At 42.9% G+C, this 122,197-nt stretch overlaps 1 protein-coding gene and 1 long non-coding RNA gene across 9 annotated transcripts; one reads left to right on the plus strand and one right to left on the minus strand.

Annotated features, from left to right (window-relative positions):
• Window positions 1-20,965: 20,965 nt before the first annotated feature.
• On the minus strand, window positions 20,966-97,897 carry LOC140511010 (uncharacterized). The gene is made up of 3 exons (XR_011969410.1): window positions 97,708-97,897; window positions 89,382-89,495; window positions 20,966-21,390 (listed from the first exon to the last, which is right to left on the minus strand). It is a non-coding gene; the product is annotated as an uncharacterized lncRNA (long non-coding RNA).
• LOC140511005 (uncharacterized) lies at window positions 78,849-83,257 on the plus strand. Of its 8 annotated transcripts, XM_072619969.1 has the most exons (5): window positions 78,849-79,678; window positions 80,073-80,131; window positions 80,658-80,727; window positions 81,318-81,384; window positions 82,915-83,257. In XM_072619969.1, the coding sequence occupies exon 1, from the start codon at window positions 79,044-79,046 to the stop codon at window positions 79,674-79,676; it is 633 nt and encodes a 210-aa protein (XP_072476070.1). In that variant the 5' UTR covers window positions 78,849-79,043; the 3' UTR covers window positions 79,677-79,678; window positions 80,073-80,131; window positions 80,658-80,727; window positions 81,318-81,384; window positions 82,915-83,257. The 8 variants fall into 8 exon arrangements, with proteins under 8 accessions (XP_072476070.1, XP_072476069.1, XP_072476068.1 ...); XM_072619968.1 differs by lacking the exon at window positions 80,073-80,131 and having other exon boundaries at window positions 78,849-79,781; XM_072619967.1 differs by lacking the exon at window positions 80,073-80,131 and having other exon boundaries at window positions 78,849-79,741.
• Window positions 97,898-122,197: the final 24,300 nt, after the last annotated feature.

Consider the following 122,197-nt stretch of genomic DNA (forward strand, 5'->3'; position numbering starts at 1 on the left):
TGAGACTTTCAGAGGTTAAGTGGTTTGACTTAACTTACTGAAAGTGAGTATTGAAGCCAGATCTTGCTGAGTTCCAATCCAATATTCTATGCACTGTAAGCTTAATGCCTCATCGCCCTCCTCCAGGATCCTTGTGCCCTGTTGGAAGGCATGGGGAGTGAGTACAAGAAGGACAGATGCAGTGAGCAGCAGCCATGCAGATGTCTTGGATCTCCGGGATGTAAGACTTGGCCAGATAAACTTAGCATGCATGATGCCTATTTCCTGCCTATGTTGCAGGGGGTTGGGGACTTGAAAACACAACAGGTTTCATAGAAAGAGTTCTAAACCACAGGATTAAGAGAATGAACTCTGGTCAGATACTTAACAAACAGCTGTCCCCTTGTGAAAACTGATCTGGGTCATCTGAGTGCTAGATTCGAGAACTAGTAGTTGGTTATTTGGGGAGGGAGTCTTTTAAATGTCTTTTTATTTGATACCCCTGGGCCCCCTCTCATCACTTTTCAAAAAACCTTTCCCTGTCCCTCCATTGTCATGACCCTTGGATGATCTTTTAGAGTTTGGAAAGTGGCCTTGGTATGGATTAGAAGAAAGCTAGCATCTGTCCTAAGGGGGTTCATGAAATAATCATAATAACAGACACTGATATGGTACCTTAAGGTTTGCAAAGCTCTTTCTATACATTACCTCATTTGAGCCTCATAACAGTGTCATGAGGGAGGTCCTAGAGGTGTGATTATCCCTATTTTGCAGACAAGGAAAGTGAGACACAGAGAAATTGAGTAACTTATCAATGGTCACATAGTCAGTATACATCACACAACAGCTAGGTGGCACCATCATGCTCAGAACACCAGGTCTGGAGTCAAGGAAAATTCATTTTCATGAGTTCAAATCCATTCTCAGATATTACTAGCTGTGTGATCCTGGGCAAGTCATTTCACCTTGTTTGCCTCAGTTTTCTCATCTGTAAAATGAGCTGGAGAAGAAAATGGCAAACCTCTCCAGTATCTTTGCCAAGAAAACCCAAATAGGCTCACAAAGAGTCAGACATGACTGAAAAACAACTGAACAACAGAAGTCTACATCAGAGGCAATATTTAAATCTTCCTGATTCTAAATCCAGACACAACAGTGTGGCAGAGTGGGATCCCTACTGGAGGAGGGATGCAGTGGGTAGCCTAGAGAGAAGTCAGACTATGGACCCTTCTGAAGAGTCAGAATGCCCCAAAGAAAACAGAAAGATTCAGGAGAGGACACAAACAAAGCCTTTGTCCCTGTCTTGTTCCATTTAAAATACATACATATTTCTTTTAAAATAAACTGTAGATAACAAACTCACAATTTCTTAAGCTATTCTCTTTTTTTGTCTTTTGAGATATGTGTTTATTTAAAAAAATATTGTCTTAAAAGAGTGAGTAAAGGGGAGAAAGGGGGAAGGGGTGCATGGAGCCAAGATGGAGGGGTAAAGGCAGGGACTCTACTGAGAGCTTCCAAATTGCCTTCCAAACATTAAAATAATACCTCAAAACAAATTCTGGAGCAAGAGAACCAATAAAAGGATGGAGTGAAACAATTTTCCAGCCCAAGACAACTCAGAAAGTCTGCAGGAAAGGTCTGTCACACCTGGGTGAGAGAGGAGTGTATTCAGCACAGGCCACACTATGGTGAACCAGCAGCAGACCTTGGAGGTAACTGAATCAGCCGTCGTGACTTCCAGAGCTCCTAGCCCAAATACAGTAAAGAGGTCAGACAACTGGTCAGGGGGAGATTACAGGAGACCCTTGACCCGTGCTGGAAGCAGGACCCTGTTGCACTGCCTATACTTGGTTTGGGGTCACAATTCCAGGGCGAGGAGGAACACCAGCAGGAGCAGGGACCCGATCACTGTTCCAGGGTAGAAAAGAGTGCTTATGGTCACTCACAGACACAAGCATAGGCCGGGAGAGGTGTGACCAGACCTCTCCTTACATCATACCACCTTGGAGGAACTGAAAACTTAAAGACCCCCAGAACTAGCTCCAAAAGCAGCGGCACCAAAAACCTGAAGCTTGGCACAGTGCCTCCTCCACCTTGCATTGACAGCCCTCTTATTGAAAATTCTAATATGCTCTTTATTGAAACCTGGCCTGGGCTGAGTATGGATTCTTTTCTGTCTCCAGGCCTGCCTTCCCTGGTAGGGAGTTTTGGAGACATAAAAGGAGTTAGGCATTGCCCAAAGACCAGAATCAGCCATAAGGTTCTGTGGAAACCAAGAAACAGGAGAGATCCATTACAGAAGCATGTTCTGAAAAAGATTCTGGATTTCAAGTAAGCTTAAAGCTTAATATAAGTCAGCATGGTGATGCAGAAGCCCAAAAGCCTATGAAATCTTCGTTTACATTCAGAGAAACATGTTGTTGTTTTTCAGTCATTTTTCATTCATATCTAATTCTTTATGACCCCCATTTTGGCAAAGATACTGGTGAGTTTTGCCATTTCCCTTTCCAGTTCATTTTACAGACGAGGAAATTGAGGTAAACAGGGTTAAGTGAATTGCCCAGGGTCACATAGCTAATAAGTGTCTGAAGCTGGATTTGAACTCATGAAGATGAGTCTTCCTGACTCCAGGTCCTGCACTTTGGCACCACCTAGTAGCTCTGAGAGAAGCATAGCTCCCAGGAATAAGGAGGAGACTGTTCCACTGTGCCCTGACCTCTTCAGACCTCACCTGGGGTACTGTGCTTGTTCACTGTCGGGCACTACCATGGAAGAAGGACCTTGATAAGTCAGATAGAGAGCATCCAGAGAAGGCAAAACAGGATGGTGAAGAATCTGAGAGCAAATCGATGCGGAGGACACTAGGAGAAGAGGAGCGGGAAGCCGTAAAAGGAAAATACAGGATTTGTAATCAGAAGACCAAGGTTCAAACCCAAAAATCTACTATCTACCACAGAAGCTGTACCCCCTGAGCAAGTCACTTCCTCCACTGGACCTCAGTTTCCTTTGCAAAATGAAGGCTTGAAATAGATTGATAGTAAGGTCCCTTCAGTTCCAAAAGTCAGTCGATATGCATCTATTAAGCACCTACCAGTACTCCTTTTCTCTCATTTGGTGGCACCATGGACAGATAGAGCACATGCCCTCAAGTCAGTCAGACTCCTTCATTCCAATCTGTCCTCAGACACTTACTAGCTGTGTCACCCTGGGCAAGTTACTTAACCCTGTTTGCCAAGAAAACCCCAAATGGAGTCACAAGTTGGACACTAGTGAGACCACTGAACAACACAAGCACCTATTATGTGCGAGGCTCTCTGCTAAGCACTGGAGATACATAGAAAGGCAAAAGACAGTCCTGCTCTCGAAGAACTAAATCTAACGGGGGAGACAAAACACAAACTACATGAAAACAAGAAATAAAGAGCATTAATTAGAGTTCACCACAAAGAAAGGAGCACTTTTATTAAGGAGTTTAGGGGAAGGATTCCTATAGAAGTTGGGATTTTAGCTGAGACTTGAAGGAAGTCAGAAAAGAAATGAAGAGGGAGAGTATTCTAGGCATGGAAGACAGCCAGTGGAAAGGCCGGGTTGGAAGATGAAGGGTCTTGTGCAAGAAGCAAAGTCAGAATCCTGACAGCTTCTGTCCTGCCAAACCATCAAAAAAAAACAAACAAAAAAAAACAAAAACAAAAAAAACCTTCCATAGCTCCCCATTGCGTACTAGATAAAGACCTTAGCCTAATACTCCATGCCTTGCACAGCTTGCCACCTAACTACCTTTGTAGTCCACAAGACCCCTGCATGCTGGTGAAGGGGAGGTAGCTGATGAGCCTACCCTTGACCTCTAGTCAGGGAAGTGTTGGAGAATATTCCCGCATCCAGAAAAGGAGGAGACTGGATGTTTTCCATCCCTCCTCCCTATCAACTGGCTCCTTTCCTGATTCTTACAAATATGCTCCAAATCTCCCAACCTTTCGCCTAACCCAGCTGTCCCCTCAATCAATCACCCTCAATCCCGCCTCCATTTCCTTGCCAAATTCTTAGAAAGAGTTGTCTTTTCTCTACAGAACTTCCTGGCCTCCCACTCCCCACTCCTCCTCGAGTTCTTGTAATCTGGCTTCTGACCCCACCACTCTGCTGAAATCCTTCTCTCCAAGGTCACCCTTGGATTTTGTAACTGCAAAATCCATCCTCCTTGACCTCTCTGCCACTTTCTGCACTGTCCCTCCTACATAGTCTCCTCCTTCCTTAATACTCATTCTCCTGGTTTCCTTCTCCCTGACAGACAGCTTCTTCCCTCCAAGCTGGGCTTGAAGTCCCCTTCTCTTTTTCTTCTGCCTTCTCTACTATGGTGACTTCATCAGCTCGCAAGGGCCATTATCATTTCTGCACAGATGACACCCAGATCCACATATCCAACCCCAATCTTTCTGTAGCTACTTCTAGCTACTCAGATGTTCTATCAGCATCTAAAAATCAATATATTCAAAACAACTGATTATGCCCTACTCCTTCCTAAACCAGCTCCTCCTCCAAATTCCCTGTTTCTATCCTAAATATCATCCTCCCAAATCACCTCTATTTGTCATTTCAGAGTCATCCTTGACTCCTCCCTGAGTTAACATCTAACATGCAATCAGTTTTCAAGTCCTGTTTGTGGATTCAGCATCTACCATATGGCTCACAGTGGTCCGCTCCTCAACACTCCCATGGACACCACCATAGTTCAAGCCCTCCCATTCCCCCTTGCCCTAATTGTTGTACTAGCCTTCTAAATGACCTTCCAGACACACTCATCTTGTCCATTAGAGGAATTCAATTCAATTTAACACATGCACTGAATTTAAGAGGAAGAAATACAAGTAATAATTCATAAAAGTATAAGCGCATCTATAAAGTACAATGTGCCAGGCACTTTACAAAGATGCTAATATTATCTTTATTTTGCAGATGGGGAAACTGTGACAAACAGGTTAAGTGACTTTCCTAAGGTTATTCAAGTAGTAACTGTCTGAGTCTGCATTTGAATTCAGCTCTTCTTGACTTAAGAACCAGCACTTTGCCCACTGTGATACCGAGCCGTCTCTAGAAAGGCAGACAGTCTAACGGCTGACCCTGTCAATATTCCGAAGGGTCAGAAAATCCCTGAACTTGGCCTACTGTGCAAGAACTGAGGTCAGACTTAGCTCTGGGACACAGGGCACTACTATCCAGTAGTAGATACTTTCAAGTGTAGTAGGGAGAGGCCCTAAACAGGTATAACAGAAGAGCACAGTAACAGTACAATGTTTGTATCCCTTACAAACAAAGGTCTGTAAGGACTCAAAGTCAGTTCATCAATTAACATTTATAAAGGCCTATTACGGGCCAGGTACTGTGGATATCCCTAAGCTCTAGGGATACAGAGAAAGGTAGAAACCAATCCTGCTTCCAAGAAAGCCTCACAGTCTGACGGGGGAGACAACATGCAAGCAACTATGGACAAACAAGATCTATATAGACAGAATAAATTGGAGATCATCTCAAAGGGAAGGCATTGAGTCCAGGCAGAACCAGGAAGGACGTCTTACAAAAGGTAGGACTTTGGCTGAGACTTGGAGGAAGTCATGGGGTCAGAGGTAAGGAGGAAGAAATTCCGGGCATGGGGGGGATAGCAAATGAAAATGCTCTGTGTTGGGACATAGGGCATCCTATGCAAGTAACAGGCAGGAGGTGAGGGTCATGGGATCAAATAGGATGTGGAAGAGAATAAGGAATAAGCAGACTGGAAAGGCAGAAGAGGGCTAGGTCATGAAAGGTCCTTGAAAGCCAGAGGTTTTTATATTTGGAGGTGATAGGGAGCTGCTGGAGTTGATTGAAATGATCAGACCCACATTTTAGAAAGATGCATTTGACAGCCAAGTGAAGGGTACATTGGAGTAGGGAGAGACCTGAGGCAAGCAAACTCAACTAACGCTATTGCAATTGACTGACTCCCAATTGCTCCCAGGATAAGATGACCATGAGGTCATGAGGGCCTGCATCACACTGGTTTCAGTGTCAGAGGAAAAAAGGGGAGCATGTGTGAGAGACGTTACAAAGTTAGAAATGTCAGGATTTGGCCACTGGCTATATATGGGGGTGATGGAGTGCGAGGAGTCAAGGATAACACTTAGGTTTCAAGCCTGGGTGATGGGGTGATGATGGTGCTCTCAACATCCATGGGGACATTAGGAAAGGGGAGGTTTGCTGTGCTGGGTTGGTTTGGACAAGGGCAGGGGTGGGGGGTGGGGGGGAGTAAAGATAATAATGAGTTTGGTTTGAGTGTAAGATGAAATCAATCCATTGAGAATCAGGAGAGGGATGGAGGAAGTCTAAATGGAAGAGCCACCCAAGGTTCCCAAAGGATGGGAAGTGGTTGGGGCTGGAGTCGGGAAGGGGAGGCAGGGGCAGGAGAAAGCAGATTTCCAAAAGGAAACAATGATGAGAGAAGTAAGACGGTGGTTTTTGGGAAGTCCCAGTTGAGGGGGATGTTTTTCTGGATTGGATACCTCAGGACTTGGGCTGAATGGAAAGAAGCTAGTTCATAAAAGAAAAGATAGCATGCCTCACAGCACATTCATGGACTTCCTGGCATTTTTTAATAGAAATTCCCTGAGTAAGACCCATCGCTCCAGAAGCCAGCAAGGAGGGACCATAATGGCTCCTAATTGCCCTTCTACGTTTACAAAGAAAGTGTTTTTCTCCCAACAACTCTTTAAGGTAGGTAATGCAAGTATTATGACCCTATTTTACTTAAAAGGAAACTGATGTTAAGGGCAGCTAGGTGGCGCAGTGGAGAGAGTACTGGCCCTGGAGTCAGGAGGATCTGAGTTCAAATCCATCCAGCCTCAAACACTTGACACTTACTAGTTGTGTGACCCTGGGCAAGTCACTTAACCACTTAACCCCAAATGCTGAGAGAGAGAGAGAGAGAGAGAGAGAGAGAGAGAGAGAGAGAGAGAGAGAGAGAAACACTGATGCTCAGAGAGGTTAAGCAACTTATTTATGGTCACACAGCTGGTAAGTTTTGGAGCTAAGCTCAGACCACCCAGATCTCCCTCTAATTCCAGTCCCGAACTATGTGACTTGACTGATTTCAGAGATCATCTAGTCCAGGGGTAGGGAACCTGATAGGCCACATGTGACCCTCTAAGTCCTCAGGTGCAGACTCACTCAAAGGGCTGTACTTGAGGACCTACCCCAGATAATCCAATCTCATCTCTCACCTTACAGACGAGAAAATCAAAGATCAGGGAGGAGCAGGGACTTGCCCAAGGTCACACAGCAAGTTAACCGCAGAGCTAACAGGGCCTCCCGGCACTTGGATCATCCCCAAGGGCTAAGCAGCCCCTCAGACCCTGACCTGAACTCTCCCTCCCTCATGGCATTGAGCCTGAGATTCTGTGCCCCCCTGCCCCCTTCACCAGAAACAAATCCCGTTTCCCACGCCTCTGGGAGAGAGCTGGCTGCCTTCATCCCTGCTCAAGCTGCTCAGACCTTGCTTTGGCTGCATCCGGTTTGGACTGAACCAAAATATCTTTTTGCCTTAAGCGTTTCCCCTGTCAGTTTATCGATTTAATCCCTGCTCAAAATTCCCCCGTGGATTTCAAGGGAAATCTAATCCTTATGTTTCAGATTCATTCTCGGTGAACTCATCAAACTTGTCCTCTTTTCACAAATCGCTTGATGGCCGAAAAGACATCCAAGCCTCTTTACCGTCTCCAGGACTTTTTTTTTTTTCCCAGCTCATTCTTAGAAGCAGGAAGTCACGCTTTGTCAAACCCAAACACTCAAACCCCAAAGGTCTGGCTCCCAACCATGGAATTCGCCTGGATTCTAAACCTTTGGAAGCAGTCTCTCCGGCTCCTAAAGAGTGGTGACTGTTTCTGTTTCTGAGATTAAAGTCGGACTTGGAGAAGGAACTCCCAGCTAACCTCAAGGCACAGCTGGGGCCAAGTGACCTTCCTTCAGACCTCGAGCTCATCTCCTTGGAAAAGGGAAATCATTTTGGAGAGCCAGAGCCACACAAATGGCACAAAGAAACAACTCCTTGACACTAGCTGTAAAACTTTTAGGCCTCCATTCCCTTCTCTGAGTCTCAGTTTCCTAATTTGTAAAATGAGAATAGTAACCTTTGCAATAGGGTCACCAGGACCAGCATGATTCTGGGATGCTCCCCACCCCTCCTCTCCTTCCGAGGTTCTTGGTACTACCTGGATCAGAATCTATTCAAATCCACAGTTCTAAGCCCCCATCCAATAAATGCCTATGCCAGATCAGATCCAATAGTACACCAATTTAAAGCAAAAAGGCATGTAATTAAAACAGAATAGCAGAGAAAATAACCAAATTGAATCAGGAAACAAGTATACTTATCCTTCCTGCCAAATGGCTATAAGCAGCTCTGCTCGGTCATTTGCCTCTCAATTTTCACATGAGTCTAGGCTGCCTCGGTGGTCTCTTAGTGACTTCACTGCCACCCTCAACACTCCCATTCTCTTTTAAACTGGGCACACTGGAAACACACCTCCTCAACCAGGGTCCACGCCATGAAGGATGCCAGATTGCAGTGCTCACACATCAAGAGCCCTCTGTGGAAGGATGTATGGGAATGTATTTTCCTAACGAACAAGGCTCTCTCTTGTCTCCAAGCAACATAGAAACATGGAGTCCACAAAGATAACCCTTTATATACTCTCTCCCTCATGGTGTTCTTGTGATGAGAATACACTATAAGCCTTAACACTATAGAAAGAAGAAGTGGGAATTTTGTTTATCCTTTACTGCACAGGCAGTGAAGAGCTGCTGAAGGTTTCCTAGCAGGGGAAGGTACAAGGTATACATCACTCATCCTGCCAACAACCTAGCTCAATCTCACCATCCAGAGGTAGTGAGGAAAGGGAGAAAGAACATTAAACCAGGAGCCAGAGACCAGAGTCCAATCCCAGTTCCACTTTGACTCGATGAGAAAACTTGGGCAAATTACTTTCATACTGTGCCTCAGTACAAAGAGAGAATTTGACTAAATGGTATCTAAGCCCCTTCTCAACTCTAAAATAAATGTTTGGTTAATTAAAATTATATCCTGGGGTTCTATTATTCTACATGATTGTAGCTTGGGAGGGAGTATGGTGGGTAGTAAAGGCTCTGCAACTGGTTTACTATGTGGTTTTAGCCAAGTCATTTCGATTCAACTCAAAAAACATGATGTATCCTTGCTGCATAATGGAATGCAGAGATAAAGGACAGCGTAGCCCATGGTTTAATGTTCTTACAGCTGGATAGAAGGTTATGACACGTACCCAAATAAACATGGTACAAGGTAGGATGTGACAAGGACAAAGGTGGACCCAAGGAAAAACATGCACCATCAGGGAAAGGCTGAATAAATTGTAATATGTGAATGAAATCAAATATTATTATGCCTTAAGAAACTATGACTATAAGGAATTCAGAAAAACATATGAATTGATACAAAGTAAAGAAAGCAGAACTAAGAAAACATATACACAGTGATCACAGTAGCATGAGACAATATAAGGCTTTGGTGGTTTAGCGGCCATATTAAAGGCAATATCCAATATTGGTTCCAGAAGGCAAAGAATGAGACTTACCTACCTCCTCTCAGTAAAGAGAGGCAAAGGATTATAGGTAATGAGGGACTCTTCTCTGGGGGAAGGGACATGTCAAGGAATATCTGGAATATAGAAAAAAATTGGCATTGATAAAATTGAGGTTTTTTTATTTGTGTGGGGTTTTTCTGAACTGCTCTAGGACATTGAAAAAGGAGTGATCTCTTCCCATTGGGGTAGTCATGGAAAGTTTCATGGAGGTTCTATTACCTGCACTGTGCCATATTCAAATATGGGGACCACAAGTGGCCAAGATGAGAAGGAAATGAATTCCAGGGGTGACATGTCCCAAGACCTAGAGGAGAGGGGAAGGCAAAGTCAGGAAAGAGCTAATTGGCCAGTTTGGGTGGAGTATAGTTTATGGAGGAGAATAATGCATAATAGTCTAGAAAGTTGGATTGGAATCAATACATAGAGACAGCAAGCCACTTTCTAGTCTATCTTCCACAAAATTACCAAAATAGTCTTCCTAAAGCAGAAGTCTATCACTTCCCTGCTCAAGAATCTTCTATGACTCCCAATAGCTCCCAGGATAAAATACAAATTCTTCAGTTTGATGGTCAGTCATTCAGCATTTATTATAAGCATTTACTAACGCCTCCAGCCCACATCCCCAGAATGGCTTCTTCACGTTGCTCCTCTTTGCTCCCTCCAAATTCCAGCCAAAGTGACCTGTTTGTTCCCCATACTCTACATTCCATCTGCCACTTGTTGACTGATTGGGTGGGTGACTGCTTGCCTGTCTCTTTGTACAAGCCATACTCCATGACTGGAATGCATCCCCTCCTTATCTCCACCTCTTGGAATCCAAAGCTTCCTTCAAGGCTCAGCTCAGGTGGAACCTTCTTTTGTCAGACTTTTCCTGATCCCTCCATTTGTTAGTGCCAACCCCCCTTTCTCAAATTACCTTCTATTTACTTGCTTGCATCAATGCTGGCTGCTGCAGTAGAATATGAACTTTTAGGGGCAGAAACTGGCTTTTGTTTGAATCTCTGCATCCCCAGCTCCTAACACAATGCTTTGCACATCATAAGCATTTAATAAATGTTTGTTGAACTCAGTTGAATTGGACTGGACTGAACTGAACTGATTTGAGTTGAATTAAATTGAATTGAATTGAATGTGAGCAGGGTTTTGGCCAGGTCAGACCTGGACATTAGGATGATTACTCTGATAGCAGATGAAGGAAGGGTTTTACAATCAACTTGAGAGTGGTAGATGAATTATTTGCCAAAATATAAGCATAAATGTACAAAGTACAAATGTACTTTCTGGGATGTAGGCCTAATTTAGAGAGATTGGGGTTGGGTTCAATTCACTTTCCTGATATTCAGGAATGAATAAACACAGGGACCTCAATTATGGAATCAGAGACGTGATTTACCAGTCACCAAACATAGAACATGGAAAATAAAAACCGCAAGGGATTTTAAAGGCCACTTAAGCCAACCCCTTCATTTGACAGTGAAGAAAACTGAAGCCAAGATAGGAAGGAACTCGAATTTTCTATGGAGAAAATATAATATTTGCTGAGAAAAAAAATAAATTAATAGGAAGTAAAATTGCTTGGGGTAAAAGCATGAAGGGAGTTGACATGGAAGGGGATCTTCCTACCACAGCAGGGTACTTGCTTCCTGCTCCCTTTTCTCTAGGGATTGGCTATTGAGCTCCACCAGAGGGTAAAAATGGGCTGAATCTCATTCAAAGATAGAAAACTGCTCCAAGATCATTGAATTCAACCTCTTAATCTTATCGAAAGTAACATAAGAGTCAGAGTCAGGAGCTGAACCTGGTCTGACTCCAAATCCCATGCTCTCTCTTTCCTCTGATCTATGATCTCTGGGACCCAAAAATTATAATTTGGAGCTGTTATTTGATAGACCTTGCCCACGCTTTGAAGCAGCATAGAACTTGACCAAGTTCTCCCCTCAAAACACAAGGAGAATTCAAACACCACAGAGAAGCTCCTGACCTTGTGCCCATTCCACTGGGGGAAAAGGGGGGGAGGGGGCAGAAGCCAGGCACCACCTACAACAAAGTGAAGGAGAACATGAAACAGTCCTAGACCACCAGAGTAAAGCAATCATTCCATTCTTGTGGGATCTACCTGGCCCCATACTCCTAGAGTCCATAGACCACATGGTGAATATTACCCAAGATGAGCCAGTTGGACATGTGGAAATGGGTTCTGTTCTCCAGGACTGATGTCATCTAAATACGCTAAAAGAATTGCATCTCCCCAGATATGTTCCTCCTCCAAGTCATTTAACCTCCCCGAGTCTCTGTTTCCTCATGGATAAATTAAAGGGCTTGGACCAGATGGTCTCTGAAATCCCTTCCAGCTTCAAATGTATGAAACTATGCTCTGATGACCACAACCACCATCACCCCTCCATACTCAGCAATGATGGTTTAGCCTACCAAAGAGAATCCTCTCTCTTTTTCTCTATCTCTTTTTCTCACATATACACACACACACACATGTGTATCTGTGTGTATGTATATATATACATATACACACATACATATGAACACACATATATATAATCTCTCTAAATAAATACATATATACTCTATATGCTGTCGTTGTTTAGTTGCTTTTCAGTTGTGTCCAACTCTTTGTGACCGTATTTGGGGTATTCTTGGCAAAGATAGTTGAGTGCTTTGCCATTTTCCTCTCCAGCTCATTTTATAGATGAGGAAATTGAGGCAAACAGGGTTAAGTGACCTGCCCAGGGTCACCCAGTTAGGAAGTGTCTGAGACCAGATTTGAACTCGGGAAGATGAGTCTTCCTGATTTCAGACCCAGCACTCTATCTACTGTAGCACCCAGTTATCCCATAGTCAGTCTATCTATCTATCTATCTATCTATCTATCTATCTATCTATCTATCTATCTATCTATCTATCTATCTATCTATCTGTCTGTCTATCTCTATCATCTATCTATCTGTCTACTTATCTATACACACATATATATACATATAGTCTATATGTATGTATATATACATACATATAGTCTATATATAAGAATAGTTTTATATATATGAATGGTTACTAATTTATATACAGATATATACATACATACACATATACAAATATGTATATATGCATGTATATATTACTAATCATTCTTATATAGGGATGCTCTATCAGCCACATATGTAATAAAGGTAGAAGTGTAGGCTAGGTGGGCAAAGGACAATGACCTTGACCAAGCTTTTGTTTTGGTTCAAACTTATTTGTATGCTCAGTCAAACAGGGGCTTAGGAATTTCTAACCTGAAGTTAAATAGCTGTCTGGTACAACAGACCATCCCCAGAGCCATCCCAGACACACAACATGCAAAAGTCAGAATAATCTTAGCCTAGAAACACCCTCTCTAGCTTTTGATTCTTTGATGGGCATGTTGGTTCATGGCCTTAACTTTGACTGAAGGATTTTAAGCCCACCTTTATCTAAGAGGGGCTTTTGTGTCATTGCGCTATTTCACAAGGGAACTTAAATAATTGGCAGGAACACCAAAGAGACTGGACTCACAAGCTGGTTGCAGAGAGGAGCTTGGTAGTCCTGAGACCAACAGACACATGCAACCAAAAGATTAGTGGATCACCATCAGCTCCAACCACATGAGACCAGCAGCCTGTGAGTAATTTCCAGCAAAGACTATAATTCCACTCCAGCTCTGCATGGAGCAGAGGGATGACATCATCAGGAGATATCTCTGGCCCTGTTGAATCAGTAGCATGAGTTGTCCCTGTGTGCATGAACCTTGGCTACATGTGGACCTTGTGTGCTTGTCCCTCCATGTGTTTTTCCTAGACGTGACCGCTCTTTCCACTGATGCCATGTTTATTTGCAGGAGAAGGTGATCCAAGTTTACAAGGGAAATGTTCTCTTAAAACTCTCCTTACTGTGGTATTTTGCATTCAAATACCTTTGCCTTGAACTATTTGTATCTTCTGACTGACTAATAAAAGTGAATCATGACCTAAACTTTTTGAATGAATGCAGGTCCAATCAGTATCTTGAACCTGGAGTTTCTTTTTCTACCCTACTCCCCATAAAAGGAGTCACCTTATAGTACCAGATGTATATTTATATGCTCATTAAAGCTGATTCCCCCAAAGACCTCTATCAGGCAACAACAATGGGAGGTTTATTGAGAAAAAAATAAGTCTATGATTTTAATTATATCAGGAATTCCCTTGATGAGGAAATTCCAATTCTACTAATATAATTTGGTGTTTTCTTTGAAACTTACAGACCTAGAGATATTCCTTAGAGGACCCACAGATTAAGTGATTTTCCTAAGGTCATGTGGTTAGTATGTATCAGAGGTGGGATGCAAATCCAAGTCTTCCTCATTTGGAGACCAACTTTCCTTTCACCACACCAGAGGAGTCAAACATGAGGCCCACATTAACTCCACAGAGTTACTATGATGACATTAAAATATAATTGAGACATGTTTAGCAAAATAAGTAAAAACACAATAGTACATTAATAATGTCAACGTGTGGTGCTCTAAGTCAATAGGCACCCACAAAAATACTTATGAAAGGTTTGCTGTGTTCAGTCATGTCTGACTATGGCCTATTTGGAGTTTTCTTGGCAGAGATACCAGAGGGTTTGCTATTTCCTTCTCCGGCTCATTATACAGATGAGGAAACTGAGGTAAACTGGGTGAAGTGACTTTCCCAGGATCACACAGCTAGTGTCTGAGGCCAGATTTGAACTTAGGAAGATGAGTTTTCCTGACTTCACACCTGGCACTCTGTCTGCTGTGCCGTCTAGCAGCTGCACATAAGACAACCCCTTTTTATTTAAATTTGGCATCACTATACTACACTCCTTGCTGCCTCACTTAGGTTGACATAATGAAACTGTATTTCTTTTAAAATATTTTATAATTCAGTCAATCAGCTGGTCAGTTGACAAGCATTTATTATGAACCTACTACTTTATGTCAGGCACTGTGCTAAAACTTCCCAATAATCCAGATGGACTTTAGATCATGGCCTGCCAGAAATGAATGGGACCGTGGAAATTATCTAACCCAACTTCCAAAATGAGGAGACTGAGGCCCTGAGTCAGAAGGGGACGTGTCCAATATTCCAGAATGAGTTCTAGAACAGCTGGGACTGGAATCCAGGTCTTGACTCCCCATCCCTCTAGCACTTAGCTTTCTCATTCAGAACCCTGCTTGGATGGAGAGAAAAAGAGGCATGTGCTGGAGCCAGCTCCCACCCCTCTCAAGAACTCTTTGTCCAGTTTTCAGTAGGAGCATTTACACCCCAGATATTGTTAAATGCTCTGAATCATGGCCTGATTTACTGTTTTGTTTTGTTGATTTCTAGACTTAAGAAAGTAATGAAGAAAATGCTAATGATGCAAATTGAACTTTAAAATGTAGTATGCATACTTTTTTCAAAGAGCCAGTTGTTAAACGTTTACCAGCATCGCACTGGATAGGGACCATCTGTACCATATCTGCCTTGACCACCCCAAGCCAACACCAATCTTTCTTCCTCTGAAGAAAGCTCATGTGGTCCTTATTGTCCACGGGACTGATAGGGCACCTAACTCATGTGGTTCCCTCTCCTCTCATTGTTCTCAGGTTGGGAATCCTGCCTTCTCCCAATGTTTTCCTGAAAGATATCTAGGCACAGGGCCTCAAGACGGAAATGAAGACATAAAGGTATGATCAAATATCTGACTTCTACCTTCAAGTTCAGTGGAAGGTCATTTTTACTCCCTGTCCTTGCACATGTCTGTCTTTCTCTTTCCCTCCCTGTGTTTTCTTACTGCTGTCTTTCCATTTCGGATCCTGACTCTTTGTCTCTTTTCCTCTCCCTCCTTTGGAGCTGTCTCTGTAATCCCTCTCTCCATCTCTCTGTCTCTATCTCTCTGCATCTGCCTTTTTTCTTTCCTCTCACCCTCAGGCTGGCTCTCTCTCTTTCTGTCTCTCTCTGTCTCTCTCTCTCTGTCTCTCTCTCTCTCTATGTCTCTCTCTCTCTCTCCTTTTATCTCTCCAGCTGTCTCTTTGTACTATAATCTGTCCAGCAGCAGACACAGGAAGGCAGAGGCAGAGAAGAATCTGGGCATTTATGAAACCAGAGGAGCTGAGGAAACTTTTTTCTGGAACCCATTATCCCAGACTTGCAGCTCATCTGCTCTCCCACACAGTCAGTTGGCCGGACAATGCTACTTGCACATGGGAGCCCTTTGTTTACAGTGACCAGGGCACTAACTAACAGTCCTGGGAACTACAAGCTTCCCTGTGCTCTTCATATCCTCACCTAGGGAAGTCACCCTGCAGTTCCCAGCTGGAATTTTTGCCACAATGCCTCCAGGTCAGATCTCAGGCTGTCTGTAGTCGTGATAAGTTGCCTCTCTCCTCACCTGTCCTGTCGCCTTCTTTCTTCTTTCTCCATTTCCCCCCTCCACAGGTGTACCTAACATCCCATTAACAAGCATTGATTGTTACCTACTATGTGCTGGGCACTTTGCTACTCACTAGGAATATAAAACCAAAAGTGGGATCATTCTTGCCCTCAAGGACCTTATATCCTTTTGAACTACATTATTTATCTCAGAATACATGACATCTATATATGTGCCTACTGTAGTCCATTATAAAACTAGATATCTTTAAATCCAAAGGAGAGAGAAATGAAGGACATAATAATAGCTAGTATTATATAACCCTTTAAGTTTAGCAAAGTATTTTACCCACTATCTCATTTGATCTACCACAACAACCCTGAATGGTAAGTGCTATTATTGTCATCCCTATTTTACAGATAAGAAACTAAGGTATAGAGAGGTTAAGTGACTTACCCAGGGTCACACAGCTAATAAGTATCTGAGTCAAAATTCAAACTCAGATCCTCCTGACTCCAAGTCCAACCTTTATCCACTAGTGAGTACACCTAGAAGAGAAAAAGAAAGGAGTTGAGGAGGAATAAAGGGGGGGGAGTGGAAGAGTCATATCGAGTTAATAAACACCTTGCAATTATGATATATCAAAGGAAATTTGGGTCTTGGGAGCTTAATTCCATGAGAAAGGGAGTTGTGTTCAATGCAGAACCAGCTCTTAGGATTGTCTTCCTATTTTTACTACTTTCATTCCAAGAGGAAACATAATGGAAAGAGCCCTGGTCTGGGACTCAAGAGATCTGGATTCTTGTCAAAACTCTACCACCAACTAGTTGGGACCTTGGACAAGTCATGACAGGTCAGGCTCCCTGAGCCGGAGTTTGCCTTAGAGAAAAAGAGGGGTTAGATCTCTGACATTTCATGTTCTGTACTCGAAGTTCCTTCATTGCTATAAAATTCTATGACAAGGTAAAATTTCTCTTTTAAGACTTCAAGATGCTGTTTATTCCTCCCATTTCAGGAGTATCACTTTGGGGAAGCTTAATAGCCTATCTATAGTTGTTATTAAAGATAGTAATTTGTTTCCTTAATCTGCTTTGTAAATTCTTTGTTCTTGAGGTTAATGTTTTTTTATTAAACCCTGGAAAAATTGTTGCCAGCCATATTTACATGTAAAAGTCAAGACTTTGATGGGCTATACCCACCAAATTCATTTATCTAATTTTTGGTTGTGCCTCCACCCACACATATAGCAAGACCCAAAGAATCTTGGGAGGTTAAAAATATAATTCCTCAGGCCCACCCAGATCCTTTGGGATTTCATTGGCAAAACTCCCTGAAATGGCTGCAGGGTCATAGAATCACCATAAGGGTATTAAACAGCATTTAGAAGGACTTTCTAACCCTAAGTCAGATAGAGGTTTGGAAAAGAAAAATCAGTCAGTCCTGCTAGAAGATGAAGTAAGTTGCAAAAACGACCTAAATAACTTTAAGCTCTAATAATCTGGCTGACTAGTTTGTAATCCAAAAGAGCTTAAATTCTAGAATTTAAGGCTTTGGGATCTGAACTTCCTCATACTTATAGAGGAAAAAAAATATTGATTGTGTGAAGGCTATACCTTCCTAAAGCATCTGAAGTTTAGCCTCTGAATGCTAAGCTAAAAGACAAGTGATCAAATCAAAAGAGTCTTATGGGCAAGAAATAGTAAGTACCTCATCTGGAGACAAACCAGACTAGTAACAGTGACCCAACACAATACCCGCCAGCAATAGCTAGGAGTAACAATGATGTGGTGCTCAGTAGGAATCAGGCCCAACATGACATGGCCGGAAATCATCAGTTGCCCTGAAATGTCAAAACCATGCCTCCAGATACGTGCCCTGCCATATTTGTTCTCTCTGTGCATATCCCTCTCCGTTTCTGTTGGCTACACATGTTTAATGCATGTGTGCCTCTCACACACGATTCCTTCCTATGTGTGTCTACTCTTTCCCCTGATGGTGTGGGCAATTGTGTGAGAGTGTGCTCCAGGTTTATGAGAGGAATGGTCTATTACAACTTTTCTTACTCTGCTTTTTCATTAAATTCCTTTGCTGTGAACTAATTGTGGTATCTGGCTAACTAATAAAACTAAACACATCGATGGGGGCTTGTGAGCAGGGTTTTAAGTGAATGAAGACAACAAAGTACCTTAAATGTGGACACTTTTCTGGGGTTCAGGGATTATAGAAGGGATTCAGGAATTTGTTAAATCTATTAGTATCATTATGTCTTGTTTCTGTAAACATGAATTCCCATATGGTAGGGTTTCTTTAATCCCAGTACATCTGTATATCTGTTTATGGGTCTCTGAGTAGAGCTTTGTCCCTCCTAAGCCAGGAAATGATTAGAAGTTGGGGGTGGAAAATCTGTTCTGTATTTCATATGTGCTGTGCCCAGAATATTGGTTTGGAAGACAGGACTGAAGAAATGTTTTATTTGTTTCATGTCAGAAACATGACCTTAGGTTCCTTCATGAGTAGAAACTGGGTCCATATGCAAATTTATGCCCCCCCAAAACCCACAGTATCTTTTTGTCTCAAGCAAATTCAAATGGGGGATTTGGGTAATTACATTGTTAATTCAGGCTTTTCAATATGCTTTCACATTAAATACTCAGGTGAATATTTCAACTCACCTATACAACCATAATGAGTTTTGTGATCAGTGCTTGTGATGGGAAATAGAGGGAAAGGCCCAGGTTTGGCCTTCATGAGGCTCAGGGGACTGAAGAAGGCAAGAGATCCCATTCTCAGGGAGCTCACAGTCATGGGGTAAGACAGGCTCACCCTCAGGGAACTGAGAAGAAACACTAATAGGCTCCTACCTCTTCTGAGGTATTCAGGGTCTTCACCTCATTAGGCGATGGCTCCTGGTCCAGTTAGAAGTCTCTCTGTCTCCCCCCATTAACTTGGCAGACACCAAACATCTGTTTCAGTAGTCCAGATTGCACAGCATTTCCTTTCCAGAATGGCTGGCCACTCTCTGCATCTTCAGAAGGCCAGTCAGGAGAGGGACAAAAGTGGAAGAATGTGACCTCTTTCGCTAGCTGGCTGAGGTGACAATCGATATCAAGCCAACCGATGATGAAGGCATAAGATACAATATAAATGATGTCCCTAACTAAGAGACAGAGGGAATGCAAACTGATTTAGCTCAGGAAGATTCCATTCCAAGCTCTGCCATGTACTACCTACAGTAGATCATAGACAAGTTGCTTCATTTATGTGCCTCAGTCTTCCTTTCTGTAAAATGGGGATAATTTGGACTAATTCTACTGAGTAAAGTTTTTTGTAAACCTGAAAATGTAATAGAAATGTATGATTAATATTACTACTTTAACTCTATTTCCCTGTACTCCATGGTCAAGTACTTCCTCCTATCTTTCTCCAGAATAACATTTACAATTTCATAAGATCAAATGATTTAGAGGAAAAGGGGACTTTAATCTAGCAGTTGTGTCACCTTCTCCTATCTGGGGGTCAGATTCTTAACCTGAAAAACCAGAGGTGTGGGCCTAATGACCTCTTGGTCCTTTCCAGGCTTAAGAGACTTTGGCTCTGAAAAATGAGAACTGGTATTCAGAGGGATGTCACACAGTTCTTACAGGATCCCAAAGAGCCTTCTGAAGAGCTAGGGGTCAGTGTTAGGACCTGTCATCATGAATGATAAAGAACTTCGAGAGCACTCTAAGATGAGGTCCAAATGAGAAGATTTGGAATTATTGCTTCAGAGAAGATTGTTTTAAAGAAGATTTAATTGTTATGAAAAATTGGCCATCAGTGGTATCCCTCTGTTAAGCAGAATGTCAACGGAGGTGTGACTGTGGAAGCACTAGGAAGAATTCTATAACTGCAAGATTTTAGAGCTGGAAGCAATCTCAGAGGACATTTTGCCCAAGTTGTTCGTGGGTATGGGCACTCAAACACACCCAACAAGCAGTTGTCTGGCCTCTGCTTAGAGGCCTCCAAAGAGGGAGGATCTACCACTTCTCTGGAGGGCCCATTCCACTTTTTCCCAGCTGTGATTGTTAGGGAGTATATCCTGATGTTCAGTCTAAATGGGCATCTGTACAACATCAACTCATTGTTCTTCAGATCTGCCCTCTGGGACAGTGCAGAACAAATGTAATCCCTCTCCTCCACTAGACAGCCCTTCAAATACTTGAACACAGCTATCATCCCCTCTCCCTCAATCCCCAGTCTTCAATTTCCCAAGCCAAATATGACCAGTTCCTTTAAACAAACATTACATTACACAGTCTCAAGGCCCTCTACCATACTGGCTGCCCACCTTTGAACATGCTCCCAATTTATCAACGTCCTTCTTAACTGCAGTGACCAAAACCGAACACAGTACTCCAGGTGAGGTCTCAGAAGGGAAGTATCATTATCTATATTTCTGGAAACTATGCAAGATTATATTCACTTTTTTGGCTGCCCCATCCCTCTACTGACTCACATGGAGCTTGCTGTCCACTAAAACCTCCAGATCTTTCTCAGAACAGCTTCCAACTAACCAGGAGTGTTCTGGAGCCAGTTCCAGTGGTCTCGACAGACTATTGTCATATTTTCAGTGTGAGCATTCACACTTTAGACATTGGCAAACCACAAACCAGGGCTTGATTTGTTTTTATTTTGTGGATTGTCTAGACTTAAGAAAGTGATGGAGGAAATGGTAATAATTCATATTAGATTGAAAAGTTTAAAAAACATTTTTGTGACAACAAAGAATTGGAAAGAAAGTAATTAATTATCAATATATACATACATGCGTACACATACATATATGTGTACATGTATGTGCACACATATTATATATGTATTTATATGTGTTAGGTATAGGAGTGAGGGGGTGTGTATTATATTGGATGGCTCTCCACGAAGCAGGACAAAGAGGAATTTGGGGGAAATTTTTAGTGGTATAAAAAAGACATCAATAAAATTTTATTTAAAAGAAAAAAGGAAATGAACTGAGTCTAGCATGACATGTTCTTGAGGAAACCCTTTGTAATCCATACTTCCCTTCCTAGGGGTTTGCCAGCCATTTCTTTGATGACCCCTTTTCCAAGAGAAGTCAGTTTCATTGCCATGTAGTTTGCAGACTCTTTCCCACCTACATTTTTTTCTTTTTTTGAAAATTGGGGTATCTGCTCTTTTCCAGTCTTGTGATGTCACTCATATTCTCCATGATCTTTCAAATATCTCAAAAATCCCAACCGCCAGTTCTTTCAGTGCCCAAAGGTGGATCTGATCTGGATTTGAATTCATCCAGGGCAGTCAGGGGCTCTCTCTCTTCCTGTCTCCTCCCTCTTCTTGGGTACCAGCTCCCTCAGTTCTGCTCAGGAAAGAAAAGAAAATCCAGGTTGGAATTGAGCTGCTTTGCCTTCTCCCTCTCTCTGTCTCTCTGTCTCTGTCTCTGTCTCTGTCCCTGTCTGTCTCTCTCTCTCTCTCTCTCTCTCTCTCTCTCTCTCTCTCTCTCTCTCTCTCTCTCTCTCTCTCTCTCTCTCTCCCAAAAACTATCATTTCTTCCATCCCAAGAAAAGGTTCTACCCCTTTTTTGATTCTGCCTTGTCTTCTGAGAGAGCTTTAGCAAACTTCACGGGATCTTTTTTTGTTTAGGTTTCTATATGTCTATTTTTTTTGTTTAGGTTCACAGAGAAAGAAGAGGAAGCCAAGAGACGGGAAGAAACTTCTTTGAAAGATACACAGCAAGTTAATGACAGGCAGGATAAGAACCTAGCATTTCTATGCCTACACCAGGCTTCCTCTAATCTGAGACACCCCAAAGAGTTGCTGACAGCGGTCCTTCCTTCTAGGAGCAAAGAGGCTGGAAGAGCAGGCCCTAGGCCCTGCCTTCAGGGAGCTTCCAGTCTGGGGGAGACAGAAGGAGGGAAGGGCCTACTCTAAAGAAGCTTATAATCTCCCCTGAGAGGGGACTGTCAAGCAGGGAATATAGAACACATAATCCAAACAGAGTTAAACTCAGACAACATTGAGCCTGCCTGAGGATGGAATTGGAAACTGGAGTTTTCCTTTGGGGTATATGAGCCTCAGCTGGACTTTGGATCCCCTGAAGATCTCAGTGGCATTTCAAATATTTCCCCAAATAGATTTTTTCGGGCACTGGTCCCTTTGGCTATCCCAAGGGGCCTGGAGGAATGGAAGCCACATGTGCTGTTGCCCTTAAAGCTAAATCCTGTAGATTTCTTGAGAATGAAGCATGACTTGTGCGGTCTTTGGGCTCAACATCTCAGAGCCCTGCTTTAAGGAGGGTCTGTCCTTGGACACCAAAATAAATGAAACACATCAGTTGAACTGGATCATCTCTGGGTCCCTTCCAAGTCTGAGATTCTGTGACTCTTCCCATGGAATCCCAATTTCCATTTTCCCCAAAAAATAGGATTCTCTTGAGGCCTTGTCATTTGCAGTCTCCCCATCCCACTCCACATCAATGGTACAGCCAGGTGGCATGGTGGGCGTTGCAGTTATGATGTAATATGATGTAATAGCAGGAGCACTAGATCTGGAGGCAGAAGACCTCAATTCAAATCTCAGTTCTGCCCGTGAGACTTTGAACTTCTCTTGGATTTAATTTCCTCCTCTATAAAATGCAGTATAGAAATTTCTTAAGGATGGGATGATGAGCCAGAAAATGGACTATGTGGGATCTGAGGACCAACCTAAGTGATGAGTGGAGAAGCTTAGCACCAGAGAGCTAGACAAAGGGAAAGGGGGGTGGTGGGGGAGAGTTTGTTGTGGTTGTTCTGTTTTGGGGAAGGATAGTGGTGGCAATGGTGGGTCAACTCTTCATGACCCCATTTAGGGTTTTCTTGGCAAAGATACAGAAGTGGTTTGCCATGCTCATTTTACAGATGAGGAAACTGAGGCAAACAGTGTTAAATGACTTGCCCAGGGTCACATAGCTACTAAGTGTCTGAAACCAGATTTGAACTCAGGAAGAGGACTTCCTGACTCCAGGCCCAATGCTCTGTGCACTATGGCACCCCTAGAGGTGCTCTGCGGCTACAGCAATTCATAAAGACCATTATTAGATTTGAAGGGGCTAAAATCCACATTGGGGGAAAGAATGGAGAGGAAAAGGAGGGACACATGCAGTGGAGGAAATCTGGGATGCCTTAAGCATTGGATAATAATAGCTGACATTTAAATAACTCTTTGTGGTCCAGAAAATGCTTTACACACATGAGCTCATTTATTTGAAGTCATTAAGAATCATATCTCTCAAGTATGGCTGGTCATTGATTTTTAGCTTCTGCTATTTTGGGGGTCAGGATAAATTAGGTATTATGTTACAGAGGCAGCCTGGTATTGGACCACACTGTGAACTGGAAGTCAGGAATTCCTCCTTTAATACTTACTAGCTGTAGGACTCTAAGCGAGTCACTTATCCTCTGTGTACTTCAAAGCTGCTAAATCAAAGATGAACCCACATAGAACTCTCCTTTGGCAGAAAGAGTTCATTCATCAGTAGTTCCTACACACTGACAAAATCAAAGCTTTTTTAGGTTTTTGTGTAATACCTACCTAGACAATACCAGATAAAACATGTGTACATACATACATACATACATACATACATATATACATATATATATATACACACACACATTTATGTGGACTTATATACATATGAGTGTGGGTGTGCTGGAGCCAACCTGAAAAAGCTCACAAGAGATAATTGTTACATTTTCATGTCATTGATACCTCAGAAATCAGCAAACCCTACAAATAAGGGCTTGGTTCATCATTTTGTCAGTTGTCTAGACATAAGAAAATGTTAGAGAAAATGGTGATAATGAAGAGTAAACTTAAAAGTCTGTCATGTGTACACTTCTTTTTGAGCTGGTTGTTAAACATTTACCAGTAAGTACATATATATACATATATGTATGTGGGCATATGTTAAAGAGATGTGGTGGCTAAGCAGTACCATAGAGCACAGAGTGCTGGCCCTGGAGTCAAGAAGACTCATTTTCATGAGTTCAAATCCAGCCTCAGACACCTACTAGCTATGTGACCCTGGGCAAGTCACTTTATTTGTTTGCCTCAGTTTCCTCATCTGTAAAAGGAGCTAGAGAAGGAAATGGCAAACCACTCCAGCATCTTTTCTGAGAAAACCCCAAATGGAGTCACAGACAGTAGAACACAACAAATTACTAAATAGCAACCTTAACAAATATTATATAGCTACACATACATACATATTTTTGCGTATGTATACACATTTTGTGCTCTGTTCCACATATGAAACATAGAGATATTGAGATTAGATTTCATCTGTAGTATCCATCTTATCCATTCATCTATACATATACATGTTAATATAGATAGATGTAATATAGATATAGATAGATGTATATCTATACTATAGATGCAGTGGATAGAGCATTGGACCTGGAGTCAGGAAGGTTTGAGTTCAAATCCATCTTCAAACACTTGCTGGTTGTGTGACCCTAGCCAAATCATTTCACCTCCATCTGCCTCATTTTCCTCATTTGTGAAATGGGGATAATAATAGCACCTACCTCCCAGGGTTGATGTGAGGGTCAAATGGGACAACCTATGTAAAGCCTTTCACAGTCTCTACATCAAGCCTCTCCTTCCAAGCCTCACAATCCAGCCAAACAATCAATTGCTGCTCCCTATGTACCTGTCTCTTCATTCCAGGTCCACCTCTAGAAATTCTTAGTGTCCCAGGGCTCATCTCAAATGTCACTTCCCACAAAAGACCTTTCCTGACTCCCCCAGTTCTTAGTAAACCCCCTCAATCAATTTATATTTATTTGGTACATTGACTTATCTCTCTCCATCTTCCCATAAAAGCTCCTTAAGGGCAGGACCTGACCCACTTTTGTAGGGTTCTTCAGTACTTGGTATAGTGCCTGATTAACGATCTATGCTGAACAAATGTTTGCTGACCAGTTACTCCCTTTGTACCCTTTGGAACCTTGGGTCTGGGCCAAAGGTTCCTCATTCAATGGTTTGTGCCCTGGTACCCATATTAATACCCTGTGTGCCACTGGGCAACTTAGTCAGCCTCTCTGACTGACAGAGAAGATGTCAGACACTATAAACACCAAAGCATGTTTATAAGGATCAAAAGATCCAGAGAATAAAAAAACTCAGTGTAAGCTATAAAGCATTATGGCAATGTGAGTAATGAATCTTTAATACTTCAACCGGTCACCCACCCCAGCAACATGCTTACCCCGTCCTGGGGTACAGATCAAAACTCATCACTGGCTTCTCCTTCTAGGCAATCCTTGTCTAGGTCCTCCCTTAAATCCTCTGGAGAGTATTTGCTAGTGCACTACAGGCTGCCCTCTGGACCTTGGAACGTTTGTGGAGAACAGCGTCCACACTCAGGTCACCCATCTATATCCCTTGATACACCAGGGAATTACCAGGGAAGATATTCTTATTCAACTGGCCTGCCTCCTTTTCCAATTTTACATTTCCTAGGTGATACTTTTTTCATCTCTTCTTATACATAAGCCATCATTGGTACTGCCTTACAGTCTATTGGTACCCACCACATCCTTAGCTTCCCTGATTTATACCTCATTTGACATTAAGTTGAAATACCATTAATCAAGGCTATCTTCTTTGTCATCATATCTATTCATGGATCTTGTGTGAACTTAACTCACAAATGTGTAGCAGTCCTTCTGGGGCTATTTCCCCAATCTGCACTGGAACTCATAATCTGGGGGGCCCCAGAGGGTCACTATTTACTCTCAAGGTTCTTAGGGTAATCTTGGGAGAATGTTTCTAGCATTACTACCCCTAGTCTCAAAGTATTCCCCATAATCAATTCACCAGAAATACTTAACTAGCTTTTAGAAAAAGTATTTACGGAGAAGGTACAGTATGAACCTATGGTATAAAGTGTCCCCCCACCTAAACCTGGCCTGCACTCTCTCACCTAATATACACAGCATCCATGGAGACATGGGCTCTGAGAGTACAATGTAAGGAAGAACATGTGTACAGGATGGGTGTAGCAAAGAGGGGCCACCCAACTTTTGCTCTTGGGAGTAGGTTTTTTTTTCTTTGTGGCAGCCTCATGAGGTATCCATTAAGTGACCCTTTGCTGGGGGGGGGGGGCGCCACTCGGATAGGCTCCCAGGGGCCAAGCTATTCTCGAGTCCATAACTGGCACTCCTCCTCCAGGAGAAGTCACACACCGAAGCTGCCACTTCATGCACCTTTCTATAGCTGATTACATGGCCCATTAAGCATCTGCTGTGCAGTGGACCTGGCTACCCATTCTTGTGGGCATTGTTACCACTTCCACTCTGCACTGACCTGGCAGGATCTCCAAGTCTCCCAAACTCAAATGATTACGTGAGCACTCACATCTCAGAACAGTCATTCTCCTAAGATCGGGAACAATGAGACACAAAAAGACAGGAGTGACCTTAGGCTCCCAAATATCATGGCCTGGTGAGTGATAAGGCAGCCACCCTTCCCTTATCCGGTTCTTGGGGAAGCATCCCAAAGTATCCCTCCAGCTGTAAAGCCAAAAGGCTTGGAAAGAAATGGGTGGGTCACTCCTCCTTGGAGACATTAGGTTCCAGGTCAGCAACCTACAAGTCATCAGTTTTCCAGCTCTGCAGCCAATTAGAAGACTGTTCACCATCACATAGCACAACCCCCTCAATCACTCATGGATGGAAATGGATTCCCTCAGCTTTTCACACAGTCTCTTGGTCTGGAACCAAGTAGAGATTATCCTCACATGCTTGAAGGAAAGTTGTTCATTTGAACTGTGCACATGTGACAGAGAAGGATGAGCCTTTGAACGTGCAAAGCTGGTTTTTGACCGCTGTTTTTGCTATTTTAGCTCTGCTACAGATGGTATACAGGCTCACCTTGGTAGAGGAGAATCTTCGAAGCTGCAATTTGTTCTATCAACTCAAAAGATGTTATTTAAAAAATAATAATACACAAACAAAGAATAAGGATCATGTATTTCCTCCATAGTTTCAGTCAGTTGTGTGACTGTGAACATATGGTCTGCTGTAGAAGACTGTTCAGGGGAAACCTCCCAGTTCTCTCTTTGTATTTTCATGAAGGAGAGGCTGGATACATATGTGAATCATTTACATAAAGATTTTGTAGAGATGAGAAAGTAGGCATATGGGTCGGTACTTGCTGAGGTCATCTTAGTTCTGGGGGTTTTTTTGGTTTTTTGGTTTTTTGGTAAGAATCCTGCCAAAAAACATCCAGTCAGTGCCTTAGGCCATGTCTGAACTCGGTTCTTCTTGACTCCGGACCTTAGGTCTAACCACTGCACCACATGGTTGTCTCTGAACACTGAGGGCTTGATTTTTAAGACAGCTGAAAGAACACAAGATGCCAAATTATTGGGGATGTGGGATCACATATGGCACTTCTGCCTTTATTTTTGGAGTATTCATAATTTATAGACTTGAGACTTTTTGGCCTCATTCATTTCTGATTCTCAAAAAGCATATTTTCCAATATATTTTTCACCATCTCCCCCCACCCCCAACATTCATACTAAAGTCCTGAAGGTTTGAAGTATTCATTGACTTAGGCTGAAGGATTGTTTGAAATTCTTCACCGAATTTCCCTACTTCATCCTTCTTATCAGATATCAGCACATAAGCAACAATGGCCTTTTTGACGGTCTTCTGGCTTATGTTCTTTTTGAGTCTTGGAAGTCAAGATAGTCAAATTTCCTAAGAAATACTCCTCACAAGAGCTTGAGGAGACTAATTTCGCCAGCTTCAACATTTGCCTCACCTAAAGTGGAACCTGGGAACCATATCCCTATTAAGGTCACAACTGCCTCTCTCCTGGTTTCATTTACAGAGAGAGACTGTCCAGGCGAATGTGACTCAGTTGCTCCAGTAGTACATTATCCCATTGATCATTAGACAAAAGTCTCATGTTTAGAGTACTCAGTCTGAAGACCATTGCTTTCAGATCCTCTGACCCTTTTGTTGCCAGTTGGTCACCATCACTATGGAAGTGAAAGAAGACTTCACAAGACCAGGAGCTGTAGTTTTATTCCTTTCTTTTTTTTTTAAGGGTTGCTATGGTCAAAGCATTCAACAACTTTGGGCCATCCTGCCTACCGTAGATCATGAATGAACTTCTCTGCCCTTACCTGCACTGGTTCTCAGACAACTGTCAGTTTGTGGCCAGGGCCCCACTTGAACCCTCCCCAATACAGCAGGACTTGCCAGTGCTTGTGCTTCTTGGGCATGGCTTTCAAAAGGCCCAGGTCACCTCCATGCCAGAATGAGGCATCAAATGAGGAGGGCTTTTGTGGAGATGTGAGCTATCATTATTCTTATTAGATGGAGTCTGCCTAAATGGTTTTAATAGCTGACATTTACGTGATGCTTTGGGGGTTTATCAAGCATGTTACATTATCTCATTTGCTCCTCCCAACAACCATGTGAGGGAGGGAGAGAGGGAGGGCAGGTGCCATCTTTATCATCATCACACCCTCATCAGGGATGAAGAAGCCAGAGTGCAGAGATGCCCAAGATCACACAGCTAATATAATTATATAATATAATATTATATTATATGTAATATAATAAATAATATAAGCCATGATAGAGCTCAAACTCAAACCCAGGTTCTCCAATGAAAAGATCTTTCTACTGTACCATGATGCTCTCTCCATCACTAAGAGGTATCAGCTCTAAAACATGCTAAAAAACAGGAACTATTTTCCTCTTTTTTGCACAGGTGGAGGACTGTGGGTACCGAACACTGCAAAATCATTTGATGCATTTGGTTAGTTTTGCTCAAGTAATTTTTTCTCTTTTTTATTCTTTGTTATGAAGGATGACTGGAGAGAGGAGAAGGAGATGTATAGTTGGAAATGAAAACTATGTAAAAATGAAAGCTATCACTAAAATTTAAGAAGGAACAAATGCTATTATCCACTATTAGATCGGTCTAACACAGTATTTCCACTTCTAAACTTTACTACAGATGGGTAAAACGCCTACATATTCTTCTTTATCAGGCTCAGTCTTGGCCTTTCCAGGCTCAGTAGACAGGAATGAGAAGCTGGAGAGAAGGAGGAAGAAAGAAAAATAGTCCTATATCAAAGATGCCCACACAAGGGTCAGATTCCCATGCTAGAAAGTCTGCTCCATGTAGGATGGGAGGAGCAAAATGCAAGGAGGTCAAATCAAGTTGCATTCTGTATTTTTTGCAGTTATAAGTTTTGAGAAGCTGGGATCTTTGCTATTAAAAAGTTTTGAGGACTGGTAAAAGTTTTCCTCAGACCAGTGAGGCAAAGAAACATTCATTCAGTAATAATAACCCATATTTCCACAATGCCTGAAAGGTTGCAAAAATTATAAGAAAGTAAGTCTTCATAAGAGCCTTGTGAGTCTTCTTCCCTTTTTACAAATGTGGAAACTGAGGCTCCAAGAGATTAGTTGAATAGAACAGAAAAGACCACTAGAATTCAGAAGACAGATATCTATACTGGCTCTGCTGCTCACTAGCAGGTGGTCCTGGGGCAGATACTTGATATCTCTGGGCCTTTCCAATCCTTTATTAAAATGATGGGGGTAGACTAGATGATTAGGCAATCTCGAAAGGTGATCTCTTTCCAGTTGTAACTGCTATGTCCATGGCTAATAAAATCTTAGAGCCTGGGCTAGAATTCCAGGCCCAGTGGACTTCCCACACCACCATCCTGCCCTCTCTGAGACACTAACAAGCTGTGAGAGCATCACCCAACCACATATGCTGGCTTCAAGCTGACCTGCTGGGGTTTTGGTCAGCAGTGCCAGACACTGCTTTTAGAATTTTTCATAAGCTTAAAATTCCTCAGGAATTGTTAGGAAGTCATTCTAATCCAATTTTGCAACTTGACTTCTGGATTAAGGCAAGTTCATAGAGAGGACTGTGTCCTTGTCTTTCCCTTGGGCTGGGAGGGCAGCTCCTGTGTGACAAGGTCCAGAGAGAGTCAAGTTCTTAACGGGGCACCAAGGGTCAGGAGGGGATCAGGGACAGAGGCCCACAGGGAAAATAGTCATAAGATGTTAGAACTCAAAGGAAGTTGGAAATCAGCTTGACTAAAGCTTCCTCATGCCCTCTCTCTGATTTTATAAATGGGGAAACTGAGACCTAGAGAGATTTATAGAATGAAGGAGATGGAAAGGACCTTGAAATCATACAATCTAGTCTCTGTAATTTATAGATAAGGAAAATAAGGCCCAGAACAGGGAAGAGACTTGCCCAAGGTCACACCCTATGAGCAAATAATAAATATTTTATAGGACCACCTGACCTGGCTCCCAGCCACCTTCTGGGATTTCATGTAGCTATTCATTACTCACTTTGCATTCCGATAGGGTGGAGTGTGCCCATTCATCAGATATCAGAATAAAGGCCCAGAAAAGTAAAGTATTTGCTAACGGTCACACAGCAAGTCTGTACCAGTAAAGGCAGCGGCTAAGGCAGATCTCTCACAACCCGCAGTCTGTGGCCTCAAGGGCCCTTCTCCTGAGCAGGCATGTGCTCACCTCTCCCTTGAGCTTATGGGACAGTGAACGAATTGGAAACCTGCTAGGCAGCTCTCAGAAAAGCATGCTGTTTATGAGCCCAGCTAAAGGAGTGCACCTAATACCTGGCTGGCTATCCCGCAGAGGAATGCGTTCCTCAAAGAGTTCAAATGGAGATTGGATGATAGTAATAATAACAAATAATTTTCTGTCACTCTTTAAGGTTTACAGAGTGCTTTCTTTGAAACCTCCTTTTCAAAGAAGTACTATAGATATTTTATCCCCACTTTACAGAAAAGGAGAAGGAGACTCAGAAGTTAAGTGACTTGCCAGTGGTGCTACTGATAGAACTTTAGAGTCAACAGGGACCTTAGAGATCACCTTGTCCAATTCCCTTGTTTTACAGATGAGGAAACTAAGGCCCAGAAAGGGAAAGGACATTGTTCAAGATCACACAGCTAGTAAGGATCAAAGCCAGAATTTAAGTCCATTTCCTATCACCATGCTGAATGCTATTTCATGACCCTAGGTGGCCATCTGGGAGGGCTGTTGGAGACAAGATGCCAGCTCAGGTTCTACGGAACTGGAGACCTCTGAGGCCAAGTCCGACTAGTACATCTTTCACCTGAGGTAAAAACAGTTTGGTGGGAAGGGAAGCCAAGGTACAGTTCTATGGGGGAGGGGGAAGGAGGCAGGGTTTACAATATTATTATTATTACTAGGACATAATGTCCCTTATTGTAGATGATGATGATGATGATGATGATGATGATGATGATGATGATGATGAAGAAGAAGAAGAAGAAGAAGAAGAAGAAGAAGAAGAAGAAGAAGAAGAAGGAGAAGGAGAAGGAGAAGAAGAAAAGTGGTCCAAAGGAAAATTCAGTACAGGTATAGTTATACTGGGAGAGAGAATAGCCTATCCTCCCCATAACCCCTTCAGAGCCCAACCCAAGTATCTGCAAGGCTGGAAAAGAATGCCTCAATGATTGTATCCTAGAGGCCAGGTGAGGGAGTTGGGCTGTACTACACCAATCCAGAGAAAGACTAGTAGGCAAAGGGAGGGTGGTCTCTAGGTTGTACTTCTCACACCAAGAAGACACACGCATGCGCACACACACCCATCTCCTAATGCCAACACTCTGGAAGAAAGCTCCACATGCCATGTCCTCATCACACTTTTGGCTTTGGAAATCCCTCCCAACTCTGAAATGCCAGAATTCTACTCAAAAGTAATAACCACTGGGGATCCTTCTAGGCACTTAACCTCATCATGGTAGGGACTATGTATTATTATCCCTGGTTGTTCACCATCCCTGCCTAGAGAACCCTATAATGTACCTGGGTAGGTGTTTCTCCCTGCTAGATGTAGGTTTCATAAATTCTGGGTCTCCTCATCCCCAAGAAATGAGCTCAGTTAGCATGTCCTCAGTGTCTGCTTTCTGGAAGTGTGGTAGAGTGGATAGACAACCAGCCTTGAAGTCAAAAAGCATTGGGTTCAAATCTTGACCATTCACACATATTCTGGCTTCATTACCTTAGGTAAATCATTAACCTCTAACGCCCCCAGGAGACTCTTTAAGGCTATAAATTGCAGATCAGTGGCTAATCTCCACTGGTGAAGGGAGTTTCCTCACTGAGAGTTCCCTATATCAATGAAAGAGATCCACACAGCCGATGGAGTACTGGTCTAGAAATCAGAAAGAACTAAGTGTTGAATACTGTCATAGACACTTACCAGCTGTATGACCCTGTGCAAGTCACAACCTCTATCCACCTCAACTTCTGTAAAATGGGGATAATAATGTTACCTATTTCCTAGGGTTGTGGTGATCATCGAAGGAGATAACGTTTGTAAACACTGAAGGATTTTAATAAATAGTAGCTCTCATTGCTATTATTAATAACATTGATGATAATGATAATAAACCACAGTTGTTGTTGTTTTTAACACTCAAGAAACATTTGTTGAATGAAACTGAATACATCCCCTACGTTCCGGCCTCAGAATCTTTGCTCACCCCATCTCCCATGTCTAGAATTCTCTCCCTTCCCTTTTCCCCCTTTGCCTGCTGAATCCTACTAATCTCCCAAGGCTCAGCTCAGACACCAACTCGAAACTAGAAAATTCACATCTGGAAGGGGCGTTAAAAAGCCTCTGTGTCGATATTTTTTTTTTACTGGTGATGAAACTAAGGGCAGAGAAAGGTGGGGTTCCAGACCATAAAAGCAATAAAAAACTAGTCAGCCCACATCTCTGGACTCCAAATTCAATGTTCTTTCCTCTATGCCAGACTGACTCCTCCAGGGAGCCTTCCTGGACTCCTGCCCCCTCCCCTAATTGGCAACAGGAAGCGCTCTCTCCCCTTCCCCAAAGCAGCTAGAGCCCTCTGTTTATCTAGCTCCTCTTGCCTCGTCTCCAGGCTCCTGATGGGGTTGACTGATTAGCCCTGATGAGATCATTCTCTTGACCATGACCTTGGTCTGAAGATATAGCCCAAAAAGTGCCAGGGGCTGCTTCCTGACCATTGTGCAGGACTCTCCACCCCTTGGCGCAGATGCCTGGCATCCTTCCTCACCCCACCCCCCCCACCCCCACCCCAGCGCCACAGGGTTCCTGATCTGGAAAAGACAGATCGCTTCCTGCTGCCCAGTTCCTGTTTTTCTGAGAGGCCACGAGGCTGTGCTCGGCCAGAGCCAGGGAGGGCTGGGACTGCATCTCCTGTGGCGGCAAACACGCAAGCTAGGTGTCCTCAGGAGACCCCGGCTGTCCCTGAAAAACAGTGCCCCCAAAGGCTCGCAGAGGGTTCCGCCCTGTGTCACAGAAAGGAGCCCAGCCTGGGAACCTACAAGACTCGGGTTCTAGTCCTGTAACCCTGTAACTCAATGACTATGTGATCTGTGTTGAGTTTGTTCCTTTCTGGTTCTCATTTCTCCAGCCCAGAATATGAGAGGGTTGGAATAGAGTGATATCTAGGGACCCTTCCACCTCTAACATTCTATGTTCTAAAGTCTCACACACCTCTGATTTTCCATGTTTTAAGTTCTATGTTCCTTTTAAGTTCTAAGGCTCCTTCTAACTCCACTATTCTAGGTTCTATGTTCCAAGGTCTCTCCCACCTCTGACAGTCTATGATCTATGTTTTAAGGTTCCTTCCACCTCTAACATTTAATGTTCTAAGGTCTATTCCAGCTCCCAGAGGTTCTAGCTTCCAATGGTTCTCACCTGAGATTCTATGACCTATGTTCTAAGGTCCCTTTCAGCTCCAACATTCTAGGTTCTAGGTTGCAAGGTTTCTCTCAGCTCTGATATTCAACGATCTATGTTTTCAGGTTCCTTCCAGCTGTAACATTTAATGTTCTAAGATCCATTCTAGCTCCAATAGGTTCTAGGTTCCAAGGGCTCTCACAGCTCTGAAATTCTATGGCCTATGTTCTAAGATCCCTCTTAGCTCCAATATTTTATGTTCTTGGTCCTTCTCAGCTCAAAATCCTATCATCCCTCTTTGCACTTGAAGTTTCCTCATCTGTACAAGGGGTTAAGACTAGATGTCTGGTCCTAATTTCCCTTCTGGTTCCATCTATGGAGGACCAATTCAACAAACATTTATTAAGCACCTGCAGTGAACAAAACCCTATTCTTTGAATTAAGTAGATACCAGGTTTGAATAATATCCTCAGGACTTATATTTAAGTAACACATAAGGTGTCATTGTTCAGTCATTTCAGTCACATCCAATTCTTTGTGGCCTCATTTGGGATTTTCTCGGCAGAGATACCAAAGGATTTGCCATTTCCTCTATCTCATTTTACAGCTGAGGAAACTGAGGCAATCAGGGTTAAGTGATTTGCCCAGGATCACACAGCTAGTGAGTGTTGGAGGCTGGATTTAAGATAATACATGAATACAAAAAAATAGGCACGCTAATGAGAACTAATCTTTTATACAGGATGTCCCAAAAGTTTTAGTTTAAATTTAAGCTATCATAACTTCAGAATTATAAATGCTACATACTTACTAACAAATTTTTAAAGGTTAATTATTTACATTTTTAAAATACTGATATATGTCTTACTGAAATTCACCATAACCACAGTTTTGTGCTATGTGTCTCTCTAGTCAATTTCTGAACTTTGTAAAAATGTTCATTAGCTACCATTCGGTAACTGAAAGGATTACATTTCTAATCCTAGCCTTACAGTCATCCAAAGTATAAGGTTCTAACACACACGAGACGGTTTTCACACAATCCAACAAGAAAAGCCTAACGGAGATCAGGTGACCATCGTGACCAAGCAAAAGACCTCTTCTGTCTATGTCTTGATCTGAGAAAAGGTCATCTAGAAACTGCCTCCTAATGACAGGATGCCCCATCTTGCTAAAATTAAAATGGAAAACTTCTTATTCAAAATTCACCAAACAAAATAAGTTTGAAAGAAAAATAAATAATTAACCTTTTTTAAAGGTGGTTTTCTTTTTAAAGTTTGAAGCATTTATACTTCTGAAGCCATTTAAACCCAAAACTGTACTAAGACTTTTGGGACACCCTGGATAACATTTTAAGGTTTGCAAAGGAAGTGTTTTCTGTGGAATCTTCCTTAGCATTGAGTATAATTATTCCTATTTTAGAGCTGAATAACCTGAAACTCAGAGAGAAGATGTGATTTGCCTAATAGAAAAGTTCAGAAAGGTTTCTTGGAAGAGATGGATTTTGAAATGGGCTCAGAAAGATGGGAACGAATTCAACAGGCAGGAAAATAAACAATCTCCTGATTAGATATTTGAGGGAATGACTAAAAAACTGCTATAATATGTTTGGCAATAAAATTAATTTAGATGTTAATTAAATTAAGTTTAAGTTGATTGTATTGATTTTTAGCTATAAGTTTAGGTCATGGTCCTCTTCGAGATTGGAGGACAAACCACAGCCTGTGATCCAGACCTATGATTGCATCAGTGCAAGGAACTCCCCATATGGAGATTTTCTCCACTAGTTCTGATCCACTGTGACTCTTCCATAGTTCATAGTCTTGGCATATCACCAGGGCACTGAGATTAAGTGACCTGCCCAGGGTCTCCCACTAGCACATGTTAGAGGCAAGATGTGAGCCCAGGTCTTCCGGATCCAAGATAGCCCCTATCCACTACCTGTCTACCTGTCACCCAACTTTCACCTGTGGCTCCAAGAAGCTATAGTGTGTACAGCGACCACACCCTGGTAAACCATCTCAGTAGTTGGGCTAAACCAGGTTGATGGTAACCAACAGGCCTCAAACCCATGGGTAAGTTAGGGGGATCTCTACTCCAACCATATGAAGATTTCCCCTTTGGTGTAGCATGGAATACACCGAAGATACCAAGGTCATTCCCTGCCTCCCAGGCATCACCACTCTCCTGACTTATGTCTTGCCACTAGACTTCAATGACTCTGGAAGAGAGAGTGAGGCTGATGACTTTGCACAGCTCTGTCTCATTAAAATCCAGTTCTCCTATGAGCCAAGTCCTCATGATATCATTGGTCCTCTTCAAAAATGAAGGACAAAGAACAACCAGAAGGACAGGCACAAGTTCCAATGTTCTGGAACTGAGGTTATTGCAGCTCTTCCCAAGAGTGGAAAAGATCTGAAAGTCTTCCTAGGCTCCTAGGGATGTACATGACCCCTTCATTTAGAAACTCCTCCCTTGACTCATGAACATGTGTCAAGTTATATCTCAAGTGTCACTATTAAGACTATAATAAGACTTAGAGCCCGAAGAGACCTTATAATCTTATCCCCTCATTTTGAAGATAAAGAAACTGAGGCCAACAAGATCTAGAATTTTATATTTAGGATAATAGACCCAGATTTATAGGTTGCCCATTAATCAGAGGATGAAACTGAGGCCTCATGAGGTTACACAGGCAGCAAATGTCAGATCTGGAATTTCTGTGGAAAGGAAATATTTCAATAGAGGTTGCTGAATATTTACTTGTTTTGGGGTCAAACATCAGGTCTAGACTTGTACTTCTCATGCTGCAGCATTCATTGGCAAGATTTGGAGAATCATAGATCTAAAGCTAGAAGATACCTTAGAAATCAACTAGCCCAGCATCCTCATGGAAATGGAAATGGAAATCAATTCTCTGCTTAAAGACCTCAAGGGATTGGAAGTTCATTCCATTAGCAGATAGCTCAGATCATGAAAAGTCCTTTATAGGGATCCAAAATCTGTCTCCTTCTACATTCCACTCTACCCTCTGGGGCCAAGCAGAGCAAGTCTGATCCTTTCCACCCCCATGGCAGTCCTTCCAGTATTCAAAGTCTTCTCTTTTAAAAACCAAACATACTCAGTTTCTTCAGCTCATTCTCACATAGCACAGCCTCCAATCTCCTTCCCAAACTGATTGACTTCCTCTTGATCAGGGGATCTTACCCTGGGGTTCATGAACTTTTTTTCCCTTCACATTTTGATAACTGTATTTCAACATGGCAGGTAGGTAGTACAGTGGATAGAGTGTCAAGCCTTGGAGTCAAGAAGACTCATCTTCCTGAGTTCAAATCTGGCCTTAGACACACTTAGATCCTGGGCAAGTCAATTCACTCTGTTTGCCTCAGTTTACTCATCTGTAAAATAAGCTGAAGAAGGAAATGGTAAACTGCTGCAGTATCTTCACCAAGAAAACCCTAAATGGGGTCACAAAGAGTCTGACACAACTGAAAAGCAACCAAACCATTTCAACATAACTGGTTTCCTTGGTAATCCTATGTTTTTGGTTTTTTTTTTATTTTAGGCATTTAAAGCCTGGTGGCCCAAAGGGTGCATGACACATAAAAGATTAAGAATACCTTAAGGACAGTAAGGCTATCACCTCCTTCACCACAGATGAATATTCTGAGCCCAAATGCAATTTTATCTTGTTTGACTAAAATCCTGCCTCCAGCATCCCAATTACTCATACAATAAATTAGCCCTCCCTCTCCACTTCCTCCAAGACCCCATCTCCAAAACAGGAAAATAGCCCTGGGGTAGCAGGGAGAAATCAAGGCATCTCTGGACTCCTCAAACCAGGACAAAGGGGATATCAATAAGGAGGAAAGGGAGGGGGAAAGAAAGGCCAAGAGAAGAGGGATCTTGCTGACCTGTTACCATCCCTGCCATGGTTTTGTGCCAAGAAGGCTAGTTTTGGAGATGGAAGACCACTCTCTATTTGCATGATCCTGCGCAAATCATTACTCCTATTGGTGCCTCAGTTTCCTTAACTGTGAGATAGAGATAATACTTCTATCATTTACCCTACAAGACTGTTATGAGGAAATCCCTGTGCAAATCTTAAGGGCCCCTAGAAATGGTATCTATTGTCTGACTGATCAGCTCTTGATAAACACATCTTCTAGTCCACCTGGTGGAATAACGCCTCTGGTCACCAGCACTTGGGGGAGAGGTAACAAGTGATGGTGAGGTCCCAGGGACAGGCTGGTTCAGAGGGAAGCTGCAAGCATGAGTCATTCTTCTTCTTACCCTCATTTGGCTTTGCTCTGAATCAAGGCCTTGTCCTTGGCCAGAGGGACCTACGAGTTGGGTATGACCTCATCTCCCCAATTTCCAGCAATCTGTTAGGGGAATCCTGAAGCCAGGGACAGATGAGCCCCACAATGTGAGGTTTCTGGGGCCTGGAAGAGAACTCAGTATGCCCAGGAGCCAAGCTTGATGAGAGACAGCCTCCTAGGAGTGAACAAAGACCCATCACATCCCCTGAATCTCAACTGTCAGCATGAATTTGGCTAGAGGTTTTCCTGTTTTGGAGATGGGGTCTTGGGGGAGATGGGGAGGGGATGGCTAATTTATTGTATGAGTAATTGGGATCTGGATTCTCTACATGCTGGAGTCAGGATTTGAATCAAACAAGATGAAATTTAAGAGGTCAAGTCTTGCGTTTTGGCTCAGAAAATTCATTCAGATTTAGTGTCTAGGGTGAGGGAGGTGATAGTCTGACTGTCCTCTGCCCTGATCATGACCCACATGGAGGCTGTTCCCAATTCTGGGCACATCACTTTAGGTAGGACTTTGACAGGATCAAGGACATCTAGGGCAGGTATTCCTAACCTTTTGTGTATCATGGACCTTTCTGGCAGTCTGGTGAAGTTCATGGACTCTCTTTCACACTAATGTTTTAAAAAGAATAAAAAAAAAATTCTCAGAGATCAGTTACCTATAGCCTAATGAGGGGTGTGCTGGAAAATGTTTAACATTTAGCTCTCTAGGGCGGGGGGTGGAGTGGGGGTGGAAGTACACACAGCACACTTTTAAATTTAACCTACATTTTAACATTTTCTCCATCACTTTCCTAAGTCTAGACAATCAACACAACAATAAATCAAGCCCTGATGTACAGGTAGTGTTTGCCAGTTTCTGAGGTGCAAATGCTCATGCAGAAAATTTAACAATCAACAGTTGTGAGTAGGTTGGCTCCAGAAGACTACTGCAAGTCATGTGAATCAGGTTTAGAACCTGTGTCCCTTGGGGACAAGGGTTATGAGGCAAGGGGGGAGGAAATCAGCATTTCAAGATCACACAACTTCAGAAGTTGATGGGATCTTCTAAAACAAAGCATAGAAAGTGAGGTCTAAAATGACCTCAGAACAGAGACTATTTATCAATGGAAGGGACCACAGAGACCTGATGGTTCGTTCAACCCTTAATTTTTCTGAGCAAGTATTAAATTAATTTAATTTAATAAGTTAATTTAAATTAAATTAATTAAAGATGGTGTGTGACTTGTCCAAGGTGACCCAGATAATAAGTGGCAGAGACAGAGATGCAAACCCAGGTTTTCTGATGCTAAGAGCAACATTCCCCAGCTGGGGCATGAAAGACTGGATCCCTTATTAAAAGGAGCCAGAATTTATAGCTTTGAGGTAGAAGCCTCTCATCCCACTAACTATGTAATCACTTACCTCATGTCTACATGAGGTTGGCCCTGGATATTGCATCCAAGGGCTCTGAAGAGCCTTAAACTGGATGAGGAATCAAGATTCATGTACATGCAAAGTTACTTAATGGTAATGATGAGACAGTATGACATGGTGAGAAAAAGAAAACATAAGTGGACTTGGTTCCTGGCTGTGATATTTACCATCTGGGTGACCTTAGGCAAGTTACTTAACCTCTCTGGGCCTCAGTTTCCCCATTTGTAAAATAAAGGATTTGGAAAGAGATGGCTGCTGGGGTGCCTTCCAGATCTAGAATTACAATCCTAGCCACACCCTTGTCAGGTAGGTGTTATGGTGACATCATCCAACATCGAGATGTGTCCTTTAGCAAAGAGAAGACAGAAGGCCCAAGTCCAAGACTTGGCTCTGCTACTACTGGCCCAAGGCAAGTCACAACCACTTCCTAGGGGTCATCTGTAAAATGGGGAGAATGTTTGTGAGAATAAAAATGTGACCAGGAAGGCCAAGTGCGACCCCACACATCCCTGGTTACAAATCCTTTGGTTTTTGGTTTATTTTATGATGTGTTCTCCTAATCAGACTTTGAATTCCCTGAGGGCAGGAATCATGTAGCCCCTCCTTCCGTCTCCCTCAAGATATCTAGATGAGTCTGCTTTATGTAGATTTATAGCTTTAAATGTCTACTGGGTTCTAGTTCTGGCTAGAAATGGGATCACAGCAATGAAGAAATATCATTACTAAACATATATGCTCCAAGTGGCATAGTATCTGAATTCTTAGAGAAGAAGTTAAGGGAGTTACAGGAAGAAATAGACAGCAAAACTATACTAGTGGGGGACCTCAACCTCCCCCTCTCTGAACTTGACAAATCAAACCTCAAAATAAACAAGAAAAAAGTTAGAGAGGTGAATAAAACTCTGGATAAGGTAGGTATGATAGATCTCTGGAGAAAATTGAAGGGGGATAGAAAGGAATATATCTTTTTCTCAGTGGTACATGGCATATATACAAAAATTGATCATGTACTAGGGCATAAAAAAAACCTCACTATCCAGTGCAAAAAGGCAGAGATAGTCAATGCATCCTTCTCAGATAATAATGCAATAAAAATTACATGTAACCAAAGACCATGGAAAGATAAACCAAAAAATTAATTGGAAACTCAATAATCTAATCCTAAAGAATGAATGGGTTAAACAACAAATCATAGAAACAATCAACAACTTCATTCAAGAGAATGACAATATTGAGACAACCTACAAAATCTTATGGGATACTGTAAAAGCAGTTCTTAGGGGAATTTTTATGTCTTTGAATGCCTACATGAATAAAATAGAGAAAGAGGAGACCAATGAATTGGGCTTGCAGTTGAAAAAGCTAGAAAAAGAACAAATTGAAAATCCCCAAGTAAATACCAAATTAGAAATACTGAAAAGCAAAGGAGAGATTAATAAAATTGAAATTAAGAAAACTATTGAACTAATAAATAAAACTGAGTTGGTTTTATGAAAAAAACAATAAAATTGATAAACCTTTGGTCAATTTGATTGAAAATGAAGAAATGGGGGCAGCTATGTGGCACAGTAGATAGAGCACTGGTCCTGGAGTCAGGAGGACCTGAGTTCAAACCCAGCCTCAGACACTTGACACTTACTAGCTGCGTGACCTTGGGCAAGTCATTTTAACCCCAATTGCCTTGCCTTCCCCCTCCAAAAAAAATTTTAAAAAAATAAAGAAAACCAAATTACCAATATCAAAAATGAAAAGGGTGAACTAACCCCCAGTGAGGAGGAAATTAAAACAATAATTAGAAATGACTTTGCCCAACTGTATGCCCACAAATTCAACAATCTAAAGGAGATGGAAGATTATTTTAAAAAATATAAATTGCCCAGATTAACAAAAGAGGAAGTTGAATACTTAAATAACCCCATCTCAGAAAAAGAAATTGAACAAGCCATCAATGAACTCCCTAGGAAAAAAATCTCCAGGGTGAGATGGATTTACAGGTGAATTCTATCAAGTATTTAAAGAACAGTTAATTCCAATACTATACAGACTGTTTGGGAAAATTGGCGGAGTCCTACTAAATTCTTTTTATGATACAAATATGGTTCTGACATCTAAACCAGTAAGAGCCAAAACAGAGAAAGAAAATTATAGACCAATTTCTCTAATGAATATAGATGCGAAAATTTTAAATAAGACATTAGCAAAAAGAATACAGCAACTTATCATGAGAATAATACATTATGATCAGGTAGAATTTATGCCAGGAATGCAGAGCTGATTCAATATTAGAAAAACTAGTAGCATTATTGATCATATTAACCACAAAACTAACAGAAACCACATGATTATCTCAATAGATGCAGAAAAAGCTTTTGACAAAATACAACACCCATTCCTATTAAAAATACTGGAGAGCATAGGAATAAATGGAACTTTCCATAAAATAATAGGCAGTATCTACTTAAAACCATCAGCAAGCATTATATGCAATAGGGATAAGCCAGATGCATTTCTAAGAAGATCAGGGGTGAAACAAGGATGTCCATTATCACCACTGTTATTCAATATGGTACTAGAAATGCTAGCTGTAGCAACAAGAGAAGAAAAAGAAATTGAAGGAATTAGAATAGGCAAAGAAAAAACTCTTCTCACTTTTTACAGATGATATGAGGATATACCTAGAGATTCCCAGAGAATGAAGTAAAAAACTACCTGAAATAATAAACAACTTTGGCAAAGTTGCAAGTTATAAAAAAGCCCACGTAAATCATCTGTATTTCTATATATTACTAACAAAGCCCAACAGCAAGAGATAGAAAGAGAAATCCCATTTAAAGCTACAGTAGACACTATAAAATATTGGGAGTGTACCTGCCAAAACAAACCCAGGAACTATATGAACATAATTACAAAACACTTTTCACACAAATAAAGTCAGATCTAAGTAAGTGGGAAAACATCAGTTGCTTGTGGGTAGGTCAAGCCAATATAATAAAATGACAATTCTACCTAAATTAGTTTACTTATTCAGTGCCATACCAGACTACCAGATAATTATTTTCTAGAGCTAGAAAAAATAATATCAAAATTCATCTGGAGGAACAAAAAGTCCAGAATATCAAGGGAACGAATGAAAAGAAATACTAGGGAAGGTGGCCTAGCCCTACCAGATCTCCAATTGTATTATAAAGTATAAATGGGGTCACAGGATTCAGAACTTTAAGGGATAAATCAGAGTTGACATCTTTTTTCTTTTCTATTAAAGAGGCCAACCCCCCACTACTTTTTGAAGAGGCCTATTGGCATTATCCTACTTTAAGTGAATACCTGAAAAGGCCAAGGTTTCCCATTGCATCCTGGGCCATCTCCAGTCATTCTGATGAATATCTGGTCATTGGATCCAGATGGCTCAGGAGGAGAAAGTGAGGCTAGTGACCTTGCATAGCCCTCTCTCACTCAAAACAAAGTCAGGTGCAAGTCATGTCATCATTTCCCTGATGTCATGATAGTGTTTAAAAATGAAGGACAAACACAACAAAGATTATCAGTTCCAACTCCTTTATTTTACAGATCAGGAAACTGAGGCCCAGAGAGAGGAGAAGTGACTTAACCCAGAATCACCCCAGTAGAAAGTGATAGAGGAAGGGCTCAAACCCATCTCAGACTCTGACTACAAATCCAACCTTCTTTCCATTAAGGCAAATGATGAATCTCCTGAAGTGGTTGTATTATTCAAATTCAGACTATATATTTCCATTGGACTGGAATCAGTTGCCATATTTTACATAATATTAACTTCAAATAGTGAGAATTCAAGTGCACACAGGTACTTCAGGGGATTCTCTGGTCCCATTAATGGGCACCTGGTTGTAGTAGAGCCCTATCTCAAAGGATGAACCTAAAGGAGGACCAGTTCCCTGTGTGGATCTCCATTCTCTCCTCTAATCAATGAGGACATTGGGCTCCATGGTCTCTAAGGCCTCTGGAGCTCTGACATTCATTATCCTATAAGTCTATTACTTCCTCCCATCAGTATTTAGTAAGCACTGACTGTGTGCAGTGGGGTGCGCTGAGCCCTAGGGGAGACACTGACAGAAATAGAACACTGGCTATAATGATTGATGACTAACTCAATTCAGCAAACCTATGTAACAAGCGATTTCTGTGGAGGCCCCTGGGCTCAGCCTGAGACTGCAAAGATGAAAAGCAACAGATCCCTGCCCTGAAGGAGCTCATGATCTAATAAAGGACTATTAGTGACTAATTGAATTAATTAGCAGATTCATTAATTACTTTACTTATTAATTGGCCATTTCATTGAGTCAGCTGACCCCTGAATTGTGTTGTGGAGCTACAGCCTTTCTCTATGTAGGACTGAGAAGTAGATGAGCCCTCAGAGGTCATCGAGGCCAACTCTCATTTTATATAAAAGGAAACTGAAGCTCAGAGAGGTTGAGGGTTTCATCCAAGGTCACAGAGCTCGGATTCAAGCCCGCATCCTCTGGCTCCAAACCTAGCACCCCTTTCCACCAAGGACAAGGGCTGATGGCATAGGAGACTTTAAGGTTTGCAAAGGATGTTAGGTATATTTTCTCATTGAATCCTCACAGCTCTCCTATGAGCAGGTGTTATCATTATCCCTACTTTACAAATGAGGAAACTGAGGCTCTGAGAAGTTTAGGTGGCTTGATTAAGATCATACAGTTAGTAAACATCTGGGGCAGATTAGGAACCCAGGTCCTCCCAACTCCAACCCCAACTCTCTACTAGTTCCATGGGCCAGGGCGGGTAGAGAGTCAGTAGTAGGACCATGTAGGCCTAGGGAAGGGAAGGCAATGCAAGGGAAACCAGAGGAAGGAAGGAAAGAGAAGGAAAGAAGCATTTATTGAGTACCTACTGTGTGCTAGGTACTCTACTAAGCACTTTACAATTACGATTGCATTTTGTCCTCACAATCCTGAAAGGTAGGTGCTATTATGATTCTCAGGTTGCCACTGAGAAAATTGAGACAAATAGAGGTTAAGTGACTGGTGGCAACATGTACCTGGAAAGTCAAATGACCACTATCTCCCCTGAGATCCCACTGCAGCCCAGCACTTTGAATCCAAGAGCCTTGAGAAAAACCATGCCTCCCAGACACCCTCTCAACCTGGGTCCTATTACCATCATTGAGAGGAACAATCACTCTGAAGAAGTCTACCTTCCTCCACACCAACTACTTGATCTAAGCCCAAGAACCCCATGAATGGCAGCACCCTCCAGACCACCAGCCTCCACAGCCATCATCTCAGGAGGAAATCCCCATGGCAATGTGGCCTGTCTGATGACTGCTTCTCTGAGGGCTACAGCCATAGCTGCTGAAGACCTGGAAAAGAAAATTCTCACCACCAAAGCCCCTGAGACTGTCAAATGGTTCAACATGAGAAACGGAAAGGAATCAATGGAAATTATGTTTAAAGAAGATGCATTTATATCTACTTTGCTGCTGCACCCTAAGGAACATGGCACTTCCCATCTAACTTATAGATGAAGTCTCCTATGTGTCTTGTCTCTCCCACCGGAATTGAGCTCCCTGAATTCAGGGACTGGCTTAATTTTCTATTTGTATCCTAGCATTGTCCACAATGCGTTGCACTTAGTATCTAATAAGTGCTTTTTCATTCATTCATTTCTGGTCAGTCTCTCCCCACTCTCACACCCCCATCTTAATCTGGAATTATGTGAAAAGTGACTAAAATGATCCCCAAGGTCCCATCACTAGGTATAGAGAGTCGTTTACAAAAAGAGAAGTCCAAAGACACCACCATATTTATAGTCACACTTTTCCATGACAGAAAAAAACTTGGAAACAAAGTAGATGCCCACAGATTGAGGGGAGAAGGAGATGCTTAAGCAAGTTGTGGTTTACAAATGCAATAGAATAGTCCTAAGCTTTTCAAAGAAACAATGGCCATGAGGAACACAGAGAATCCTAGGAAAACTTATATGAATTGATGCAATGCAATGAGAAGTAAGGAAAACCAGGAAAACAATATACACAGTGAATACAACTACAGAAGTGGTGATAGCTAACAACAAAATAATTGAAAATGGATGCTTCTAAATTATAACAACCAAGGTTGACCCCCAAGAAGAGATATAGAAGGAACCTCCTCCTGCTTCTTTTGCAAAGGTGGGCAGAACACGCATGGACAATGCTGCGTTTAATGTCAGACTTTTTCAATATATTTTTTCCTTTTAAAAAACTATTTAATATAAAAGATAGCTCTCTGGTAAGAGTAGGGGAATGGACACACTGGGAAATGACTGAGGAAACAAAATGTCAATAGAAATTCATTTTTTAAATATACACAGAAGTGATAGGAAGGAAGTTCAGAAACATGGATACACAGGCAGTTTTGTTACTGTCCCATTGAATTATGTGTTTGTATAAATATATGTATACATATATAAACTATGTCTTTATATACAATCTTTCTTTGTTCTTTACATATTGAAATGTCTCATTGATGTGAAGTTTATAATAAAAGGCAAGTTTTAAAAACTGATCCAAAAAGAAAGCCAAGAAAGAGTATTCCAAAGCTGTGCTTTTTAGACACTGATTTTCTAAAAGCTGTGGATCCCAAACCTTGGCTGACTTTGTTTTGAACCGTCCCAGTGTGAGCCCAGGCTTCCAGAGAAAGGCTGACTGAGTCTGAGAAACAGGATTAGAGTTTGAAGCTTGAGGAGAGCTTAGAGATCCCCCGTATTTCACCAGAAGGAAACCAGGAGGTTAGTAACTGACATTCCTAGAGCAGCTTAAAAGTTTGCAAGGTCTCCATTATCTCATTTGAGCCTCACAACCACTCTCTGAGGTTAATGCTCCAGATATTATAATTCCCATTTTACAGATGGGGAAACAGAAGGTTTGTTTTTTTTTAAAGAGGTTAAATAAAACCTGCTCCCAAGGTCATACAGTCCGTACATGTAAGCTGAACCCCGGGTCTTTGCTCAGTCCTACATGCTGAGCTGCCTCTGGATAGTCACTCAGAAAGCCAGGGGCAGAACTGGAATTCAATTATATCCCTTTTGGCTCCGAGGCCTGTGCTCTTTCAAAATACAAAGAATCTGGTTATTTAACTGGATGATTCAGGCACTGCCTAGAAAGGGAATAAACACTTCGTATGGGAAGTTGAAATGCATCCAACTAGCTTGCTGCATGACATAATTATGGCTAGCATTTGTATAGCGTCTAAAGGACTCCAAAGTGTTTTACATAAGTTAACTCCTTCAATCCTCACAAAAGCCCTGGAAAGCAGTTGCTATTATTATCATTTCCATTTTACAGATAAGGAAACTGAGGCAGTCAGAGGCCAAGTGACTTATCCAAGGTGGAGCAGTTGGTAAGTGTTTGGGGGCTTCATTTGAACACAGGTCTTCCTGACTTCCTGCTCTGTGCACTGTGTTTGCACCTTGCAGCCTTATTTGCCCCCTACCCCCACCCCCATGCCTCCAATCTGTATATCTGTGCTCAGCCTAGTCCTATTTTCCTGGATATTTATTGAATGATAGCTCATGACATGCCCATTGTTATCTAGCCAGGAAGTGTTGGAACCTGAGCTCAGACTCAGCGTTTCTGACTTCAAATCTAGCACACTTTCCATTGAGACATGTTACTTACTTGATATCTTTCCAATATCTTGGAGGCCTCAGCCTGCCCTGATCCAGGACTGTTTGGCCTCTAAATAATAAAACCGGGCATTCATGATTCTGCCTGGTCAGGGTGGTAAATGGACTTTCTTCCTGGAGCCTCACCCTTTCTCCTCCAATTCTTACAGGCCCCACCTGCTAGGGAGAGAAAATAAGACTCTTTCCTCAAAGGACTTAACAGTTTATAAACCTCTATCTTTACATTAACCCTTTGGGTGATAGAATGCAAATACTATTATTCCTGTTTTTCAGATGAGGAAATTGAGATTCAGAGAGGCCAATAATTTGTCCATGGTCATCCAGCCCAGTGACAGGGATGAGGTGAGGACTCCAAGGTCAAGGCCCTTTGTACTGCACCAAAATGTCTCAAACATGAATGGCTCTTCCTTCAGCTCCAGCAATCTTTTCTGCCCTGTCTGTCCCCTGCCCCCTCCCCAAACTCTATCCCAAAGAAATAGCTCTAAAAACAAAACAAAAAAAACAAACATTCCAATGTAAACCACATACACAGGGCAGTACTGTGCAAGCAAACAAAATCTTCAGAGCAGTTCAGTGGAGAGAGAGAGAGAAAGACCCATGCTGGGAGTCAGGACACCTGGCTCTTGGTTCTAATTCTCCCACTAATTCTGTGTGACCATGAGCAAGTAATTTCCACTCTTTTGGACTAAATGTCCTTCCCTATAAAATGAAAAGATCCTCAGATAGCCTTTAAGGAACTCCCCTGGCTTGGATAATCCATGCTCTGTGTGATTAAGTATCTTTCAGATCTGACATCCCACCAAAGTCTAACATTCTATCATTCTATCCTAGGATGGCTCCCCCGTTCCCTACTGGTGCAGTTGCTTTCTTAGACTCAGGAACAAAACTTTACATTTATCCCCTTTGAAATTTCACTAGCACAGTGCTTGGCACATAGTAGGCATTTAATAAATGCTTATTGAATAGTTCTCATGCCCAGCCCTTCCTCTTCTCTCATAACCACCATTTTACTTCCCATCAGCTCTTCCCTAAATGGTTTTCCTGACTCTTACCTCTCACCTTTCCTATCCATTCTACAAGCCGTTGTCAAAGTAATTTTCCTGAAGTGTCGATCTGACCAAGTGACTCCTCTACTCAACCAACCACAGTGGTTCTCTGTTGCCTCTACAGTAAAACATCAGCTCTTCTGTTTAGCTTTTCAAGTTCTCCTTGGCTACCCCAACCTCTTGTGACAGATTGATTGAATATTACTCTCTCACACACTCTGCAGTTCAGCCAAACCATCCTTCTCTGTTCCTTAGATACAGCACTCTAACCCCGTCTCTATTTCTTTGCACTGGCCATTGCACACTCCTGGAATACCCTCCTTTGGTTTTCTCTACCTCATGGACTCCTCTTTCTTTAAGGCACAGCTCACATGCCATCTTCTGCATGAAACCTTTCTCGGGGCCCCAGATCCTGGTCCCAGTGTCTTCCCACACTATCTTGTATTTAACACTTTTATATATATTTGTATTTAATCACTCTATATTTATATACATATATAAACTGCAATATAGCATTACATATAAATTGCATATAGTCATATATATTGCTAATATGCACTCATTTTCTCTGCTAGAATATAAGCTCTTTGTGAGGAGGGGTGGTTTCTATCCATTGTATTTCTACCCTCAGCACTTAGCACAGGACCTGGCACATGGTCGATATTTATTAAATGTTTGTGGATTGATTTAATACACCCTCTATGGTCCAGCCATATTGGCCTGCTTGCAGGTCCGCAAACGTGGTGCTTCCTTTTCATCCTTGGTGCCTTTCTACCAGACACCCCCAAGCCAGGGAGATGCTCCTTCCTCACTTCTACCTCCTGCCATCCCTGCTTATACCCTGGATTCATTTTGTATACATGTATGTATATACACATGTGTACATATATATACACACACACATACATACCTGTGCAAGAGTCTGCAGAATATTCAATACAAAAGGATCATAGAAGGGTGGTGATTTGTCCCAGCACAGTTTCCATCTGAACTTCATTGAACAAGAAGAGAATGACATTATAAATACTAACATTAATATATTATTTTACATTATTATAGCATGTTATATAGGATGTTACTTTATAGCATTTTTATCTAATACATTATCATATTATATTTAATAATGAGGATAATAAAATGACGCAGATTCCCATGGACCTAGGCCTGAGATTGTCTCCGAGAAGTCAAGGGGAATCCTCCCTCCTTGTGCCTCATAAGCAAGTGTCTCTTTCCAGTTTAACTTTGACTCAGGGGAGCATCCCAGCTCCATGTCCTTTTCTCCCCCAATCTCTTCCCAATTGTCCCTTAGTCCCAAGGGCAGTTGGATGGCGTTATTCAGATTCCCCAGGGATGTTTCCCCAAATAACCTAAGAGAATGGTGAGGGGAGGGAGAGGGAGCAAGAGTTTGTTATATATTTTCTTTTGCTGCCTCCAGAAGCTGAGTAGAGAAAGGATGACCTAGAGTCCCCGAAGCAAAATGTCCTTTAGGTGAACTGTCCCTGCACTAGCTCTAGGAAAAAGAGAAAGAAAGAAGAGAGAGTAGGGCCTGCCCTCAGGGAGAGTGATCCAAACCCTCAAAATGAATTGCTAAATGCATTGGGCAGCCAGGATTTGTGGCTGGTGCTGTCGGTCCATGACCGTTGAGCCTGTCTGCAAACCCAGGGGATATTATCCCTCTGGGACACATCAGCATTTAGATCTTTTTGTCATTTCCACAAGGATGTTATGGCTGCCCTTGAAAACAGGTCAAACTTTGTGCCACCAAGCTAAGGTAAATGACCTAAGGGAAAGAGTCAGTGTGGAATGATGGAAGGGCCTGGGGCTGGGGGGTCAGCAAGCCTGGATTCTGGTGCCAGGCTGGCCATTCACTGTGAGACTTTGAGCAAGTCCTTTCTGCTCTCTGGGCCTTAGTTTCCTCCCACATAAAAGGAGTTTAGGCTAGAATCAGAGGTTCTTAAATCTTTTGTGTCATGGGGTGCCTTTGGCAGCTAGGTGGCTCAGTGGACAGAGCACTAAGCCTGGAGTCAGGAAGGCTCATGTTCCTGACATCAAAACCAGCCTCAGACACTTACTAGCTGAGTGACCCTGGGCAAGTCACTTCACCCTGTTTGCCTCAGTTTCCTCATCTGTAAAATGAGCTGGAAAAGGAAATACAATCTCAGGCCTAGGTCCATCTGCATCATTTTATTATTCTCATTATTAAATATAATATGATAATGTATTAGATAAAAATGCTATAAAGCAACATCCTAAATAACATGTTATAATAATGTAAAATAATATATTAATGTTAGTATTTATAATGTCATTCTCTTCTTGTTCGATGAAGTTCACATGGAAACTGTCCTGGGACAAATCACCACCCTTCTAACCACTCCAGTATCTTTACCAAAAAAACCCCAAATGGGATCCCAAAAGATTTGGACATGACTGGAAAATGATTCAATAACGAAGCCTATGCACCCCTTCTGAAAATAATGCCTTCAAATGCACCCCAAAAGTGTTGCAAAGGAAACTAATTATATTGATATACAGATATCAAAATGTTAAAAAACTAAGTTTGAGGACCCAGGTCAAGAAAGCCTGGAAGATTATCTCTAACACTTATATACTTCTCAATATTTCTGATTTTATGGGCTGGATGGGCATTGAAAGATAAAGAAAGAAGATCCATGCCCTTCCCTCAGGGAGATGCCAGTTGATAGAGTAGCTACTTAAGTACAAGGAAGATACAGAAGCCAGTTTTCATAACGTGTTAGATTATTTGGGGTGAACAGTCAGTGCTGTTCAGAGGCTGAAGCCATCACTGAGAGCTGGAAGAGTCAAGGATGACTTCTTGGAGGAGGTGAGATCCCGGAGGAGCCTGGAAAAACTGACCATGATGCACAAGGCTTCCCTTCACACTTGGGTGACCTAGACCCCTCTTAAGAGAACACCTGTTCAGTGACTCCAGAGTCAAAGAATCCCAGAGATGAAGCTGCCATCCCCCACCCCCAAAGCTTCTTGTCAGGGAGTCACACATGACTTAGTACAGAGCACCTAATGAAGCCGTGAAAAATACATTTTACTGGCTAGAAATGAACATTAAAGGGGCTATTCATCCCAAAGAGTTGGCCGCTTTCCATGGCACATGCAGCTTCGGACAAAATCCACTTTTTCTCTCCACCCCCACCCCCCCAGCCCTTTTTGCCGTATAAAGGGCTATTGATCTGGTCATTAAACCAGCGGGTGTCTGCTGATTTCACCCTCATTTGAAAACTTGGAGAAACAGCCAGTGCCCGGCCCTTGGGGAAGGACGTCTGAGCCACAGACAGGCAGGCGCGGGCCTCCTTTCAAAGGGTCTATCAACTCTCCTTCAACAAGGCCATGCTCAGACAAGAATAATTTAAAAGGGGGATGGTTCAGAAAACAGAGGCAGCTGTGGTGTAGTGTGGTGTGGGGTCAAAGACACTGGATGTGGACTCAGCGGGCCCAAGACCTGGTTTCTGTCTCTGGGCTTCAAATCTGTCTTCCATAAAATAGGGAAAGGGAAATGAGAGGGTGAGGGGTAGACTGACTGAATGACTCCTGAGGTCTCTTATGATCCAAATCCCATCACAATTTATTAGTTGTATGACCCTCGGCAAGTCACTTTATCTCTGTGTGGCTCAGTTTGTCTACAAACTATGAGCCTCTATGTACCTCATCTGTTTAGCTGTATATAGTGCTATAGGATTATAGACTGATTAGACTGGTTTCTTTCCCCTAGATAAAGGAAAAAGAGGGACACAGAAAAAAAGTTAAAATGACATATGGCTTCATGAGTACAGTCCCAGACACCAAAGGCATTCTACCAACCTCCAGTAAAATTCAAGGTCCCTTGGGGCAAGAACTTTCATATTTGTATCCCCCCAGTGCCCACTACATTGTCTTTGCAGGCTTTTACTAAGTACTTATTAAGTTGAACTGAATTAAGGTCATAGGATCAGAGATGGAAGGGACCTCAGAGGCTGTTAAATTCGAATCTTCATAAACTGAGACCCAAAGAGATCATGAGTCAACAAAAGTCACAGAGGCAGAAAGCTGACAAACCTGGGATTCGAACTCAGATCCCCCAGCTCCAAGTTTAGAACATTCCACCATATCATACATCCTCCCTGAAGATTATCCTTGTATGACCTACTCAAGACTGGTATGTTCAGAGATCCTTAGGGTCTCCTCCTAGACTATAGCATCTTTAAAAGATTCCAGAGTTCCCTTTGTCTCTTTCAGTATAAAACCACATCGTTTTCAGCTTCCTTGGTTTATTCCACATCTGTCTGTCTGCTCTTGCCAATTGCCTGGACTGTGGTTATGTGTGGAGCTTCATTTCCCAGTGCCAGACCAAAACTGGGACTCATAATTGGTGAAGACGCAGAAGCACATGTCTCTTTGAATCCATTTCATGTGAGGGACTGATCCACAGATGGTTGATAGCTTATCAATAAACCTAGCCTTTAACTTAGAGGTAAGTATAGCTGTGAGCCTGTCCCTTAAAATCCCAGCCCAGATTGACAAAAATGTCTCTGCTACAGAAGTTCTTAACCCTCAAAGAGTCTATGGATAGATCTAAATTTCAATGGGGGGGGTGGAAATGACTTTTATTTTCACTCACATTTGATTTCTTTTGCACTCCTACGTATTTTATTTTATGCATTTAAAAACACAATTCTGAGAAGGGGTACATAGACTTCACTAGACTCCATGAAACCTTCCTTGACTACCAGCATTGTATCTGTTTCATGAGAGAGTGTGTGTGTCTGTGTGGAATTCCCTTATCCGCTACTAGGGGGACTGGTTCTCTGAGAGTAGGATCTGGGGACAGGGAGGGCCTGGATCAACTTTATCTCTATTTCTGCCAGAAGGGTCTACAGGTCAAAAAAAAAAGGTTAAGAACCCTGTCCTCCTTCCTACCTCACAAGGAGGTTGTGAAGGTATTATTTAGTAAACTTGAAAGTGTTTTAGAAATAGGAGTTATTACTCATGGTTTTCAAAAGTTCACTTCTGCTTTTCCTATCCTCCTCACCCAGGGCCTAAACTAAGTACCTCCTCAAGGAGAGCAAAGAGAGTCCCAAGGTGAAGAATATTATGAGAGTCACAGAATCCTAGAAATTCTGGGATAACAGGGGGCATCTAGTGTAACCCATTCCCCAATGCAGGAAGCCCCTCTGCAGCCCTCTCTCACAGGGAATGCATCCCATTCCACCTGGGGATAAAATTGTTAGGATTCCTCCCTGTGATGGAGCCCTGCTCCAGTTCTGTGGGGGCCTGGTCTCCCTTCCATGACCTCCCTTCAAATATTTAAAAGACTATTAGCATGCCCTTCCATCCCTCCAAATCTTCTCTCCTTCAGGCTAAAGATCTCCCCATCAGACCTTGGCTAGCCTAGCCTCTGGTCTCCTCCCCTTCCTGGAAGCTCTCCAGCATGTCAATTTTCTTCCTAAATCATAATGTTCAGATCTGGAAACAACACTGAAAATGGGGTCTGACCAAGGCAGAGAACACTGGATTCATCACCTGTCTTTCTCCGGCCATTGAACATGGTATATCAATCACTGAGCCTCCCCGCACTCCATCCCCTACAACTGCCCTAAAAGAGACAAGTCCTCCCTCAAATGAAGGATTCAGCCACCACCAGCCTTGTCTGTGCTCCAGCCCCCTCCGATCCTCTCTGGCAGCAAGGAAGAGCCCTATCTAGGAAATGTCAGAAACAAGCGATTCTCTTTGTCCCTGCTGGCATCAGCTGGGCCAGGCCCCACAGCTGGCACACAGCTTTCCAGCTGTTCCAGGAATCTAACAACACCCCTGTTAGAGTCAGGCATTTGGGAGAGTGCCACTCATTTGACCAAAGTCCTCTTACAATACTCTCTCATATGTTCCATGAAGCAACCATAGGAGGTAATCAGGATAGGAATTATTATCCTCATAATTCATGGATTGGGAAACTGAGGCCTGGTGAGGGGAAATGACCTACCTTTGCTGCTTCTCCCTCCCAGAATGCCATCCAAGAAAAGCCCTCTTTCCTATTCTCCTCAAACTCCTACTCAAAACTAACCAGTCTTTAAGGTCTTCCTCCTCCATGAAACCTTCCTTGACTTACCAGCATTGTGTCTGTTTCATGAGTGAGTGTGTGTGTCTGTATGGAATTCTTTTCTCCTCTACTAGGGGGACTGATTCTCTGAGAGCAGAGTCTGGGGACAGGGAGGGCTTGGATCAACTCTATCTCTATTTCTCCCACAGCTAGAGATTCAGGGTTAGGTGCACAGGGAGACTCAATGAATATCTCTTGAATCTAATAGAATATTAAAAGTATTTTCCCAAGTTTTGAATGGGGCATAATTTCAGCTTTGAGGGATTACTTGGACCAGGAGTTCTTGACCTTTTGTATGTTATAGACCCTCTGGCAGTCTGGGGGACCCTCTCAGAATCATATTTTTAATTGCTTAAAATAAAATACATAGGATTACAAAGGAAACCAATTATATGAAATACATTCATCAAAATATTTTTAAATAACTTCATGAACCCTAGGTTAAGAATTTCTGGTCTCAGATGAAGAGGGAGTCAATCAAAACATCTCCTGGCTCTAATTCAGACTAACTCAATTCCTTATAGTTTGTGGAATGGATAGGGAAAATCAAACTCAGGTGTCCACTTCTCTTAAAATTATTTCTACTTTAGAGTTTACTGACTATCCTCTAGGAAGGTTCTCAGATGCAGATGTCATCACTATTTGATAGCCAGGGAAATTCAGTCAGAACATGAAGTGACCTTCCTGAGTTGTATATACAGCAAGCCTGAGTTATACCTGACACAGTTCTATGCCTGTCTATCTATCTATCTATCTTTATCTTTGCTCAGTAGTTACAGTTGTGTTCAACTCTTCATGACCCTATTTGGGGTTTTCTTGGCAAAGATACTGAAGTGCTTTGCCATGTCCTTCTCCAGCTCATTTGACAGATGAGAAAACTGAGGCAAACAAGGCTGAATAACTTACCCAGGGTCACACAGCTATGAAGTATCTGAGGTCAGATTTGAACTCAGGACTTCCTGCCTCCAGGCCTGGTACTCTATCCACTGCACCACTTAGCTGTCCTCTATCTATCATCTATTTATTTATCTCTCCAACTCTCCCTTTATCTGTCTATCTATCTATATGTTTGGGAGGGGGGTTGTAGGGAAGAAGGGTCCAGACTTGCAAAACACATTATGCATGCAATAAAAGTTTTTGGATTAATGAATAGATATATGAATGTTAAATTCAGTTCTGCAAACATTTAGATACTACTACTAATGAATGAATGAATGACAGAGTTCAACAAAACAGGAGCTCTCCTACTCCAGTCTAGCTCTATAATGACCCAAAGGAACTTTGATTAAGAATTAACATATCATTCCTGAAAATCATACAGATTACCTCTAAATTCTTAAACTTAGGTCAATGGAGATATGGTATCTTGGGAAAGCATCATATCTCCTGAGCTTGAGTCAAAGGAGCAAGGACATAAAGAGCTCTGAGGTTGGAATTAGGAAGGGCTGGGTTCAAACAACACCTCAAATTCTTACTAGTTGTGTGCCTTTGGGCGGGTCATTTCGTTTCTCTGGGCCTTGGTTTCCTCATCAGTAAAAATAAGGGGGTGGCCTCAGTGACCTCTAAGGCCCTCCCAGTACTAAGTTGGGGAGTCCGTCTCTAATCTTCATTAGACCCTGGGCAAGTTACCAAGTCCCTCCCACCTTAGCTTTTTCAGCTTTGTAGTAATGGATAGATTACTTCCTCCTCCTCTTTTTTCGTTTGGTCCGAACCTGTTATTTCATTGCTGGAGGAGCTCTTAGAATGGAAATTCTATTAAGGCAGATTAGTTGACTGTTTGTAACTTACATTCTTAGAGAGTTACCTGAGAGGACCCAAAAGTGAAGTGATTTTCCCATGATCACATGCCAGTATAATCAAAGTCTGGGCAGAGTCATTACCTCTGACAGGATCCGTCTGGTCAGAGTCAGAAGCTCAAGTCTTCCTGACTGCGAAGACAGCTCCATCCACGCCTTGCTACCCTCCCCCCAGCCCCCACCACCCCTCCTGTGCAGCTCCCAAGTGCTTAGATGTGCAATACGTAGCCTAGAGGCCTCTCTACAGAGAGTTAGAAGGCCCCACATACAGAGGTCTGCAATGACTCGCATTTTGACTCTTTTATCCATCTTGCCTGGCCTTAGGCATTGTAATAGGAAAAAAGGAGGAGAGAGGGGCACGCTGAACCCGTAACCAGAACCTGGACCTGGGTCTGAAACCTGACTCATACATATAGAGCTATGTGTCTCAGTCTCAGTGTCTTCATCTTTAAAACAGGGGTGATTATTATCTAACATGGGGTTGCTGTGAAGATAACATATGAGAATGAATGGAAAACACTCTGCTGACCATAAAACACTCTAGAAATGCCAGCTGTTCAAAAACTGAAGAAAGAACTCTGAGAATACAATGACTCATATCTCTTACATCTTAGCAGAGAGGTGGGGGACTGCAGGTGCTGAATGGGGTATACATTTTCAGATAAGCCCAAAACAACACAAATTTGTTCTGTTTAACTATGCTTTTTTTTTTTAACCAAGAGAGGACTTTTATCTGAAGACAGAGAATTAGGAGAGTAAAGGGGCAGCAACAGTGAAGCCAAAAAAAAGAGAGAGACAGAAGAAAGGAAAGAGTACCAATAAAACATTTTTAAATTACACAGAAGAGTTCAGAAGGAAGTGCAGAAGAGCAAGTCAGAGTTGGTACTACCATGTTAAATTTAATAAATTTTTTTTAAATCAGCTCTATATAATAGAGTTGTGGTATCATATATAATCCCCATACTCTGACTTTTTTAAGCAACACTACTATAATTCCACACAACTATTTGAGTTCATTCATGTTTTTCTAATTTGTCATAATTTTTTGGTTAAGTGGGCTGTTACTGTTATTATCTGCGTCCAGCACAGGGATAAAAATGGATATATAATAAATGTAAGTACAAATAAATATGGAACTGGAAGACATCTCAGAGACCACGCACTCATACTCTCTTTTGATTATTGCCAAATCCAACATACTTTTTTCAGACTTCATCCTTCTTGGTTTCTGTAGCACTTGACACTATTGACAAATTATCTCCCCTCTTATTTTCATGAGGCTGCTTTACATCTGCTCTGCTACCTGCCTGGCTGCTAATTCTCAGCCTCTTTTGCTGGTTTGTCATCCCTCACCCCCTAACTGTGGAGTTACTCCAAGTCCCTGTCCTGTGTCCTGTTCTCTTCTCTTTCTCTACACTCTCACTTGATGACCTCATCATCAACTTCCATGAGTTTAATTATCATCTCTAGGCAATGATTCCCAGAGCTATATATCCAGGCCCAAACTCTCTCCTGAACACCAGTCTTGCAATACCATTTATCTCTTGGGCAATTCATACTGACTATGCCATAAGCATGCCAAACTCAAGTCCAAGACAGAGCCCAAGATCTTCACTCTCCTCCCCAACCATACCTTCTCCAAACTTAATGATTTCTGTTGAGGGTGTTGTCATCTTTCAAGTTACCTGGGTTCATAAGCTCAGTCACCCTGAACTCTGACCTCTTTCACCCCCCATTTCCCTTCTGGTTCTATTACCTGTGTAACTTTGGATGAGATCCTTTACCTCTTTATTCCTCCAACAAAGAGAAAGCCGTCTACTCATAAACATCAAATATGAAATTATTATTCCCCTGGGATCTCCTCTGCTTACTTATCTATAAAATGAAGGACTAGTTGGCTTATAAGGTCCCTTCTAAATCTATGAGTCTATGAAATTACCTTGCATTGTCTTTGTATAGAATTTGAATCTACTTATATGTATAGTGTCATTTCCCTTGATAAAATGCAAGCTCTTATTTCCTCTTTTTTTTCTTGTGGTTTTTCTCTTTTGTTTTGATTCTTCTTTCACAACATGACTAATGTGGAGATATGTTTAATATGATTGTACACATCTAGCCTATATCAGATCACATGCCATCTTAGGGAGCGGGGAGGGAAAGGAAAGAAAAAATTTGGAACTCAAAATCTTATAAAAGTGAAAGTTGAAAACTATCTTTGCACGTGATTGGAAAAAATAAAATATTATTTAGTGGGGTGAAAAATAAAATATTCTTTTGAAAAGCATGCTCCCTGAGGGCAGGGACTTCCTTGGGTTTTTTGTCATTGTTGCTTTTTGCCTTTGTATCCCCAGGCCCAGCAAAGTATGTTGGAGCTGGTGAAGGAAGGAAGGAAGGAAGGAAGGAAGGAAGGAAGGAAGGAAGGAAGGAAGGAAGGAAGGAAGGAAGGAATGCTTGTTGATGACTTTGACAAACAAACAGAAATCCAGATCCTTGCCCAAGGTCACACAGGGAGTCCATGGCAGGGCTAGAACCCAGGCCTCCTGCCTCTAAGTCCAGGCCTTTTCCATCAGTCCAACCTTCCTCTTTCCCTTACATCATCATATTCCAGATGGCAAGTCAGTTCACAAGCAGTGTTTATGAGTGGAGGGGTTTTCCCCGAGTTGGAAGAACATACACTAAGTGGCCTTTGAGTACAAGCCTAACATCCAAGTGGAAATGACCAAAGGGTATAAATGCTGACATCTCCGGGATGGATAATATCCCACTGTGCTTACACACACATACACACACCCAGCATTCAGGGACCCTAAGCCAGACGCAAATCCCAGCTTCTAATTTGAATTACAAATTCTGTGATGGGGGAGTGTATGGAAAAAGCGCTAGATGGGAAAAACAGACTTCTTTCTTTTAAAAAAAATTCATTTTTATTGGTATCTTTTGTTTTAACATCACCTACACTTCCCAATGTATTCCTCCCTCTTCCTCTCCTAGAGAATAATACATTCTAATGAAGAATTAAAGAGGGGAGAGGGAGGAAACAATTCAGCAAAACCAACCAACTTATCAAAAACATCTGACAAAATATGCCGTGTTCCATGCTCGAAATCTCCCACCTCTGCAAAGAAGCAGGGAGAGGTGAACTCTTATATCTTTTCTTTGAAGGCAATCTTGGTCATTAGAACTTTGCAGCATTCATTTCTATAGGTGGCACAGTGGAGAGAGCACTAGGCCTGTGTCAGGAAGACTCATCTTCCTGAGTTCAAATCCACCTTCAGACACTTACTAGCTCTGTGACCCTAGGCAAGTCACTTAACCCTGTGTGCCTGTTTCATCATCTGTCAAATGAGCTGGAGAAGGAAACAGCAAACCACTCCAATATCTTTGCCAAGAAAACCCCAAATAGGGTCATGAAAAGATGGACAAGATTGAAAAATTATACAACAACGACAAAAAGAGGTTTTCAGATTATTTCATTAAGTCATAGAGGCCTCAGAGGCCTCTAGTGTGACCAGGTCCTGAATAGAAATCCCCTCTACAGCTTCCCCAAGTTTTCACCCCCCTTCAACTTGAAAACTGTCAATACTACCAGTGAGCCAAACAGTTCTACTTTTGTGGTTATTCAGTGTTTTTCAGTTGTGTCCGACTCTTCAGGACCCCATTTGGGTCCTGAGTGGTTTGCCATTTCCCTCTCCAGTTCATTTTACAGATGAGGAACCTGAGGCAAACAGGGTTAAGTGATTTGCTCAGGGTCACACAGCTAGCAAGTGCCTGAGGCTGAATTTGAACTAAGGAAGATGAATCTTCTTGACTCCAGGCCTGAGGCTCTATCCACTGTGCCACCTAGCTGCCTCAGTTCTACTTTTAGATATCTCTGATTCTTAGGAAGGTCTACCTTGTACCTTGCTAAAATTTGCCTCCCTGAGACTCCCTTTTATTGCTACTAGATCTGTCCCCCCAGGCAAAACAGAACCAATATCGTCTCCATAGTTTGCCCATGACCATCATAGGTGATTGAAAGTTAGAGATGAGGTAGATTATTCAAGGGAATGAGTTCAGAAACCCTTTCCCACTATCCTCTCATTTCCCCCCACCCACCCCTGCCCCCTCTCCCTGAGGTTATTCCCCTCTCTGGGCCTGTTTTTTCTTCTTCAGATGAAGACGTTGGTTTACATCAAAGGTTCTTAACCTTTTTGTGTGTCAGGCAGGGACCCTTCTGGCAGTCTGGAGAACCTTATAGACCCCTTCTCAGAATCATGCTTTTAAATACATAAATAAAATACAAAGATTATAAGGGAAACAATATATAAAATAAAGTTATCAAAATAATTTTTAAAAAAAAGCAAATTTGTGGAAATTGAAGGGATGTCCAACAACTGGGGAATGGATAAAGAAACTATGGTGTATGTTTGTGATGGAATATTACTGTGTTATGACAAGCAGGCTGATTTCAGGAAAACCTAGAAAGACTTACATGAACTGATGCAAAGTGAAGTGAGCAGAACCAGGACAATGTTGTACACAGTAACGTCAATATTGTACAAAGAAGAACTGTGAATGACTTTGCTATTCTCAGCAATACAGGGTCCAGGGTAATCCCAAAGAACTAATGATGATACATAGTATCCACCTCCAGACAAAGAACTGACACTGTTTGAATGCAGACTGAAGGATGCTACTTTTCACCTTCTTTCTTTCATTCTTTTTCTTTTCTTCAAGTCTTCTTGTACAAAATGACTAACATGGAAATGTTCGACATGATTGCACATGTATAACCTATATCTGACTTCTTACTGTCTCAGGGAAGGAGGAGGAGAAGGAGGGAGAAACAGAAATTGGAACTCAAAACTTTTTTCAAAATGTGGTGAAAAATTGTTTTAACATAATCAGGGAAAATAAAATATATTTTTTTAAAAAATTCATGGACCCCAGATTAAGAATTTGTGAATTTTGGATGACCTCGAAGGTCCCCTTCAGCCATAACCTTCTATGGTTCTATGCCTCATCCCCCTTGCACCCCAGATGTGTCTTTTCCAAGGCCCCACAGCTGTTCCTCTAACCCCTTCTTTTTCCCGCCCCCCCATAATGACCCCTACCTCTGCTCTACTGTGTTTCCAGGACCCCAGAGGGAAGGCAGCAGGTGCACAGAGCAGCAGATGGGTTTGTGCTGGCTGAGCCTCAGGCAGGGATCTGCCTTTTGGAAGCACTGGCTCCCACTGAGGCTGAGCCCTCCAGTTGTCTCCAACCTCCCTTCCCCATTGCCTGGAGAATGATCAGACAGCAGCCTGGTATGAGGGCTTCTTCAGGAAGCTGATTCCCCTTCCCAGGGCTTGTCACTAAAATCTTGTTCCCAGCTCCCAATACTGCCCCTGTTCCACGTATACACACACACACACACACACACACACACGCACACACACATGCACACACACACATTCCACTCTGGATTCTGAGCCAACCTTCACAGAATTACAGATTCTCAGAATTGGAAGGGGCCTGGTGGGGAGGATTGGAAGGGAGGGAGATGTGTAGGGGAAAAGGATATCTAGTCCAACCTGTATCTCAATAGATTCCTGCTACATCAGGAATTCTTAATCTAGGGTTTGCAAATTTGGGCTGTTTTGTGTTTTGGTTTTTGGTTTTACTTTTTATAACTGTATTTCTATATAATTTATTTCCTTAATAATGGGTTTAATTTCATCATATGCATTTAAAATCATCATTCTGAGAAGAGGTCGGTCCATGGTATTCACCAGACTGCTAAAAGGGCCCAGAACTCCAAAATAAAAGATGCTGCACTACTGCACCCCCTACAAGCCTCCCCTGGGCTCCTCCATGCTTGTGAGACTCCCCAGGGATGTTCAGCTGCCCACTGAGGGAATGCCCATCCTGCTTCTAGCCAGCTGTCAGTGGGAAGAAATTTTTCCTTATATCCAGCCAAGATCTGTCTCTCTGGAATCTTATCTAGAGGCAGAGCAGGCAGACACTTGTGTGGACAGGCAGCCACCCTAGCCCAAGTTATCTTCCCTCTCACCTCCCTCAAGGCTCCTCACACACTCCATCTTCCAGTCAAAATGTCTTACTTGTTGTTCCTGAAGCCTGGTCCCATGGCTAGGGTCTTGGTTCTGGAATCAGGGAACCTGGGTTCAAATGCAGCTACCACCTATGCAACCCAGCTTACCTGAGCCTCAGACACAGGCACATTAGTACTGAATATGTCCCCCAAATTTTCCTACCTCTGGATCTTTCCTCATTTCGTACTCTACTCCTGAAAGAAAGCAAAGAGGAAGAAGCAAAGAGGCCTAAGTTAGAGTGAGGGACGAATCAAGGAAGATTTTATGAAGCACCTGCTAGATGCTAGTCCTTGCTAGACACTGGAAATACAAAGACAAAAAGGAAGGAAAGAAGGAAGGAAGGAAGGAAGGAAGGAAGGAAGGAAGGAAGGAAGGAAGGAAGGAAGGAAGGAAGGAAGGAAGGAAGGGAGTCTTTGTCCCCAAGGTGCTGATAAATTCCACTTCTAAAATGTGCTAACTACATAATAAATAAGAAGTCACTCTCACAAAGCTTCAGTTTCCTCATCTGCAAAATGGGGCTTTGACAGCTATAGTTTCTACTTGATAAGGTTTTTGTGAAACTCAAACAAGACAAGGAGATTCAAGGGCTTCCCAAGCTATTCAAATATTAGTTAATGATAATAATGGCTCACCTTTCCAATACACTTTACAATTGGCAAACTGCTTTCCTCACAATCACCCTGAGGTGCAGCATGTGCCTACACTCTTAGAGAAGCACAGTATAGGTGAAAAATGTTGGATTTGGACTTGCATGAACTGATGCTGAGTGAAGTGAGCAGAACCAGGAGAACACCGTACACAGTTACAGCACATTGTGCAATGATTAACTTTGCTAGAGCTAGCTCTTCTCAGCAATGCACTGATCTAAGACAATTCCAAAAAGAATCACAATGGAAAATGCTATCCACATCCAGAGAAAGAACTATGGAGTCTGAGTGCAGATTGAAGAATACCGTTTTTCCTATTTTGTTTTTGTTTTCTTTCTTGGAGTTTTTCCCTTTGGTTCTAATTCTTCTTTACAGCACAATGTGATTCTGTGACATTCAGCTTTTATTATAGTCCAACTCTCACAACAATATATTGCTACTGAACAAAAACATAGCTTTGATTATACAAATCTTTGTCAGCAAGGTGATATCTCTGGCTTTTTAGCATATTGACCAGATTTGCCATAGCTTTCCTTCCAAGAAGCAAGCTTCTTTTAATTTCCTGGCTGCAGTCATCATCTGCAGTGATCTTTGAGCCCAAGAATATAAAATCTAATACTTTTTCCATTTCTTTTCCCTCTATTTCCCAGGATGTGATGGAACCAAAATCTTAGTCTATTTTTTATGTTAAGCTTCAAGTCAGCTTTTCCACTCTCCTCGTTTACCTTCATCAAGATGCTTCTTAATTCTTCTTAATTTTCTGCCAAAAGAGTGATATCATATGCATATCTGAAATTGCTGATATTTCTCCCAGCAAACTTAAGTCCAGATTTTGATTCATCCACCCTGGCATTTTGCATGATGTCCTCTGCATATAAGTTAAATAAACAAGGTGACAATATACTACCTTGTGGTAATCCTTTTCCAATCTTAAACCAATCAGTTATTTCATGTTTGATTTTAATTATTGCTTCTGGGCCCACATACAGGTTCCTCAGGAGACAAGCAAGATGAACTCGTACTCCCATCATTTTGAGGACTTGTTACATTTTATACTGTGATTCACAGAGTCAAAGGCTTTAGCGTAGCCAATGAAGCAGAAGTAGATGTTTTTTTCTGGAACTCACTTGTTTTCTCCATAATCCAGTGAATGTTGGCAATTTGGTCTCTAGTTCCTCTGCCTCTTAGAAAACAAGCCTGCACTTCCGGTCATTCTTGGTTCAAATATTGCTGAAACCTAGCTTGCAGAATCTTAAGCATAACCTTGCTGGCATGTGAAATGAATGCAGTTGTTCAGTAATTTGAACATTCCTTTCCCTTGTCTTTCTTTAGGATTAGCACATCAACTATTTTTTTCCAATTCAGAGGCCACTGTTGTGTTTTCCAAATTTGCTGCCATATTGAATGTAGCTCTGTAACAGCATCATCTTTTAGGGTTTTAAATAGCTCAACTGGAATTTCATCACCTCCACCGGTCTTATTTTAGCAACGCTTTCTAAAGTCCACTTGACTTCATTCTCCAGAATGTCTGACTCTAGATCAGTAACCACACCATTATGTTTTTGGGTGATGTTAAGATTTTTCTTGTACAGTTCTTCTGTATATTCTTACCATCTCTTCTTAATCTCTTGTACTTCTGTTCAGTCTCTACCATTTTGGTCTTTTATCATGCCCATTTTTGTGTGAAACTTTCCCTTGATATTTCTAATTTTCTTGAAGAGATCTCTTGTCTTTCCTGTTGTAATATTTTATTCTATTTCTTTTTATTGCTTATTTAAGAAAACCTTCTTATCTCTCCTTCCTATTCTCTGGAATTCTACATTCAGTTGTATCTCTACAAAGAGGTAATTGGACTAGATGACCTTTAAGGTCTAAATCCATGGGGCAACTAGGTGGTACGATGGATAGAGCACCAGTGCTGGAGTCAGGAGGACCTGAGTTCAAATCTCACCTCAGACACTTGACACTCCCTAGCTGTGTGACCTTGGGCAAGTCACTTAACCCCAATTGCCTTATCCTGGGTCATCTCTAATCATCCTGATGAATATCTGGTCACTAGATTCAGATGGCTCTGAGGGAGAAGTGAGGCTGGTGACCTGCACAGCCCTCCCTCGCTCAAAACAAAGTCAAGTGCAAGTCATGTCATTATTTCTCTGATGGCATGGTCTTCTTCAGCAACGAAGGATACACACACACACACACACACACAAACATTCAGTTGTGTATATTTTCCCTTTCTGCTTTATCTTTCACCTTCCTTCTTTTCTCAGCTATTTGTAAAGACTCATCAGACAGTCATTTTGCTTTGCTGCTATTCTTTTTCTTTGGAATGTTTTTTGTTGCTGCCTCCTGTACAGTGTTGTGAACCTTTGTCCTTTGTTCTTCAGGCACTCTATCTACCAGATCTAATCCCTTGAATCTATCCATCACCTCCATTTCATATTCATAAGGGATGTTATTTAGGTCACACCTATATGGTCTGATGACTTTCCCTACTTTCTCTGATTTAAGTCTGAATTTCACAATAAGAAGCTCTTGATCTGAGCCATAGTCAGCCCCAGGTCTTGCTTTAACTGACTGTGTAGACCTTGTCCACCTTTGGCTGCAATGTATATAATCCATGTGATTTCTAAATTGACCATCTGGTGATGTCCATATGTAGAGTCACCTTTTGGTTTGCTGAAAAAGAGTGTTTGTTATGACCAGCAAGTTATCTTGACAAAACTCTATTAGTTTCTGCCCAGTTTCATTTTATGTTCCAAGGCCAAACTTGCCTGTTATTCCAATTATCTTTGTTTCAGTCATGTCCAACTCTGTGTGACCCCATTTAGGGGCTTGGGGGCAAAGATATTTGAGTAGTTTGCCTTTTTCTTCTAAACTCATTTCACAGTTGAGAAAACTGAGGCAAATAGGGTTAAGTGACTTGCCCAGGATCTCACAGCTAGTAAGTGTCTGGGGTGAGATTTGAAATCAGGTTCTCCTGACTTGAGGGCTAGCATTCAAGTGTTCTCTCCAACACCTAAGCATTCTTAATCCCATTCTTTCAGTCCTTATCACATTCTCTTGCATAGTTATTTGCATCTATTTTTATCTTCTCTGATGCTGTCCTTGTAACAAGATGGAGAAGTATAGACTAGATAAAAATGCAATTGGGTATATGAAGAATGGATTGAATGGCTAGATCCAAGACATCCATTAATGACCTGATGTCTACTTGGAAGGTCCTAGTGGAGGGCCCCACTAGTGTGCTTGGCCCTGTGATGTATAACCTTTTTATCAGTGGCTTGGATAAAGAGATTGACAAGACCTCATCAAAGGTGCAAATGATAACCAGGTGAAAGAGATAAACTAACAAGAGGAATGATTATGACATTTGATTCCCACAACTCAACTTCAGGAGTACAAAATGGGAAAGATGTGGCTTATAGCAGTCATCTGGGAAAAGAGTTGGGGGTCTCAGTGGACTTCTAGCTTGATATGAGTGACTTCATTCAATTCATTTGAATGAAGTGATTCTGGCAGTCAAAAAAACTAATGACATCTTAGACCAATAAGAAGTCAGAAGGTAGGAGGTAAGCAGTGTTCTGGTAAATGAACTCTCCAAAAACATAGAATATACTTTTCAGTTTAATTTCTCACAACTCTCTCCATCACTTTCTTAAGTCTAGACCATTCACAAAACAATCAATTGCGCCCTGATTTTAGCCTTTGTAAATGTTCACACTGAAAATTTAACAATCAACTTTCTTGAGCTGTCTTCAGGTCACCCCTATGATAGTTCCACCACCCTCTACTCTGGTCAGACCAGTTCTGGGGTTTGGGGTTCAGCTCTGGTTTCTATTTTAAGCACACTGATAAGTAAGAGATCATTCAGAGGAGGATGAACAGGATGGTAAAGAGCCTGAGGGTCATGCAACATGAGGACTAGTTAAAGGAACTGAGCTAGCTGAAGGAATTCTTGTTCAGATGCAGGGAGGATGCCATGATTTCCAAGGTCACTTCGACTCTGGCATTTTGTTCTATGCGTGTGAGTGTTCTCTCATGGGAGCTGCCAAGGGCAGGGCCTTGGCTTCTCTCCCTCCACCCAGGCACTTGAAAGGGCCAGTTGCAAACATGGCAGAAGGGAAAAAAATACTAAATGAAAGAAGAACCAAATGTTCCAGTTTTCTAAAAAGAAAAGACAATGGCTCCTGCAAACTGGAGACCAGTGAGCTTCCCTTTGGTTCCTAGAAAATTTCTAGAATGGATTCTTCAGTCAAAAAGCATTTATTAAGCACCTTCTATATACCACGTACTGTGCTAAACACTGAAAATATAAAGAAAGTCTAAAGATATTGTCTGCCCTCGATGGGCTTACTTTCTAATGAGGACAACAACATGCAAACAATTATACTCTGGGCAAGTCACTTAACACTATCTGCCTCAGTTTCCTCATCTGTAAGATGAGCTGGGGAAGGAAGTAAAGCCACTCTAGCATCTTTGCCAAGAAAACCCAAAAAGGGTCATAAAGAGTCAGACACAACTGAAACAAGGGAACAGCAGAGATACAGAGTGTGAAAATGAAATAAAGTGTTAGATTTGGAGTAAGGAGCCCTGGGTTCAAATCTACCCTCTGCTACTATGTGGCCTTGGGCAAACCACTTAAGCTCTGTGAGCTATTAGCTCATTTTTTAAGAATGAAGGTAGTAGGACAACAGTCCAGTGGTGAAGAAAGCATCTGATGATGTACTGTGTCCATATCAGTTATTACTATCTTTCAAAAATTGTCATCATAGGAAGGAATCTGAGAGATCACCTAATACAATCCTTCTTTTACAATGGCTTAACTTGGGCCCAGAAAGGTAAGTTATTTGCCTAATGTGTACCATACAGCTAGTAAGTACCAGAACCTGGATTAGAACCTAGCACTACTGACCCCAAGTCCGGTGCTCCCTTCATGTCCATCACACCACCCTGGCTACATATGGGTCATCCACTACGACCCCAAACCTGCTTCCATAGCATAGTACATAAGCCTAATATTCAGGATCCTTTCAACTGCTAGCCTCGATCAAAGGGCAATGCCGCCCCCGAGCCTCTGATTCACAAGCTGATCTCACCACAATGCCATGTGGGCGCAACCCCTGGAAGTCATTAGGGAATCCTTTAGAGGCTTCTAAAGAACAGTAATTATTATCACTATTATTATCATCTTCATCACCATCATCCGCAAGAGCAATTATCCACCACTTTTTGAGCTTTTCCCCACCAAGAATAGGCAAGTTGGATTTGAAGAGAAACCTGGGGAGCGAAACCAACGAGAGAATGGGCCCTGGGCCCCAGCCCCACCGTTCTGCCTAGGGGGCCTTTGCTTGGCAGAGAGCTCTTTCACAGCTCCTGGCCCCAGGGATTCTGAGAACCCAAAGTATCAGGAGCAGGGACCCAAGACTGTTGACAACAGACTGTGTGCACTAGATTCAGGGTGAGATGGAGACTTCACAATTATTTACTGAATTGGAGCTGTTGAGACAGCCCATCTGGATTGATCCAATCAGATAAAACCTTTTTCCACCAAAGCTTTCAGTTTTTACCTCAGCACACTCTACCTCCAGGGTTCTTTGCCTTTTTGTGTGTCATAGACTCTTTGGGCAGTCTGGAGGACCCCTTTTCGGAATAATGTCCTCAATACAAAGAAATACAAAGAAAATCAATTTTATACCTCTCAAAACATTAATAAAGCAAACCTAATAAACAATCCTAAAAATAAAATTAATATTTTATATTACAGTATTATATTATATTACATATAATATTATATAATAATATTAAGATATTAATTTTAGGAGTTCACTGCGCCCAAAAAATCCCTTTATGGGCTCTAGGTTAAGAACTCCTTCTCTATGGAGGAAAATATTTGTCCAGTCTATGGACAGAGGAAGAGTTCATGACCAAGCAAGGAACAAAGAGGTTCACGGGAGATGAGATGGACAATTTTGATTAAATAATATTTAAAAGTTTGTTTATAAGCAGAGCCAATTCAAGTGAAACTAGAAGAAAAGAAAAAAATGGGGGGGCAGGGTGGAATCTTTACTTCAGATTTCTCTGTTAAAGGTCTCAGTGCTAAGATACATGGAAAAATGGTTTGAATTGACAAGAATAAGTCATTCTTCAACAATCAAAGGATATGAATAACGAGTTTTCAAAGGAAGAAATCTAAGCTTTCAATAGCCATATGAAAATGCTCTAAATCACTATCAATTAAAGAAATGTGAATTAAAACAATATTGAGGTTTCACCTTACACCCATCAGATTGGCAAATTTGACCAAAGAAAATGGAAAATGACAGATGGTGAAGGGACTGTGGGAAAACAGGCACTGTTGGTTGAGCTATGAACTGGTCCTGCCATTCTGGAAAGCAATTTGGAACTATGCCCCAAAAGCTGTTAAGCTGTGCATACCCTTTGACCCAGAGTCTGTGCCCTAAAGAGATCAAAGAAAGAGAAAAAGAACCTACACATAAAAAAATATTTGTAGCAGCTCTTTTTTGCAGTAGCAAAGATCTAGAAACCAAGGGAGAGTCCATACATTGGGAAATGGCTGAAAAAGTTGTGGTATATAAATGTAATGAAATATTATTGTGCTGTAAGAACCAATGAAGGGGATGACTCCATGGAAACCAGGGAAGACTTGAATGGACTGGTGCAGAGTGAGGCGAGCAGAACCAGAAGAACACTAACAGTATTATAAAGACAATTTTGAAAGACTGAAGAACTCTGATAAACCACAATTCCAGAGGATTCATGATCAAATTTCCCACCTCCAGAAAGAGAGGCAATGGCTTCAGTCTAAGATTGAGGCAAATTTGTATGTGGCCAATGCTGGAATTTTTTTCTTTTTGCTTGACCGTACATTTTTGTAACAGCTTTTGGTTTTTCTCGCTTTCTCAATGGTGAGCAGAAAAGGATATAGACCTGAAAATAAAATAAAATTGAACTTTAAAAAAAAATAGCCCTTCTTCTACCTTGTAAAGCAGTTATTTTACAGCCCCACCCCCACCCCCACCCATCTTCACCATTAGATTGTGTCCGTCCTTTGTTGCCAAAGACCATTACATCAGAGAAATAATGACATGACTTGCACTTGACTTTGTTTTGAGTGAGAGAGGGCTGTGCAGGTCACCAGCCTCACTTTTCCTCCAGAGCCATCTGAATCCAGTGATCTGATATTCCTCAGGATGACTGGAGATGGCCCAGGATGCACTGGGAGACCTTGACTCCTTTAGGCCAAGGTCTATGCAGGTACTCATTTAGGGTGAGGTGATGCCCATTTTCTTTAAGAAGTAGTCAGGGCATGGTCACTTTAATAAGGCAATGAAAAGAAAGACATCAGGCTGTGAGGGAAACACCAATAGTTACTACTGATAATCACTCTAAAGCCAGGAGGGTCCAGAAGACAGCCTTTAGGTGGGGGGCAAGGGCCCCATGGTGTCTGAGCTTCAGAGTGCAGTAGGCTCAAGGTTCAGGGAAGAGAAGGGGAGGGAAGGGAAAGGAAGGGAAGGGAAGGGAAGGGAAGGGAAGGGAAGGGAAGGGAAGGGAAGGGAAGGGAAGGGAAGGGAAGGGAAGGAAAGGGAAGGGAAGGAAAGGGAAGGGAGACTAGACAGTAACACCCAAGTCACCTTTTGGTCATCCAAATTAACCTTCCTTTGGAAAGGAGAAGGAAGGGGAGGAGGAGATGGACAGGAGAGGAGGAGCTGAGTCTACTCATAGGGTTGTGTTCGTCCTTTGTTGCCAAAGAAGACCATGCCATCAGAGAAATGGACGTTTAAGTCAGTACCTGCACAGACCTTGGCCTAAAGAAGTCAAGGTCTCCCAGTGCATCTTGGGTCATCTCTAGTCATCCTGAGGAATATCAGATCACTGGATTCAGATGGTTCTGGAGGAGAAGTGAGGCTAGTGACCTTGCACAGCCCTCCCTCACTCAAAACAAAGTTATGTGCAAGTCATGTGATCATTTCTCTGATGGCATGGTCTTCTTCAGCCATTAGATTATCACCTCCTTAAAGGTAAGGACTCTTTCGTCTTTCCACTTTTGTATCCCAGTGATGACCATGAAATTTTGCACAGAGTAGGTACTTCAATAACATTGCCTGGGATGAATTCCTTCCTTATCTCTGACTTTCAGATTCCTCACCTCTTCCAAGATGTCCATCAATCCACAGGTATTTATGAAGCATCCACTATGTGTTACAAATACAATGCATGAAACTATCCTCACTCACAAAGATCTTACCAGGGAACCATTAGATGGATAGATTCAGAGAGATAAGTATGCACACAAAAACATACACACATATTGAAGAAAAGAAATAGCTTGAAGGGATGGTTGGGTCTAGTGAAGGGTATTTAAGGATGGGGGAGACTTGGTCATGTTTGAAGGCATCATGGAAGGAACCAGTAAACAAGGAAAGACTGAAGATTGGAGAGAGAAGGGAGATGATCGGGGATGCATCAACTGGAGAAGATGGAAGGGGATGGGGCCAAGGGCACATGAAGAGGATTTGACCTTGACAATGAAAAGGGCCACCTCGTTGTCAGAGACTGGGGGAAAAGAAGAGAGAATGGGACCAGATGTCAAGGGATTTGGAAATGGTAAGAACAGCCTCAATTAGAGTCCTTGTCCTCAATTAGCGCTCTTGACCTCAAATGCTCCTGGGGATCTTTGTCTGTGAGCTTCTTTGTCCACTTCTCTTCATAACTTGTATCTCACTTATCTCTACCTGTCTTCTCCTTAACCCTTCCCAGTAGAATATAAGCTCTCAGAGGGCAGGGTCTGTCTCATTTTGTCACTCAGAATGGGGCCTAATACAGACGAGATGTTTAATAAACATGTGTTGGATTGAATTTGTTGTTGAATTTTTCTAACCAGAAAACTATGAAAATCCCCTCCTTTATCCAGAACCTCTGAGCAGACTTCTCTCTCCAGTCTGGCCCTGACCTGCCTGTGAGAGAGTCCAACATGGTCCTTGTGCCAAGCTCTAGTACAGTTTTCTCTATGCCATGCTGACTTTTGAAAGTTTGCAAAACATCTCATAAAAGTTATCTTACTGGGTCTTCTCTGCTCTATCTAAACAGGGCTACTCATATCTCTAAACACATCCTTTGATCTCCTGCCCCCATGTCTTTTTTCACATGATCCTCTAAGCCTAGAATTTTCCTTCTCCTCTTCTTCTTCCCCATCCTTCAAGGCCCAGTTCCAATGTCATTTCCACCATGAAGCCTTCTCAGATTTTCAAATCCTTCCCTCCCCAAACTCAGTGTGTTCTTTCCCTCTCCAAAGGGCTTTCTTTGGGTCCAATGGAAATAATCCAGATTAAGACCTGGCTTAAATTGCTCACTCTGATTCTTAACAGCTGTGTTATCTTAGAAAGAGGCTTCACCTCAGGTTCCTCATTTGAAAATTGGGAATAAGAATGTTTGTAGTATCTTAGTGCTCTGCCTCAGTTTCCTAATCTGTAAAATGAAGAGGAGGAGGTTTAGACTCGTGGCTTCCAAGGTTCCTTCCAGCTCTAAATATGTGATGCTATGTTCTCCCTCACACAACTGTTGGGAGGGAAGTTTTTTTTGTTTTTGTTTTTTTGTAAAACACAAAAGGAAGGAATGTAGGAAGAAACATGGGATACTATTATTAGTCTTTCTCTTAACACTCCACACACAGGTTAATATTGGTACCCAGAACATAGAAAGCACATGGAGGATTTAATGGGAGAGCATGGATGGACAAGAATGGGCCGAGAAAAGAAGAGCTGGCAATCTTGCCTGTAACACTTACTGGCTATGTGAACCTGAGGCTCTCTGAGTCTCGGCATCAGCTTGCACCAATGGAGGGAGTGACCACATCAGAGAAAGAAAGAGAGATCGTGGATCTGTGGAAATATTAAAGTATCCACCTCTCTATGGCTCTGAACCCATTTTGCTGGGTGTGTGCTCAAGTCAACCCACAGCTAGAGCTGATTGTGAAATTTTCAGTATGAATATTTACACTTTAGAAATCAGTGAACACTGAAAATCAGGGCTTGATTTACTGTTTTGTGGATTGGCTAGACTTGGAAAATTATGCAGAAAATGTTAATGATGCAAATTAAAATTTAGTGTCAAGGTTACTTTTTTTTTTTTTTGAAGAGCTGGTTGTTCAACGTTTCCCAGCACACCCCTGTAAGTTGTATTTGTTTTATCTGTTTATCTCTTACTTCTCCCTCCCATTCTGAGGACTCTGAGAGGAAACAGGCTCATCCATCTCTACCGTTCCCCCTGTGCCTAACACATCTGCCTGTCTATAACCGCTGCTTAATAGATGTCTATTGAAAACATGAATTAACTAACTAATGAATAAATGAATGCCACCACTTTGGGAGTTAGACAAGGCAGGAGAAATGAACCCTATTTTACAGATGGTGGTACTCAGCATCTTTCTGATTTAGTGTGGTACAATGGAAAGGGCCCTGGATTTGGGGACAGAGAACCTGGATTCAAATGCTGGCTTTGTCCCTTACTACCAGCTAACATTTCTAGGAGGCCTTAAGATTTGCAGCACGCTTTACATGTTATGATCTCACCTGGTCCTCACAACAACCCTGAAAGGTAGGTGCCAGGATTATCCTCATTTTATAGATGAGGAGAACTGAGGTTCAGAGAAGTTGTGACTTTTCCCAGGATCACAAGGCTGGTCAGAGTCTGAGGGAAGATTTGAAAATGAGTGTTTTTTGACTCCAAGACCAACACTCAGTTGTCTATACTACATAGCTACTTTTGACCTTCAACATGCCCATCACCCTCAGTTTCTCCATCTGTAAAATGGGATGCTTCCCAACTTAAAATCTCTTATCCTGGGGCCCTGAAGCTCCAACGCGCAACAAGGGTCACACTGGGCACCTGGATGAGGACAGGGGTGCTCCCAGGCAGTTTGTCCTCTTCTGAGGGAGATAACTAGGCATGGAGTTATAACAGAGACTACAGGGGTGGAGGAGAGCACCAGCAGAGCTGCCTCTTCAGCACTTAGAAGGCCCCCCACTGCCCTAAAAAAATGGATGTGGAGAACCCAAAGAATGAAAGAGATAATGGCGGCATTCCAGGTAATAATAAAAATAATTATCCATATTTTGATAGCTTTTCTGGCTTACAAAGTCCTAGAAGGGATATAGCTCATTTCTCATTTTACTGATGAGGAAGCTGAGGCCCAGAGAGAGGTTAAAAATGAGTCATGCAAGGTCATACAGCTGATAAGTGGCAGAGTCAGGATTTGCACCTGGAGCTTATGACTCCAAGGTCAAGACCCTTTCAACTATGCTATGCCGTTACCATTCCAGGTATGAATGGAAGAGACCTGGGGGAGAGAGCAGTCTCCCCAGGATCCTGCCTGTGGAAATAGCCACCTACTTTGTGAGCAGGGCCTAAGCCAACAGTGTTGGTTTCCCTCTATGCTATTAGCTCTCACTTGACAGGACATGTCTGTTCCCCCAGGGATGAAGAAGAGGAAAGGAAACCCAAGTGTCACTTCACAAGTACCCACCCCTGAAGAGGTTTGGTGGAGACTTAGAGATCCCAAGATAAAAGACCCCTCTAAGTTTACAAGTATCATTAAGCATCACTATACCCATCCAGGGGTGGAGGCCCCACAGTTACTCCCAACTCAAGTGTGGGAATATGTAGGCACATGTGCACATACACATTCACATACACAAGCACACACCCTCTCTGTCACACACACACACACACACACACACACACACACACAGCCTAGCCTGACTAGGTTCTCCTCAATTTAAAGGCAGTTTCTTAGGGGTGTTTCCAATATTCCCAGCCCATGTGATTCCCAAGGATCACCTTCCATCATTCAATCATTCATTCAACAAACATATGTCAAGCATCTCCTATTGGATACAGCATAGTCTCTCTCAAGGTGTTTTCCATCTAATAGGCAGGAGGACTGTGGGGATGGGGGGAAAGTAGGTTGGGGATACAGGAAAGGGGGCATTTTAACCAATGACTGCATGCAAAAGGAACTGAGAGCCAGGCAAAGGGAAAAGAAGAGGAGAACTTTGAGGAGGAAGAAATTGCTTTCACCAGGAGTTGGACTCAGGTTAAAAAAAGACCCTTTGCTCCATGGGAGCTTCAAGTGAGAGGGTCAGACTCCATAAACTTTCAAGGAGGGGTCAGTATTGCCACACTCTGTTGTATGTGGGTATATGTAGTAAGCCTTAGTCTGCCAAAACCCAAGGAAGAACTTCATGATAATTCTCCCTGGTAAGGAGGGAAAGAAACAAACTTTTATTAAGAGTTTACTATGTGCCAGGCATTCTGCTAAATGCTTTATAAATGTTTAATTAATTAACTTAACTTAGTTAATTTAATACTCACAAGAACCCTGAGAGGTAGGTGCTATTATTATCCCCATTTTACAATTGAGGGAAACTGAGGCAGGCAGTGGTCAAGTAAAGATTTGCCCAGGGTCACACAGGTAGTAAGTGTCTGAGGGTGGATTTGAACTCAAGTTTTCCTGATTCCAAGTCCAACATCCTATTTGCTGTACCACCTAAATGCCCCCCATCAATATCTCAGTCCAAGTGAAACTCAGGGGATGTGGAGGGGATTCCTTCCCTGAAAGGGAGGTTGGACTACATGCTCTCTGGGGATCCTTTACTTTAGAGTCTGGGATTCTAAGATCCCGGAATTCCCTACATGGGTTATATTGACTTGTTCAAGCATCAGGCTCATCATTGATCCGGCTCTCACCCTGTCCAGTCTTCCATAGAGGAACTGAACTTCTAAATCCAATTCATTTCAATTTGACAAACACTAAGTGCCTATTAAGTGCAGGGAAACCAGGCCTCAAGCTTCTCTCAGACACACACTGACTGCGTCACCCTGGCCAAGCTACCTAGCCTCTCTATACTGGGCAATTCTTACTATTAGTGGCAAAGAAGATAGCAATCCACACTGGTCTCAAACAATTAGGAATTTCCTATATTAACAAAATCACTATTTCTCTGTTCAGCGTGTGTTCGGTCTGGGGATACAGAGATGAGGATGGGGGGGATGTCTACCCTCAAAAATCTAATAGAAGGAGGAAGCTTGGTCATCTCCCAAGAGGAAGGGAAAGAGGTTCAGTGATAATGCTCACAATGTCTGCACACTTTGGGGGCAGGAGTGTGTGTGTGTGTGTATATGTGTATGTGTATGTGTCTGAGTTTATATATGTATGTGTGAGAGAGAGAAAAAGAGAGAGAAAGGGAGAGAGACAGAGACAGAGAGAGAAAGAGAGAGAGAGGGATAGAGAGACCCAGAGAGAGACAGAGACAGAGTCAGAGAGAGAGAGAGAGAGAGAGAGAGACAAAGAGAGAGAAAGAGAGGAACACTCAGTGTGAACAAAGATTGGCAGAAGGCAGAAGGAAGAGGAGACAAGAGAGAAATGCAGATAACGAACTTGAAGAACACCCAGGGAGGGAGAATCCCCTTCACATGGGGAATGAGAATCAGAGATAACTTGATGAAGGAGATAAAACCTGAGCTGGACTTTGAAAGAAGAAAAGGATTTCAGCTAGGGTCAGACAAGGAGGACTTCAGACATGGAAGAAAGCTCTCCTAGAAAGTAGAGCGAATGCTAGAAATGGATGAAGCTAGGCTGTAGAAGACCAGTCTCAGCAGGCAAAGCGATTGGTAAGTTTTATCCTATTCTCTCCCACTCTTGGTTTCCTCCAAGATCCGTCGCAGCCCTATTTCCTCTGACACCACCAAAGTCAGTTACACAGCCAGTAAGAGAACTTTATTGAGTTCCATTGTGGGATCATAGAAACCTCTTGGTGGAGAGCCTCTCCCCATCCCCCTCCTAGAGCTGGGGCTGGGAAGGATGTGGCAACAATGGGCCATTCTCCCCCAGTTCAACACCTCTAAGCTGCAGGGCCCAAATCTATTACACAAAAGTCAGAGAAAAGAGTGAGGCTGTGGAAGGGACTCCTCTCCCGGTGAGCAAATTTTTCTCTCCAGAGCCTAGCACAGTGCCTGAGGGTACAATAGAGGGCATTAGTAATAATAAGTCCCTGTTGAACTAAATCAGGCAGGACATGGAATGAGTCTTGAAAGACTGGAGAATGAAACACACTCTATACATCCAAAACACCCTGCTGTCACCTGGAATTAAAACCAGTTACAATTATGATGACATTTTGAGGCTCAGTTATTTAACACCAAGGCTTTTCCATTTTCTGGCCTCAGTTCCCTCATCATCTATAAAAAGAAGGGAATGGTGATCTCTAAAGGAGGCCTCCCAACTCTAAATCCTATGATACCTTGTGAAATTTTTGAGAATTTCCCATCATTTCTCTGTGAGACCTGGAATCATTCTAGATATCCCAAATGGTGCCCCAAATGTCACTTAATTTCTCCAGGATTCCTTTACTTCATCTATAAAATGAAGGGGCTGGACTCTGCGGCCTCTCAGGTCCCTTTCAGCCCCAAATCTATGCCCACCAGACTAGCTCAGGTTGCTGGTGGGGCTGCGACAAGTGGTCCCATCAGATCCCTGGCAAGATATCTTCTACATGGGTGCCTCCGTCCTAAGTGATCTGGGCACAAGCCCTTAGCTGTGTCAGGGGGAGACAGACAGCATGTCCCCATAAGCTTAAAGGTTGTCTGCACTTTGCAAAGCGAATCCTTGTGACAAGTCTACGAGGCAGGCCAGGGCAGAGGTGATTCATTCCACTTCAAAGATGAGGAAACTCTGAGAGGTTCTGAGGGGCAGAATTGCTGGCAGGCCAAATAACAAATGAAGGGCATGAGAGGGTTATGTGACATGAAAGCAGGCCCCTAAATGTCTTCCCATTGATTAAAAACACTCAAGAAATGAGTTGTTATTATCCTTTTATTTATTTTTAAAGAACTTACAAGTCCCTTGGTTAAAGGGAACTCCAGATTGAAGATTAATGCAGGTCTGAACCAAGCACGCTCATAGACCTAGATGTGGCTGGAACATTTTAGACCAGCCTCCCTCTTTTAGAGAGAAGCTGAAGGCTAGGGCGGGAAAGCAGTTTACCTAAGATCCCTCAGAGGAATCAGCACCAGAGTTGGAATTTGAACCCATGTCTTCTGATCCCAGAACTAGACTGTTCTTTAAAGAATCTCCTGGAGTCGCTGAGAAGCAGAGTGACTTGTTGAGGGTCCATGTAAGTCAGAATTGGTAGGGGGTAGGTCTCCCTGATTAAGAAGCCAGCTCTCTTCTCCCCCATGACACACTTTGTCTTATATTTAGCCATCAAACTAAAGTGTTTCAGAGTTGGGTGGCACAGGAATCCCCTGGAAGAAGCCATCCAGCCTGTTCTGGAAGACTTCCAGTGACAGGAAACTAATTTTCTGCAGCCCAAGAAAGTTCATTCTGCTTTTGGGAAGTTCTACCCTATACCAAGCCTAAATCTGCCTCCTTCTCCTTTCTCCCCATTGTTCCTAGTACTATCCTGGGCCCTAACAAGTCTGGGAGGTAGGGAATGCATCATAGAGTAGAAGGGGACCAAGCAGATCAAGGGCTCTTTCATGGGATGAAAGCCCTTCATATACTTGAAGGGTTTTCTGGTCTCCATGCTAAACAAGCTCAGTTTCTTCGAATCCCAAAATGGTACCCTGATGGGCTTCCCTCCCCATCCTGGTCTTCCTCTTCTGAATCCACCATCTTCTGGATTTTCCCCCATAGCTTCAGCAGGACACTCTCTCCCAGCCTAAGCCCAGACCAAGGAAGTACACACTCAAGTCACCAGTGCCACAAGATTGGGCCAGGGAAGGAACCTCAGATTTCCAGTTTGGGGGGCCCTGAATCCCTCCAGAGGTCTGGGTCTCTGGACAAGAAAGAAAGGCTCTCATTGGTTCCCCTTGGTGATGATGCCCTCTCCCTCCCCCTCCCCCACCCTAGGGAGTGAAATAAGATAGGATGTGGTAACAATGGTCTACCCTTTTCCAGGCCCCCCCACTCCTGCTATTTAGTCCCAGGGCTCAGGGCCCCCTGGCAACACTCAACTTGGGCCTCTCAAAAACACTCGGGGAGGCTCCATCCATCACGGACACCAAAAAAGATAGAGCTTCCAATTAATTCATCAAAGCAGAAAGTTTTACCTGTGAACGCCATCTACAGCCCCACGCACAGGGAAACTACAAGATGATGAAAATGACAATATGCACCACATTTAACCCATCCAAGCCGTTCTACACCGTCACTGAGACGCACACCTACTCGTGCAAGTACAAGCGTCAGCGCCAACACCAGCTCCCAGAACGGTGCCCGTGCCCGTTCCCGTATCCTTGCCCTTGCCCAAACCCGTGTCCATGTCTGTGTCTGTGCCCGAACCCGTGCCCAAGCCCATGCCCAAGTCCTTGCCTAAGCCCGTGCACGAGCCCGCGCCTAAGCCCATGCCCAAGCCCCTGCCTAAGCCCAAGCCAGTGCATAAACCCAAGCCCGTGCACGAGCCCAAGCCCTTGCACGAGCCCAAGCCCTTGCACGAGTCCGAGTCCGAGTCCGTGTACGAGTCCAAGCCCTTGCACGAGCCCAAGCCCGAGTCCATGTACCAGCCCAAGCCCTTGCACGAGCCCATGCCCGAAGCCTCGCCGACAAATCTGCGTCAACACCTACGAATGCGAAAGCAGAGGCAGCCGGGTCAACGGAGGCAGTGCCAGCAGACACTCCGGCTCTAAGTGCTCCTGCAGCTGCTTGTTCCACTCGGCCCGTTTGACCAGCAAGCGCCGGCAGAAACCCAAGGAAACCTACGTGGTGTCGCGCCCACACTCCCACTGACTGTGAGAGCTGGCTCTCTTTGGCACACCTGTGCATCTAGGATAGGGCTCCGCGGAACACGCTAGGTGTGGGCAGCCAGGTCATGGGATCTGGCAAGTTAGGATGGTGAGGATGAGGGTGGCGAGAGGGGGGAGCCCGGGGCACCGGGGGACACCCAAGTTCTGAGTCCCCCTCACTAGGGGAGAATTCCAACAGTCTAGAGGAGGGGCTGCGGGGCCTGCCCTAGAGGTGCGAGGTTTGGGAGTGAAGACATGAAAGAAAGGTATCTTTGAGACACTGAACCAGCAGGAGTGCGCAACTAAAAAAGGGCCTCAGAAGATGGCCTCGGCCTCAGTAGCCATAGGGAAGGGAGGAGGGTGGTAATGAGGTGTCTGAGCAGCTCCATGTCCTTTGGAGGTGCCACTGAAGGCAGAGGGAGCCCTGACACCGAGTTATGTGGCTGAGATGACCCCATGGTACGTGCAGAGCCCTGGATTTCAGTTCTGGCTTTCCCACTTAGGTCAAGTCACTGAGTAATGGTGCAGTCTGGGGAATGAGGGCACATGCCTAGAAGGAGGATTAGCTATGCCTGAGCTGAACAGTTAACTATCCATCAGGGTAGGGGGCCCAGTCCAGCAGATTACCCTTAGTCTTGGCATACCCCAGGGACAATTGGGAGGTTAGCACAACCAAGAGCTAGAAAAAAAAATGGGACAATGAGGCTGGGCTGCTGAAAGCCAAAGGAAGAAATCCCTGGGGACATGAAGGACTTGAAGGAAGGCTTCCAGAGCCTTATTTATAGAATGAAGGAGCTGGTTTGTGTCATTCGTTTGGGGCTTTTCTCCCAAATGTTTGTCTTATTCTAGGAGGAGAGAGGGGACAAAAGGGAGGAGGGAAAGGGGAGAAGGGAGATTTCTCCAAATGAACTAGGAGGTCCCTAAGAGAAGGTCTCCTCCTCCTCCATTTGCTCCTCTTCCTCTTCCTCCACCTCCCTCACATCAGAGCTGAGCCCAGGCTCCCAAGCACACCTGAGACACTCCAGAGATGCACATGGATATGAACTGACTCATGTGTGAGTTTTCTGACCTATCTATATTGCTACTAGAAGCAGTGAGTCAGTGGAAAAGTCCCTAAACTTGAAGAGGAAATACAAGAATCTCAATCTCCACTTTGGCCCTTAACCATCCCCAGATGGGCCTCTGTTTGCTTCTCCGTGAAACAAAGGGGTCGCTTCCCCTCTCAGTCTATGATCCTACAACAGGATGAGAGTCTATGAGAACCAGGGTTTAGGACCCTAACATTTGAGTATGGACACGAGGGGCATGTGCTGTGGGGGAGGGGCTCTCCTGCACCCTACCTACCCCACCCCCCTTACACTAGGATGGCCTCTGAGATCCTGTCCAGCTCAGACTGTAGGACCTAGCATGCTAGGGCACTTTTTTAAAAAGTCTAAATATGAACTATACCTCCCCAGGAGGCTGAGACAGCCATGACGCACACATGGGTTGGAAGCTTTAGAGATCTAAGTAGGTTGCCATCCCCCCAGGTTCTCCATAACACACACACACACACACACATACACGTGAGCACACATACACGTGCACACAAACACAGATCTCTGGCAAAAAAAAAAAAAACAATTAAACATTTATTTCCTTACAGAATTTCTAAGTCTTTGTAAACAGCTGGCCTGGGATGAGTTACAGTTGGTTCTTCTGGCAGACAAAGGGTAAGTTGGATGTCTTCCTATTACATCTTGTATTTTTTAAGGAAATTAACCGTCCCAGAAGATCCTGAGGAAAGTTTTCCTGGTTCTCTCTGAGGGGGGCCTGAGCAAAAAAGAAAGCATATTTCCTGTGGGGTGCATTGGCCAGACCTCCAGGGAGGAGAAGCTCATTTAGGTCATGCCCCCACCTCTGTGCTGAACCTCCTACTCAAGTCAGGCCCAATCCTATTTTTAACAGCAACAGGGAAGAAAAATGCCTCCGGCTTTTTGAACTGTCCCAGTATCTCTCAGCCCTAATGGGTCAGATTCCTACTGCCCATGTCATTACAAAAACAATAACTCATATTTTCACCGTGCTTTACAAGCCTGTGAGCAGACAATACAGAATACAACAGGGACACCACTGGCGTACTCTGCCTGCTCCTTAGTAGAGGGGTGACTGAAGGAAGTCTTGTCCACTCTCAATCTGGGTCTTAGTTTCTCCATCTGAAAAGTAGGGATGATGCTACTTGCCCACCTCACAGAGTTATGGTAAGGACCACATGAAATAGTGTCTATAAAACATATCTTGTCAAAGACTCTATCATCCCCATTTCACACATGGGGAAGCTGAGTCCCAGAAAAGGTGAAAAACTGGTCCAAGCTTGCCTCAGTTCAAGAAGCAGCAGAATTGTGGTTAGTAAGTGAGTCTCCTGGACTCCCTTGCCAGGGTTTCATTGCAGGTATATATATGCTTCAGGGATAGGGAGAGCACTGAAATAAGGTTGGGGAGAAGAAAGAAGGAGAGAGGGACACAGAGGATGGGGGGAGAGGATGGGACCAGGAAAGATAATTCAGGTTGGGTGAACATTATGAGTGAAAACCTGAGAAGAAGGAATAAGGTGTAGAATACAGGGTACTGAGGGATGAGAAGACCAATATGGCAGAAGTGAAAGGATTTCAAAAGAGGTGACGTTAGGAAGAGGGCTTTGGGATTCCCCAGGTAATTCAAGGTCAAGGTCATGATCTTCAGGAAAACAGAAGTACTCCTCTATTTGGTCCCCCACCCCCAAACAATGCCCTGAGAGAGGTTGAATGGAGAGGTCACTCTAACACTAACAGATCCTAATAGACTAGGGGAGGGGGGCAAGATATGCCAAGAAGGGTCATAGGGGGATGGATTCATCAATGGGCCAGCAAAAGCCACTGCTGATTGAGGTTGACTTGGGAGGCAGAGGGAACCGGAGAGAATGCTAGCCTAGTCGGGCTTAGCCAGCTGTTTCACTGCAAGTCCCATGCTATCTACACCATATTAGGTGCCACCTGGGAGCTAGGGCAGGTCATGGAAGACAAAGTCATGGTCCTAGGCTCCAGTCCTGTGAGTCTGGTTCTGTTTAGAGCACCCAAGAATCCAAGTGAAAGAGCCCAGGCTCATACAAGCTTGTACAAGCCTGCTCCCTGGAGGGGGGGAAGGGGGCAAATTGGGTCCCTTTCCCATTCCAGAGATGGAAAAGCTCAGGGTGTACCATTCCAGCATCTATTTTCTCTCTACAGTCTACTACTGCTCCCATCTCTTCAGGGAATTCCCGGATGTTTGAGGAGCCTGTAGGACAAATATTCATCAGATACTGGAAGCTTTCCCTGGGGCCTGAAGAGGTGGTGATGAAAATGAGGCCAGTCCCTGAAAATGACAACATATGAACTAAGCACAAGAGATTCAAACTCCGCGGATGGATAAATGGAAGAAGAGAAACAGAAAAGGCTACCACAAACCAACTAGAAACTGTTCTCAAAACAAAGGCCTTGGAAAATGTCAGAAATGCCTCTGTAATTGGGGAGAGGGCAAAGGGAAATGTTGCTTTATTGGATTTCTAAAGGAAATAGGTTAAGAACAGAATATCCTGATCCATCATACTCTTGCGTGTAAACTTCACAGTTTACAAGGTGTTTCAGTGTTTACAAATCATTTTGCCATTTACAAGGCACTAGGACATTTTTATAAGGCACTTCACAGTTCACAAGGTGCTACACAAAGTAAAAGACACTTCACTGTTTACAAGTTGCTTCAGAGCTTACAAAACATTTTATATTCATTATTCAACAACGATTTTTTTCAAGCACTTATGCAGAAAACACTGCCCAAGGTGCTAAGAGAGATAGAAAGATAATTCAGATAGTTTTTGTTTTCAAAGTCTTGCCCATCACATTATTTCATCTGATATCTTCAGTGAAAACACAACAGAGGCAGAGATCATTGTCCACGTTCTACAGATGAGGAAATGTAAACCTGGTGGCAGAGCTGGTTTTCAAATACATGACTTCTAATTCCACTTCTGCCATTTACTCCCCATGTGCCATGAGTAAGCTAGAGGCAGCTAGGTGGCCCAGTGAATAGAGAGGAAGATCTAAGTTCAAATTCAACTTCAGACACTTACCAAGGAGTGTGATCCTGGGCAAGTCATTTAACCACTGCTTACCTCTATTTCCTCATCTGTAAAATGAAGATAACACTACATCTTTCTCAAGATGGTTGTGAGAATCAAATGAATTAATTATATTTACAAAGTATTTTGCAAACCTTAGTGTGATAGAAATGCCAGGGAGCTCTTGCACCTATCTGAGCCTGGGTTTCCCCATCAGTAAAATAAAAAGTTTAGGCTTTACAGCTTCTTCAGTCCCTTCTACCCATAGCTCTAAGAGGCTAGGATCCTGCCAGTTCAACACTTTTTGAGCTGCCCCACTCACTGCCTCTATAAGTGGGCACTCAGTGCTGGTGCCAGGAGTAAAGAGCAGGATCCACTTCTCCATACCTTGGCCGGGAGCAGTATCGGAATGTGTAGAGTCATTACTGACATTGCCACCACTGTGGTGGTATGTTGGGCACAAGGGATGGCTAAAGGTACATTGACTAGATTTCCATACTAGATTTCTGTCCAGAAGCACCCAAGCTCACAAGAGGTGGAAGACATTTGCCGTCCCCCAACAAGGTCCACTCAAATTGCAGTGCTTTACTGAGCACTTATTATGAACACACATTTGGCATTCTCCATCCATAGATCCTGGTTTCTCAATTGTAAAAAGAGATTAAGTGGTCTGGGAGGTCTCTTTATTTTGTAAAGACTTGAAGTGTACTGGCAAGAACATGGAGTCAGAAGGCCCACTTTAGTTGTGTCCCTTGATTTTTCTACTGCTTACTGGCATCAATACTGTTGTCATCTTAACTCTCTACCAAAATCACCATCATCACCAAAATCACTGCCATCATCCTTTTCCCCTCTACTTTAATTACCAGCATTATTACTGGATCACCATCCTCTTCCTTCCACTTTACCACTGAAATCACCATCTTCCTTCCATGATCACCAACATTTTCACTAGAATCACCATTTCCTCCTACCACAATATCATTACCAGATTCACCATCATCTTCCTTTCTACCAGAATTACATCATTCTTACCATCACCTTTACCTTCATCATCACCAGATCCACCATCACGATCACTTCCAGCAGTGGCACCATCACCATCATCCTAAGAATCGTCCTCTTTACAGTTGGTATTTCTATAATGCTTCAAGGATCTGCAGAGTACTTCACATGCCATCATCGTGTTGGTCATCACCATCATCTCACACCACCACTTTCACTATTAACATCACCCTTACCATATTAACTTTGAACACCACTGTCACCATTATCATGATGACCATTACCACAATTATCACATTACATTCTCTCACCTCCATATCTTTGCTTACACCATTTCATTTGCCTGGAATGCCTTCCCTCCCTGTCTCTGACTACTGAATTCCTATCCAACTTTTAAGGCCCAATTCAGATGCCACCTTTTCCAGGAAACCCTTCCTGATCCTTCAGCTCAAAGTAATCTCTGATTTCTCTGACTCCATCCCAAAGTATCTTCTTTGTCTCTGTCTTATACACCTGCCTCATAATATTCTGTGTCATAGTTGTCTGTGTATTATAATTGTCTCAGTTCTTTCTCCTACTCTACAAGGACAGAGAACAGTCTGATCTCAATTTTGTATCTTCCTCAGAGATTCACACGTTTAATAAAAAGTATAGTGAAGGGATGGCTCACTGGTTAGGGGAGGAGGAGGAGACATACCAAGAAATAAAGATGATATGAAAACAAAAGGTAGGATGATATAAAGGTAGTGGATGATATAAAAACAAATGTCGATGCATCCTCATTGGTCACTATAAACAGCTCCCCACTGGCCTTCTCATTGGGATTGTTTCTCTTTGTGCTTTCCAAATTTCTTTCTAGACATCCCATCCCTCCAAAGCTAATGTCCCGTGTAAAACTGCAGTTCACAAAATCCTGCCTCTCATCCCTGAACTCTTCTACTGGGCTCTCTGAAAATCTCAGATATTTGTCAGACCAACAGGAGCTCTCTCTCATCCTCAATCACAAATTCTTTTTTTTGGTAAATAGTATTTTTTTTTTCAGTTATAAGTAAAGACAGTTTTCAACATTTGTTTTTTTTATAAGATTTTGAGTTTCAAATTTTTTCTCCTTCCTATCCCTTCTTCCCAAGATGGCAAGCAGTCTGACATTGGTGATACATGTGCATTCATGTAAAACTATTTCCACATTAGTCATGTTATCAATCACTATTCTTAAAGGAAGTGAGTGGTCATTTCCTCCCTGTTGGGGGTGTAAGCTCAGTTTCATGTGGACAGTCTCAGGCAGGTAAAAGGAGGACTTCTAAACCTCAGAGTTCTCATGAGGCCCCCCAGGGAACAGCTGGGAATTGAGGCGTGAGACCCGGGCTATCTCGTGCATTTCTGCCTCTTCCCCGTGGGAAACTTGCTGGGGAGAGCATCCCACCCTTGAGATTAACCCATGGTCTGAGCATACCTGTTGTTGTCTAGCTAAAGGCTGAGAGCAGGCCCGGTATTCAGGTGCAAACTATGCGGTGGGAGAGCTTAAGTAGGGTCAGGAAAGCCTGAAGGGCTCTTTGTGCTGAGGGGCCCTTAGAGGGCAGAAGGTCCCTCCCCTCTCCCACTCCCATTCTCTTGCTGTATGATCTTTGCCTCCTTGGGAGGAGGAGGATTCCTCTCTCCTGAGGAAGAATTCACCCTGCACATGTAACCAAGACCCTGAATAAAGCCTAACCCTTGTTCGACTCTGGAAAGTCTCTTCTCTCAATACGTTTATCCGGTTTGGCCGCCGAAGACCTGCGACAGGTAAGGTAAGACTCAGGTAGCCCTTCGGCCTCAAGGCCTGGCACCTCCCCAAGTTCCCACTTTAAACATCTCTGGTGCAGTTATGTAGGGTTGTACATGTCTTTGATGCATATGTCCTTTAAAATATGTACAGGTAATATTACATGTGACACTTGTGTGTGTTTAGTCTTATCCTCCCTCTAGACTCTGAACTCCATGAGGGCAGAGTTGATATCTAAAAGCCATCTCTCTCCTAGCTCCCAGCACAGAAAGTGCTTTTAAAAGTCTCTGTTGAACTTAATTGAATGAAATGGATTCAATTAAATCTGATGGAGCAGCTTCAGGGCCCCCTTTCCTCTGGGTGGCCTGCCAGGCTGCTACAGGATGCCTTTCTTCTGGGGAGAGTATTCTTCCCAAAATGGAAAATGACTTGATTCAGATTGGACTGTGTCTCTCAGCTTCTCCTCACTCTGTTTGGGGGCATTTATGGCCAAAGCAGATGCCAAACACATCCTTCAAAGGAGAAAGAGCTTGGGGCTGTGGCCCAGCTCTATGCAGAAGCTTCATTAGAAAGACCACAATGGAATATCAAACTTGGACGTTTTTTTTCCTCTTTTGACAAACAACCTATTTGTTTAAAAAGCCATTTTTGCAGACCACATTTTTAGGCTAAAGGTCTGTGAGGCGGCTTTGTTCAGCAGCCTTGGCCTTTCCCTCTCTCTGGTTATTACAGAAGCTATGCCTGCAGCCACTCATGAGCAGTTCTGAGGAAAATCAGGCTGTGGCCTGCAAGAAGAAGGGTCCCCTGGGCCTTTCTAGCACCCTTGTGGCTGGAGAAATGTTTGTGTTTGGGTGCGCTTGTGAATGGGGGTGTAAGCTGGGGTGTCTGTTCATTGTGTTCCTATGTGTCTGCCTATATGTATACTTGTGTTTTAGGGTGTAAATGGAATATGGAGCAGGGAAAAGAGGGCTGAACTTGGTATCACCAGATCTTAGTTCAAATCCTGACCTCTGCCACTGAACCCTGCAAGTCCCTCAGGATTTCTGGGCCTCGGTTTCTCCATATGTAAAACAAAGGGTTTGGAACTGAATGGCCTCTAAGGTTCCTTCCAGTTTCTGAGCTGTGATCTTTCATGTTTGTGTACCTTGTATATGTATTTGCTTTCATTTTCCTGTCTCTGAAATGAAGGAAGAGGCCTTCTCTGCACATTAGGATCTGGCCCTCATATCCCCACTTGCTTTGTCATGTATACTTAGGTTTTAAATACATGAGATTTATTTCCTGAAAATATTCTAGTAACAAGAATAAAATGACTTGCCTACTAATAAAAATGTATGCACGCATTGGTATGTTTGCATATCTTTTCATACATGTGTATGTATGTCCTTCTATATTTTATCTTTGTGGTATGTTTGCATATCTTTGTTGTCGTTCAGTTGTTTCAGTCTTGTCTAATTCTCTGTGATCCCTTTTGGGGTTTTCTTTGCAAAGATGCTGGAGTGGTCTGCCAGTTCCTTCTCCAGCTTATTTTACAAATGAAGAAACTGAGGCAAACAGAGTGAAGTGACTTGCCCAGGGTCACACAGTTAGGAAGTGTCTGAGGCCAGATTGCTCACAAAGATGATATTTCCTGCCTCAAGGTCTGGCGCTCTATCTGTTGCATCATGGAACTGCCCTTGTATATCTTTAGGTTACACATTATACTTGTCACACATATGCTCATACATGTGTGTATATCCTAGGGTAGGTCTGGGTGTGTTTATATGGCTACCTGACTTTTTCAGGGGAGGGAAGATTATTATCCTGTCTCTGTGTTTTTCTAAACATCCCTAGAGAGCCTCCCAAGATGTGACTACAACACTAGAAGCTCTGTAATGGCAGGAACAGAGTACCTTCATCTATATCTCTCCCACACTCTTGCCAAGTCCAGGCACTTGCACGCAGTAAATGAGCAATAAATGTTTGTTGATATTTCAACTGCCCCCCAAAATGATCAAATCTGAATTATTAATACACATAAAATTTCATTCAAGTAGGTGAGGAAAAAACTGATCTATCAGTCCATCAATGAACCAAGTATCTGAACCTTGCCCTCACCAAACTTGTGCTCAGAGACTTCTAAGAAGAAGAAGGGGAGGGCTCCAGGAGGGAGGGAAGGTGGGACTCCGAACTGTCCTACCCATAATTATCCAGCAAGTTCATTTCACCAAAGCTCTCCCCATGTGAGTTAGCTAGATGGTGCAGTGGATAGAACCCTAGATTTTGAGTTGGGAAGACCTGAGTATGAATCCTACTTCAGACTCTTACTTAGCTGTGTGATTCTAGGTAAGTCGCTTAAAAATCTGTCTGCCTCAATTTCCTCATCTATAAAAAGAGGATGATAATACTACCTACTTCTTAGGTTTGTGAGGATAAAATGAGACAACATTTGTAAAAAGGTTTGCGAATCTTCCAAGTGTTATATAAAGCTAACGGTCGTTGTCATCATCATCACCATCATTATCATCATAATCCCCTGAAGGCAGTGGGAAATTATGCTGTAGCTCAAGCCTAGACTAGAGTCTTCCTACAAACTATTTAAATAAACCAGCATTTATTAAGTACCTACTATGTTCCAGGCATTCTGACTCTGGCTCTGTTTATATTGTCAATATGTGACCTTGAGGAAGCTCCTTTGCCTATCTGGGTCTCACTTTCCCCATCTATAAAACTGGCACACATATTTGGGGGAGAGGGGAACTTGGGCTAGATGAGCTCTAAGATATTGTTTGGGTCTGGGTCTAGGACCTTATAACCTTTGTCTTTAGGGTCAATGTGTTTGTTTCCCTTACCTGGAATCTTCAGGAAGAATCTGGAAGACCCCTCATCAGCAACGTCTCCTAGAGGGAATTCTTGTCCCACTCTGGTTTGGTTAGTCTGGTTGAACTCAGAAGACTCTTTCAACTCTGAAATTGGATGATTTTGGAGTCTCAGCTGTCTGTTGAATATATTTCGCCAGCAAATAACAGCGCATGTCTATTAAGCTTCGTCTGCCATGTACAAGTACAGTGGGATTGCCATAGTGCTGCTAGCTTGATGTTCACCTAACATTCAACACATATTATAATAACCATGAACCCTCTGTTACTGGTCATAATAGCTAGCAATTGTATGAAGCTTTAAGGTTTACAAAGCATTTTACAAATATCTAATTCAATACAACAACCCTGGGAGGTAAATGCTATTGTTATTCTTATTTTACAGATCAGAGAACTGAGGCAGAGATTTTTTTTTTTTGTGACTTCACAGGGTCACCCAACTGCTAAGTTTCTAAGGCAAGATTTGAACTCAGGATCCAAAAAACCGAATCGTCTGCACCTTGTACATGCATGCCCCTGTATCTGACTGTGCCACCTTGTCAAGTCTGCCTCCACAATATTCTTTCTTATCTTTTTTTTGGCTCACCTGGCCATCACCACATCTTAACTGGACTATCACAAAAGCCTCCTAATCAGTCTCTCTCCTTCCAATTTCCTGTCCTCTATCCTACACTCAGATGTCAAGATAATATTCTTAAAGCACGGTTTTGACCATATCATTCCCCTACTTAAGAAGCTATCCTGGCTCCCTATTTTCTTTAGAATATAATATAAATCATTTGTTTGGCATTCAGAGCCCCTCAGAGTCTGGCTCCACTCCATTCCTCCAGAACAACTATTCTCTACATTCCAATCAGACTAGCCCATCTACTCTTCTTTTGAGACAATACTCCCATTTCCTTTGGACACACTTTTCCTTATGCCTGGAATGCACTCCCTCCTCACCCTGCCCTCTTGAAACCATAGGTCAGAGTGCCACTTCCCATGTGGTTCCTCTTCCCTCAAGTTTTTAGTGTTATTTCCCCAAACTCTTGATATTTACTTTGAATGCGTTTTGTATTATCTGTGCACATGGCATCTCTTTCCAATAGACTATAAGAGCAGGGACTCAGTATCTACACAGCACCCTGTACCTGGGAATAGCTTAGTAAAATTGTTTGATTGTTGAATTAAAAAAACACAGCCCCTGCCTTTACAATCATCCCAGAATGTCAGATCTGGAAAGCATCTAGTTCAGCTCCAACCTTCAGGGGTCACCCCACTTTTCAGTACAATATGCCTAGCAAATGGCCATCCTGTTTCTACTTGAAGGCTTCCAACAGTCAAGCATTGACCTTCAAGTTGGAAGACACTTGAATGCCCATGGGGTCAGACATTTGTGCAGAGGAGGAAACTGAGATGGGGGATGGAAATGACTTGAATAAAACATTCTTCAAGAGCATCTTCTATGTGCTAAGCACTGTGTTATATATAAAAATAAAAGTCCGGCAGTGCTTGCCTTTGAGAAGTTTATATTCTAACAAGGGAGACAATATTCATGGGCAAGTAAAAGCAAAGGAGGTTTCTGTTACCACATGTCACAGGGACAGTGAATGGGGAGTTGACTGACACACCTTTTCTAGTAACAATGGCGGAATTGATTTGATTAAAGTTCCCAGAAGAAGCAGGGAGGGCTGTGGGATGCAGGGCAGGGCTGATGGCAAGAAGATGGGAAGATGGCCAGGGTGGAGTGTGGAATGTAAAGCATGATTTAGGTTGGCTAAATATAGTGGGCCATCCAGCCATGTGAGTTTTGTGTACTCATGTACTCAATCACCAATCAGGAGATCAGGGCACCCCAGAAGGAGAGAGATGGCATGAGGGGAAAGGTATCACAGGATAAGCAAAGGCAGGAAGTAGGAAATGGCAAGGTTAGGAGAGAGTAAGGAGTCTGTTTTGGCTGATAGGGAGCAGCACGTTCCTAGGGAGGGGAGCAATGGGAGTTAAGCCATCACAGAGGGAGGTTGGACCAGAGACTGAAGGTCTGCAGAGGTCAGATCAAGGACTTTGGACTCTTCTGTCTGTAGTCATCCTTGGCTAAATGCAATTCATTTTAAACTTGTGCCAACTAATCCTATCAGTTTCTCTGCTACTAACAACCACTTTCCAAGACAAAGACTCTCAGAGTAGAAAGGGAGGTCTGAAGTCATCTAGTCCAATCTGTAGTGGAACAAGAGTCCCTTCTAAAGCAAACCCAGTGAATGATCACCAGAATTCTGGTGAGGGGAAACCTCCTAAAGCAGCCCTCTAGGCCTACAAATAGTCTGCTTGGTAGGAAGTTTTTTCCTTGCAGCAAAATGCACTTTAATCTGCACTCTTGAATCCATCAGTTCTCCATCTGGAAGTGCACAGAATGTTTCATCATTGGAATTGTGTTTGGTCGTTGTGCTGATCAAGTCTTTCAGAGTTGGTTATTTTTACACTATTTCTGTCACTGTATAAATTGCTCTTCTGCTCACTTCACTTTATGTCAGTTCATATGAGTCTTCCCAGGTTTCCATGAAATCATCCCATCATCATTTCTTGCAGCACAATAATATCTCATCTCGTTCATATACCACAACTTGTTCAGCCATTCTCCAACTGATGGACATCAGAGGGATAATCAGATTGATGTATATCTGGTGATAAGTAGAGAGTGTGAGGAGACAAAGAGGTAATGGGCATGGCTGGACAATTCAGAATGAATGAATAAAAAAATATTTATTAAGCACTTAAACTATTTCTAAGGAGCAGCTAGGTGCTAGACCTGGAGTCAGGAAGACTCATTCTCATAAATTCAATCTGGTCTCAGACAGCTATTAGCTGTGTGACCCTGGGCAAGTCACTTCACCCTGTTTGCCTCAATTTCCTCATTAGTAAAATGAGCTAGAGAAGGAAATGGCAAACCACTCCAGTAACTTTGCCAAGAAAACCCCAAATGAGGCCATGAAGAGTAGGACATGAATGAAATGATTCTCTCCAAAACGAGGAATACAAAACGAGGCAAAAAATAAAAGCCCCTGCCGTCAAGGAATTCACAATCGAATGGGAGAGACAACATTCAAGCAACCAAGTACAAAAAAGCTATATACAAGATATATAGAAAATAATTAACAAAAGGCACTAGAATCACTCTCTCACAGATTACCCTACCACCAGAAGGAGAAGAGAATTCTCATAACCAGAGAACATACATGTAGAGAAACAAGGGTAGAGAACACATGCAGTTAGGAAACATGTGAAAGAGAACGTGACTTGGATACTCAGGTGGCCAAAGAATACAAATGGTCAATGCAATTTACACCTCCAGTTCTGCAAAACCAGCAGCATCCGCTGGAGATGTTATCATAGGGCTTTCTTCTGTTCTGCTGGGTGTCTCCACTGAGCTGCTCCTTGCTTGGCACCTCCATGGTGTTATAGGTCTTTCTTTTGTTGGGTGTCTCCACTGAGCTGTTCCTTGTTTGGCATCTCCATGGTGTTATCTTAGGGTTTTCTTCTGCTCTGTTGGGTGTCTCCACTGAGCTGCTCCTTGCTTGGCATCTCCATGGTGTTATCATAGGGTTTTCTTCTGCTCTGTTGGGTGTCTCCACTGAGCTGCTCCTTGCTTGGCACCTCCATGGTGTTATCATAGGGTTTTCTTCTGCTCTGTTGGGTGTCTCCACTGAGCTGCTCCTTGCTTGGCATCTCCATGGTGTTATAGGTCTTTCTTCTGTTGGGTGTCTCCACTGAGCTGCTCCTTGCTTGGCACCTCCATGGTGTTATCATAGGGTTTGCTTCTGTTCTGTTGGGTGTCTTCACTGAGCTGCTCTCTGGATGGCATCTCCATTGCTCTCCACTGCTCTCCACTAGGTTTCTCCCACTCTCTCCTGGGTTTAGTCAAGAAGTAAAGAAATGGCTTCTTTACTAAGCCATTGTTTACTGCTTTCATCTTCAGGGATGTAACTATGATGCAGCTTCTTCCCCATAGGGGTAAGGCTCTGCTAGCTCCTTACCTATAGACTCAGGAGCTATCTTTAGCTCTTCTATGATATAGACCTTTATAGCTAAAGAAACCCCTAGGCATTTTAAGTCTGGCTTTTGAACTCTTGTTCTCCTGTTGTTACTTGGCATCTCTTGCCCAGAGATCATAATCACCATATTCTATATGATATTTTCTAGAATTTTTCCCATAATTGAAATCAAGCACACTGGCCTCATCAGAATTATTTCTCCTTGTGTCTTCAGAATTTCGTTTTTGATCATTCCCTTTTCATCCTAGGCTGACTTCATCTGCTGAATTTTAGATCATGAGATCCAGATCATGAATAAGATCCTCTCATTTGTACCTTCACCTTTCTAAAGATGAAATTTTCATTAAGGCAAGTCATGAAATGATCAGTTATTCTACTTTTAACAGAGATAAAGCTCCAACAGACTTCCATAAAATTGAGGTTCCCCATCTATATTCACATATTTAATGTTAGATAGATGATAGATAGATAGATAGATAGATAGATAGATAGATAGATAGATAGATAGATAGATAGATAGATAGATGGATGGATAGATGGATAGATGGATAGATGGATAGATGGATGGATGGATAATGACTCTATCCCAGGCTTGCTACCTCTTTATAAAAATCTTCATTTGTTTACATTTCTTTTTTTTCTGTATAGGTAATATATATTATAGTGTAATAACAATATCCCATCTATTTCTGCCTCCATTGATGTTTACCCAAATGCTCTCAACCATGTTTCCCATGTTTCTTGGATTTCTTTTCATGACTACAACTTCTTAATAAACAATCCTACTTTATGCCATTATTTCTTTATCTTATTCTCCTTGGAGAAGGAATAAGCTATATCCTTTCAGATCCATAGTCTAGTCATCATGGGTCCCACTAAGTCTTAGTGATACTTACGATGACAGATTTCCTTCCTTAACCAAGGGATATGCATAATATACACAACAACCCCCCATATCTGAGAGAGAGAAAAAGAGCGGGGAGGGAGAGAGAGAACAGAAGGAAGGCCAGAAGAGATCCAAGACAAGTAGGGTTGCTTTGAAAGTTACATATCGGATTTGGATTCATCCTATACTTAAAAGAAAAGCAAATTCTAAGTAACGAGTATTCAATTTTATGTACAATCGCTTCCTGTCCTATTATCTATAAAGAAATCTATATATCCTATAAAGAAACATTCATTTTATTTGGTGCTTTGTTAAATTCAAAATAAAAATAAATTAAAGTTAATTAAGAAAAACATTGGGGAATGCTACATGCCCTGCAGACATGATCCTTGCATTGCCCATTTTTGTCTTTCTTCTATGACTGTGGGTGCAAAAGCAAAAGGTATCAAGGAAAGCAGCCTCCACCCTGCAGAATGAAAGCTCCTTGAGGTCAGAAGCTATTTAATTTTTTTCTTTTTATCCCCAGCACCTAGAACAGTGCTTTTGCACAGAGCAAGGAAATAATGTTTGCTGGATTAAACTGAACTGAGATGAGAGATATCCACTCCCTTCCCTCCCCCTCTGTCTAAGGGAAAACTCATGGAATACTGCACACTCAAGATGGGAGACAGAATTTGAAAGGGGAGAGTCTCTTATTTTATTTTGCAGGCAACTGGGGTTGTGACCTGCCTGTGATCACACAGCTAGTAAGTGGCTAGTTAAGCGTCAGAGGCTGCATTTAAACTCCACTCCACCTGACTCCAGAACCAGTGCTCTATCTACTGTGCCATCTGGCTGCCCCAAGTCTCTTCTTTTAAAGGCTTTTTAGTGGATAGTTCTTCCTGGTTCAGTGATCAGTCTTCCTTAACTCAATCTCTCTTCCCCAATCGTGAGGACCAAGGGACCAAACCTTGCCCCTCGGGAAGAGGCATAAGTCTCCCTCCTTAGAAGTATCCAGGACACGGACTCAACTCTGCATGGGAAAGAATTCAGCAAGGACACAGGTCACTGGAAGTCACCAAGTGCAGGCTCAGCTCCATCAATGCCCCATGGATTGGACTCCAATGCAAACCCCTGTCCACTAGAAATGTCATTTGTTTCTATAGAACTTCTAAAAAATATTTTACAGCCACTATTTCATTTGACCTTTGCAGTGACCCTGTGTGGTGGGTCGCACAGGAGTTATGATCCCATTTCATAAATGAGGAAACTGGGGTTCAAGGGAGGGCAATGACTGCCCAAGATTTAAATGGCTAGTAAGGAATGGCAGTGGGATTAGCCCTATCTGTATATAGTGTATAGTGACTGACATTGTCTCTCCCAATACACTCTGAGCTGCATGAGGAGAAGCATCACATTTTTGCCTTCCTTCACATCTCGCATCCCCAGCACTTAGCATAATACCTGGTATATAATAGGCACTTCGTAAGTACATGCTTGTTGCCTGAGTGATTCAAACCCAGATCTTCTGGTTCTTCATACAAGACTCTTACTACTACATCAGGAACGTCTAGGGAACTCATGTTGGTCCTAGGTTTCAGAGTGTCTTTTTATGTGGGGTATAGGCTAAATGATGATAGTGGTAAAAGCTGGGGCTGAGTGAGAGGGTCCTCTGGAAGATGGTAGGTCTTCAGTAAGGTCCTGACTTAATGATTCCACAAGTATGAAGCACCTACTGTCTTCAGCTTTCTGTTCTTGGCTATTCTCAGCCCTTGCCCCGAAAGAAACTCACAGTCTAGTAAAAATGGAAATTGATGATGGAATGTCACATCTGGAAAGGGTCCTTAGGGACCATCTAAGACAACCCATTCACTTTACAAATAGGGAAACTGAGGCCCAAGGAGGGAGGAGGACTGGTCCCAGTTCATGAATCTCGGTATTGGCAGAGCCAAGAATAGTGTAAAAGGCTCTTTCTCCTACACGGCATTGACTCGGTAACAAATTCTATTTTTTAAGTATTAGTAAAACATCTTCATAAAATAATCATTCACAATTGCAATAGAAGAGAAAGCATGGGATAATGCTCAATCTCATAATGCTTTAGACTTCTCATGTACTTATAGTATCATATCATATTTCATGAGAGCCAATAATGTGATGTAGTCAAGAGAGAGCTGCCTTTGGAGCCAGAAAGATGAGAGTCCAAGATGTATTTTTTTTACACACACTGGTTGTATGACACTGGGCAAGTCACTTAACCTCTGAATGTTTCAGGCAACTCTCTAAGACTGGAAGTTAGAGAGATATTCCCTATATGAATGAACTCCTAAGTCTTGTCTCTATCCCTACTGGGAGCCATAGTTATCTCAGTCTGGATTAGGAGCTCCATGAGGTCAAGGGGATGTTTTATCCAAACTCTGTATCTACCTTTCCTAGCGTAGCCCTCTGCATAGAGGTTAACACTGAGCAAGACAGGCTCTAGGGTCAACAGAGGCTCATGGAAGGGAGCATTCAATGAAGACTAGTCTGGGGCCATGAACTGGGCATTTGTGGATTGGATTTGGAAAGGCAGGAGGGAGAAGAGAGCACTCCCCAGCCAGGGACTAACAATTTGTACCTAAATACTGCTCCATCTGAGACCCCTCATCCCAATAGGAGCACTGGCATTGCTGGCTCCAGTCCTTCAGAGAGCTTGTGTCTAGCCCTGGTAGCTCTGGGGCTGGTACAGACATGTCCTGGAGACCCCCAGTTCAGAGAAGGGAGAGGGTGGGGGTTCAGGCAGAGCCCCATTCCACCTACCCACCAGCACACAGGTTCTGCCTGAATGATCTATGTAGAGAAAGAACACAGACATTCTTAGATCTGTCCCAAGTGCTGCTGCGTCCCTTCATCCTCTCAGAGTGCACCATGCTATCCGGTGCTTAATTCTACACTGTCCTGTCTCATAATTATTTCCCTTCAAATATGGCAGACCCTTCCAGAGTCCTATTTCAATTATGGGATTCATCCCATTTAGTATCACTGACACCTATGATATTGAATCTGACTTCTTGAACTGGGCAAATAATGTCCAGATGACAACAATGAAGTATATCAGTACCACGTCCCCAGACCGCATAAGCATCCCAAAGAACCAGGGCTGGAAGGATCATAGGATCAAAGAGTTATTGCTGGAACAGTCCAACCCCTCATTTTTTAGATGAGAAAACTCAGGGATCAAAAGATAAAGTAATTTGCCCAAAACCACACAAGTACTGTCTCCTCCAAAGGTCCCTGTCAGAACTCTATCTCCTCCCTGAAAAGCTATTTTTCCCAAGTAGGAATCACAAAATCAGAGATTTCGAGTCAGAAGGGACCTTAGAAGCCAATTTTCAGATGAGGAAACTGAGGTATGAAGATTTACCTGGCATCACAGTACTAGTATCAGGTGTAGGATCTGGACCTACGTCTTCCTGATTCCAAGTCCAGTGCCTTTTCTTCTGTATCAGTGATAAAGAAATGAGAGACAGAGACAGAAAAATCTGAGATAGAAAGATAGAAGTTGATAGCAAGGAAAAAAAGCAACATAAAGAGAAGCCGAGAGAGAAAGAGAGAGCTTGGGAGAGAGAAGCCACGTGAGGAATCCAAGTCCCCCACCTCCTCCTCCAAGCCCTTCCTATTGATCAGAGGAGGCAGCCGCAGCCTTGAGCAAATCTGCTGACTCAAGGATCCTGTTTCCCAGGCTTTCGAGCCATAAATCTTTGGGTCCGCTCCCTTGGGCACTGCAGCCTTATCATAGGATTCCTCCTGTTTTCCCACAGAACAGATTCCCGCAGGGTAGTGGACCAGGAGGAAGCTGGAGCATGAGGTACAGCTTAGGAAGATGGAGAGTGAGGGTTCTCTGTAGCATGAGATACTGTGCATCTGGGAAGGCTCACCAGTGTGTGTGAACACTTATAAATATGACCTGGGTCCCCTCATCCTCATCCCCACTCCAAGCACAGGAAGAGAGGATCAGGAGCAGGACCATCGATAAGCAGCCATCCAGAGGAGGTCAATGGGATGGGGAGGGTGGGGAAATGTATGCTGGACACACTTTTGAATTTAAGCTGCATTATTACCATTTTTTTTCACATTTGTTTCTTCTTGTTCAGTCATTTCAGTCATATTCGACTCTTCATGACCCCATTTGGGGTTTTCTTGGTAAAGATACTAGAGTGTTTTGCCATTTCCTTCTCCAGTTCATTTTACAGATGAGGAAACTGAGGTAAACAAGTTAAGTGACTGGCCCAGGGTCACACAGCTAGTAAGTGTCTGAGGTCACATTTGAACTTGGGAAGTTGAATCTTCCTGACTCCAGTTCCAATGCTCTATCCTCTGCAGCCCCTTGTTTGTGAAATGAATGGAAATTCATTCCTCAAGTCTAGACAATCAACAAAACACAATCAAGTTCGAGTATGTAGAGGTTAATGGTTTTGGAGATGCAAATACTCACGCTGAAAATTTAACAACTGACTCACCCTTGGTTTAACTTCTCTGGCCCTTAGTTTTCACATCTAAAAATGGAAATTGTCCTTTCATTTGCCTCCCTTACAAAGGTACTGTAGAGACAACCATGGATCAAGCCATTGGGAGGCAGAGGATGAAACCATAAACTACGAGGAAGGAGATTTCACCTTCACAGAAGGAGCGGCTTCAGAACAATCCTACCATGGAATGGGATGCCTTGATGAGTAGCAAGCTTTTTGTCACAGGAGCTTTTCAGGGGGAGAATCAGACTAGAATCACAGATGTCTGGCACAGCAGAGCTTACGGAGCCCCAAAGAGCATGTAGTCTTATAGTTTTAAACCCTTATGTAACAGTTGTGGGAACTGGGGCTTAGGAAGGAGAAGGGACTTGGCCAAAGTCTCACAATGTGAAGGGACAGAGTTGGACTCTCAAAACCAGGCCCCCCGTATAGCCATCTTTCCACCCATCTATGCTACATCCTCTAGGTGCTAGACGACCACTCATCGGCTTGCCAAACAACGGCTCTAAAAGGGTTTATCACTCAGGTACACGAACTAGAATCAGAGTTGGGGAACCTGCAGCCTCAAGACCACATGTGGTGTCACCCCTGGACTAGATGATCTATACAATGCAGTGGTAGGAATCTATGATTCTATGAATGTGAACTTTTAGGAGGATGTGGCCCAACTTCCTCTGTCTGGGGCCTCATTTTTTGTCCTCTCTAAATTAAGGGTAACTGTCTTGATTGTCCTCCTGGCTCTGATATTCTGATGTCCTTTCTCAGGGCTGGAATGGAGCAGGAGAAGTGGACTTGTTCCGACTGGTACCAGAGAGCAGAATTAGGGATGGAAGTTGCAGAAGAGCCAGTTTTAGTACTATAGAAGAAAAATTTCCTAACCATTTGAGCTGTCCAAATTTGAATGAACTGCCAAGATAGGAAATGAGATATTTGGAGTAAGACATCCCTGGAGACCTTCTATTGGAGACTTGTTTGGGGGGAATCATACACAGGATTTCAGTTGAAAGGGAGCCTAAAGACTGTCTCGGGTCTAGATCAACCCCTTCATTTTATATGGGAGGAAAACTGAGGCCTACTGTTGTGGAAGGGATTCCTCCCCAGGCTCAGGTTGGATTGGGTGCCTTCTGTGGTACCCTCTAGCCCTGAGATGCTGTGATCCTAGCTCTGACATCCTATGACACCTTTGTGTCTATAGAGAGACATCAGACTGGAGAAGAAAATATGGTACTATGGGAAGAACAATTTCTGGAGTCAGAGAACCTGCACTCAAATACTTTGACACTCACTGCTTGTGTGATCTTGGGCAAGTCAATTAACCTCCCAATGCCTCCATTTCCTCATCTGTAAGACAAGGGAGGTTGAGCTAAAAGGCTCTGAGGAGTTTCCAGCTCCAGATATGTGACCCCAGGATCTTATGAATGTAGGACACAGAGTCAAGAGGGCCCAGGGTTGGACGCTTTCTAGGTGTTTGATCTTGGGGGAGTCTCTTCTTTTATCTAAACCTCAGCCTCCCCATCCATGAAATAGAAATAAAAATATTTGCACTACCTACCTCATGAGACTGCTCTGTAAACCCTATAGGCAGAGGAGGGATAATTACAGAGGGCATGGACATTAGCCTGAATCACTGAGGGCTAGCTCCCTTTCCATCTTTAGAGTACAAGCAGTTTGGGAAACCCAGTTTCAATGACTCTCACTTCTGCTGCTAGGGTGGCCCAAATTGGGCAGGAGACCAAGAGGGCTGGGTCCTTCCTCCTTTCCAGACACCCAGAATGAGTTATATAACTGTTCTCTCTCTGTCTCTGTCTGTCTGTCTATCTCTCTCTGTCTCTCTCTCTCCCTCTCTCTCCCTCTCCTTCTCCCTCTCCCTTTCTCTTTCTCTCTATTTCTAGGGAGAGCTGGCAGGTCCCTAAAACAACCTCTTGGCTCCCAGTAGGGGCAGGTTCAAACTAGACTAAGGTCCTCTGCCCTTCCCAGGGCGACAAGATCAGGGCTCCCACCCAAAGCTGGGGGAGTTTCCTTCATGTAAGCCACGGAAGGCTAGACTCCAGAAAAGCTCTTCACCGTGACTGTGAGCTACCTTAATATCCTGCCAACAAAACCAGAGCCCTAAGGTTAGGGAAGAACGTGGCTTCCCATGTATCCAAATATGAGAGGCAAAATGAAAGTCAGCGAAGAGGGGAGATGTTGAGAGATACAGAGAGATGTTGGGTGAGAATGAAGAATGACATAGACAGCCGCAACAGAGATATATGTGGAGAGACAAGAATGAGGTCCAACCATCCGAGATGGGGACGAAAGGCATGGGGAAGAGGGAGTTAGGTAAGAGCCAGAGAGAGACCCAAATGGAGAGAGTAAAGGAAGAGATGCAGAGCGACAGAAAGAAGGAGAGCCAAAGAGAAGAGAGCCAGAGAAACAGATGCAGTGTTGGGGAAGGGCCCTATAACCACAGTCCATGAACTTAGGGTTTTTTTTGCAATATTTTGGAAACTGCATTTCAGTAGAATTGTTTCCCCTATATCTTATTTTATGCATCTAAAAACATTATTCTGACGAGGGGTCCAAAGGCATCACCAGACCGACAAAGGGGTCTGAGACACCAAAATTAGTGAGAAGCCCTGCTGTATAGGAAAGAGAGAGGCAGAAGACCCAAACCTCTACTCAGGTGCTTCACATTCTACCCTGTACCTCCCCAGGCCTCCCTAGACTTGGTCTGCATCGCAGCCCGATACCCCCAGCTGGAAGCACTTTACTGAAATAATAAGGCCCAGGTCCTCCCAAGCAAGAGAAACAGTGTGCTATAATGGATAGCCCAATGGGCTTGGAGGCAGCAAAACCTGAGTTCAAATCCTCCCTCTGTCACTTACTAGCTGCGTGACTGGAGGACAACAATTTAGCCTCTCCTGGCCTTAGTTTCCTCATTTGGACTTGACTTGATGACCTTTAGGGTCCCTTCTTCTACAATCCTTTAAACTATAGACACGTCCCACACAAATGAGTCAGGTTCAACTTACAAACAGGAAGGTCTTTTGTAAGTCTGATGTTTGGAACTTGGGATTCATTTCCCCATAGAAACAACGCTGTGTGTAATGGTTAGGTTCCCAAGCCAGTTCATCAAATCCTGTGTCCTATAACTTTGGTCTATCAACAAACATTTACTAAGTCCCTGTTATGTGCCAGGCACTTTAGTGAGAGGTAAGGAGACAAAAGTGAAGCAGTCCCTGCCTTCAGGCACTTGTCCAAAAGGTGAAGAATTTCAGGGGAAAAAATAAGGGGAAAAAAAGTAGGAAGGAAGGGGTCCTGGTAGTACAGATCTTAAACTACACTACCATCTGCAATCATCAGAACATTTCAGTGCTGGTTAAGAAATAGAAAGGCTGATCAGTGGGAAAGATGAGGTGCATAATGTGGAGAAGCAAATGAGCACAGAAGCCTCGTGTTTGATAAATCCAAGGATTCCCAGGATGGCTCGACAAAAACTGTTGGGAAAACTTGGAAAGCAGTCTGGCAGAAACTAGGGGTAGACCAATATCTCGCATCATCTACTAAGACAAGCTGCAAATGGGTACATGATTTAGATGTAAAGGGTGGCACTGTAAACAAATTAAAGGAATATGGAAGAAATAACCTGTCAGATCTATGGAGAGGGATTTTATATCAAACAAACCATAGAGATCACAGAAGGTAAACAGGACAGTTTTGCATAAATTGAAAAGGTTTTGTGCAAACAAAATCAATGCAGCTAAAATGAGAAGAAAATCAGGAAATCAGGGAGAAATATAACAGCAAGGTTGATAATAGTATTATTTTAAAAATATAAATAATAATAATAACAGCTAACATTTATATAATGTTTGAGTAGCTGGGTGATACAGCGGATAGTGTGCCAGGCCTGCAATCAGGAAACTTCATCTTCACAAGTTCAAATCTGGCCTCAGACACTTAGTAGCTGTGTGATCCTGTCAAGTCACTTAACCCTGTTTGCCTCCGTTTTCTCATCTGCAAAATGAGCTGGAGAAGCAAATCCAGTATCTCTGCCAAGAAAACCCCAAATGGGATCAAGAAAAATTAGATATGACTGAAATGACTCAACAACAATATATAATGTTTACTCTGTACCAAGCACTTGTGCTAAGTGCTTTACAGTTACTACGTCATTTGGGCTTCACAATAACCCTAGGAGGGTACTATTATTGTACCTAATTTACAAATAAGGAATCTGAGGCAAACAGAGGTGTGACCCTGTGTGACTCAGAGTCACACAGCTAGTAAGTATTTGAGGCCAGATATGAACTCAGGTCTTCCTGACTCCAGACCTGGAGCTGTATCCATTGCTACCTGCCCCCATATGAAGAAGTGGTTCAAATTTGTAAGAATACAAGTGATTCTTCAACTGATAAACGGTCAAAAATTTTCAGAGGAAGAAATCCAAGTTATCAAAAACCATATTAAAATGCTTTAAATGACTAAAAATTTAATATACATTGAAACAACTTTGAGCTTTCACCTCATACTCATCAGATGAGAAAAGTTGTCAAAAAAAAAAAAGAAAAATGACAAATATTACAGGAACTGTAGGAAAACAGGTACACTAATACACTGTTAGCAGAGCTGCAAACCTCTTCAGCCTTTGGAACTATACCCAAAAAAATTACTAAACTGTGCATACCCAGCAATACCACTATTAAGTCCATACTCCAAGAGATTAAAGAAAGAGAAAAAAAAGACTCTCATGCACAAAAAAATTATAACAGCTCTTTCTGGCAAAGAATTGGAAAGTGAGGAGTTCTCCATTAATTGCAGAATGGCTGAACAAGATATGATAGAATGCTGTTGCACTATAAGAAATGATGAAGGGAATGGTTTCAGAGACACCCTAGAAGACTGGAACAGATTCAGAGTGAAATGAGCAGACCTAGAAGCGTAGTTTATATAAGTAACAACAAAATTGTAAAAAACAAACATCATGACCAACCAAAGTTCCAGACAATTCACAAAGAACCATGCTGCCCACCTCTTGATAGAGAGGTGACAGACTGAGAGTACGGACTGAGTCTATATTTTGGACCTGGTCAATGCAGGAACTTGTATATGTTTGTAACAGGGGATTTTGGTCTTCTTTCTTCCTGGAGGGCCAAGGGAAGGTGGGGACCTGGGATAGAGACGTCAGATTTTTGTTGATTGAAAAAAATATTTTTTTAATTTGGAAAAAAAAAAAGGTAGCCTTCTCTCTGAACTTCAATTTCCTCCTTTGTAAAGTGAAAAAGTCACGAATAACTAGCATTCTGTGGTTTGTATTCTAAGGCCTTTCCGTTTCTGACAGTCTATATTCTAAGCCACAATGGCAGAATCGTAAGCAGCGTGACAGGCACGCAATGGGGGTGTCTTGCAGTAGGATGATGAGGGCAGTGTGGTTTCCCCAGGTTCTATCTGTAGTTAGGAGTCTACCCTGGACAGCTACCTATGAACCCTTCCTTGGAAAGGGGGAAAGGAGGGAAAGAAAAAGAGATAGACAAAAACTGGAAATCAAGGGGATGCCCATCAATTGGGGAATGGCTGAACAAGTTGTGGTATATGAATGTAATGCAACACTATGGTGCTATAAGAAATGATGAACAAGAAGACTTCAGAGAGGCCTGGAAAGACGTATATGAACTGATGCTAAGTGAAAGGAGCAGAATCAGGAGAACTTTGTGCACAGCAACGACCATAGCGTGCAAAGAATTTTTCTGGTAGACTTAGAACTTCACTGCAATGCAAGGACTTAAAAAATTCCCAGTGGACTTTTGAGGAAAATGCCTTCTACATCCAGAGAAATAATTATGGAATTGGACCACAGAATGAAGCAGACCATTTTCTTTTGTATTATGTTTTGGTTTGTTTTATGGTTTCACTCATTCATTTTAATTCTTCTATTCAACATGACTAGGGTAAAAATGTATTTAATAGGAATGTATGTGTAGAACTTATATATGATGGCATGCCATCTCGGGAAGGGAGTGGGGAGGAAAGGGAGAAGGAGGGCGAGGGGGTGAAAATCTAAGATATATGGAATTTATTGTTGAACACTGAAAACAAATAAAATAATTTTTAAAAAAAGAGGCAGAAAGTCATCAGAAGCAGAAGGAATTGGAGACAAGGGGAAAAGGGAGAGGAAGCCAAGGAGGGTTCTAGAGAAAGAGATTGTAACCTAGGGTCCATGAACTTGTCTTTTAATATTTTGATAACATTACTTTTAAATATGATGGGTTGTTTTATGGTTTGGTTTTATTTTTGCAATCTCATGTATTTTATTTATGGATTTAGAAGCATTACTCTAAGAAAGGACCCACAGGCTTCACCAGACTGCCAGGGCTGGGGGGCGGAGGGGGGACGCCATCACACACAAAAGATTAAGAATATCTCCTCAGAGTTTGAACCAAGGTAGTTTTTTCTGTGTTCAAAGAGAGATTTTTTTAACACCCTCCCCAATAAAACTGGGGCTGAGGGAAGGAGGTCAGCATCCTCTATTGTGGATATGATTCCCCATTTTTATCATGAACAAAATGCCTCCTAATAAAAACCCATCCTCTTCATTAAAACTTGCTTTCTTTCAAGTAGCTCAAAGCCCTTCACCTCTATCACCTCCCTTTGCAACATCCCTTCGAGGCAGGGAGTGTCCGGGTATGATTATCTTCATTTTACAGACTCAGAAACTGAGGCCCAGAGTAAGTAAGGGTTTGCCCAGGGCAGCTCAGAAAGTTTATAACAGGCCAGGGCAACTCCCAAGAAGCCAGACCACTTGGCAGAAACCTCTCTCTTGCCATTTTTCTTTACCCTGGAAATACATGAGGTGAGAACCCTCACACTGATTTCCAGGACTACTAAGGACTGGGGAGCACTCAAATCCATATAGGGTGAGCTTCAATAAACCAGGCCCCTGACCCTAGACAGAGCCCTGAGCCTAGGCACACAGGGAGCCCTGCACTCAGCCTTGGCTTGAGACCTGACTCTGGTTACAAACTGACCCCTGAGTTTAGCTACAAGCTGAGCCCTGAGCCAGACCAAACCTGGACTCCAGACCTAGAGTGTGGCTTGACCCTCATGTCAGACTGATTGAAAACTCAGCCATGACCCCAGCCTAGCAAGATCCCAGGACTGCAGCTGTAAAGGCAACTCAGAAGTCATCATCTACGTTAACTCCCTACTTTCATGGAAAAGAAACCGAGGCCCCAGGAACTCAAGTGACTTGCCTAAGGTCACAAAGGGGAAAAAGCATCAGAATCAGGTTTTGAACCCAGGGCCTTTCAATTAGAGGTCAATGTTCTTCTACTGTGCCACACTGCCTCCCACTGTCAGGGCTCCCTTCAGGTTGGCTTTGTGCTTGACTTTTTTTAGCTTTGAATAGACACCCTGCCTGTATAAAAGGCACTGGTGAACATCAAAAAATGATAACGCATCTCTGTTTTCATTGGCAGTTCCAGGAGTAGAATGGCAAGAATATGGAACCTTAGAGCTGGATGGAAGTGCCTGAAAGACTTTCTATTCCAGGGGTTCTTCACCTGAGACCCATGGGTAGATTTCAGAGGATCCATGCATGAGCTTGGATGGGGGAAAAATTACATTTTAATTTCCATATAACTGGTTTCCTTTGTAATCTAATGTATTTTACTTGATGTATTTAAAGATCTGTTCTGAGAAGGGTAGGCTTCACCAGTCTGCCAATGGGGTCCATGAAACAAATTTTAAAAAGGTTAAGAAAACATAGTCCAGGCCAAACCCCCTCTTTTTAAATAAAGGTGCTCAACACTCAGAAAGGGATTTGCCCAAAGTCACAGTCAAGACATGAGCTCTGCTCTAACTCCTAGTCCTAGGTTCCTTTGCAATATATCTCCCTGCCTCTCAGGCTAAAGGTCTGCGGCTGGAATACGGGATTGGCAGGCAGGGGCCTTGGGTTCTAGTCCCCACTTTTCCCTTACATCCCTGTGTAACAAGTCATTTTTTTCTCTAAGTTTGTTTTTTTCCATCTGTAGAATCAGGGAGTGAATTAGATGGCGGTATTGGATGGCTTCTCTCTTTTGACTTCCCCTTGTTTCCCCTCATTTAGAGTCTAGACCCTCAGGTGAGCTGGGAGCCCTTCTGGAAGCTTCCTGAAGTTCTGCCTTCTCTCCCAGCTCTGACATCTCATGTCCTACATTCCTTTGATGCTCTCACGTTTTATGGTCTAACATTCTAAGACCCCTTCCCATTTTGACATGCTAAACAGCTTGGCTGCTCTACCCAAGGATTCCTTCCAGAGCTGGAAAAAGACCAAAGAATCTGTGTGTTCCCCTGGCCCTGTAAGAAGGTACCAGGTGCGATCAGTCAGTGGTCTCCACCACCACCTGGTTCAGTGCAGGGAACCAAGAAAAATGAATGTTACTGATTGGGCCATTTCTTTTTTTTTTTGGAGTGCTTTAAATTCCTCCGGAAATTCCTGGATTTGTTCTGTTTTAAAAGAGTTGCGGCAGTCTTACTGAGATGGTATCTGGATCTGGGGATGGCAGTTGGGGAGAGAGTATGGAAAGAGCTTTTATCAACCAATCAAAATATATTTATAGAGTCTCCCCAATCCCACTCCTAGATTCACAGTGAGCAGGACAGAGGAGGAGCAGCTTAGCTCCAGGACCTGCCCTCAGGAGGTTCATAGTCTGGGGAATAGAAAGGAAGAGAAAGTCTGGCATTTATTACCTAGAAGAGAGAAGGCATTGGCCTAGGTCTTGCTCTGTGGGAACTCACAGTCAGAAGAGAAACAAGAGGAAGTGGCCTGAGACAAACCCTTAGAGAAGCAGAAACACTGGCCCTTGGCCTCAGGGAGTTTATCACCTAGAAGAGTGAAAGGAATCTGCCTGGGCCCTGCCCTGAGGGAGCTCACACTCAGGGGGGGGGACAAAGGAGGAGCTCATTATTAAGACGTCAGCGCAATAAAATCTTTCTGATTACTCTCCAAGGAATAAACTTAGTCTGGGTCCTGATTTAATTAACAGCTAAGACGCAGGGCCCAGAGAAGTGGGTGGGAGGCAGCGGATCGGTACAAAATTAGGGGAGGGGAGAATCTGGACCAACTCACTGGAAACCTGAGAGAGATGGCAGAGTCCCTGGAAGGGTGCCCACTCATCGGAGGGTCTAGACTCTAGAGTGAGGGGAAACAAGAGGAAATGGAAAGTGATAAATGTCCTTCTTCAGCTTTCCCTGCCATTCCTCTACAACTCATCACCTTTCCTCTCTCCTCTTCCTCTTCCTTCTCCTTCTCTTAGAGAGACAGGTGAATCCTGGATTTGGAGTCACCTAGGTTTGATGTCTGCCTTGGCAATTACCACTTGTGTGATATAAGTATGTAGTATAACAATACATTTTATTATTATATTATATATTATATTGTATTATACTATACTGTTATGTTATATTATTATATTATATTACAATATAAGTAATATGTTATACATATATGCATATGATATAAATAAGTGAGCTTCTGAACCCATCAGATCCTCACTTTCTTCCTCTCGAAAAAAAGGGGGTTGTCCCAGATAGACAGACCCAATGCGGCACTGCTGCCTGAGTTAGGGAAAGAAAAAGAGGAAGGTCCCCAATGTACTAAGTGAAGGAAGGCTTATGGAAGGCCATCCTCACAGGATGGGCTGGGATCTGTACTGATGGATGGAGCATTCACTCTGGTGAATCACCAAACTTCTGAAGTGGGAGGGACTTCAGAGGGCACCTCATCTAACCCAGAACTGAAGAGAAATCTGTTCTCCAAAAATCGTTTCCCCACCACCAACCCCCTGCAGTGGCCTCCAGATTCCTACCTGAAGACCCCCAATGAGGACAATCTCGCCAGTTCTATAGGTGATCCATTCCACCTTTGGAGCTCTAATCGTTAGGAAGGGGTTTTTCCTTATATAAAACCTAAACCTACTTCTTTGCAGCTTCCTTGTAGGAGTTACCTAGTTCTCTCTTCTGGGGCAAGAAAAGTATAATCCCTTCTATGTGGTAGCTTTCAAATCCCTGAAAACAGTTTTATTTGGTCCCCTAAACGTTCCCTTGTCTGTCAACTGACCATTGAGGGGCAAGTCCTCCGGTTTTCTCTGGAGAGATAAATAACATTTATTAAGTACCAACCTGAGGCACAGCATTAGATGCTCAGGCCAAAATGGCAAAAACAAAACAACCTCTCCCTTCAGGAAGTTTACAATCTATCAGGAAGACATAGCATGTGCTTAGATAAATTAGTAGGTGATCGGGAGAGACAGAGACAGAGTCACAGAGAGAAAGACAGAGTGAGAGACTGAGAAGAAGAAGAAGAAAAGAAGGAAGAAAGGAAGAAAAGGAAGGAAGAAGGAGGAAAGAAGGAAGGAAGGATGGAAAGAAGGGAGGGAGGGAGGGAAGAAGGCAGGGAGGAAGGAGGGAAAGGGGAAGGAAGGAAAGAGGGAAGGAGGAAGGAGGGAGGGAGGAAGGAAGGGAGGAAGGAAGGAAGGAAGGAAGGAAGGAAGGATACAAGTCAACCAGAACCTTTTCTGCACTTGTAGCCTAGACTAGCACTGAAAGGTACTCATAACAAAGTCACAAGCAAGACTTAAACCCAGGTGTTCCTGACCAACTCTCCATCCACTATGTCATGTTGCCGCTTCAGGTAAATATAAAGTACATATCATGTAGTTCAAAATAATTTTCAGAGAAAAAGGCACTTATCACTGGAGGGATCAAGAAAGGTCTCACAAAGGGTCTGGCACCTAAGCTGTGCTTTGAATACTCATGATTCTAAGAGGTGAAGGTAAAGATGGAGTGTGGTTCAGACATGGGGCATCATCTATGCAACAGAGTGGAGTGTACAGAAAGACCTAGTAGGGTAGTCAATTAGAATAGCAAGTGTATCAAGAGGAATAACAACATGAAATAAAAATGTAAAGGTAGGTGGGAGCCAGAATGTGAAGAGTTTTAAATATCAGGCTGAGGATTTTGTATTAAAAATAATAGGGAGCCACCAAAGAATTTTTAATAGGAGTAAGACACCTTCAGATGTGTGTTCTAGAAATATCAATTTGGGGGCTTTGTGGAGGAAGGGTAGATGGGAGTGGAGCCTAGAAACAGGGAAATCAATAAGGAAACTATTGCAATAGTCTAGGTGAGAGGTGATGAGGGGAGAGAAATTAAGGCATCTTCCTAAGATTGACTGTTATCATTCTTTTATGAGACTACCCCGGGCAACATTCCTGAAGACCAATCAACAGAGTTTCAGCTTTTTGTCAGGCTCACTGCCATATTGACTAAAGGGCTCCGGCAGGTGGCCGTTGAGGCTTTTTTTTTCAACCTCACTTACCTCTCCCTCCTCCTTCAATAGTGACCTCCAGACCTGATAATAATTGGGTTAGAGCAAATGAATTCCTTTCAACTCCCATCGTGTCCATGACATCTAGGGTTAGAATCATACAAATTACCCTGGATAAGCCTCAAGGAGGCATTATAACACTGGAGTGAGGGGAGGGGGAGGATGAAAGAGAGGGGAACTAGAAAATATTGCCCTCCATTCCTACCACCAGGCAAAAGTCCCCACCACTCCCCCTTCACACGCAGAGACCTCTGCCTTAAATTGCTGCCACTATGGCAAAGTTTCTTGTACCCTTTATTGTAAAATATTGTCAGGAATAGAGGTGAAGGTCACTTAGCTGTGTGTGGGCTCTGCTCTCTTCCCTTTTATGAAAACTGGGACATCAGCTTTTCTCCATTTCTTCAGCCTCCTTTCCAATCTCCCTGAACTTTCAAAGGTCACCCACAACAGCTCAGAAGGTATTCAGACTAACACTTCAGTACTCTCAGGCGTAGTTCATCTTTGCTTGGTGGCTGGTACTCAATGAATCCTACTTAGGAAGACATAAGTTCAAATCCGGTCTGAGACTCTTGCTAATGGTGTGTTATGTGTGCATATAGTTATGTACATATATGTGTGTGCATATAGATATATATAGGTATACATGTACAAATATGGGTGCATATATATACATACATACATATATAATAACCATTATCCATCCTATTCCTTTTGAATAAAGTATAAAAGACAGTCTTTTGCCTTTCTTTGTATCCTGAGCACTTAGCACAGAGCTTGACACACAGTAGGCAGTTAATATCATTTAGTGATGTTGACTAACTGACCCATAGAGCCATATTCCAGTCATGAGTCCCATGACATCAAGTCTCAGTGACACCTGTGAGGTCAAATGGGTCTTCTTGAATCTGTTCACCTAGTTAATTAATTACTCATATTTTATGCATTTATCTGTAAATAGACCACTAGGAGATCATGGGCTTTATTACTGGCTCTCTCCCTGGGTACTATCTCCCATGAATCATTGTTCCTCTCTTTTGCTAGTCCTAATCTGTTACGTCCACCACTCTCCACTACCAGGTCTGTCAGCTCTATGTAGGACATGCTCTCCCTCTCCCTCCCTCTTCAGTTTAAAGTTGTTGGAACGAGATTGCCAAGACACAGACTATTGGACTCTGCCCCTGGGTCCCCAGCTCTGACAGCTGAATTTATTTTACCTGGAAGTCACTTCTTAGCCATCTCCACACCATGATGCCTCCCCCTTTCCCTTTTTCTAGGTCTCGTTTATTTGTTGTCTTCTGCCATTAAAACATAAGAGGAGGAGGAGGAGGAGAAGGAGAAGAAGAAGAAGAAAGAAGGAAAAGAAGAAGAAAGAAGAGGAGAAGAAAAAGAATGAGGGGGAGGGGAGGGGAGGAGAAGGAGAAGTCCTTGAGAAGGCTAGAGATTAAATTGCTTGTTTCAATTTGTATCCATGGCACTGAGCAGACACTTTATCTAGCTAGCTATTTATCATCTATTTATATCTAATGTGTCTATCTTTTATCATCTGTATCTATTATCTATTTTTATCTGTCTCTGACCTAAAGCAAGACAGTTGTCCCATTTGGGCATCAGTTTCCTTTCTATAAAATGAGATTGGACTAGAGCATACTTTGTAAATAATCTGATTCTTTGATAGGTATGTGACCTCATTCAGGTGGGTACTCCCTCCAAAAGTGCAGACATCAACTCATCTGCACAATCTCATTCTATGCTAAAGGCTGGAGGTTAGAGGTCTCTCTCTGGCCCTTCTGATATCTTGTGGATACTAGCACAGCATGGCATAGTAAGTTTAGAGTTAGGAAGATCAAGGTTGAGTTCCGTGTCTAATATGCGCTAGCTGTGGGCCCTAGATAAGTCTTTTAACTTCTCAGTGCCTCCAGACTACTCTCTAAGGAGCCTCTGATTTGCAAAGCAGGTGCTTATCTTCACCTAGAGAGGGAGTTTCCTCTTGGGAGTCCCTTATGCAAACAAAGTCACGGTCCAGTCCAAAAAGATAAATAAACTAGGGCAGCATCCAGGCTATCCATCTATTACTCCTGCCTCTCATTTTATTATATGACTAGTCTTTAGCCTTTTCTGATTGTACAATGCTGGGATGTTCCATTTTAAGTCTCTTCTTTGGCATAAATGATCATTGGCAAACCAGTGAAGCCTACATACACCCGCCATATATCTTTCCATTGCCAATGCCTGAAGTTGTGTTTCTTCTGAGATCATGGTACTCCATGACTCTTAGTCATCAAGCTCCAATGAGAGAACAATGATGTTAAAGAGTTAGGCTTTTGTATCAAGGATCAATACAACCCAGTACACTGCCCAATACTGCCAAGCCCTCTTGCCTCATCCTCTTCAGTTTTAGTCTGTTCCCCACTCACCTTCATTATCCATTTGTGGAATCTGTCCAAGATAGTCTGAGACTAATCCAATGGACTGCCCATCCAAATGCATGTCATGGCCTGGCCAATAGGCACTTTTCATCCACTTGATGTTTCCTATATGGATTCTTAAACTGACTCCTTTCTAATGACTACGGATCTCATTGCTTTCAATGCTTCTGATGCAAAGTAATCATTGAATTAAAACATTCAAAGAGTCTCAGTGACATCAATATTTGGACTTTTCCAGGACATCCTCCATGAGGACTATGTCATAGACTCAGACTTGAGTCTGAGGGATCTCAGAGGTCATTTAGTTCAATCTAATGGAGTGGGAGCCTTCTCCATGGCATCTCCAACATGTAACCTTGGTGTAGTACATAGCATACTGCCCCAAACAACTACATAGACGTTGTGTGATCAGTCATGGGTAAGTCACTTAATCTTTCTCAGTCTTAGTTTCCTCATCTCTGAAATGAGAATAATAGTGCTTAGACTGCTTACCTCACACAACTGTGGTTAGGAAAGTGTTTTGCAAACTTTAAATCTCTAAGGAAACACAAGTTTTTATAATTCAGCCTCCATTTAAATATTCCAGTGATGGAACACAGGAAAGATTCCTTGGAAATCCTCTAGTCCAAGAGTTTTTTATCCATTTTTGTAGCATGGAACCCTTTGACAGTCTGGTGAAGCCTAGAGGCCAACTCTCAGAATCAAGTTGTTTGTTTTAGGTTGTTTTTTTTAATAATAATTGAAGGAAATGTCAAATATCAGTTAGAGGTTAGTAGGGGGAAATAAAAGTATTTTTTTCCCATCCAAATTCAGACTCCTTGAAATGCCTCCGATTTGATCCATGGATATTGGTCAATTAATAAACATTTATTAAGCACCTATGTGCCAGAGAATGTGCTGAAGGCTGGGAATACAAAGAAAGGTAAAAAAAAAAATACATTAATACAACCCCTGCCCTCAAAGACCTTACAGTCTAAAAAAGAAGACAATCTGCAAACAACTATATGGAAACAAGATATAGACAAAATGAAGAAGAAATAATTAACAGAGGGAAGGCTCTAGAATCAAGAGACTGGGAAAGGCTTCCTGTAGGAGTATCTCGACTCCAGGTTAAGAACCCCTTGCTCTACTGCAACCCTGTCATATCATATGGGGGAAACTGAGGCCAGGAAAGATTATATGACTTTCTCAAGGGGGCTCCTATGGAATTGGAAGTAGCAAAGAAAGGACTCCTATCTAGGTCCTCTAACTAGTCCCAGCGCTCTTTCTACCACAGTGTGCCCCATTCCAGCTCTGGTATTCTCTGGCTTTTTGATTGGCGTCCTCCCAAGCTATGCCCCTGCCAGGTTGTTGTTTATCCACAGGCATGAATGAAAGAATCACACACCCACCCCATGAGTCACCTACAAAGAATGTGTGGGAGAACTCCTATGTCCAGTCTGTGGCAGAGCCTGTTCCTGAGTGCTGTGCTGAGGATGTCTCTGGTGGTTTGGATCCAGCCCAGGCATTTCACAGGAGCTGGGGCAAAAAGGAGACCATCTGGTAACCTCAAAGGGCTTGGCTTTAGGACAGGCCAGAACAAAGCTAGGCTCACCAAGTAGCGGTGCATACATCATTAGCCCATGGGCAGCAGTTTCAGGGTGCCAGGAAGTTCCTTGCCACCACCCCTGTGCCTCACACCTTTCCCTTCCCCCTGTTGCAGGTAGAGCCTAAAATCACAATGCTAGAATCCCTGAGCTACAGCAGAACTCAGAAATCCTCTAGTAAAACTCGGACCTGAGCCAGACCTCCTGCCCTGTATCCTGGATGAGAAGGCCCACCTGAGGGACAGAGCAGCCCTTCATTAGGCACTGCTCCCCACCCTCCACCTGGCCGCAGCCATGCCTGCCCCACTAAGGAAGGCACACATCGCCATCGCCCAAGCACACTGTAGTCTGACCCCCCAGAGTAGCTCTTTGGTCTCAGCCAAAGAGGATGGGCCCAGTCCAGCCCGGCTCACAGGGCAGGTGGAGTTCTTCCAGTGTCCACTTCAGTGCCTGGATGCAGCACCTAACCTAGGTGCCAATCTAGGCATCACATCCCCCAACACCCCAGGAAATGCACCCACAGCAATGCCTCAGGCTCCCCCACCCCACCAAGCATCACTTGGGGCACAGCCCAGGCACTACCCTCCCCATAGCTACCACCACCACCACAGCCCCAGGCACTGCTCAAGAGGCATCTTCTATAAGATGAGCATGCTGTCTGTCTGGATAGACCATAAGCTCCTTGGAGTGAGGGACAGTTTCATCCTCAGTCTTCATCTCCCCAGTGCTGGAAAATAAGTGCTCAATAAATACTTGTTGCTTGATTGACTGATTGCCTAAAGTCTCATGGGTAGTCAGTCAAGGAGCATAAGTGACTACTAAGTTCTAGGTACTGTGCTAAGAGCTGGAAATACAAAGAAGGACCCAAGTACCTGCTCTCAAGGAGCTCATGGTGTAATAAAGATTACAACATGCAAACAATCTTGTACCAACAAGCCAGCAACGGGATAGGCGGGACATAAGCAACAAAGGGAAAGCACTAGCATTAAGAGGGACCGAAAAGGACATCCTGTAGAAGGATGATTTTAGCTAGGATTTGAAAAAAGCCAGGAGGCAGAAATGCAGAGGGAGGGAGAGCATTTCAGGCATAGGGAAAACCATTGAAAATAGTCAGAATCAGGAGATGTACAGTTTTGTGCAAGGAACAGCATGGAAGCCAGTGTCAATGGATCCCAGAAGATTCAGAAGAAGGTAGGAAAGGGCAAGGTTAGAAAGGGCTTTGAGGAGCAGTTAGGTGGCGCCATAGTGGATCAAACACTAGGCCTAGAAACAAGAAGACTGACTCATCTTCATGAGTTCACTAGCTGTGTGACCGTAGGCAAATCTTTAACCCTGTTTGCCTCAGTTTCCTCATCTGTAAAAATGAGCTGGAGAAAAAAATGGATAACCACTTTAGTATCTTTGCCAAGGAAACTCCAAAAGGGGTCACAACCTGACTGAAATGACTCAACAACAACATGAAGGCCTTTAAAAGCCAAAGAGACGATTTATAATTTGGTCCCGGAAGCGATAAAAAGCCACTGGAATTTATTGAAGGGGGAGTGGTGCTGACATGGTCAATCTTGCACTTTAGGACTACTGATTTGACAGCTTAGTGGAGGATGGAACAGAATGGGGAGAAATCTGTGGCAGGCAGACCCAGTAGTACCCTATTGCAATAGTCCAGGGGATGGTGGCCTGCACCAACGGGTGGCAGTCTCAGAGGGAATGTTTGGAAGGTAGAATTAACAAGATTCGGCAACTGGTTAGATGCAGGAAGCAAGAGAGAAGAAGTACAGCCCTCCTCCCATCCTCAGATGTCAGCCCTTATTCAACTATGTCATGAGATTGGATCAAATCAGAGAGTCAGAGACAGGGCGATACCTTCTAGTCTTGTGTCCCACCATTCTCCCTCACTTAAATTATTCCAGGTTCTGAAATCATCCTGAGCTTTTCCAACTCTGGAACAGCTCTTGCTGCCTATAATGCTCCTTCCTCTGTCTCTATGCTGTGTCCTCCTCTCTTCCTTAAGCCCAAGTCAATTGCCACCTTCTCCAGGAAGTTCTCATCAATGCCCATGTCTTCATATCCCCCTATTCAGCTGTGAGGTCCCTTGAGTGCAGGAACCCTATAGCCTCCCCATTTTTTCCCCCATAGCACTGAACAAGAGGCCCTGCACATAGCAGACTGAATCAAAGTTGAAGGAAGGTTGCCAATTCTTAATAATCAATTTATAAAATGTATTGAAGAGCTGTAGGTGTAGGATCTCATTAGACCCTCATAACAACCTTGTGAAGTGTGTGTTATTATCATCAGGAAACTGGGGCTGAGGCATGTTAAGTGATTGGCCTAGGGACACTTGACTAGCAAATGTCTAAGATGGGATTTAGACCCTGCTTTTCCTGACTCCAAGTCCAGAATTTTACCCACTAGGCCAGGCTAAATGACTAATAACAGACCTTTTCCTGAAAGTGGGTTTAAAAGCAAGGAAAAGAACCACTAAGGAGGAAAGACCAAAGAAGAGGAAAAATACAGACAAATTTCTATCACTTGACTCCAGGCTGCAGTCTTAAAGCTAGAACTCTTATCAAAGCACCCCATAAGAGGGCACAGACAAGTTATAGCTCTACCCTGCCCATCCCCCTCCCAAAGAGAGATTTAATTGAGGGATGTCAATCCGAGGTGTCTGGGAAGTCTCAGAAGTGAGATGTATTTGATCTTAGGTTGAATGTGAAGATTAACTTTCTATCAGTCAGATGGGCTGCCTTGGGAAGTACTGAGATCCTTGTTACTGTAAGTATTTAAACAGAAACTGAATGACCTTCTATTAGGAACACTGTAGAGGGGATTCTGGTCCTTGAAGAGAGGTTGAATTATAGCTCCTCTGAGGTTTGTCCCATCTCTAAGAATCTAAGACTTTTGGGGTCTATGTTTAGCTACCAGCCCTCTAAGAATCTAAGACTTTTGGGGTCTATGTTTAGCTACCAGCCTTCAGCAGGAAATCCTGTTTGGGATTGGACTGATCTAGACCCTCTGAGGTCCCACCCAACTTTGGGATTTTCCAAACTGCTGCCACAGGGCTGTTCCTCAGGTTGCCACTCCCAGAATTGGTCAGCTGTTCTCACTTGGCTGACCTGGATCCAAATCAGGGGCAATAAGTGTTTGCTGTCTTCCTCAGTGCCCATGAAGTCACCAGCCTCATTGGCATCCCAAACAGCTCAAGTACCCAAGGTGGGGGCCTGGTTTCCCACAGTTTTACCTCTTCTGCAGGAATTTGCATTTAGCATAAGGGATCAGAGGTGGATGAAGAGGTATTCTAGCAGAGAAGAAATGACCCAGAAAAAAGGGTGGGGAGAGGAGGTGGAGGGACTGACTACATAATTCTGCCTGCAAGGATGGCTCTGCAAACTATGCCAAGAGCTTCACTCCTAACCCCCTACGCAAAGTGAGTGGCTGCAATGCCTTCCTTCCAGGGCAAAGCTGCTCCCTCAGGGATAATGCAGGCTGAGAATGTGCTAAGGCTGAGAGAGTGATGCTCTAACCTCAGCTCTATGGTTGTGCTGTGTGACACTAAGCAAATCCCTTCCCCAAGTTGGGCCTCAGTTTCCCCATCTATAAATGAAGGGATTGGGTTGGATGGTCTCTCCCAGCTCTGATACCCTGTTCCCTACATCCTTTGCCAAGCACTTTTAGGAAACCCATTAGAAAGTTTTCTTGGGCACATAACTGCTGTTTTAAATGACCATTCCAATGATTTCACTGTAAATGAATGGGAAACATGTGGAGCTGAGTTGCATGAATCACACAGGGTGTTTCCAAATGATGGGAGCAGAGCTAGGGGCAAAATGATCAGGGCCCTGATTTATCCAGAACACTGAGCCCTGAGACAAGTTCTGTGTATTCGCCTCACATTCGTCAGCACCTGATAGAATCAGGTGTTTCAGAGTATGTTTCCCTCAAAGACTCAAGAGGGCCTAGCCCTGCCCTGCCCTGCCCTGTTGGGCCCTAGCCCTGGCCTGGGAGTCACATTCCATGCTCTCTGCTCAGGCCTAATGAGTTCAGAACAACCAACCTGTCCTGATGGCTAATCTCTGCCCTTGAATTTTCTTTCAGAACCTTAAGGGGCAAAATATCTTTAAAAGACAGACAGGCATTTGGGGGCGAAAGCTCAAATGGGGTTGATGGAGGCTGAGGGTGACTTATCTTTAGGATAGAGACAGGGCAGAAAAAGTGGAAGGAGTCAGAAGATCTGGGTTCTATTATCTGTCATTTACCAGCAGGGTGACTCCTCTCTGAGATGGCTTCTCCCTCTGCCAAATGGGGACAATATTCCCCACCCAGCCTCCCTTCCAGGGCTGTTGTAAGGATTGTTCAATTCACCACACATGGTTGAGTTCCTCTTTTTTCTACAGTGGGAGATCAAGAGATTGCCAACGACATGCTATGCTTGGATTTTTTTTTAAGTCAACAAAAATCTGCCTTTTCTCCTTCCTACCCCCAACTCATACCGAGAAAGAATTTTTTTTTAATGCTACAAACACATAGTTAAAACAAATTCCAGCATTAGCCATATTCAGGAAAAAAAAAGGGTCTCAATCTGCACTCTGAGTCTGTCACCTCTCTGTCAAGGGGCAGGTCGCATTGTGGCTGGATTTCAACAAAATCAATCAACAGTCTCCTGTGCTTTCCTTGCAGACAAGATGGGGAGATGTGCTCTCAAGAGTCAAATAGAACTTCATGAATGATTGTCCTCATATGGAAGGAAGGCCCAGGGTTTGGCACTAGGAACACAAAGATGGAAAACCACATAATCTCCCATCTTAATCACTGAATTCGGGAATGACCATTTGGGTGCTTCAAGAGGTCAGTAGTCCAATCAATTCCTTTCCAGGACACAGATGGTGTCTTCTAAACTGTTTCTGAGGTGCAAGTCTCTTGCTATGACCCACTTACACCTGGTATGTGGATTTATGTGGCTTTTGGGGACATCTGTGATTTTGAATCTTCAGACACTGTGGTATTCCATGACTTCCAGCCACATAACGTCACCAAGAGAATACTGGTATTGAAGGAATGAGTCTTTGCATCATGGAGCAGTTGAGGATCATTAAATAGGCTGCCCAATTCTCCCAATGTATGCCAGATGCTCTCCTCTTCCTGGTTCCTTGTGCCTCCATGGGGCCTGTCTGGGATATATGTAACTGATGGATTAACCTTTCTCTGGGTCAAAAGCATCCATTACCCACAATCTCAGGGGCAGGATGAAACATGAAACAATCTAAGAAAAGGGAGAATGTGATAAGTGCATGGGAGATGTAAAAAGAAGAAATACGAAAGACTGAGGAGGAAGGACAATTGCTTCATATGATAATAGCTGATATTTCATATAGCATGTTAAGGTTTGCAAACACAATGCCATCAGTCAGTCAATAAGTATTATTAAGCACTTAATATATGCCAGACCCTGTGCTAAGTACCGGGCATACAAAGAAAGACAAAAGACAGTCCCTGTTCTCAAGGAGTTCACAGTCTAATGAGGGAGGCAACAATCAAATAAACACGTAAAAATAAGCTATGTAGCTTGACCTCCACAAAAGTCCTGGGATCTGGTTGCTATTATTACCCCCATTTTATGGATGAGGAAACTGAGATTCAGAAAGGTTAAGTGATTTTCCCAAGGTCACATAGCTAGTAAGTATCTGAGACAGGATTGGAACCCATATCTTTCTGATTCCAAGTCTACTGCCCTACCCATACCACCTCTAGCTGAGGGGAATCTGGAAAGACTTTGTGAAAGAGTTGGTGCCTGATCTAAGTCTTAAAGCAACTTAAAAGGGATATAAACAAGCAGAGAATGGGTATAGAAGTACCTCACAAACTATTTATAGATGTGAGGGATTATTTAATTATCATCTCCAAAATATACATGCAGTGTTTATCTGTCCACACCTTATATCCGCAGGCAAGCCGAGAGCCTGGGCCAGCCAATATTGCCATGCACACCTAAGCATCCACGCACCCATACATGGGAGGTAACATCATACGCTAGAGACACTGGGAACTCAGACACTTGGTTCTGCATCTCAAGTTCTGCCATGTTTTACTGATATAACCTTGGGCTAATTATTCTGGGTCTCTTTTCCCTTCTTGCTAAAAATGAAGGGAAGTTGGATCTGATCATCTCTAAGGTATCTTCCAGCTCTAACAGTCTCTGTTCTCGGTTCTAGGGTCTCTTCTAGCTCTGGCAGTCTCTGTTCTTGGTTCTAAGGTCTCTTCTAGCTCTGATGATCTATTTTTCCTGTTCTAAAATCCCTGACAGCTCTGGTATTCTGTGATCCTACAAAATGAATTGAAGACTGTAACTTAGTTGGTTGCTTCAGTAGCCCTCCTCATGGAGTGTCTGCCCTGTCCTACCAAGTCAAGGTCTCACCCAGGTAGAGAGGCAGCATCATTCATCAGAAATCCAGATGTGCTCTATTAAAAGACTTACAGGAAACAGCCTGCTATGGATGGATTGTTTGGACCCTTGGTGGCCCTTATCACAACTGCTAGGGCTAGAGGTGAGCAGTTCAGACAATACCCAGAACCCCTTTTTAGCATGACTTTTAATAAATCCATATATTTGGTGTGCCACAAAAATCTGTTCTTCCTCGTCTAGAGAGATTAATTTTCTGATGTCAAGTCCCCATGTGTTACAGTAAAGGTTCAAAGACTTAGATAGATTGGAACAGATGGGGCCCACTTTTCAAATCAGCCTAGTTCTGCCTATCATACTTTTCCCCATCCTATGTTTCTCTCTGTATCTTTCTTGTTCCTCTCTACTAGACAGTAATCTACTTGAGGGCAGAGATGGGGTCTTTTTCATTTTTATATCCCTTAAGACCCAACACATAAGATCCAGGCAAGAAAAGGCCCAGGCAGACTCAGAGAAGCCATACCTTGGGCAGGATGGAGGCATAGGTGCTTTCTGGCAGCCCTGTCTCTCACAACCCACTTCCACATCACAGATCCAGGGTGAACTGAGGAGGGGACCTGGGCATAGGAGTGGCATTCTATGGGAAGTAGAAGTCGCAGGCCCACTGTATAATAAGCAAGGAGTGAGTTTAGGAAAAGCAACATCTCTCTGGCAGAGAAGGGAGGGTCTCACTTCCAATCACCTGCCATGGAAGAATTAGGACAGGAAACTCAAATCAAAGGAGAGCTGATAGCTCTTCCCAGCTGACTAATAGTGGCTGATTTCAGCAGTAGTCTACTGGAACTCCTACCAGGGGCAAGTTGTGTATTGCTCTGACACAAATCCAAGTCAGGAATATCTAGAACTCAGACTAGGAAAATTGTTCTGACTTTACCCTGGATCAGAATATTATGGGAACACTGAAAGCTTATAGGTTCCCCAGCCTGAACTGCTCTTTCTGAGATCCTAGAAGAACATAATATTCAACACTCCAAGAAAGCAATAGCAGAACCCAAGGTAACCAGTCAATTAGTATTTATTAAACACCTACTATGCTCCTGGCACTATGTTAAGTTTTGAGAATACAAAGAAAGGCAAAAAATAAACAGTCCCTGCTCTCAAGGAGTTCACAGTCTAATAAGATACAAGCTTTACCCAGACATTTTCTCCAGAACTGGGCAGAGCCCAGCCCTAATATAAACTCAAAAATCATGATGTAGGTTGAAAGAATGAAGAAACAAAAAGAATCCCACCACACAAACCCAGAAGAAGTGAATGACTCCAGAACATCTACAAGCAAAGCCTAAAATAAAAACACAGTTTGGGCACAAGTTCAACTAGAATTCCTGGAAGAGATGAAACGAGTTTTAAAAACGTATTTATAGGGGAGAAGCCAAGATGGCAGAGTAGAAAGATACACATATGCTAGCTCCAAACCCACAGCCCATAAAATACCTGTAAAGAAGAACTCCCAACAAATTATGGAGCAGCAGAAGCCACAGAACAGCAGAGTGGAGGAGATTTCTGTTCCAGAGAGACCTGAAAAACTGACACGAAAGATCCGTCGTGCACCAGACCCAGAGCAGAGCCCAG

This window comes from Notamacropus eugenii, chromosome 6 (assembly GCF_028372415.1).
Source record: "Notamacropus eugenii isolate mMacEug1 chromosome 6, mMacEug1.pri_v2, whole genome shotgun sequence".
Lineage (NCBI taxonomy): Eukaryota > Metazoa > Chordata > Mammalia > Diprotodontia > Macropodidae > Notamacropus > Notamacropus eugenii.

Bases quoted from the DNA above. Each gene is read 5' to 3' on its own strand.
- LOC140511005 (XM_072619968.1), top strand. From the start codon at position 79,044: ATGATGAAAATGACAATATGCACCACATTTAACCCATCCAAGCCGTTC.